The following is a 113,858-nucleotide window of genomic DNA, read 5'->3' on the forward strand; positions in this document are numbered from 1 at the left end:
TACACATCTTGTCCTGTGCCGAACCTATTCTCTGAGCTTTTTAGGAAACTCTACACACTCTCGTCATCCCTTGAAGCTCAATACAAATTCTCCCTTTTTTATTCAAAGAGCAAGCATTGTGATCCGCTCCTTATACAACAAATAACAGGAGCACTTTTTTTGCGATAGGGGTGGGAACTCAAACTATAGTAATATTTCTTGATGATTTCATTTTTCTGTAAACGCATGTTTGTTCGATTCTATTAATTTAAAGAGCTCATCCTTTTATATTTGATTGAAACAATTCTATTTATTTTTCTGTCTAAAGCATTATTATAATGTATATATTTATACCTATTGGAGTTTCTTACTTATTTATCTAATACCTATCCATATAAACTTAACCTGCCTTAGTTTATTTATTTAGATTACCACACTCCACTTTATTTCCTACATTCGCCTCCGCCTCTATACTGCATTGAAGGACGAAATCGGTTGGAAAAGATGTTCATATATTTACGTGAATTAAGAATATTTTATTAATTAACGCATCTTTACAACAATAAATGGAATAACTAATACAATCATTTTTATTTTAAATAATGGTAACGTTTATCTCTTATTATCGAAATTACCTCGACTTAATTTTATTAAAAACATTTAATACTTTTCTTGAATGTTTTATTGAATAATCCAAACTAAGAGTGTAAATTAAGATTAAAAATTAGAAACGGATAAAGTGCCAGAAAACCTGGCACCCCTGGTTGAAAAGGCCTTTTAAGTTTGACGTCTCACGCCGTCTCACGGAGCATCGAAAAAGAATTCAAGATGAAGAAAAAGTAAACAATGAATCAACTGACGAACTCGGAGCATCTGAAGCCATCAACAATGCGAAATTCAATTAAAAAGGACATTATCCAGATCGAAACCACTACGAAACTTCCTCGAAACCGCTGCTGAAATACTTAAGCGCTGAAGTATTGACGTTTGACTGTTCAACTGCAAATGCAATCGTGAGTAAAATACTTTTATTTTTTTCTAAGTGAGGTTAAAGAGTTTCGGAAGGCTTGATCTGTAAAGCAGTTTGCAGATCTGTAACTGTGGTTACTGTTTTTGTAACATAGAACTGATGAGTGTCACGGAAACATATATCAGTAATGAACTTTGTCACATGGATTTTAATTAATTGAAACTTTAACAAAATAAGATTACACTCAGAAAAAAATTAATATATCACATGATAGACAAAGTGATCATTAAATTTGTTTGGCTTGTTGATAATTCGCTTAGGTCTTTGCTCGTATGGATTTGTAACCATTGTAGGCGAGTTTCTCTCTCTCTTGTTAGGTGTAGCGGGAACCAAACTATTCGAGATATTGATTCCTTCAGTGGAATGATGTTCCATATCGATATCTGTCTCTTCCGTTTCGATGTCATGGCACTCCGTTTCTTCAACAGCATAATCATCCTCAGAACATAGATCGAAAGAATCCTAATTAATATGATGAATGATTTACTTATTCAAATACTAGAATCAATTTGTTATGATAGTTTACCTGATTTAACACCATATCCTTAAATTTCATAGGCTGTCTGATGTTACGCCTTGGTCTGATTCTTGGTGATTGTGCATTTACTCCTCCTGTTTGTTCATCGGTATGCGAATTCATATTAAAATGACCTCGTGTTCCCATTGTATAATCCGTCGACTGAGCGTTCCCGACGTTCGATGTCTCTGCTGAGTCGATAATATTTTCTTCAAACTGGGAAATACGCTGGTTTTCTGCACCTGGGACTAGTTTGATGTCTTGTACGTTACGTGAGAACCTTACACCTTTTTCGTTCTCGATAACCACCTTCGCTCCTTCCCTCGACAAAACTCTGAAAGGCTCGCGTGAAAAGGATGGATCGGTTTTGCTCTTCTTGGGTATAGCCATAAAAACCATATCTCCACAACATATTGAAGACTCTTTGGCTCCGCGACGGTCGTCTGCATGTTTCTTGCTTATGTGTTTTGCTTCCCAATCTTTTTCCTTGACTTCTTCACGGTTTATGCTCTCCTCCTTAGAATTCCACAGACAAGGAAACATTCCTCGATATCGCCAGCCAACTAGTAGTTCGAACGGTGTAATTCCCAACCTAGAGTGAGGTTTAACGGTGTTGTGTATTCTGACATAGTTCTGGAGGGCCAGTTTCCAATCCATTTTGTCTTGTTTCGCTCCAGCTAAGGCTTTAATGATGCCCTGGTTCTGCCTCTCAACACTACCATTTGATTGGGCGCTCAAGGGTATGGATTTTCTAATTTTGACACCTTTGTCCTCCCAACATTTTACGAATTCTGTCCCTTGAAATGGGGGGCCATTGTCGGTCTGTATGATGAGAGGCAGACCCCATCTAAAGAAAATCAGATTCAATGCGCTATTAGTACTTTTTGCGTCCTTATTATCCATTTCTACTATCGACAGAAATCGAGAGTACGTGTCCACAAGAATTAAAAATTCCCCTGTTCCACAACCGTTAACTGTAAGAAAGTCTAATTGTAGGATTTCCCATGGCCCATTAGGTAACTGACGGTTTGATAGCGGTATTGGAGGGTTCTTATTAGAAATAAGGAGACAAGTTTGACACCTCTTCACAAACTTCTCCACGTCCAAACTCATCCCTGGCCACCAAAAGTAGTCTCGCATTACTCGCTTCATAGCGCTAATTCCGATGTGGCCTTGGTGGGCTGATTTTAATGCAGAATTGTGAAGGCTTTTTGGTAGGATTATTCTTTCCCCTTTGAAAAGCGTGTCTCCAACGAACCGTAGCTCCTTTGCATGGGCTTCATATCTGTTGAGTTGTTTGGGCCATTTTTGGGAAATCATAGATTTTTTAACAAGTGAGAGTTCTTCGTCCACTTCCGATTCTGCTTCGATTTCTGCCCAAGTCATAGTCATCGAACCTGGATCAAGAGAGTAAAGTAGATGTTTGTCATCGTCCTCGTCAAACCCTTCGTCACTTTGAGCTCTGCTTATGAGGCGTGAAAGGGCGTCAGCCACATTCAAATGTCCTGGAACTCTGGCTATTGTCATATCGAAACACTGTAACCTTAACGCCCAAGCCTCCGCTCGCGAAATGGCTCGTTTGCATGTCTTATACCCGAATCCAAATATGAACTCGTTCGCTTCAGAGTCTGTACGAACGGTAAATTTTAGGTTAGTGAGGTAGAACTTGAACCGTTCCACTGCCCAAACCACCGCAAGTGCCTCTTTCTGGGTATGGGGGTATTTTAATTCGCGATCAGTCAAAGCCTTGGAAGCGCAAGCAATTATCCTTGGAATTCCCGCGCTGTTCAATTGTGTTAGGACCGCCCCTAACCCGATTGGAGACGCATCGACGAAGAGTTCGGTCTTATCTCTGTGATCAAAATATCCGAGTCTGGTTATTGTTTTAAGTGCTTCATGTTTTAGATAATTGAATTCATTTTCCTCTCCAGGACCCCAAGAAAACTTTTCCGAATTAGCAAGTGCTCTAAGGCACACGGTTTTGTCCGCTCGGTTTGGGATGAATCGCTCCGAGAATGTCACTAGTCCCAAAAAACTTTTAACTTCATTCAACGTTTCTGGCCTACGGAAGTTTTCAATAGCTTGTAATTTTGTGTTTTCGACTCTCATCCCATCATGAGAGAGCTCAAACCCAAGAAATCGTACGGTTTGTTTTCCGAATGAGCATTTAGTTTCATTGAGCTTTACGTTGTGCTCCTTTAGACGATTCAAGGTTCTATTTAAATTGATATCGTGTTCTTCCTTCGTACAGCCGTAAACAAGGACATCATCCAAATAATTGCGGACTCCTTCTAGACCTGCCAAGACGATCGTCTGCATGGTTTCCTGAAAAATATCAGGAGCGTTTGACAGTCCAAAGCAAAGTCGCTTAAAGCGGAATGTGCCGTTTCCAGCGAAAAAGTTTGTCAAATGTCTGCTATCCTCCGCTAGCTCTATATGAAAATAGGCACTCGTGAGGTCAAGCGTCGAGAACCACTTGGCTCCATCTAGGCTGGACAAAATGTTCTCTAGCGTTGGCATTCTGAACGGTGTCCGAATTATGCTCTTATTCGGCCCTCTCAGGTCGACGACCAGCCTAATGTCGTCCTTTCCTTTTGGGACTACAAGAAGGGACGAACAAAAAGACCTGTCCATATCGTCCGTTACCTGCTCTATTATTCCTGACATCAGGAGTTCGTTTAACCGCCTTTCCGTTTCCTGTCTGAATGCAGGAGGAATATTCGTATATATGCGTCTAGAAGGTGGTTTACTGATATCGTACGAGATGGATACTGGGGGTATCTTGAACTTGGGGAACTCTGGCCAACTTTGTAGGGCACATATTTCTCCCGGTACCAGCCTATACTCCGACTCCGAAAGTTCCGATCTAATAGTAACTTTGAGTCCCAACTGAAGCACACTAAATCGAACTGCTGTGCTTCTACCTAGCAAAGCCCGAGCCATCGGGATAACATAAAACTTTTCTAATAGAATCGGACGATCCTCCGAAATAAAGAGCTCCGCGACAAATGTAGCTAAAACCGTTATATGACCATGAGAGGCATAAGCCTTAAGAGGTTTGTCGGAACCTTTCGTTACATTAATCAACTTATTCCTTGAAGAACTTTTCGTGGACAGCAAAAGGAAAGACTCTTCACTAATGGTGTTGACTTCTGCTCCCGAATCGATCAGAAAATATATTGGTACTCCTGCTACGTAGCCCAAAATAGTACCGTCCTCACACTCATTGGTTGACAAGCTGAATACCTGAAATTATTTCATGTTTTAATCAACATTGCTGTGAACATTGAAAAACAGTTTATTTCCTGCCTGTTTATTTCTCAAGGTAACCAAGAAGTAGAAGCGGTTTATAACTAACAGATGCTTAATGGTTTTTTTTTCAATAATTGCATTCGAAGACTTGGATCACAATTACATGCCATCCCTATGATACGATCAAATAACAACAATAACAGTTACAACTCATTAATATTTTATTTGTTTTTCTTTTATCCAACAAAAAAGTAGTTACTTTCTATCTTTCAATTACAACCAACCAAACTTCAATTTCATTTACGATTAATAAAAGGAAAGAAGAAAAAAAAATTGCTTGTCACACCGGAAATTTCTATTATGAAATTCAATATTAAATATCAGAACTTACAGAATTGCCTTCCGGCTCGATATCCTCATTATTCTCATCCTTAGTGATTGCCAACACCTTTCTCATTTTAGGTACCGGTGGCTCCTCTTCGGTTTGATGACGACGCTTATTTCCTCTAGTTTCCCCTCGGATATCGGAACGTCGCTCCCGTAACATCGGACACGCTCTTTTAATGTGCCCACGTTCACCGCATACGTCACAAACTTTGTGTTTTGAGTTGCAGTTCTCAGACGGGTGAAATCTTCCGGCACAATGAATACAAGGCTCAAAACCACGAGGCATTGTTTGCTGCGAGAAACGGCCTCGTTGGTCACGATTGACTCGTTGGTCCTGGCTATGAGCATTTCTAGAGTAACCCGAAGATATATTCATTCTTGGCTGGACGCCGCCACGATTGCCAGATGGAAAGCGATAAGCGTCTTGTTGATAGCGCCTTGTTGGTTGTCGCTCTTGGGTAACCGCTGCAATCACACTTTGGCTCCCTTGATGAGTTCTTGCGAATACTTCTTCATTTACTTTGGCCAATTCGTGGGAACGTACCTTATCGACAAACTCTGATATTGGATAACCCTTCCGAGCGACCTTTCGAGCAATGTCTCTTACCTTGGCGTCACGAGCGTGGCTTTGGACTACTTCAGCCACATTCTCAGCGAGTTGATCATCGGGAAAATCGCACATTTTCGCCGCAGCAACCACCCTTTTCAAGTATTTGAGGTCCGACTCGTCACTCGATTGTACCGTGGCTCTCAATTTTTGACGATGTGTCATCACGTACTGCCTCGAACTGAAATATTCAACCAGCCTACGGATTGCGTCGGAATACGGTTCCGTACCAGGGTCAGGACCACCAGCAGAAGACTTAGTTCCGTCGAGGATTTCAAGTAACTTCATACCGGCCTTAACGCGAAGCAAACGCATTTTTGTGAATTCGTTATCAATTCCAGCGAGTTCCATAGAAGCTTCAAAAAGGGATTTCCACTGCTCAAACGTTTTTCTGTCGACCTCCTCTTCTCCGGATGCTGGTTTACATTCGGCCACATTTAAAGTAGCGAACGACAAACTGTTCATTGAATTTATTAGAACCGATTCTTCATTATGTTGTAAATTCTCGCGCATCGTGGAATGCTTTTGGATAAAATCCACGTTATATTCACTGTTTTCCACGATTTCTTCTAATTCTCTTTTATCAGATCGTGCTTTCTTCAATTTATTCGTCAACGAAAGCCTACGAGATCTTTCCAATTTTAACTGTCTTCTCAGGAACGCCAATTTTGTATTCTTTCTCTCTAACTTCAATTTCTTATTCTTCCTAAAAAAGATTGTAAAGACAAAAACTTGTTAGCCACGTACCTTATACAGTTGTAGTTTTCGTTTTCATTGTTTTTTTTGTGCTTTTGAATTCAACGAGTCATTCAATCGTGTTTTTCTAACTATGAAGATAATGCTGACTCTCTCAAAGCTTTGCTCTTTTTGTTAAGTAATACCTCTACTGGGGTTCTACTTAGGTACCGCAGTACATTTTACCTTTAAGTAATTAACCATACATTGTAAGATATTTTCCCTATGCTGCCCCTCTCAGGGGTTTGCACTTAGGTGATCATTTTTGTTTTATATTTCTGTACCGGGGTTTTTACATTTCACTTCAGAGTAAATAATCGTACTGTTCCTCACAGGAATTTGTACTATTTGTTAACAAAATGTATAATGCTACCCCCCTCAGGAGTTTGCAATGATCATCTTCTTAAAGGCCTAATCAATACTACCCCACTCCTAGTTTGGTACTGTTCCTCACAGGAATTTGTACTCATTATAAACTATCTCCACAATGCTGCCCCTCTCAGGGGTTTGCACTTAGATGATCATTTCCATTTTATATTTCTATACCTCCCCTCTCAGGGGTTTGTACATTTTATCGTTGAGTCATTAATCGTACTGTTCCTCACAGGAATTTGTACTAATTGTAAACTATCTCCACTATGCTGCCCCTCTCAGGGGTTTGCACTTAGATGATCATTTCCATTTTATATTTTTATACTGCCCCTCTCAGGGGTTTGTACAATTTATCGTTGCGTAATAAATCGTACTGTTCCTCACAGGAATTTGTACTAATTGTAAACTATCTCCACAATGCTGCCCCTCTCAGGGGTTTGCACTTAGATGATCATTTCCATTTTATATTTCTATACCTCCCCTCTCAGGGGTTTGTACATTTTATCGTTGAGTCATTAATCGTACTGTTCCTCACAGGAATTTGTACTAATTGTAAACTATCTCCACTATGCTGCCCCTCTCAGGGGTTTGCACTTAGATGATCATTTCCATTTTATATTTTTATACTGCCCCTCTCAGGGGTTTGTACAATTTATCGTTGAGTCATTAATCGTACTGTTCCTCACAGGAATTTGTACTAATTGTAAACTATCTCCACTATGCTGCCCCTCTCAGGGGTTTGCACTTAGATGATTATTTCCATTTTATATTTTTAAATATACTGCCCCTCTCAGGGGTTTGTACAATTTATCGTTGCGTAATTAATCGTACTGTTCCTCACAGGAATTTGTACTAATTGTAAACTATCTCCACTATGCTGCCCCTCTCAGGGGTTTGCACTTAGATGATCATTTCCATTTTATATTTTTATACTGCCCCTCTCAGGGGTTTGTACAATTTATCGTTGCGTAATAAATCGTACTGTTCCTCACAGGAATTTGTACTAATTGCAAACTATTTCCACTATGCTGCCCTTCTCAGGGGTTTGCACTTAGATGATCATTTCCATTTTATATTTTTAAATATACTGCCCCTCTCAGGGGTTTGTACAATTTATCATTGCGTAATTAATCGTACTGTTCCTCACAGGAATTTGTACTAATTGTAAACTATCTCCACAATGCTGCCCCTCTCAGGGGTTTGCCCTTAGACGATCATTTCCATTCATATAATTTTTTGCCCTCTTAAGTGTTTGTACGCTTACCGCTAAGAAATTAATCGCACTGTTCCTCACAGGAATTTTATTATTTGTGAAAAAAAAACAAAATCATGCTACCCCTCTCGTGGGTTTGCACCTCCTCAGGGGTCAGTACTGCTGCTCGCAAAGATCTATCCCATTGGACTAATAACGCTACCCCACCTATTATCAAGTGTCAAAGGTTGAATTTTATTATTTTATCATCTTTTCTGTTTTTGTTATTCTCACGTAGTTTTAACAATTATGGGATGCAACCTTTAGTTAGCATGAATCAAATTCAACCTGTAAGGCTTAATGTGTGTTTTTTTTTAATAATTTCGAATCACTTTACGTTAATAGTTAGTCATGATTTACACTATTCAGTAAATAATCATGATTTACACTATTGTAGCCAAAATAAAATGGAAAGATTATTCCCGTTCCAATTTCACGTGAGGATTTTGAGCATGTTTTTATACACCCAGAAATTGAAATAGCGAAAACATATTTTTTCAACATTCATTTGGAGATCTTAACTTAACTAATCTCACCTTAGAGGTCCGTACGAAAGAGACACAATTTTCTCTTCTTTTTTTTTTTACCTAACCTCCCATTTTGTTTTATGCGCATTATGGCTGGAAATGGTTCTCCAGCCAACATAAAATTAAATCCCCACGTATAAAATATCCTGGTTCCGAGCAGTTTCCAATACGCCGTAATAATAAGTAACCGGATCATGCTAACATTCATTTGAAAGGTTTTAGTTACACTTAGTGGAATATACCTAAGCACGCTGATTGAGTGGGATAAGTCCCCCTTTTCCCCAATCTTCCATTTTGTCATTTACACGTGATTGCAGAAGCTGATCCGCCATTTTCTTTTTAGGAACAACTTGATGCTAGAATCGAATAGATTTTGCTACTGACCAATGAAAAACTTTATTCCAGTAATCTATTAACTACATTAGCATGCCGATTGACTGTGATTAATCACCTTCGCATTTTCACAACCCTCCATTTTGCAATTTTATCGTAATGGCAGGAACTGGTTCGCCATTTTCTTTTTAGGAGCAGCTTGATATTTGAATCGAATGATTTTTTTTTTTTTTTTACTGACCATCAAAAACCTTTATTGAAATAATTTATTAACTCACCTCTTCGTTGTACCGGCTGCGCCAATGTCGAAACCGACAGGTTTGTCCGCCATATTTACTCGCTTCTTAAGTCACTTTTCACAACGCTAGGAGCTATCCGTGTCCGACGCTCTCTCTGAAAAGTTAGTCTTCAAACTGATCTCCTTTACACATCTTGTCCTGTGCCGAACCTATTCTCTGAGCTTTTTAGGAAACTCTACACACTCTCGTCATCCCTTGAAGCTCAATACAAATTCTCCCTTTTTTATTCAAAGAGCAAGCATTGTGATCCGCTCCTTATACAACAAATAACAGGAGCACTTTTTTTGCGATAGGGGTGGGAACTCAAACTATAGTAATATTTCTTGATGATTTCATTTTTCTGTAAACGCATGTTTGTTCGATTCTATTAATTTAAAGAGCTCATCCTTTTATATTTGATTGAAACAATTCTATTTATTTTTCTGTCTAAAGCATTATTATAATGTATATATTTATACCTATTGGAGTTTCTTACTTATTTATCTAATACCTATCCATATAAACTTAACCTGCCTTAGTTTATTTATTTAGATTACCACACTCCACTTTATTTCCTACATTAAGCAGCCGCCCGGATCGGAAGGAATATCGCAACCGGACCGATTACTGTCAAACCATTAGTTGTCAGTTTGAATCTATACGGTTTCCCTTCAAAATCTGTTGGATTTTCCTGACAATTTCTCCGCTGCCATACAATGACAGATATCGAAATCGATCAGTTTAGTTTCGATTCGAATTCTGTCAGTTTTTCTTGCGACGGGCCATCATTTGAAAAACGATCGGTTATTTTTCGTGTCTGTCGCACGCCGCGTTTTCGTTGCCGGTCAAAATTTCACGCCTGTTATCAAATTAAGTGGCTGGCCTTTCAAGCTTTTTACAGTCTGCTTCATGCCTAGCGCATTCAATATGCTGAAACAAGGTGGTGGAGGAAAAGCTGGGGGAGCTTCGACCACAATTTCATGGGACCATTTCTTCAATTGACTGTTCCGCTACAATCAGAATCTGAGACAGGAGCAAAACTCCGGCAGTGAAACAGTTTACCGCTACAGAGAGCCCTCAGCAGAAACATCAATCAGGAAATTGCCATCATCGACGCAGCTTACTCCCTCTTCGACACCTTCACATCATTCCCCGGACGTTAGAGATAACAGGATGCAAATCCTGCAAAAAAGTTCGGTGTTGCAAAACATCGTGTTTTTCTATCACCCTCCGCCAAAAAGTGTTATACGATACAAATTTTGCAGCGCGAAACTGTTCGAATATCAGATTTTCCCAACACCGGTGGACGGCAAATGTGTTGTGATGTGATGTAAACCTTCGAAATTTCCAACTCCATCTCAACCAGTGAACTTGCTCTTAGGCTTTAATTCTTTAAAAGTTTCAAACTGAGTTTTGAGTTAAATTTCTGACCGTGCAGCTACACGAAAAATTTTGCCGCACCCCATTTCTCGTTCGTAAAATTTTGTATTTAAAGCAGGACGTGCGAACTGTCACCACAAAAGGGAGCTACGTCATCGTGATTCGACCCATGCTTTGCTTCATCATATCATATGTCATGGAAGCATAAAAAAATTATGTTGCGGTGATGTGTAGTTTTAGATGGTTTTTATTATTATGGACGAGAATAGTTATAAGTTAAAGCTAAATCATAGCGAACAGGTTAGTTATATTTATGCAAAGTTTCCTTAAAACTCCGACCGCCGTAAAACCTTGCACAATCTTAGGACAGGAGAGTGAATGTTACATGAGACTGCTGCGTTACGAGATAACGAGAGTGATGTTAAATCAAAATAGAACACATTTTTTTTTCAGTATTAGTACATACTCGAAAAACTGGTTTTATTTATTTATTAATATGTATTATTGATCACGAGAAATTGAGCGAGATAAAATGAACACACTTCATATTTGTATTAAAGTGTCATTATAGTTAACACTTCACTGACCGGTCCTTTTTAGGAGCCTATACTCAGTTTTCCCTGGTAAATTGAATCTATTTTATCTATTGGTCTTTCTTTAGAAACGAGTACCTAGTTAAAACAATTATGCAATAATTAATTTTAGGTAAAAATATCAATTGTTTTATTAAATGCAATTTGTTAGGATTAATACTTAAGTAGTAGTAGCTCGGACAACCTAATGTCTATTATACGCTTTTGGTCAGTAATGTGATAAATTCGGTCAAGTTGGTATTATGTACGTTTCAAATGTGTAGAACTATTTTCTTAGGAAGCAGTTGAAATGATGTTATTTAGGTTGAACACTACTATCTAATATCGGTTTAATTTTATTTCGTTCAATACACTTATGATCCTACAATAACAGTTTCTGACTTAACCATTTTGTACAGGCAGTTTTTGTGTATTTTGATATTAACTTTCTACAACTAATTGATAAAATGCATTAAATAAACTTCACTATTTTAGCTATTGAATGAAGCCTTCGCTAAGTACTCTGAAAAGGAAATATTTTTATCCTTCAATGGAGGCAAAGACTGCACAGTTCTGTTGGATATGGTCATGAAATGTGTGCCGAAATTAATAAACAACAGCACCAATCTCAAAATAATCTACGTTCAACCAAATCAACCATTTGAAGAAGTAGAACAATTCGTTGAGCAATGTATCATTTTCTACGGCGTAAAAATACAAATAATGAAAGGTGGGATCCGAACAGTTTTGGAAAAACTTTGCAGAGAAGACCCATCAGTAAAAGCATGCCTTATGGGATCACGTAGAACTGATCCATACTGCGCTGAATTAGAATTTATGCAGGTATGTATTAAATCTTATTTTAAAATAAAGTAATTATGCTTCTCTTAAATTTATGAAATATTTCGTTTCTCCTTCCTAGGAAACCGATTCAGGTTGGCCTAAACTAATGCGTATTAATCCGCTGTTGGACTGGAAGTGTGCAGACGTTTGGCATTACATAAGAAATAATAATGTTCCGTACTGCAAATTGTACGATCAGGGGTAAAAAAGTAATTTATTTTTTGTGCACTTCATTTCTAATTCTTTTCCTTCATTTTCCAACAGATACACATCTATAGGGGATAAGAGTAATACCGTTCCAAATCCACATTTAAAAAGAGAAGGAAGCACGGGAGGACTTACATATTTACCAGCTTACCTGCTAGAAAATGCCGATGAATATGAAAGATGTGGTAGAACATAGGTTCTGCCTACGCTATACAGACTGGTGCTCTTTAAACATGTTTCTGTCTTTAAATTCCTTTTTTATGTAGAGCGTTATTATTGTAGTCTTTTTTGTATACTTTTTTTAAATTAATTCAACGAATAAACTTTTTTTTCAAAATTGTGGTTTATTGTTGATTTGCTCAGTTAATGATTACTTTCGGGCAGCATTCGATAGGAAAGCCAGATGTCCTTTTGTACATTTATTAGCATAATGTCCTTTGTTGCCGCACTTGAAGCATCTGTAAAACAGTAATAGGTAAAATAATTGAAGACATTGATTGCAAAATAGAATTGAAACGTACGTTATTTCTTCCAAAGGTCTTGGCGGAGGTTTTTGCGGCAAAGGAGTGCTTTCTTCCGTGCCTTGAGCGGTATCTTGATTTGGACGATGTTTGAAATATCCCAGAGTTCGATACCGCTGTTCTTCCATTCTGAGGGTAGCCTCCCGTTGCTGAAATAATTTAAGCAAATGGAACATTAGATTATCATTGAAATTTTAATAAGTGGACTACAAATTTTATGGTCAAATTTCAGAACTACACCTAATTATAATATGCAATTTATTTGTTAAAGAAAACCTATCTATCCGTCCAGAGAGAAACGAGATGCAGTGTTTGTAAGTCTTAAAAGGTGGACATCATATGAATTTTAACTAATCTTTTCTCTTGTTCGTTAAGGCCTTTTCAAGACGCATGAATTAGGTACATAAAGAATATAACATTAGACTGAATGAATATCTTGTTCTGAAAAATCAACAGCATTTACGTTTCTTCTGTGGAACCGAGCCTGGTGATAGGTTTTGTGTCAATTTATAAATTCTCTACGGGACTTGAAGACCGTAACTTCGTACCTTATTAGACAGAAACGTTATAAGCTGCTGTTAAATAGAAGTGTGTGTTTGGCATTAAAAACGATTAATTTATTTTACAACACTGCTGGTACCTAGCGAGTTATTGTATAACTATTTTCAAACGAAGGTGTGTATATATATAGGAGGTGTTATCGAGTATCAAATTCCCGATGCATACCAACAAAAAAAGTTATGAAAATTTGGCGGTTCTATAGAATGGCAAACAAAATTATTTATTACTCTGATGTTCGTAATTTGCTTCTTTTGAAAAGTACATAAGATTGAAGACTGATTCTTCGGGTTCATCGGAAACTATGTTTTGAATTAATTTTGTTTATCCGGACCATTAATAATGAGCATTTAAAACCAATTTTCATCGCCTTCTCTCCTTGTGGAAAGCAAGCGATTTGATATTTTCTTGTATTTATGTTTAAGATTTGATGAATAATCTAAAAGACTTTATATTTTTGTGATGACAAGTCAATTTGAACGAGTTTTTATCCTAATCGCACAAGAAAAAGATCACACAAGACAAAAATTTAATAAAATTTTGATTTTGGATCGTCAAAAAAGCCCATTGCATATTACTTTTAGGTATGTCGAAAAGCCAAATCTCACGTGAGCTTTCATTACGTCGTATAAAACATCTTGAAAATTCACAGAAAACTGCTGCAAAAGTTATCAAATCAACTTTAAAATTTGTATTTCTCGTATAGAATATGTTGTGCAGACTACAAATATTCTAAATGGGAAGAAGTTGCGACTAGTTTATGTCAGTTTTCATATTATTTTGTAATAAAACTGTTTGTTTACATTTTGTTGCATACGACGTAATGATAGCTCACGCGAGAAATATTGTTTGTTACTTCAAAATGCACCATTGCATATTTTTCTCTTAGTTTTGATAATTATCATTTTGTAGAATTCTCGAAAACCAAACATAATTCTGTTAACGTTGTGCATTCAAAATGTAGAGCTGTGAACGTACTATATCACCCAGCTGATAACTCCATTCACTATCGAAATGTGATTTTCCTAAAAATTCCATACATTCGCCAGTTTTTCCATAACTATTTAGCAAAATATTCAATTCTCCCATATAATCACAAAAGTTCAAATTTACTCATGTAAACGTAACTTCAAAATTCTGCAAAAAAAACATGGAAGAGTTTTGAACGAAAACAAAGCTTTTAAAACCCATGGATTCGAGAAATTTAAAAATGACCATAAATCGACTCAGTCCAATATAACATCTCACCTCTTGAGGCATTTTCGGACAGTAGCAAGCTTTATGGCCCAGCTCACCACAGTAGTGACAAGTAGGGGGTCGTTTTGGCATCTGATCCTTTGTTTCCGGAGGCGGAGGAAGTTCGAAACGTGGATGCATGAATTTACACGATGTTCCATCGGGACAAAAGCCTGCTAGGTAGAAATTGCACAGGACTCTTCGCACATGTCGATGACGGCAGTTGGGCCCATGTCTACAGAATCCTCGGTCGTACCAAGGACAATCTCTTATCTTACTCTCGGGGTCTATATGCAAGAAAGGACATTCCTTATTGTGGCAGGCGTTGAATCTTGAATAGAAGTAACATTCCGGCATCTTAGTCATATCATATTCGTGTAAAAATTCGCATTGGTCGCCTTTCTTGCAAAGACCCCGAAGCCAATGTTTGCAAACGATTGTACGATCTCCTCGAATATGCCGGAACGGACAGGCGGATCCCTTTTCACATTCCGTTCCATCAGTCGCGTTAAAAAATAAACAAACGGCTGCAGTAGACTCTATAAAGGGATGAGATTAGTAAAAAAAAGCCAAAAAGTTTATTTTATGAATACTTACTATCCATTCCGGGAAACGGAAGAGATAATGCTCCAAACTGTTCATTAAGATCCTTTTCGATCTTAAACACCACATTTTCAACGTTTGCTATTAGCAGATCCATTACAATTTTAGAAATCGTAGCTTCACAATTTAATTATCAAATATTAATTCACGGAAAGGATGCGTGCACCGCACAAATAACAAACAAATTTACGTCAGGCCGAAAAATAGCAAATGCACGTTTATTGAGGACTAATTAAAAATAAGTTAAATAGGGTTAAATAGAACCGGCCAACTTATCGAAAGGGCACACAAATATAATCCCTTTTTGCTTTTCATTGAAGGATTTCGTGCAGTCTAAGAGCATCTGTATACGTGGTTAAAAAGCCGGTTTAGACCCAAATTCCGACCCAAGCAACCGCATCCGTGTTCCATTATACCAGTTTCATCTCAACATTTTTTAGAACCGGTATAAGGATTGATCCAAAACTGATGGATTTGGATCCAATTTGACGCAGTTCTAAACCGTTTAACACTTAATGGAACACGAGTGGGGTTGCCAGTTTTTTCACTGGATTGGATCTAATTTCGTTGGTTCAATTCTTGTATAAATTAGACCCAAGAATAGACCACGGATACAGATGCTCTAATGGCGTATTTTTTTTATTCCGGATTTGACTCTGGAACCGTCCGAATAAAAAAACGACTTTCGGGTTTCGAGTGATTCCATACGTAGGTGTGCGTGAGAACGAGTGCAATGTTTACATGCACTCAGAAAAATACTATTATGTATGCCATAAGATTCTCTTATGAAGTGGCGCCATAAGAAAAGTTAATGAAATTCATAAGATTGTCTTATGACGCGAATGAATTCTGAAGATGAACGCCTTCAACGAGAGGTTGCTGCTTTTCATAAGAGACTTTCTAATAAGAAAAATTCTAGATATTTCATGCTGAAAAAATTCACTTTATTGTTTGCAAATTTTTTAAAAATTAAATCCTTACGGTCACCATCAGCAGCGCATCAACAGACGGCTCCATCAAAGTATTTTTTTTTTGGCGCATCATAGACCTTTCGTTTTTTGCCGATCACCTTGCTGAAAAGTAAACAAATAATGTATTTTAGTTTACTAATATATTAAACGTTCACACAAAAAACATCAAATCGAACTTATTACCATTCCGGAGATAACAATAACATTTAACATTGAATGAAAACTATAATAACTATGAACTGGCGATTGCTTTGTATTGTTAGATGATGAAAAAAAACTTATGCTATGAATGAATGTGTTCATCATTTTTTCACAATACCGTGTCTTCTATTTTTCATAAGAACATCGTATGAAAATTGAAAGAATTTCATATAAGACTCTTTTTTTTTTTTTGTAAATTCTTTATTTGAAACGGCTCGTACCGTTAGGCTTTAAGGAGCCAAACTCGTTTTGTTTGATTACAACCCAAGCAACCAGAATTCTCTTAAAAAGGTTCCATAGAAGCTTAATCAGCTCTCGTTTGTGTCTGAAGAGAATGCTAATCAGCCCAAAATTTAAGTTCTTAAAGCTACTTTCAAGTTCGTTTAGGGGGCTGTAGAGAACGCTATTCAGCTTCTAAGAGAATGTCAAGAAACATCTACGCACCGAAAAAAAAAATCCAATTGACAGATTGCTCTGACAACCACATGTCAGATTGCTAGGTTGCCGGTCTATCATGGTCTATCTCATTGATTTTAATTATATTGTTTTGATTACAAAAGCTGCTTACACGCCTAGAGAATTGAACCGCTGCTCTCTAGGTTGCAATGAAACTCACCAGCCTCTCGACCAATCCAGCAATAGCTAATTGCCACTGTAATGATTATAGTATTTAAACTTAATGTCATTTGAGATGATTGAGTGGGTTGGTCAATAGAAGCTACCTTATTTCGTTCAAAGGACTTTCAGTACACAATATGAATCATAACAAAAATTCGCATCATCAAAATTTATTCGAATATCTTATTTAACATTTATAAGAAAAATTCGAAAAAATCTTGAATTCCATTTGTAAATATCAGTACAGATATAAACAAAACAAATACCATGACAAAAAATTGACAGACATTTTTGACATGTCGCTTAGAATTCCCATATAGGTTCTTTAAAACACCTTCAAGTATATTAATGATGCGCTTTAGAATGTTACGCGAACGTTATCGACCTTCTTGAAAAACATTTTTGACAAGTCGCTTAGAATTCCCATATAGGTTCTTTAAAACACCTCCAAGTATCTTAATGGTGCGCTTTAGAACGTTACGCGAACGTTATCGACCTTCTTGAAAAACATTTTTGACATGTCGCTTAGATTTCCCATACAGGTACTTTAAAACGCCTTCAAGTATCTTAATGGTGCGTTTTGGAATGTAACGCGAACGTTATCGACCTTCTTGAAAAAAGTTCCATTAAAAGCGCTTAGAAGTTCCGTTATCGATAGTTTAACCTTCCAAAGGGCGATGGAAGTTCCTGAGTAACTTTTACGCGACAAGAGTCACCTGAGGTTCCCGTAATACATTTTTTCAGCCAAATGTGAACTTCGGAGTTCGGAGTTAAGTAAAAACGCGACTTTTGGTTGCTTGGGAATTGTGTGCTTATATCTAGTTCAATTTAAAAAAAAAAAAGAAGATAGATAGGGAAATATGAAAATAAAAAGAATTATAGACGAAGATCAATAGCTTTTAGGAAAAGGTATATTTCAAACATGTAGTGGTATGAATAAGGTTTAGCAATTGCTTCGGTAGCTTTTACTTAGCTCGAAATCAGTCAAAGCAAAAGTCCAAAGCATTTGCTTAGTTTGATATGAATAAACATTTGCTTAGCGGATGTGTACTAAAGTCTTAGAACATAGCTTTTGCTTCGAAAAATAGAGCTATCCAACCAGCAGAATCTGAAGTTTTCTAAAGTAAAATGAAAGAAGACGATCAGAAAATTGAAAAGTACGGCTAAAGTAGCCTTGAAGTCGACGAATCGGGTGGTGGGTGTAAGAACGACCGGATTTTTTGGTAAATTTGTATGTTGATGTTTAAAGAAAAATGAATACATATTCAAATATTGTCAAACAAAAAATGGCCTAACTTTAATATTTATTATAAGTTCTCCCCCACCCCCACCCCATAGTATAAAAAATAGGCAATAGGCGCGCATTTTAATTCAGATATTTTTTCTTAAATCTTAGAATTATATAAAAATGAGAGATATGTATAATGTTTTAAATTATTACAATAATTTATTTCTTACTTTGAGCCAATTGGGACTTCATCCACTATAGCTGGATTTTTTTTTAATTTGACATATTTACTAATTGATTTGTTTAATTTCATCTTAGGCAAATGATTTTATACAACGACAAGAATATGAAAAAAGTTGGGTTATCACTTCGACTTTTCTTTATCCATGTTGAAAATGCCTTTTTGAATTGTTTTGAAGTGAAATATTGCTAATTTGATAAATTCATAACGTTATTAAAGAATTTTTTATTGGAAAAGTCTGCTACCGAGCATGCTTAGAAAATAGAGCATTTGCTTGGAGATTTGCCGAGCAATTGCTTTAGATTCGAGCTTTATTCATACCAAACTAGGTTGTTCTAAAAGTAAAAGCTCCTGACTGAGAAAACAGCTGTCAAAAAAACTTTATTCATAACAACCGAAGCAATTGCTTTAAGCGACTGCTCGACTGCTCGATTTAGTTTAGCAAAAGCAAATACTAGGTTTTTTTCATACCACCCATGTAGTCCAAGTCAATGACAGCCAGCACATCTCTCACTGGAACATAGGGTGGTTTTCCTCGGGCCCGAAGGGAGTCTATCAAATTCGTTCTAGCGACAAGATGGACCTCGCACGACCAAACAATATGCTCGATGTCGTGGTAACCTTGGCCGCAACTACACAAATTGCTGCCAGCAATATCAAAACGATAGAGTACCGCGTCTAAGGAACAATAGGTGATATGAAAAAAACCTAGCAATTGCTTTTGCTAAACTAAATCGAGCAGTCGAGCAGTCGCTTAAAGCAATTGCTTCGGTTGATATGAATAAAGTTTTTTTTGACAGCTGTTTTCTCTGTCAGGAGCTTTTACTTTTAGAACAAGCTAATTTGGTATGAATAAAGCCCAAATCTGAAGTAATCGCTCGACAAATCTCCTAGCAATAGCTTTATTTTCTAAGCATGCTCGGTAGCAGACTTTTCCAATAAAAAATTCTTTAGCAATGTCATGAATTTATTAAATTAGCAATATTACACTTCAATACAATTCAAAAAGGCATTTTCAACATGGATAAAGAAAAGTCGGAGTGATAATCCAGCTTTTTTTCATATTCCTGTCGTTGTATGAAATGATTCGTCTAAGATGAAACTAAACAAATCAATCAGTAAATATTCTAAATTAAAAATTCCGGCTAGAGTGGAAGAAGTCCCAATCGGCTTGAAGTTGGAAGAAAATTGTAATAATTTAAAACATAATTCAGACTTCCATATTTATATGATTTTTTCATAATTCTAAGATTTAAAAAAAAAATTAAATTAAGATGCGCGCCTATTGCCTATTTTTTATGCATCGGATTATCCCGATTCGAATACGTGTGGGAGAGCTATGATAAATGTTAAAGTTAGGCCATTTGTCGTTTGACTATATTCGAATATGTATTCATTTTTCTTTAAACATCAACATACGAGCACGCAATAATCAAAAACTTTCCGGTCGTTCTTACACCCACCATCCGCACCGTCGACTTCATGGCTATTTTAGCCGGACTTTTAAATTTTCTGATCGTCTTTTTTCATTTAACTTTAGAAAACTTCAGATTTTGCTGGTTGGATAGCTCTATTTTTCGAAGCAAAAGCTATGTTCTAAGACTTTAGTACACATCCGCTAAGCAAATGTTTATTCATACCAAACTAAGCAAATGCTTTGGGCTTTTGCTTTGCTTGATTTCGAGCTAAGTAAAAGCTGCCGAAGCAATTGCTAAACCTTATTCATACCACTAAATGATTGGACATGAGACGGGAAAATATACGAATAAAATCCCGACTCAAGTTCAATCTATTAAACCATGGTTTAAGGCTTACCTTTGGGATAATCGAGTGGAACCACCGACCCTTGTCATCCTCGTCCCATTTGCGCTGATATAAGACTCTTATGAAACTTTATTTTACACTCTAAAAGCGGTTTATAAGATGCATCTTATGAAGACTAATAAGAATTTGCCTGAGTGTGCAGCTGTCATTTTGTTCTCCCTTCTCGGTTCTTCACATCCGGATTGCCTTTTTCGTGTCTGGATTGCACTATGGACAGCAGATAGTACGATTTTGCTTGGCTGAGAGGTTCAAAATCGCGGCATTAATCATTTTCCCGTTCATTATTTCAACTGTTTTGCTTTCAGCCAAAAACAGCTGTTTAATGTTTTGACAACAACGTTGAGAGTATTGGAGAAGTAGTAATATGGTTATTTTTCAAACTTTACCAGAAAGAGCGGAGAAGTAAAAAATGGTTATTTTTGAACCGTAATTAACAGCAATACTGCCCATATTTGATAAACGCCCAAGCAACCAGAATTCTCTTAAAAAGGTTCCATAGAAGCTTAATCAGCTCTCGTTTGTGTCTGAAGAGAATGCTAATCAGCCCAAAATTTAAGTTCTTAAAGCTACTTTCAAGTTCGTTTAGGGGGCTGTAGAGAACGCTATTCAGCTTCTAAGAGAATGTCAAGAAACATCCCAAGTAACCATAAGCACTAAAATCTAGCATCAACTCTGCTCTAGCGTCAGCTATAGAGCTTGATTCTGTGCATCATTTTAGCTCTGTGAGCCAGGTTTGGCGAAATTAACTGCTGCATTAGTGCAGAAACTGGTATAACCCTATAAAAGCACTGTTATAGCATTGGTTGAAGCTACAGCGTTGGCGGGCAAAATGCTGGGAAAATGCAAATGGCGTTCGAATGAGGTTCGACCATGCGAAAAAAAAATTATTTTGGATTTTTGATCGGTTCATTTTTCGGCCATGATACTAAATTTGTAATTATTTTTATATTCGCTTATGCATATTGAAGAGATCTCTCGGATTGAATTTTCTACATGATATTTTTTTATTTTTCGGGTGAAGGTGACCTGGAATCGAACTCATGACATATGTGGCTCTGACATTTGACATTGACTCTGCCTGTGAACCTATCAGGTCCGCGTTAAATTTTTGAAAAAAAAGACCTATTTGAATCAAATTTCTAGCAACCGGTGCCCTAAATTTGCATTGATTCAGCATCAATCAATGCTAATGTGCTTTGGCCTAATGCCACTGTAGTGCTTACATAGTGCTTAAAAGCATTAAAGCAAGCTTGTGTGATGCCAATTTAATGCTTAGAAAATATAGCATTTGTTATTCTGATTTAGAGCAATGTTGCATTTCAAAAGCATTGTGCAAAGCTGATAGAATGCAAGTTGCATTTTAAAAGAGTGGTATAATTCTAACATGATGCAGCATACCACTCGAAGGGCTGTTGTAATGCAAAATTGCACTTGATGTGCTGATATAGTGTAATTTAGCCTTTGAATGCTGGTGTAAAGCTATAAAAATGCAAAGCTTTAGTGCTTATGGTTACTTGGGATCTACGCACCGAAAAAAAAAATCCAATTGACAGATTGCTCTGACAACCACATGTCAGATTGCTAGGTTGCCGGTCTATCATGGTCTATCTCATTGATTTTAATTATATTGTTTTGATTACAAAAGCTGCTTACACGCCTAGAGAATTGAACCGCTGCTCTCTAGGTTGCAATGAAACTCACCAGCCTCTCGACCAATCCAGCAATAGCTAATTGCCACTGTAATGATTATAGTATTTAAACTTAATGTCATTTGAGATGATTGAGTGGGTTGGTCAATAGAAGCTACCTTATTTCGTTCAAAGGACTTTCAGTACACAATATGAATCATAACAAAAATTCGCATCATCAAAATTTATTCGAATATCTTATTTAACATTTATAAGAAAAATTCGAAAAAATCTTGAATTCCATTTGTAAATATCAGTACAGATATAAACAAAACAAATACCATGACAAAAAATTGACAGACATTTTTGACATGTCGCTTAGAATTCCCATATAGGTTCTTTAAAACACCTTCAAGTATCTTAATGATGCGCTTTAGAATGTTACGCGAACGTTATCGACCTTCTTGAAAAACATTTTTGACAAGTCGCTTAGAATTCCCATATAGGTTCTTTAAAACACCTCCAAGTATCTTAATGGTGCGCTTTAGAACGTTACGCGAACGTTATCGACCTTCTTGAAAAACATTTTTGACATGTTGCTTAGATTTCCCATACAGGTACTTTAAAACGCCTTCAAGTATCTTAATGGTGCGTTTTGGAATGTAACGCGAACGTTATCGACCTTCTTGAAAAAAGTTCCATTAACCGCGGTCTAATGTGCCATGAACACCAATGCGAGAAAAACGCAAAATCAATGTTTTAACCATTTTTCTGCATCCTGATACTCAAAATAAAGTAGATTAAAGTGCATAACAATCATTGTAGGTGTAGGACTTAGGCGGTTGAGTTAAATTGAAAATTTAGATAAAGAATTTATGAAAAAAATTAATTTCAATCTCAGTAGCCACTTTATCAAATATAACGTGAACTAAAGTTGACAAATAGCTCTGAATTTGCCTGATGTGCATACGTTTTCAAATATTGCTGCGATTGCTCCCGCCCATAACCACCAAGCCACAAGACCACAACAAGAAGGGATTAGAAAAACTTTCTATAAGAAGACACCGGTTGCTGCGAATGATGATTCAACACATCATGCACATTAGACAATTTATCAAGTATATTGCACATTAGACAAATTTTCTTTAGGGTTGTATGCCTCCACTAATGGATTTTTTGGAAAATGAATGAAGTAGGGATATTATATAGAGTATAAGCTATCAAATGGCACAATTTTCTCCATTTTGAAAAAATGGCATATTAGACCGTTTATCAAATATGGGCAGAATAGCAATATTGAACTATATAAAAAATTATCGACAAGATTAAGCAGAAACACCCCGAATAGGATTGCACCGTGAAAACACCGTGAATTCCATTTTCACAGACCATAAAGTGTATGCCCGAATAGCACAGAACCATGGTATCACATTCATTTCCCATTGAATATTAATGTGACCATGTACTTCATGGTAAAAAGAACATCCAAGCGTGAATAAATAATGAATTTACACTCTTTAATCGTAGTCTTCGAAGATGTGCGCAACGGTGAGTTATTATGAAAGGTAAATAGAAGTCAAAATTTTAACACTTTTTTTTTAAATATTCTAGCAAAATAACTCAACACTGCGAGTGGCTCGTGACACGGTGGCCAATAGATTCCGGGTGGCTACGAGATGCTGGTGTGACATTCCAGTCCACCGAATAATCATCGTGTGGTTAAGTGTGTAACTAAAATGTTGAGATTTATAAATAAATGACATAAATAAATAAATACATTCGTTTTTTAAATCAAACAAACCTTTGACAATGATGACATAATTTGAATCAAGAAAAAAAAATCCCACCATGATCAAAAAATTTTATTTCAGTGGGTAAACATTGAATATTATCGGGTTTTCATGGTTTTTCCATGAAAAACTGGAAGCTGAAAGAACCATGAACTTTATATTTTTGGGCTTCCCAATGTATGGAAAATCGCCATTTTTTTCATGGTCACGCTGCATAACAATACCCCTTTTTCATGGTTATTTTCGTCAAAACGATGAAATGTATGGTCGAAAAATATGAATTTCAATGTACATTCACGGTATCGAGGACGATAATAATCATTGTATTCACAGATGAATTGTATTAACCATACACTTTATGGTCTGTGAAAATGGAATTCACGGTGTTTTCACGGTGCAATCCTATTCGGGTGGTTAATACAATGATTATTATCGTCCTCGATACCGTGAATGTACATTGAAATTCATATTTTTCGACCATACATTTCATCGTTTTGACGAAAATAACCATGAAAAAGGGGTATTGTTATGCAGCGTGACCATGAAAAAAATGGCGATTTTCCATACATTGGGAAGCCCAAAAATATAAAGTTCATGGTTCTTTCAGCTTCCAGTTTTTCATGGTAAAACCATGAAAACCCGATAATATTCAATGTTTACCCACTGAAATAAAATTTTTTGATCATGGTGGGATTTTTTTTTCTTGATTCAAATTATGTCATCATTGTCAAAGGTTTGTTTGATTTAAAAAACGAATGTATTTATTTATGTCATTTATTTATAAATCTCAACATTTTAGTTACACACTTAACCACACGATGATTATTCGGTGGACTGGAATGTCACACCAGCATCTCGTAGCCACCCGGAATCTATTGGCCACCGTGTCACGAGCCACTCGCAGTGTTGAGTTATTTTGCTAGAATATTTAAAAAAAAAAGTGTTAAAATTTTGACTTCTATTTACCTTTCATAATAACTCACCGTTGCGCACATCTTCGAAGACTACGATTATAATTTTATTATAAAATATTAAACCACGAAAACCGACTACCGAGCTGATGTGCCGGCCGACCTCGAAAAAGATTGAAGAAAAAAAAAACACGTGCCGCGTGACGTTCAAAATATCAACCGTACACGAAAAACTTAAAGAGTGTAAATTCATTATTTATTCACGCTTGGATGTTCTTTTTACCATGAAGTACATGGTCACATTAATATTCAATGGGAAATGAATGTGATACCATGGTTCTGTGCTATTCGGGTATATATAATAGCGCCAGCACTAAATTTTACTTCGGAAGTCCGGACTTCCGATCCCGAACTTACTTTTGAACTTTTGACAGTCGGGTTTAAAAAAATAACAGTGTATTATATGCAACGTTGCCACACATAAATTTGTATCCACCAGAGTATCTCTACACAGCAAGAAAAATTCGTGTAAATTTAGATCGAAAACGATGCACGAAAACGGAACATCGATTTTGATGTAAAATTCTATCACGGTGTATTTTTTTCGAGGATGTAATTTTTGAGGCATGTAAATTTAGATCGAAATCAATGCACGAGATTGGATCACAAAAACCGTCGTGTAAAAATACACAGGGATGTAAATTTTAAAATTTATTATCGTAAATAATGATATTTTTTCTAAATATTAAGGTTTTTGCTTTTGTCTTGAATAAATACGCTGCATGTATCATTTTTAATTCACATTTATTTACAAAACTGAACATAAAAATCATTCGGAAAGCGTCAGGCTGATATTGTTGTTGCATCCGATGATCCCCAGCACGGGGATGTTTTTCGAATCAGCATGATCAGCATCCTCGAATGGTTCCGGAAATCATAATTTTTCGGTCAGCATCCTGCACACTCGAATTGTTCTGACAAAAGTTTCTCCGGATAATCACTGGCCGGATATCAGCCGCTGCGAAAAATCTGACCTTGCTGTAATGGAGAGAAAACTTATCAGTTTCAACCATATTCTTTATTTCACGTCTCATAAACTTACTACTTTAAAGACTTTTTAAGTGCTCCTGTAGCTACGCCTTTGAATGACTCGTTTCCGAATAATTTTCCGACTTGTTTACTTTGTGCCCGACGCGCAAACTAACTTGAAATATAAAAAGGTACAATTTAAATATTTGCATTCAATTTTAAATCAAACAGATATAATTTTACACTGTTTGTGATATAAATTTCGTTGACCGGTTGATTTTTGCATGATGCAGTGTAAAATTAGATCAAAACAGTTTATTTCTATTCAATTTTAGAAAATAGACTAATATTACATCGAAAGAAGTTTAAAATTACATCTTTTTGTAATTACACTCAAGAAAAAATAGATCACTCGTGTTTTAGATTCCGTGTACTTTTAGAAATTTTTTGCTGTGTACATACATTAAGCGAGCCACAGACTACACAACATTGGTACAAATGCGATGAAATTCGATGAAATTTTGTCGTTGTGGACACGATTTGCATCGTGTATGGCACTGCTTGTATGAGCGCCCAAACGGATTTAGTAAAATCGGTCGGGATCGAAATATTTTGTACAAACCACCCTCTGTCGGGGTGGAAATGTTTTTTGGTGTTGCTGTTGCTGTTTTCGCCAGCAATCGTTTGTGCTCGCGTGAAATATACGCTTACGGATAATAATGAGATACACAAACGATTCAAATGAATTTGTGGCAACGTTGATTTATGTGAATTTGAAAACAGAAAATTTCTTGGCGCACGCTTAAATAAAACGACTCAATATGTTTTGGTCGGAAGTCAGCCATGATGGCAGTTCACCAACGACGTTTATAAAATTTTTATCTAAACGCACAATAGTTTGTAGCCTGCTCTGGTCGGTCCCCTTTAAGCGTATAGCTTTTGCGCCACTCCGTTTCCGGAGACTACACACCACGGTTTGTTTGCCCGGCTGAGACTCTCTTCTGGGCAGGTCCCGAAGATAGTCCGAAATGTTATAAGGACCGATTCAGATAGGCTGACAATGAAGGTGGTGTAAAACTCAAGAAAAGATCTTGGACTCACTTCATTAGAATGCCTAAATCACCCCAAGATTCCTAAAAAATATACGGTGAGAAGTCATTCATACCTGAGTTACTCATCATTGGGCCTCAGAACACTCTAAACCAACACGCTAACGGTCGTCGAAGCAGTAAAGCCCAATTCAAATAGACGCACGTGGCGTCGGGCAAGGAATTCGTTACGCGAAAGTGACGAGACATCAAAATTCTTCTACCAAAATCATTTATTCGGAGGAATTGTATTAATTTATTCAATTATAATTGTGTGATTACATCGAAGTGTGAATTTATTTTTGAAGGTAGGTGAATTTCAAATTTGTGTGCTTCATTTCTCATGTGCTATAATTCATGGTGTGGTATACATAGATTAATCCTATTAGAAAACCTTCTTCTTATTCTAGTTTTAATTTCCTCCTATTCCAGTGCGTGCAATTCTAATTCTATCTAGCTTGAACCGTTGGTGCTAACGGGCCATATCTTCTCCGGCAGAAAAACGTAACGCTGCCGGCACTCGAGTGAATAGAAATGGGCTGTGTGGGCGTCTATAAATTACGTATGCATACTTTACGCTCCACACAGCCTAATATTCAATGTTGGGCCTGAATTTACAGGATCCGACAAATCATGATTTCAATTATGCGCAAATTTCAGTGGCGTCTTTCATGGACGCTAGGAAAACCCCACGCTGCACCATATAGAGAGCACAGCGTGGTCGATGTCTCGCAGTACGCGCTGCAAAGCCCAAAGAGGGAAAAAAAGAACAATGCAATGGTCATCGACTCACCAGAAGATGTCTTATTCTCGGCTCTACTTACAACTCCGGCTCTCGGCTGATCGAATGATGACGTAGCCGACCGGCGGCGATTCGCTCTCGATGATGATGATAAGCTGTGGTAGAGTGTGACGTAGACGGATGGCTAGCAGAACAAATGCTGCTTGCTGATGCTGCTACCCTGGTTGCTGGGCAGAATGTGATGTCGGTTGGATGGTGTGGACCGCGGCGTGGACGATAGCGTGGGTGGCGGCGATAGCTTTCGTCCCGTCGATTCTTCCGTTGATCATCGACAATATCGGTTGACGTATGGTGGAAGGCCTCGTTAGCTGTAGGTTAGGGCGAAAACTATGTTTGGCCATACGGCATAAGGGTTAGCCAACGCACGGTTAATGTTCAAGCATATGCACGACTTTACCTGGATCTATTTTCGTGAAATAACGCACTGGTTAACTACGCCCTAATCTAACCAGCTTTATTGGCACTAGCTGGGAGAAAATAAACGAAATTAGCTTCGGAATTGAAATGTTCGCCACTTATGTTACCGTTCAAAAAACTCTAACTTTTATAAAAGAATTCTAAACGCGATCAACTTGCTTCCACTCGCGATAACTGCCGAGATCAAAGTGAACTGCAGCATGTATCCTCAGTTCAGGGCCAATGACCTCGGACCTACGACCTCAGCGGAAGTACGTCATTTCCCGAGCATTCTTTAGAAATCTTCGGGAAATTTACGAATCTAACGAGCGGCGCGTTTTACATACTTTCTTTGGTCCTATCCGTCTCTTTCCAAACTTTTCGAACAATTGTCGAAATCGACTGTAAAGAGAGCCATCCTGAGCCACAAATCGACCGACCAGTTGATCGGATTGAAAAAGGGATCGAAAAGAGAGTACATTAAGGCGGATCCAATATAGTTTGGTCGATTTCGAGAATTGGATCTTATGTTCTAAAATTTTCAAACGAGCGACTGCTACATAACTCCAGACTTGATTTACGAAAATTTGGTTTTTGGAGAAAAACCAAATTTTCGTAACGGAAAACATTGAAAATTTTGGCTTATGCACTTTATGAAATGTACTTCGAATAAAATTAAACTAAATACTACTATTTACAATTTCTATAGGCTCATTACATATGACAACAAACGAATTCGGTTCTGACATTCCTCTCACTGTATGCTCACTTGGTCGCTTTATAACGTTTAGCCCAACAGATTAATCTGCCATAAATAAATCCCAATTATTTGGTTAACATTTTCAGCATTTAATCGCAATACTTGCGTATATACCAATATTTTTGGTTAAATCGCAGCTTCACTAACATACTCCGTAACTTTCCCAAACATAACTGCAAGAGTGCTTCTTATTCCATCAAATCTTTTGGACAGCGAAACCTCTGAATAGTTTCCTACTCCTCTCTCAATATGCAATCATCTTGCATTGACTCGATAACAAATAATTATTTGTCCGCAACTGAATGTAAAAATCACTTTTACATTACTTATTCAACACCGAAAGCAAAAACTTTTCGGCCAAAAAAAAACGTAACGCTCCAGCGACTACCGCCCAACCCTAACGAGCCGCACGCATACAACGAACACTGAACCCAAAATCACACTTAAAATACACTTGACGTTTCACTTAAAAGTGGGAGTTCAGTGAATTTCTTCATTTCAAGTGGCTCATGTAGATTTCACTTACCCGTCACTTATGTTTCAAGTGACCGAATCAATGTTCACTAACTCATCACATAAGTTTTAAGTGACTGTCACTTGAAATTCCTCTGAAAATCCACTTACTTCGCCGCTCACTTCAATTTCATTACATTCTCACTTAAAATTCACTTGACCCGTCACTTAATTGTCAAATTCACTTGACCGGTCACTTAAAATTGAAATGAATGTACAGGTAGCGAATGACAGCCATGTTGTGAAGGATTGTTTTTATTATGGAAACATAACAGAATTGTGTATGAGCTGGTAGGTGCAGAAAAAGAGTCATCTATAAGTTTCATAACAATTATATACTTCCAGAGCCAGAAAAAAATATCCTGTGAGGCGGATAATACGTCGTAGTGCAACTATTCATCCGAATGAGGGGCCAAAATATGAATCGGCAGAAGTTGTAACTTCTACAGAGCAACTATGAATAAATTGGCCATGGTGGGAAATCTTTGTTGGATGTAAGTTGTGATAAATTTTCAATAATCAAAATATTTCAATTTAATGTTTATTTTTCTTTCTGTCCTTCAAAACAGGTTTCGGAAATGCTTCCCGATGGTATTTTTATTCTGAAATTTTCAAGAACAGTGCAAATAAAAGTAAGTAGGTACATATCATGAAAATAAAATACGAAACATTATTAATTTATTTTTTTTATTTTCAGAAAAAATCAACCTAAATTTTGGGAAAAAATCGAAAAAGTAGATGAGTATTTCACGCCAAAACTTTAATTGGAACCCATCAATAAATTTGTGAAAAAACAATGTATTTTATCGAATTCGCAAATAAATAAATAATTGTTTTGATTAAACGAAGTTTATTGATAATTTATATTCCGAAATTTCATCTTAAAATCACTATTACTCAAAGATTTAATAGACCTGAGCATACATTTCATATTCACTTCAGGCTCACTTAGGTCGAATTCACAGTGAGCGCGGTGCGAAGTGCGAAGCGAATTTTCAATTCGCGCGGAAAACCGCTTCTCATTGAAACACGTTGAAAAAAACATCGACCGGCCACAGTGCAAGCGAATTTTCGTGCGAATTCTGGCTGGATCGCGCGACCTGGCTGGATCGCGCGAATTCATCCTGTTCATCCGGACATACACTGAAAATATTCTCTCGGATATTTTTTATCGTAAAATGATTTATCAAAAAAATTTTTTTCAAAAGTTTATTTATTTAATTATCATTGCCGTTTCTGATTTGGTAATGAAAAATGCACGGTTTTTTAGCGCGGATTTTCGAAACAAACGCGGTTTCAGTCTTTTTCTATTGAAACAAATTATAACTGGCAATAAACGACCGGTGGCATGAAAGCCCCACAATATGTGTATAGGGTGAAGGGGCTGAACGGATAGAAGTTGGAATTTGTTATCCGACGCCACCTTGAAATCCAATATGGCCCCTTTCACTCAACTTTAAAATGCTGGAAGTGACTGAAAAGCACATGAAACTCCCACAATATGTGTATTGGATGAAAGTACTCAATAAGTAGAAGTCGAATTTGGCTGTCCGACGCCATTTTGAAAAACAAGATGGCGGTTTCCGCTTAATTCAAAATGCAATAAATAACTGAAAATCGTAAGGTCCAAGGTCGTAAGAAATCAGTAAAAGGGATAAAAAAGTAAATGAAAAATTACTGACAAAAATTTAACAAAAATTTTGAGAGAACTGCAAAAAAGCACTGAAAAGAATAAACAAAAATATAACAAGTGTTATAAAACTAAAGTAATATTGACAAAAATAATACAAAACTGTGGGAAAATATGAATAACTATTACTAAAATTAAAAAATATGACAAAAAAATAGTGACAAATGACAAAACTTTGAATAAAACACGCCAAATGTTATTTGTTATTTGTTATTTATTTCTGATCAACGGATCACATGTTGATCCCAATGATTACTTAAAATTAAGGTTAAAAACAAAACATTTAAATCTAACTACGGGGATCTCAAGGCCCTAATCACTTTTCTTCGGAAAACATCCCTCGAAATGTCGAAGTCAAAATGCTCCGAAAAACGGTTGAAAGATTTCATTGCACCGATGAGGGCGCTGTTAGCTCCGTAATTGTTCATTCGAAAGGGAATGTACAATTGAAGATCCTGATTCCTGAATCCACGGGGTCGTACACTAAGCGGAATAGCCTCCAAAAGCGTGGGACAGTCGATTCGCGATGTCAGGAGGTCGGCGACAAATGAGGCACGTGTTGCTTGTCTGCGGGCTTGAAGGGTGTCGATATCTAAGAGGCGGCATCGATTTTCGTAGCTAGGCAAGCGAAAAGGGTCTTGCCAGTTCAGGTGTCTAAGGGCATATCGCAAGAATCGCCGCTGAATGGTCTCGAGCCGATCGACACCGTTCTGGTAGTAGGGACACCAGACAGCTGAAGCGTATTCAAGGATGGAACGAACAATGCAGCAGTATAAGCTTTTCAAGCAATACACGTCCTTGAAGTCCTTCGCCACTCTAAAAATGAAACCGAGGCTTCTGGATGCTTTGTCAATCACATAGTTGGTGTGTGCCTTGAATTCCAGGCGCTGATCTAAGATTACGCCAAGATCGTTAACGTGGTTCACACGTGCGATGGGTTCGTCTCCGAGGAAGTACTCCGCAATTAAAGGCTGCCGCTTACGAGAAAAGCTGATGATTGCACATTTGCTGCGGTTTAATGGCAGGCAGTTAATGTCACACCACTCAGCGAAGAGGTTGAATTGACGTTGCAGGAAATTGATGTCGTCGTTGTCGTTTATGGTGTAAAATAGTTTTAGGTCATCAGCATAGCCAAGTTTGGGGACGTCGAGGAGTGACAACACGTCGTTGAAGTAAATTAGGAAAATAATCGGTCCGAGATGGCTACCTTGAGGCACACCGGAGGTAGCAGGAAATTGCCTGGAAAAGGTGTCACCCGTTCGAACAATCAATTTACGACCAGTTAAATAACTGCGGAACCAGCCGAGTAGAGTACCACAGAATCCTAAGCGTTCGAGTTTACCGATGGCAATTTCATGGTTCACCTTGTCGAATGCAGCAGACAGATCGGTATAGATTGCATCGGTTTGAGATTTGGCAACAAAACTTTCATGCACAAAAGAAGTGAACGTTAGCAAGTTACTTGTCGTAGAGCGTTTGGGCATGAATCCGTGTTGATCATTGGAGATGTTATTTTTGCAGTACGTGAAGAAAGGATCCAAAACCACCAATTCGAATAGTTTGGCAATCGAACATAAGGCAGAGATTCCACGGTAATTGTTAACATCTCTTCTATCTCCTTTTTTATGTACCGGGAACATGTAAGCTTCCTTCCATAGTAGAGGGAAGGTGGCTCTATCTAGCGAAGCTTGAAAAATGAGCCGAATAGGGGTCAGCAAGACAGGCATGAAACTTTTTAAAAAAGCAGCTGGTATCCCGTCCGGGCCCGTAGAAAAGGAATTCTTAAGCTTCGCTGCTGCTCTAGAGATGGCTGCCTCCTCGATTTCAATACCATTTATTGAGAAGCCCAATGGCAAAACGTTCCTGACAGCGCTATCTATATGTTCTGAGGATGTTGAAGCTGAAGTGAAGATGCTGGAAAATTTTTGGGCGAAGAGATCGCAGATACCACGGTCAGAGTTCGCCGTTATGCCGTCTAAGAACATGTTTGAAGGTATACCAGGTTCTTTCCGCTGACTTTTTACGTGTTTCCAAAACGATTTTGGGCAAGTCTTGAGGTTACGTTGTACGCGACGTAGATAGTTATGGTAACAACGTTCACTGGCTTTTTTATAAACGGAGTTAAGTTTACGATATATATATCCTTAGTATGCGATGATTTATGCTTCTTGTAGTTTCGAAGAGCACATCTTTTTGCCGTCTTCAGTTGTCGCAGCTCAGTCGTGATCCAAGGGATTCGCATATTTCTGCTGTTAGAGCGTTTTGGGACGTGGCGATCGATGACGTAATTCAGAATGTGTGAAAAGGTATCAGCGGCAGCGTTGGGATTAGAAAGATCAAGCTCAGATACCCAGTCGATAGTGCCTAGAATGTGAGAGATGTCATCGAAGTTGGCGTTCTTAAAGTCGAGGTAGAAGGTCACTGGTTTTTCTACTGCAGCGTTCAGCCTAGTTACTTCGAGTGATGCCATGAGAGCAGGGTGATGTGGGACTACTTTAACAAGCGGTGCAGGAGCGACTTCGATGGTCGGTAAACGAGGTCCGTCATTGGCAAAGCAGAGGTCCAGCGTACGACCGTATTCGTTCACCACATCGTTGATCTGGCGCAAGGTCGCTGCACTCAGGGAGTCCAATATGATGTTTGAAGGCGCCGAAAAAGTAGAGCGTGCTGGGTCTGGGTACAGAAAGCTGCCATGGATGGAGCACCACTTCAAACCGGGCATATTGAAAAATGCCCGGTTTGAAGTGGTGGTGCCCGGAAATGAAATGTGGTTAAATAATTAAGCCAAAAAATATGACAAATATTACAAAATTAGACAAAAATATGAGAAAAAAATCACAGAAATGGCAAAACTATGACAAATGAGAAAAAAAAAATTATGATAAAATTATAATCAAAATTTGATAATAAAATGACCTGACAGAACTAATATAAGGACCAATATTTGACAATAAATTTACAAAAATGACAAAATAATAACAACAAATTTACAATAAAATCACAAAAATCTGACAAAAAATTAGGCAAAATGGCTAGAATATGATAAAGTTTTGAAAAAAATATGACAAAAATTTGTCAAAAATAATGACAATAATCTAACAAAATTATGAAAAATGAGATAAAAATATAACCAAATACTTTCAAATATATGTAAGAAAAATGACAAAATGATGACAAATACGACATAAAAATCACAAAATTAAAAAAAAAAAGACAAATCCAAACATATAGTAATAATAATAATTATTTATTAATGATGAATATGTAAAAAATATATCGCAAATACGACGAAAAAATGACACAATCTATAAAAATCTATGGGCTTGTGATATGTGTAACTCAGTTGGCATGTTAGTTCCCTCCTAAGCCAATGTCCGTAAGTTCAAATACAAGAGTAATCATCGAATGCATTTGTACTGGAAAAGACTTTCAGTATGAAGAGAAGGTGGTAAAACGAATATAATCGAACGAAAAAAGACAAAACTATAAAAAAAACTTACAATCAAATGAACAAAAAATCTGACAGAACTATGACAAAAATAAGACAAACGAAAACATGACAAAATTATGACAAAAATTAAAATAAAATGACAAAAATCTTACAGTACTATGACAACCTTTGTGAATTGTCATAGTTTTGTTTTATCATAGTTTTGTAACATTTTTTCATACTTTTGTTGCATATATTTTTATCACATTTGTAAGATTTTGGTCATAGTATTGCCTGCAGATTTATGTTATTTTATTTCAAAATTTTGTCATACAGACCCCGCTTGATTTTGGCAACATCCGAGCAAAAACCGTTCGTTTTTGGCAACATCCAAAAAAGATGTTTTTTTGTCTTTTTTTTATTTTTTATTTTCATTTTAAACAAATAAAAATTAATGTAAAACGTAATATTAGCATGAAATTTTTTCATTCGGCTTAATTATGATAGTTTTAAACAGTAAAAACATGAATTTTTCCATGTTTAATGCTCATAACTAATATAATTGAGTCAAATTGAAAAATTGTATGCTAATATAAGGTTTTACATAAATTTTGACTAATTTGAATTAAAAATCAAAAATGAAAAAGTGACAAAAAATACCGTTCGATTTTGGCAACATAAAATTTTCGGGCGTGTTGCCAAAAACGAACGGGGTCTGTATTTGTAATTTTTGATTAGTAATTATATTTGTCATATTTTTATTTCATTTTTCATATTTTCCATAATGTTGTCCAATATTTGTCAAAGTTTTTAATTTCGAGTTTTGGCATTATTACTAATTTGTTGTTATTATTTAGTCAACTTTTATTAATTTTTGTCAGTTTTTTTTTTAAATTTGGTCATGGCTTTGCCATTTCAATGTCAAATTTATCATAGATTTGGTATATTTTTCTAATATTTTTGTAATATTTTTATCACCATTGCCATATTTTTATTAAAGTTTTGTCAGCGTTTCGTAATATTTATTGTTATTATTATATTGTTTTTTTTTTTCAAAATTTTGTTATATTTATGTCATAGTTTTAGAAGATTTTTTTTGCGTTTTTCAGTCATTAAAATTATTTTAAAGTTGAACGGAAGCCGCCGTATTGGATTTTAAGATGGCGTTTCATAGCGTCAGACTGCAAAATTCGACTGTTACTAATTGATTGGGTTTTCGGAATTAACGCGGATTGGTTTTTTTTTGCGCGGTGCGTATCCCTCGCTCACAGTTTTGTTAATTTGCAAAGATTTTTTCACATGTGATTAATTTTTGCAACACCGAAGGTTTTTTTCAGTGTTGAACCGCTTCGCAATTCGCGTGCACTGTGGCCGGCCTTCAAAAGCGAACTTGCGAAATTCATCCGGTGAATGAATATTTCGCTTCGCAGTTCGCTTCGCGCTCACTGTGTTCGTACCCTTAGAATTCACTTCGTCACTCACTTGAAATTCACTTGACCATTCACTTAAGTGAATATCACTTGACGGTCACTTAAAATTCACATGAATTCACAAATGGCGCAAATTCACTCCAGAGGTCACTTACATTTTAAGTGAAAATTATTTTCGGTGAACCAAAGCGAGCCGTGAGCGAGAAAACAAACGTCAAAACAACCAAAACCGTCGCGCAAAGTTTTCGCAAGATGCGGATTCTCAACAATTTTGACGATTTTATCGTGCCCATTGGGATGGAGCTGCAATAAAACTTCCTGGAAAAGGCGGTGCTACACTAAGGTAAATACTAAATGATCTTAATCTGCTTGAATTTCTTTTTTAGGTGAGCGAAAGACGAAAATTCCGAACACCGAAAATTTGGCTTAACCAAGGCGACCGATAATCCGAATCACCTGAAAATTATGATGAGGTTGGTTTTTCGTTCTCTGGTAAGTTTTAATTACCTAACTAATTTCTTTTTTAACTATTTTAGGAGCAATACAACAAAAGGAGGTTTCCAATTGATGCCGAGTCCCCTGAGGAAGGCAATGACGGGAGCAGACAGGATGAATACTCCAGATGCCAGATCGGATTCCTCCCAAGCGAGGTCCTACTGCCAACTGAATACCCACCCGATCTGTCCCCTTCACTACGGATCCCCAGAGAAGTCTGGCATGTCCTCGAGGAAAAAAAATTGGCTACCAGGACTCCAAGTGTTGTTCCCGCTCAACTACGCCCACGCTTTTTGCTCTGTAAGCTTCTAGCCTTAGCAAAAGTGTGCCCTAAGAACTGGCCTCCGGCGAAGTAACTCCGCCGTACAAGGAAGTGTTTCTTTTTTTCATAATAATAGCTCAACCACTTAAAAAGAAATTAACTAATAAATTCAAATCTGACAAGCGGAAATTTGTAAGCTTGTATAACAAAAAAAAAACTAAAATTGAAATTAATACATTATGTATAAGTACTCGATGTTAATCTTAAGGAAAATTTGTAAAACTAGTTTAATTAGAATAGAGAAAAAATATTGTACAGAATAGCTAACCTAAGAAAAAAAATCAAATTGTTAGATTAAGGTAAATTAAGGGAAAAAATTACAAAATTTTAAGTACTAACATAGTATGTAAGAACTATTGTGCACTTAAAAACTAACATAAACTGAATAGAACTTGAAGAGAAAATAATGGGAAGAGCTAAATGAATATGTACAGGTTAAGGTTAGGGAAATTATGGCTTCGGCCCGATTTGCGAGCTCTTCTCATTTCTATTTACTATTTACATGGTTTTAGGTGCCGTCATCTTATGTCGTTTTGCGTAGGAGTGGTATTAAGAATAGGGAACTGCGAGTCTTTCCGTCTTAGCTATTTTCCAGACATTGTTGCACTGGCCCGATTAACTATGGTTGCTCAACATTGCTCTCACTAGAGGGCTTCTGAGTCTTAGGCGATCAGCGTCCGGATTTCCCCACACTCGGACTCACGCTTTTCTTCCAATAAGTACTGCTCATCAACGCACTCAGGCTCCGAGTTTCTGGATAGGTAGGTCATCGTTCTCCGGATTAACCGTCGAACTCGCTCTTGCTTCTGGTCGGGGGGAAGGCTTCTCGTCAACGATGAATGGAAATAGATAAGATTTCCAGATAATTAACTGATCGAATTCCAGCAACTTAAAAGGCTTTCCTCCAGTAGATCGAAATATTTTGTGGTAGGATGTTAGGACCTATTAGTGTGGATCGATATTTTAAAAAGTCCAGCGTTGTTTCACTGAACCTTCGTCATCCTAAGATTTAGGTATACATAGCTGAAGTAACTTTAATTAGTTGAGGCAAATTTCTTAAGATATTTGCAATTAAAAATTCCCAATCTCTTGCCCTCAGGACTTTCCAAATCATAGCAGTGACTCCCAACCACTCTTCTCACAATTGCTTGGACAAATTTTGGGGCCAGTTTCCCACAGAAACCCTTCCCTTTGTCGGATTGCTCAGTATTTTTTTTAAGAACTGTTTCTCCCACGCTGTACGTTGCGCAGTTAGAATTCGAACGCAAATTGTAGTAACTTGCATGTTTCTCGTACGCAGTTTTTAGGTTCTTCCGGACGTCGTCGAACAATTGGTCCCTTTCTTCTTTACCCAGTTGACCATCGTTGTTACCAGGAGCATCTCTTAGCTGGCGATATTCTTGTCCATTCGACACTTTATTTCTCCCAAATAGTAGGAAATAGGGGGTGTAGCGAGTGGCCTCGTGCACCGAATTTCGAACCGCGTTAGCAATGGCCTGAATGTTGTTCGCCCACTCTTTATGCTCCTTCTTTATAGAGGCTCTTATGGCTGTCGTTATGACTCGGTTGACTCGTTCCGAATCATTCACCTGCGGATGGTAATAGGGAGTCTTCCAATGAGTTACGCCATATTTAGATAAAAGGTTTTCAAAGATGCTCGAAACAAATTGAGATCCATTGTCGGTTAGGATGACCTCAGGGACTCCGAATAAAAGGAATATGAATGTTTCTACGAATTGGCTTAAGGAATCTGCTGAAGCTTCCCTGAAAGGTTGAACTAGGATAAATTTACTGAACAGGTCGGTGATAACCAGGAGGCATGTATTTCTGTTCTTCCCAGACACAGGTAGAGGTCCCACATAATCCATAGTTAGGAATTGCCAGGGGTATTCTGCTATTTTCTTCTGGCCTGCCATAGGAGGAGTAGTATTTTGATTAGAGGCTTTGCTAGTTTGACAAATCAAACATGTTTGACAAAACTTCTTTATGTCTTTCCGCATTAAGGGCCAGAAGTACCGCTCTTTTACAGCTGCTAGCGTCTTCTCAGTCCCTAGGTGAGCTTGGTCGTGAATTGTTTGGATAATTTCAAGGTGTTCAGCTTTCTTCGGGTATCTCTTCCACTGGAATCTCGGGTCTTCAATTCGTCCTTCTACCTTCACATACTTTAAAATACTCCCGTCTACCACGTGAAAGTCAGGATAGTCTGCAGGGTTTTTGCCGATTTTCTCCAACAGTTCTTCATACTTTTCATCCGTAGGTACAGACTGAATTGAGTCCACCGATCTGGACAAGCAATCCGCAAGAATGTTGTTACGTCCCTTCCGATATTCCAGCTCTATATCGTAGGATTGGATTTTAAGGGCCCATCGCAAGAGTTTGACATTGCCTGTCCCTACCCCCATTGTGAAGAGCCACGTTAAACTTCTCGCATCCGTGACTATCTTAAAACGTGTCCCTTCCACATAATGACGAAAATGCTCTATAGCAAGTAGCACTCCGAGGCATTCTTTCTCAACAGCAGCATATTTGCGTTGTGTACTACTCAGTTTTTTGCTGAAGTAGGCAATGACGCGAGGTTCTCCTTCAATGTGCTGAATCAACGCCGCTCCCACTGCATTGTCGGAAGCGTCTGACTCGATGACAAATGGATGGTCGAAACAAGGATTCCCTAGAATCGGAGCTGAAACTAAAGCTGACTTAAGTTCGTTAAAGGCTCCTTCCGCGGCTTCGGTCCACACGAACTTCTGCTTGCTTTTCTTAAGCAGATCGGAAATCGGTGTTACTATCCGGCTGTACTCTTTTATAAAACGCTGGTAAAAGCCTGCAAGACCCAATAGTCTGCGGATGTCTTTTACACTGCGTGGTCTAGCATAATCTAGAATAGGCGCAATCCTGGAATTGTCGATAGCAACCCCCTCTTCAGTTAGCAAATATCCTAGGTACGAGACTTGCTTTCGACAAAATCTGCTCTTGTCTAGCGATATGGTTAGATTTCCCTTGTTGAGTCTCTCTGCTACTAATTTTAGTAACCTCAAGTGTTCAGCGAATGTCCGTGTAGCGATGACAATGTCATCCAAGTACACGAACACCTGAGGCTCCAGGTCAAACCCTATGACCCGATCCATCAGCTTGTTCATGCTGAAAGGAGCATTACAGAGGCCGAAAGGACATACCTTAAAACGCCATAAACCCTTCGAAGTGCGGAACGCTGTATAGTCACGCGATTCCTCTTTCAGTGGGATTTGAAAGTATGCGTCTTTCAAATCCACAACTGAAAAGAATCTCGCCTTTCCAAGTTTATGGAATATGTCTCCCATCGCTCTCATTGGATAGGAGTCCTTTTTCGTCCACGCGTTAACTTTACGGAAGTCCAGACAAACTCTGAGCTTGCCATTAGACTTTCGCACCTGAACTAGCGAACTTGCCCATTCGCTTGAGCATTCTTCTATCGCGTCTAACCGTTTATACCTCTCGATCTCAGCATCCATTTCCGCCTGTATCGCTGGAGAACATTTGTAAGCAGGCTGACGGTGTGGTACTGCTTCTGGCTTCAAAATGATCTCGTGGTACAACACTGAAGTCCTTCCAAGGCGATTTTCAGTAGTCACAGGAAACTGATGAATAACCTTGGCTAGCTGTGCTCGTTCTTCTTCCGTTAGCTCGTGTTCAATCTCCAGTGTTTCCGGGGTCATCTTCGATGGTTCTGGTAACTCTAAGGCCGGAATATCTAGAGTCTCGTCGGGAGTTGTCTGCTTCAGGGCTGGTAAAGTCTCAATCGGTAATATTGTACGCTGAATCCTGCCGTCTGCTGGAATGTCTTCGGTCGTGGATACTGTAGCTACCTTCTCGTATCCCCTATCCCCCGCCATCATCGGTTGTATACCAAACGATCTCCAAAAGTCGTAACCGAGAATTAACTTTCGGCACACCTGAGGCACGACAAGAGTTGGAACAACCTTAGTTATCCCCCTGAACTCTATCGGCAACTGTCCATAACCAAGACACTCGTGCGCAGTCTTGTCTGCTGTAACGATCTTTAATGGGCTTGGATGAAGCTTAAGACCGTTTTTACTAGCGATGTCAGCAATGCTAGTCACGCTGACGCTTGCTCCCGAATCAAGCAGCGCATCGTATGATGTATCGAAGATCTTGACCGAAATGTAAGGGCATGTTTCTGTATGAATCCGAACTTCGCATACTTTAGAAAAAAGGTCTTCGTGAATAACCTCGTTGGGAACTATTGGGTTCGCTGGAATGCTTTCGTTCCCCTCTGAGCATCCCAGTGTTAGTTTCCCGCTGTTGCTCTTGTGGAACGTGGGTGTTTGTCGCAGAATGTCGATATTACCCCAGGGTTCCCACAGACATAGCAAAACACCTTCTTTTCCTCCCTACATTGCCTCCACAAGTGTCCCTGCTTCCTACAATTCCAACAAAAAGGACCTTCAGAAGCTCTCGGTGCGTAGTTTTCCTCACGTTTCGATGAAAATTCCTCTCGCCTTGTTGAAATTTCCCCTCGTTTTAATGGTGTCTTAGCCTGATCGTGCCTCGACCCATATTTTTCGTATGATCGACCAATCGCGTTAACTTCCTCCTCGACCTCCTCCTCCGAGTACAATGAATCCGAGTCCTCTTCCACCTCGATATTGTGGACATTAGGCCCCTTGGATCCGATCTCCCGAAAATTACGCAAAGCTGGATCATTCGCATCGATGCGGCGTGCGTAATATTCCAATTTATTCAGGTCCTTCACTACTCTGCACGCTAAGCGCGATCTGTAGTGAGGACGCATGTTTTCCCACACCACTTCAAACAGTTGCTGTTGACCCATTGGTTCAGAGAGCATGTTGTTGAGCCTTTCCAACTCCATTTTGAACGAAAGAAACGATTCATTTCGTTGTTGCTTACAGCCATAGATCTTAAGCTTTTTACCTCCATCCATGCCGGGGTTTCCGTACATGTAACGTATTTTTTCTTCAAACTCGTCCCAACTTCGAAATTCGTGGGAGTAGCACAAATACCAATCATAAGCATCCCTTCGCAAAATCGTATGTATTCTTTGCAAAAGGACATTTTCCGAGATATGGTCCATTCGTGCTAGCAACTTAACCTTGTGCAAAAAGTCTTCCAGAGATTGGTGGCGTGAAACCCCATCGAAGGTTAAATGCCACTTTTCCATGCGTCTGTCGGCGTTTTGAATTTCCGATTCGCTGACCCTTGAGTGAAATCTTTCCCGTCGAAAACGTTGCCCATCAAAAGTTTCCCCTGTTGACGGTACTGGATACCCTGAAGCATTGTTACTAAACCTGGAATCCTCGAACCCAACATCCCTCTGCGGATTAGGAATTCTGCCGAACCCTGAACTTCGCCTCCGTTCCTGAGTAACCGCCCTCTCTCGTCTTTCATGCGCGCCCATGTGTTGAGTCTGTGTACGCCTCGGCCCCCATTCGTCGTCGTCTGAGTCCGATGTCTCCTCATAATCTACGTCTCTCGAAGATCGATGAATCGGTAGTTTCTCGTAGCGACTCGCCACCCCTCTGACGCGTTCTGTTGAAGTTCTTGGTATGCGGTTTCTCATCTCCCTCCTCTCCTCAATGTCACTTTCCTCATTTCCCTGCCTGTTCCTAGCTGACCTATGTTCCCTACGAATCGTAACATTCTCAAACCTATCTCTCTGCTCCAATTTACCCCAGCTGTCATCGATCTCCTTCCGTCTGAACTGCTCACGTGGCTGTTCCCGCCTCGTACCCTCTGCGTTTTCTGGAGGAGCCCCTGGACCTCGTTCAGGATGCTGCTGACTAAGTTTCATCCTCGATAACTGCTCTTCGAGTTCTGCGATGCGCTTCAGCATAGCCGTGGACGATTCAGCCTGGTTGGATTCCATCGTTTGGATCGGTGCTTGGTTGAAAAATGGTTGCTGGACTAGACTGGTCATTGACCTTTTCCCTCTCGACGACATAAACGGAGTTTGTGGTGGTGGTGCTGCCCAAAAATTCGACGCAGATGGTGGAGAAACAACGTGAACCCCTTGTGCTAACCCCACAGAATCCCCTGTTGCGAGTCCTGGAGAAATACATCTGTCCTGATCCTCCATCATCGACCTGTCCGCCTCAACTTCTAGCTTTGGGAGATTTTTCTTGACCGCTCCACTAGACTGAGCCTTGTTCAGAACCTCTCGAATTTCGTTAGCCAATTCCTTAATCATGTCCCTAGATTGTTGTTCTGGAGCCGAGCATCTTAGCGTTCGTAATAAATAGTGCTTCAAACGTGAAATGCTTCTCTCGTCTGGTCCATGCTCCAATTTTTTTCGAAGTTCACCTACTACACCTGCAATTCGGTCGAACTCTTGATCAATGGTGTATGGGGGAGGATAGTTTCTGTCAACATTACTATCTTCCAGAAACAGTTTCCCCAGTAATCTAATTTTCTTATCGCGATCCAACCTCGTCTCACCCGTTTTACCCCGCAAAATTAATTCGTAATCCAACTCCTCGTTCGTTAGATGATCGACACGAGGGAATTTCGACGCCATTCTAACGGAAAATTGAATGTGTGCAATAAGAAAAAAAGTTAAATTAACCAGCCAAATGGTATGAGATTCAATTTTAAATTCAAATACTTTATTACTTAAGTAATCAAATTATATTAAGCAGATATTAGAAAAATTATAAATTGAACTTATTGAATACAAAAATAGCTTATGCATCAATTATTAACAATACTTTTATTACCAGAACAATATTCGTAAATCGCCTAATGAACACTAATAAATATCGCTCAGAATTTCAGAACATCCTCAACTTGTGAACCAAAGAAATACCAAAAAAATAATTACTAAACTATATCATAAATAAGCCTTAAAGTACATAAATCGTGCATTTTTGATTAATGAAAAACATAAATCCAAAAGAAATATTCTCGACCGCCAAAAATTTAAACCAAATTCAATAAACCTACGATTGGGCGCCAAAATGTAGCCTGCTCTGGTCGGTCCCCTTTAAGCGTATAGCTTTTGCGCCACTCCGTTTCCGGAGACTACACACCACGGTTTGTTTGCCCGGCTGAGACTCTCTTCTGGGCAGGTCCCGAAGATAGTCCGAAATGTTATAAGGACCGATTCAGATAGGCTGACAATGAAGGTGGTGTAAAACTCAAGAAAAGATCTTGGACTCACTTCATTAGAATGCCTAAATCACCCCAAGATTCCTAAAAAATATACGGTGAGAAGTCATTCATACCTGAGTTACTCATCATTGGGCCTCAGAACACTCTAAACCAACACGCTAACGGTCGTCGAAGCAGTAAAGCCCAATTCAAATAGACGCACGTGGCGTCGGGCAAGGAATTCGTTACGCGAAAGTGACGAGACATCAAAATTCTTCTACCAAAATCATTTATTCGGAGGAATTGTATTAATTTATTCAATTATAATTGTGTGATTACATCGAAGTGTGAATTTATTTTTGAAGGTATTGTCAATTGCATGAATTTTTAGACTATTGAGAGAATCTGATTTGACAGATAACAATTCCGCACTCACTAACACCATCACATTCTTTATATAAACTATCATGTGCTAAAAGTTGAAAAGGGACTATATGAAAAAAGGACCAACATCAGAGTTCAGTTACTTCAAATTATTTCTACCAAAACATCAACTTTCATACGCACCGTTGCCGTCTTTAACAAACTGCGCAGATTGCACCTATTTAGACCCCCGTGCAAATAATTTGCGCGCAGTAAAATCTGCTCCCAGACCTATACATAAACAATGACACATATCGATATTCTTTACATCTTTGGATAAAATTGAATTAAAAACAATTGCGACTGGTGTGTCAGTAAAAGTTGTCAGGGAATCCATAATTTTTTGGCTAATTTTTCAGTAATTCGAAAAACGCCCGAAATGCATGATTTATTTGTTCCACTTACATTCTTGTACCCGAATGTACAGAATGCAATCTGTTTTCTGTTCGTTTCTTTTCATTTGTTGACCGGTAAATTTTCGTTATTAAACTCCTTGGTTCGCATTTCATAATAATTTTCGCCAAAACAATAACGATTATGCCGTTTGGAAATGTGATTCGAAAATCAGAAGCGAGCAACGGCTGATTTGAAAAACTGACACAGGTTGTCTATGTGTGCGTCAGTGCGAAAATATTTCTGCGTGGAAATTATTTGCACAGGAGTCTAAATAGGTGCAATTTCCGCAATAAGTGAATTTCAAATTTGTGTGCTTCATTTCTCATGTGCTATAATTCATGGTGTGGTATACATAGATTAATCTTATTAGAAAACCTTCTTCTTATTCTAGTTTTAATTTCCTCCTATTCCAGTGCGTGCAATTCTAATTCTATCTAGCTTGAACCGTTGGTGCTAACGGGCCATATCTTCTCCGGCAGAAAAACGTAACGCTGCCGGCACTCGAGTGAACCCAACAAACATTTTTGCTGATTAAAAACGCCAATTCTCTGATCGTATGCTGTTTTGAGGTGCTTATTGCTGTTTCAGCTTTCTGGCTGAAGAAAGAAATATTTCAGCGCTGTTACAGCGTATAAGGAAGTTTTATTTCAGTCAATAGAAAGTAGGGGAAAATTGGCTGAAGAATAACTCGTTCAGCCTTTGTCCAACCATTTTTGACATCTTCAAATTTGACAGCCGTAAGCTGTACAAGGGTAGCTTTGAAAGCGTTTTTCAGCAATATCAAACTTTTTGTTATTCATGACGAATCAAAATAATTATCTTTTGAATTGTCTAATGATTCGAAATTTCTCATTTTGCATGATAAAATGGCCTTGCCGGGAAATTTACATTTTATTCTCGTAGCAATTTCAATTTCTGCATATGAAATTGACCTTGTTTGAGAAATATTTTGGTCGCTTAAGAGCGACACTTTCTGCTCCTTCTCAGAATGCATGGTTGGTTCTGCCTTCTGCGGCATGAGACCAACAAGTCGTAGGTTCAAAGTTCGAGACAAGTTCAAATAAAGAAAAAATAACACGGGAGGGGAAAATTAGCTGGCAAACATCGGACATACATCGGTCAACATCGTCAACATTGTTTTTGTTTTTTTTTGTTGCTCCGTCAATTGACGTTTCATGTGGTTGCATGTCATCTTCGCTGATTAATTTCTCCAGATCTCGATGTTTAAGGGCTGAACAGCAGCTTCTCTCTGAATTTCGGTTGCCTTCTTCCAGCAAGATAGCTGATTTAAAATTAGAACTAAACAATGTTTCAGCGGTTGTTCAGCAAAAAATGTTTGTTGGGAATAGAAATGGGCTGTGTGGGCGTCTATAAATTACGTATGCATACTTTACGCTCCACACAGCCTAATATTTGTTACCGATTCAAACAATGTTTACATTCGGTATCAATTCAATGGAGGTTTTGTTTTGTTTACGCGTTTTGTTTTTTCTAATTTTGTTAATTTTGGCTCATTATGTAAATAGATTTAAAATTCAAATTAGCTATAAAAATCAGCTTGCCCAATATGCCCTAATCGAGGTTGACCGTCAAATGACAGGTATCATTTGACATTTATGACACCGGATCCAGACACCCGAGAGAAAAGAGCGGGAATCTGGAGGTTGATGCGTGAACGACGGCGGATGTCTCGTTCACTTGTATCGGGATCAGGAAACGAATAACATCTATTTCTTTAAAAACAAAAAAAACCCTCACCGAAAACGTGATCTACCGTTCGGAGTTTGTGCGGAGTGTCCGGCCGGGTGAGCCGAAGAAAAGGGAGCGAACCGTGTGAATTAAAAGTCTTGTGAGGTGCAGCTTAACACGCCGTCAATTTGTGTTCGCTGTTCGTGCACGGTTCAATCCCCATCCGTCTTGGAAAGCGTTCCGTTGTTTCCGCACGCTTTGCCAGGTTCTACACATCCCGACCGCACTGCTGACCCCATTTAAAGCAGCTCCGAAACGACGTCACTGCCGGTTAGGCCGGAATACACCAGACGACCCACGGCGCACATCTTCATAGCCGTGTTTCGACTACCAGCTCCCGGTCAACATTCACCGTAGCGTGGTTGGCCCATAGCAGGAGAATTCAGCGGACGCAGCCTTTCATATCAGGGCTGGATTGAGGAGGAAATTGAAAAGCTACTCCAGAAAACCGAAGCGAACGATGGCCATCGAGACTGTGGACGGGAAACCCCGGTGAAGGCATAAAATGGCAAGTTAAAACAATAAATGTCAAAATCGTAATTAACTTCTGGTAAATTTAGTGTTTAATGAGCCCTGTAATTTGTCTTGCTTTATTGTGTTGTCCGCTTTGTAAGCAGCGATTGGTCGTTTCCGTCCTCCCTGAGAACGTGCGCCGACCCTGAGAACGTGAGTATTTGAATTGAGCTGGCAGGAAGTGGATGACCAAGTCATTAACTTTCATATTCAATGTTGGGCCTGAATTTACAGGATCCGACAAATCATGATTTCAATTATGCGCAAATTTCAGTGGCGTCTTTCATGGACGCTAGGAAAACCCCACGCTGCACCATATAGAGAGCACAGCGTGGTCGATGTCTCGCAGTACGCGCTGCAAAGCCCAAAGAGGGAAAAAAAGAACAATGCAATGGTCATCGACTCACCAGAAGATGTCTTATTCTCGGCTCTACTTACAACTCCGGCTCTCGGCTGATCGAATGATGACGTAGCCGACCGGCGGCGATTCGCTCTCGATGATGATGATAAGCTGTGGTAGAGTGTGACGTAGACGGATGGCTAGCAGAACAAATGCTGCTTGCTGATGCTGCTACCCTGGTTGCTGGGCAGAATGTGATGTCGGTTGGATGGTGTGGACCGCGGCGTGGACGATAGCGTGGGTGGCGGCGATAGCTTTCGTCCCGTCGATTCTTCCGTTGATCATCGACAATATCGGTTGACGTATGGTGGAAGGCCTCGTTAGCTGTAGGTTAGGGCGAAAACTATGTTTGGCCATACGGCATAAGGGTTAGCCAACGCACGGTTAATGTTCAAGCATATGCACGACTTTACCTGGATCTATTTTCGTGAAATAACGCACTGGTTAACTACGCCCTAATCTAACCAGCTTTATTGGCACTAGCTGGGAGAAAATAAACGAAATTAGCTTCGGAATTGAAATGTTCGCCACTTATGTTACCGTTCAAAAAACTCTAACTTTTATAAAAGAATTCTAAACGCGATCAACTTGCTTCCACTCGCGATAACTGCCGAGATCAAAGTGAACTGCAGCATGTATCCTCAGTTCAGGGCCAATGACCTCGGACCTACGACCTCAGCGGAAGTACGTCATTTCCCGAGCATTCTTTAGAAATCTTCGGGAAATTTACGAATCTAACGAGCGGCGCGTTTTACATACTTTCTTTGGTCCTATCCGTCTCTTTCCAAACTTTTCGAACAATTGTCGAAATCGACTGTAAAGAGAGCCATCCTGAGCCACAAATCGACCGACCAGTTGATCGGATTGAAAAAGGGATCGAAAAGAGAGTACATTAAGGCGGATCCAATATAGTTTGGTCGATTTCGAGAATTGGATCTTATGTTCTAAAATTTTCAAACGAGCGACTGCTACAAGTTACAACCTAACGTCGGTGCCGAACAACTCCGGAGGTGGTGATCCCCTTGCCGGAAGTGGTGATCCCAATTTTTTAAAATGGCTACGATAAAAACACCATATTATTCAAAAATTTCTGGTTAACGCACGAGAACTACAAAAATGGTTAAATTTCGTGAAGCAAAAATTCTCAAAAATAAACATATTGCCAGTTTTCGGGCCAAAGCACACAATATATACCGGGATTGCGAGCGCGCCCATCGCCCATTGAACACACCTTATATTTCGTGTAAAATAAACCCATATTGCAGGTGTTTCTACTTTCCGTATATAGAATAGAACTTCAAATTTTTCGTGTTCAAAACTTCCAACGGCCTGCGGCGTCAAATTTCCCTGTTTTGTGAATCTGCTGTATTGTCGATTTTCGAGCAAAATTATATTTTTGTTTCAATAGTTCATTTTACCGATACTAAAGTTTATAAAAATGTAAGTATTGACCGTAGGATACAACCTTTATCTTTAATAGTTGAAACAGGCGAGTTCAAAAACTCGTCTCAATCGTTTAGAGATAATTTATTGTTTTCTTTCAATCTTTCGTGTATAATTTTTGCGAAGGATTTGCAAAGTGATCATGTTAGCTCTTACCACAATTTAGATTAAACTTTAAGGTTACCGCAGAAAGGATGGTAGCGCCTTTGGACGACCGAAATAGTTTCTGTGTTGATCGACATATTTTGTATATCTTTGCCACAATTTTGTAGTATGTTTATAATCTCCTTGGGTCGAGATGCTAAGTCAGGGAATGCCACAGATTCAATACCGCTCATGGCAAGTTCGCCCCGAATATTTTGGAAAAAATAAAACTTTGCCTTTATTATTTCAGTAAAATTACATACTATGACAATGGATGAAAGCATGGAATTTGAAGTAATCAGTGGAGAGCTGGACACGAAGAAGCAAATCACTCATATCATATCTAAGGCCAAGGATTACCAGGATAAAGTTAAGGAAATTGTTTCGAGTTACTATGTCGACTTCTTGCCCAACTGCTACGATAACGTAATGATAATGAAAACTGGAAAAATGTTAGAGGATGAGATCAACAAGGCTCTCTCGCTGGTCAATCAAGACACTACATGGCAATTGAACATGGGCCAGGAAAATGTTCTTCAACTTCGTGAAGAATTGAATGAAATTATTTTGGGATATAAAACATCGTTTAAGTTACAAACCATCCATAGTTTGTTTGAAATGATCTCCAGAACTGGTGATGATTATCAAAAACTGATCCATATTCTGGAAAAAATCAAAACCTTACTCAACAGCGACAACGATCCTATTCTCCCAAAATTGGAATGTTACCAGAGCATCAGATTGCGTTATCATGAAGAGTATCAGATTTTGTTATACAATCTTAACAAAAAATTTGAATCTTTGATAAGCTTCAGCGAAAAACCATTTCAAAATACTAAATCGGTCACAATTAAGATTAAAAAAGACGAAGATCAACTCCATCAGGTTATCGTTGCTTTGGTTCATACCAACTACAACGTTAATAAAATGTGCAAGTTTTTAATGGACAATGTATTTGAACCTATAATCACAAGGCCGGTATCTCTTACATGCAACGAGGATGAAGGGGATTTTGTCACGATTCAACTTTCGTATCAACTGAAATCGAGTGAGGATCTTAGACCGAATTATCGAACTATATTTCAACGGATGATGGAAACTTTCTACTGCCTCGGACATATGAACATACTTATTTCTGAAAAGCAGTGCATTTTTTCTATAATAGCGAAGCACATTAAAGGATCGATGTGCAAGTTGTTAATTGACAACTGCTTGCAGCATGACATTCCGGATACGATAGATGAAATGAATGAATCTAGCATAGTGCATGCGATTCAAGAATTCAACAAATTTCTCACAGACATGTTATTCTTGGACAATGAAAATGATCACATATTGGATGAATACGCTAGCAAAATAGAACTCCTGTTCCAGAAAAAATTTTGCAGTAATATCGTGTCAACAGCGTTAGATATAATGAAAAAGGATATGCATGATATGGTGCTGGTGGAGGACCGGGACTCTCAGTTTTCTAGCGGATCAGATATGTTTTCCAGCTGTATGGTATCGAAGAGCACTATTGAAATGAAAAAGCTCTTGGACAAAATTCTTTCCGAAGCAGTTTCGTCAAACGAGAAAGAATTATCGGAGCGATTGATTAAAACTAATGCCACTATTTTGGAACGTTATACTATTGAGGTAACCCAGAATCATGAGAAATTGCTTTTGAAAATACCACAACAAACAGCATTATTTTATAACAACTGTATGTACTTGTCGTTTTGGTTACAAAAAAATGCCAGTAAGCTGAATGGTAACAACTCATTTATGTTGATTGGTAGCGCTCTGCGTGATCATGGAAGCAAAACGTTTAATAATCAATTGCAAAATCAGCGATCGCTATTGCTTACTTCGTTAGAAGGATTTGGTGAGTAAACCTGAAATAAAATAAGAGGCATGATCAACGATAACTTTTACTTTTTCTCCATAAAAGATGTAACCGAATGTACGATGGAGTTAGGACCTGAACCACAGAAAGCAGTACGACAGTGTATTCGACAATTGGATCTTCTTAAAAGTGTTTGGCAGACGGTTCTTCCGGAGGCCATCTACAAGACGAGTATTGGTGGTTTACTAACAACTTTCTGCGGAGAAATAATAAGAAGAATCTTCAATCTTGAAGACATCACAACTCCTATTGGTAGTGGCCTAGTTGGGCTCATAGGGATAGTTAAAGAAAAAGCACCACAACTGTTCAAGGTATTGCAAATACCAACTCCTTAAAATTTTCGTTTGGGTAAAATATATTTCTCTGGTTTCAGGATTCAAGTGATATCTTTGTTGCAGTTAAAAATTGGACTAAATTAGTTCAACTACAAAAACTACTCGACGCATCTTTGGTAGAGATAACTGAAATGTGGGCGGAAGGCAAAGGTCCTCTGACGTTGAATTACAAAGCTGATGAAATTAAACATTTAATTCGAGCGCTGTTCCAGAACACCAAACATCGCCAAACGTGCCTTGCCTCTATTGTGCAACTGTAAACTTGTGGGGAAGTTGATTATTATTGAAATATTTTTTAAGGAACTATCATTTATTAGTTTTTTTTTATAATAAAGTAGATTCAAATAGATGTTTGTATCTTTAACCGTATTATACACTCAGGTAAATTCATATTATAATTGTCATAAGATTCGTCTTAGCTTTTGCTTTGGGTCCTCCGCGGAAACCCATCTGATCAAACAAGAACGAATACAGTATCGTTGTTTGCGTATTTTTTTTCGGGATTTTCATCCCTTAAGGGTGGGTTTGCTTGCGTATTGCCATAGGTTGTATGCAGTCGACATATACGATGAGTCTCGAAGTACTGGCGGGAGTAATTTTAATGCCGTTGAACTTGCTGGGAGTAATGCCGTTGAAAAATCGGTTCTTCGACTTATCGAAGTGAAACTATGAATCCTTTGGTGATAGAAAATTAGGAAAGGCTTATGAATATTAATCCACAAGGGAAATATGTAAACAATTATCATGCTTTTAATTAATTTGAAATAAATCCTTCTTTATTAAATTCGGACACGAGTCACTTTTAACAGATTAGCAGTTCCTTGATAAAATTCGATCTGTCCATGACCGCTGACATTCGTCTTGCAACACTCGTTGAGAACACTTGTGGTTTCGCGCATCTCGAGCATTAGTGTCAAGTAGTGTGAGAAAAAAGTGTCCATTTATTCTGGGAGTGGATACCGTCCGGACGGTTAACCTTCTTATCCGGAGTTGTGTGCCGGGTTGTAAAAGTGGACATTTTCCTGCCATTCGCCAGGGCAGAATTGACATTCATAACCCTTCGGAAAAGTGGGGTTATTGTTGGATTGCAGTTTTCCCATTTTCATCAAACAGACCGACACCGCCAAGAGAGGTTGGTTACCACCAGGGCCATCACAATTGTTTGGCAAATTACCCTGGATATCATTATTTGATTGTACCCTATACCAATTGGAGCAGCCATCTTCAACCAACGACAGAAGACCACGTGGTTGAGTTCATCGACACTGAAGGAGCCGTATATATGAAAAAGTGCTTAATTAGCTGGTAATTCTTTTTTCTTTTTTCCCTTCTTCTTGTATCTATCATTTTCTCTTTATTATTTCGTTCATATTTTGCTCCGCTCATATTTTGCCACGGTAGACATTTGTGTCTCCGCGAAAAAATATGAGCGAAGGCGGGGGGTTGGATCCACCAGCTGATGATGAGAGGATCATCTACGAAGATGAGGAGCATCTGAAGGATTCAGCAGTAGCTGGTCTTTCAAATGCTAGTGCTCATGCCCCTCTAGTAGTGGGTTCTCCTCACCACCTACAGCTGCGGATAAAACATCCTGACTCCGTACCTATCCGGAAAACTCAACCTTTTCTGGGCCTTGGGGCGTTTTTATCCGGCCCAAAGCTAACGGTAAAGGTTTGAATGTGGGGCAGATCACCAAAGATCTGGCGAGGTGGCCCTCCGTTACCAGTGTTAGCATTTTTTTTAATTTGGTGTATCAACTGTATATATACTTCGGTCGGAATCGTGGATTGTCGCCAACTCAAGACTGCCATCGTCGTTGATGGCGTTAGAAAGTATACGCCTTCAGCCTCGATTCGAGTGACCTTCGCGGGAACAGCCCTTCCTCATTACGTCTTGATTGACGGAATTTTAAGGCTTCCAATACGCCTTCATGTGCCTCGCCCAATACTTACTTACTTAATGATCCCGTGCCGATCCTCCGGTGCATACGGCCGTGGTAAAAGACCTCCACTGTTGACGATCCGGAGCCAGCGTCTTCACCTGGTCCCAGTCAAGATTCTCGTCGACAGTTCGGATTTCAGCGGCTAGGCTTCGCCGCCACGAGTTTCTGGGTCTGCCTCTTCTTCGATATCTTTCTGGATTCCAATCTAGCGCCTCTCTGCAAATCTCGTTTTCATCTTTTCGCAGCGTGTGCCTCGATCTCGATTTCTAGCGCCCTTTGATGACACCGGCGATGTAGTTCCTAATTCGAGATCCAATTGCCAGGCCACCAAGCGCGGATGATATTCCGCAGGCAGTGGTTTACAAATACTTGCAGTTTTCGCGTCGTCACCGCATATGTGCACCAAGTTTCGCACCCGTACAGCAATAGGGGAGAGTGGGGATACTTGATCCCCTTTTCTTATTTTCACCATATCTTTTTGGAAAAATTTAGCAACTCGCCGTCTTTGACATTTTCTGACAGCTTGAAACTTCAAGTTTCTATGCTCCAAAAATTAGAACGATACTTGAACCCGTTGATGAACGAGAAGCATTTTCGCACTAGAAGCAAAAATGGCGATTTTTCTGAAGTTAGGGGAGACTTGATCCCCCTATTGAAGGAGACTTGATCTTTTATTCAGGAAGCCCTAATCCTTGTATAAAAATCAAACAAAACCCCAAGATAGAATGTTAATTGACTATTTTGGTCATGTTTGTTCTCATTTTACAATTTATAGCAGACATAAGAAGAAAATTCTATAACTTTTTCTCAACGCTAATAACATTGCATACTTAAAGGCGCTATTTTTTATTATTAAGAGAAAATTAATTATTTTTGCTCTTTTCTTCAGACAATTGTTTGATAAATATTAGTTTTTGAATAAATATTAGTAATTTCGTAATCAGCAATCATAACGATCAATTCAGAAGAAAAATATGCCGTTTGGAAGGGGGATCAATTGTACCCAACTCTAGGGGATCAATTGTACCCATAATCAACATTTTAGAAAACTTTTTCTGAAAAAAGTCGAGAGTTTTCCATTGCTTTGAAAATATGGCATTATGAAGTTAATTTTACGCTCGAACGATTGATACATTGGAACAAATATTTTTTTTATAATTTTCCCATGTAAGGAATGTGTAAATTGATGAAAAAAGATCTTCAAGTTACATTTTGTGAAATTTTTCAAACAAAGTTCAATTACTCAAACAATTATTTTGTTGTAATTTTTTAAGCTGCAAGCATTGTTATTTTGCTCATTTTGGCACATTTTTCTAGGACATTTGATCTTTGTAAAACATTCCAGTTTCGAGATATAGCTAAGGAATCAAGTATCCCCAGGGATCAAGTATCCTCATTCTCCCCTACGGATTTGACGTTTGAGTTGAAGATTCGGATTTTCGTTCGTAGAGAGATCTGTCGTGACCGCCAGATGTTTCGGAGACTCGCAAATGCAAAACGGGCCTTTCTGATCCGGGTTTCGATGTCTTTCCTGGTACCAACGCGGTTTTATTTTGCCCAAAAAAATTACTGATTTGTAAGGTGGAAATAGTGAAAATATTACCACGGTCACTACACAGGCGTTATCTGGCTACCAAGATACTGGAAGCACTCCACTTTCTCAACTTGTTGCCCAGCTACCATTAAACTGTAGGGATTTCCTGTGTTGATCTCCATCGACTTGGTCTTTCCGACATTGACTTTGAGACCTGCTGCCTTGGAACTTTCGGTGAGGTCGTCGAGTTTGCTCTGCATGTCCGGTTGTGTTTGGGCGAGCAAAACAATATCGTCAGCCAGGTCAAGGTCGTTCAGTTGCTCCATTGTTGAAGGATTCCACGCAATCCTCGGTTTCGGTGCACAGTCGATCGATCCAGTCAGAATCTCATCCATTACGATTAGAAAAAGTAGCGGTGATAAGATACATCCTTGTCTGCCTCGCCCAATGGAGTGCAAAAATTGCATAAAGTTGGGACACACTGCATCTCATTGCTGCAATAAGCAGCGATGCTCTCGTTGCGGGGAGAATCATGGGGAAGGAGTATGCTCGGCAATAGAACAAAAATATGTCTATTGCGGGGGCTCACCCCATGTAATCTCCTCGTGCGAGGCATTTAAAGGTAGCTCTTTTAAAAAGCAGAGGCGCTCTTTAAAAGAGCGTTCTAAACGTTCTTATGCCGCCATATTAAAGAGCGATTCTCCACCGACCCAATCTCAACCTAGTAATATTTTCTCATTGCTGCCAGTTGATAATGAGGACACCGGGGACACAGACGCGGCTGATGAGGTTCATTCAGTCCTCTCTGTATGAGGCTTTCGGAAGCGTGCAAAGGTGCCTTCCCCCAAAATACCTCCAAAAATTCCTACGTTTATCTCCTCAATCAGAGTAGAGAAAAATTCATCGGTTGTAAGGATGCATCCATGGTCCGACCAGGATCAAAGCAGAGAAGACTCCCTGAATCAAACCTCAGGGTCGGCTTCAATCTATCGCGTCAGTAGCCAAGAAAATATTTATCTTCCCAAATAAACTTCCCACTTAAACCCCGAACTATGAGCTGATATGGTTCCTGCCCAGCATTACCCAACCAACATAAGAATACGGTAACTGTCCTACTTTTGGACGGGCTCACATAGCTCACGGCCGTCCTAGGCGTGTACACAGGTTGTGGTGATGGTTGCGTTCACAGCAGGAAGGCCTTCCTACTGACGTAGAACAGGATGTTGCAGAACTCTTAATCCGGGTGAAGGTCGTAGTTTGAACTCAAGCCAAAACTTAAGGGGTTCTGGGTGATCTGATATTACGTCTATTCTGGAAGAATCACCACATCAAGCAACGGAAGCACTTCACTCTCATTCTGGTATATTTCGGGCAATCGCGTCTTTTCCATGCGTTCATGTGCCCCTTATTCTGGACCCTTACTTTCCTCATCCTCCCCCCCCCCCCCTTCGTGACCTGTCATAGCCGCCATCATCGCGGCTCAATCTCAGTTATTCGCCATCTAGTTGTGGAGTTGTAGTTTTGATGTTCTCCGATAGTAGGCGGGCAAGCGATGGTTTTCATGGGGTTGTGTGCTGTCGTCTGTTTGTTGGTTGATTGTGAGAAGTCTTTTTTGGTACGGTTAAACACCCTCTTGGTCACCTTTGAAAATTCGGACAAAGGCCTCCCACAATCTTGAACCCCAATCGAACTTACTCGTTACACGGTTTCGGAAAATGCAAAACAAGTTCCTCCAGGCTTTCGCGGGAAAGTTCCACAACAGAATAAACCATCGACTGCGGGAAAATCGCAAACCTCATCTCCTAACCTAATGCCAGAATCTACTACTCAATCTGGGATTTTTAAGTTGTCCGACATCTTGAATGGAATTTTCTCGTGTTTTAACGTACCAATCAACATTTTTTTGGAATTCGTCATAGGGACAAAATCAATTAAGCTGAGGGTTGTAAGTTCAAGGCTGCGATCTTAACGCTTTGATTTGTATTTGTATAGGAATTTAATTTGAAAGACAATTAAACTTACGTTTTCTGGAAAAAGTTAAAAACGAATTCAACGCATGAAACTTTTTAATAATGATTTTTTTTAGTTTTGTAAAATTTGATTTCATTGGTCAATTTATAATTTTTGAGTAATAATTTGTCATCAATGTGTTCGATTCTACCATCCAATCATCAGAAAACTAGAAAAAGCAATTGAAAATTGGCAAAGTTAGTCTTCAACGAGGTTTCAGCACAAATCTTTTCAAAAATTTCTATGTACAAAATAAAATTTACATATACCATTCTACGGGGAGATCATCCATCTTGAAAAGTGGAATAATCTTCAAAAGAGGTCGTTCACATATGTTTACAAACTAATATACTGAAATTTCACTATAGGTAACACATGGAAAAGATAAAAATACATTGTTATCATTTGATGATGAAAAAGGGTAAATCTACTCAAGCTTCCTAAAAAATAGTGGGTATAAAATAAGGTCGCTAGAAATTTTTCCGGACGTATCTGGCTCGGACAAATCTGGCCAGTTTCATCGAAAAACCTGGCAAAATCCAGGCATTTGATTTCAAAATGTTCAACTCAATATCCGGACAAATTTGGTCAAAACCATGGAATTATTTAGTAAAAATCAAGAAGAATACATCTGAAATATTTGTTTTTCATCAAACTACATCAGCAGATTTTAAATTGTATTTCAGGTTTCCAAACACAAATCATTATTATTTGGATTAAACTCGCCATTAAAAATTTCCTTTTGTACGTAAAAATGGCAAAATTATAATAATTAAATTTTAGTTGTTTTGTTACATTTTACAAAAAAGTGAATAAATCTGGGCTTTTTTCAATGAAATCCGGGCAACCGAGCCGGACCGGACTTTCCTTAAATTTTGTGTCATAGGGGTCGTACACTAATTACGTAAGCACGATTTTGGAAATTTTCGAACCTCCCTCCACCCCTGGTAAGACACAGTAAGATTTCTGAATACCCCCTCTCACCCCCTAGTAAGATTTTACGTTTTTTATTCATTGAGAAATTGACACATTTTTCAAAAATATGGCCAAGCAAAGCAATATTAAAGTAAAATTTAATAACCGCTCCAAACAAAAGATGAAATGTCATAAACCAGGGGTTTTCAGATCATTTACTCGGCGGAGCACTTTTTAAAACCAAAATTTTTGGCGGAGCACCTACAAACCCGAGTTTTGAAAACTTGATAGTATTTATCTTGTAAATAAGATGTGTAATAAAATCAGTAATGAATGGCTACTCTTTGGATAGTCTTGATTTTATCAACAAAATATTTGTCATCAAGAATTAATCTTTTGTGCAACTTCAACCAATTTTTACCTAGCTATTGAAACGCATGAAGGCGTTTGTAAAGATCAGTTTGAATTTTCGAATAGCTTATTAAAGCAACTGGCGATTCAATGTACAGGTTTGAAAGAGTTGTTAGTCAAACTGAAACTTGTTATTTCATCCGTTTATTCGAAGATTCGGTATCAAAATTAATTTTGTTTCATAAAGTTAACGATATTGATAGCATATTTTTCGGTTTGAATCACATTTATCAGGAAAACGGGCTGTCTTTTCGATGGTTTTTGTCGTGATTTTGTGTTGGTACATACAAAATATAATAGAAACTGAAAAGTGATTATATTTAATTGATGGAATCAGTTTTTCGGCAGTAAATAAGTATGTGCCTGAAGCTCTTAAAAGAATGCAAAACTACTTTTATTTTTAAATTTTAAACTCCTGTATCGTATTGAATCTAGCAACAAAGACAGAAAAAAAACAGGAACTTCATGAAAACATTCATGAGGGCGGCATATGGACTAAAGACTGTAGCTAGTAGGTTGAGTAGGGAGCAGTTTTTTTTTTATTATTTTTTTTATTGTCTCTGAAATTGTCTAGGCATTCCAGCTTTTCAGATACGAACTTGGATTTGGTAGGCTGCTAAACACTGCTTTCAGTTAACATTTAAAGAACATTTTTGAATATTTTGAAAAGCATAAAACAATAATAATAATTTACAATAATATTTTGAAATTGATCAATGATGAATTGTATTGTTTGTTTTACATTCTACATATAACAATGATTCTATTTTTTTTTTTAAAGAAACAGGAGTTAAAGAAATTACATTTTAGTTGACTATACATCATTTGCAACTTTCTGAAATTATCTTGTTGAATTTGTTTATATCAATAGACGGCCTCTTAGAAAAAGGTTGGGTTTTTTATAGTTTACAAATATCAGTCAATGAAAAACTTGTTAAATAATTTTTATTTTTATTTTTTACACTGTTTTTTTAGAGAGATTGTTACGCTAGTGGGCCAATATATGTTATTCACAATAAGTGTAATTATTTTTCTTTTAACTGATGTACACGTATACTCTTGATTTTTCGTTTTATTTTGTAGAGTTAAAAAAACATTTTGTTAGGAACAATGAAAGCACCGGAGAATTGGTTTACTAAGATCTATACACTTGTCAAAAGTGTCTCCTGATCATATCCCTTTTCCCCCATCCCCACAAAAATTGTTTTGCTAGGATGCAGAGGTGACCTCGGTCCTAAAGCATAAATTTACAGTCTATCATCCCTTTCTCTTATTTTCCTCTCTATCCATTGACTACTAGGACGTGGCCGGCGCCGTTATTGACGTATAAAGAGAGAGCATCAGTTTTGTTCATTGTGAATGTGCTGTCAATCCCAGACACCATTCTTTTGATCTCTAGGCAAAATTGATGGCCTCGGTCAATCACGGAGTAGCAACCATTGGTGATGTAGAATTCATTCTACTGAGCCACACCTGCGTTTATGGAATTCGAAATACTTTAATACTACTATGATGGAATAAACTATGGAAAACAAGAACTTTATATCATTTTAAAAATATAATTCAGAATTTTTAACGGCATTTCGGGTTCAATGACTTAAGGTGGATGTGAGTAGTCAATCAAGCTAAGCTAAGCTAAGCTAAGCTAAGCTAAGCTAAGCTAAGCTAAATATTTGTCATCAAGAATTAATGATTTCAATAGAACAAAAACGTTTTTTTTCGATTTTTCAAGCTGTAACAAGTTTGGTTAAATTTGTGTCAGTTGTAACCGGACGTTTTGTTCCGCGTTTAGTCGGGATCGGTATTTTGTCTTCGTTGCGAGATTCTTGAAAAATCCAGACTCGCATAGATAAGTTGTGGAAAACGGCAGAAGAATAAGTTTCGCTGTATCGGACAAAATTTGAAATTCATTTTTCAGTTGACACCAAAACTTCTCCAGCGACGTTTTGGATATGAATCTTTCCTGAAGCTTTGAATCCGACCGATGTCATATCTATCAAGCATTCATATTCTTGCGATGTTAATGATTTTGATTTCTTTGACCTATAAAAAGGCAGTTCTTCGCATTTAATGTCTTCGATCTTTTTAAAATTTAATGATATTCTCAGAGGAAATATTGTTGTAAGCTGCTCACCAAATCCTGCGGCAAAAAATTGTAATTGTATTTGTAAATGACTTCATTAGACACGTGGGCCTGTTAGTTTAACTTTAAACCAAGTGTTTTACTTGGTGAAAATACAAAGAACAACTGACTTTATTGATACCTTTTTCTCTTTTTACATGGTGTGTGTCATACAAAGGTGTGGCCATAAAGGCCGTCAAATATAGAGGTAATAGACTACGTAATACTACAACATCTTCCCTTCCCTAGCATTTAACTGATTACTCGAAATCAAGAAGATAGTCTTTGAATTTTATCGGGACTTTAATATCTCTCTTCGGACGTCGTGGAGTTTCGGCTAACGGCTGATGTATGTTTGCAGTTTCCATTCTACTGCCCATCGTGTTGTCATTCTTCTCCGGTGTTGCAGTATCTGCAGCTTGATCATTCAGACTGACAGACGATGTGTGATCGGGTACCAGGGCCTGCTCGTTGGTGAACGTTGTTGGCAAACTTGGATGGTTTTGAACAGATGAGGGCGTAATCGGCTCTTTACGCGGCTTCAGATGTTTGCGATCACGTCTGTAGCTTGACCCTTGAACATCTACTACAAAGGAGCGCTCGTTTTGACGTTGGTGTATTACCGCTGGGGTCCAGTGCTTAGAAGATTCTGGATTAAGTTGAACATAGACCGGTGATCCAACTTCCAAATCCGGCAGCTCTCTCGTTTTTTTTTATCATACTGTTGCTTGGCTTTTTTTCTATTAGTCTCGATTGCCTCAGCAACATTTTCCACAACTTTCGGTGTTAACTTGCTAGCTGATGTTGGTAGGCCACATTTTGTGTTTCTAGAAAACAACCTCTGCACTGGACTCGACCCGATCTTATTGGGGATATTCCGCCAATGAAGGAGTGCGTACCAGAAATCCGTTCCAGAAGATTCGGCTTTTTTTAAAAGATGTTTAGCGATTTTGACAGCGGCCTCCGCCTTTCCGTTTGCCTGCTGATGGTTTGGAGCCGATGTCGTGTGCTTAAAGTCCCATTCTTTAGTGAAAGCTACCCACTCTCGACTGTAGAAATTCGTACCATTGTCAGACAGTACGACCTGAGGACGACCATGGCGAGCAAAATTAGATTTACAGGCAGTTATAGTCGATCCCGGAGTTAAATCTTTCAAAAGGTCGACCTCAAAAAAGTCGGAATAGTGATCGACGGTCACAAGGAATTTTCGTTTTTGTCCTTGATAATCAGCGAAAAATACGTCGAGGGATATAAGTTGAAACGGATGTACTGGTATTGGATGAGTTTGCATTGGAGGAGCTACTTGAGATGAGGCAAACTTGGCACAGATAGAACACGCTGCAACTGAATCTCGGATTTGTGCACTCATTCCTGGCCAAAACAAGTTAGCACGAGCTAACTTCAATGTCGCTTCCACTCCATTATGACTCACATGCGCTTTCGAAACCATTCGCTTCCTCAAAGCGTATGGTACAAGTATGCGGTCATTTCTATACACCAATCCTTCCTGAGTAGCCAATTCATGTTTGTACTTAAAGTACACTTTGACGCCTTCCGGTAGACTGGTCACAGCTGCTGGCCAACCACAATGTATGTACGAGATGATCTGCTGCATCGTGGAATCTTTTTTGGTCTCCTCAACAACTTCATTCAAGCAGTCCTCAGACACTTTCAAGAAAGATGCTAGTTGTAGGTTATGTAATTCACTGAACACTTGATATACGGTAAACTTTTTGTAATCATCTTCTTCTAAAGAAACAGGTAATGGTGCACGAGACAAGGCGTCCGCGACCACATTGTCTTTACCCGTAACATACTCAATGTTCAACTGATATCGCTGGAGATTCAACAACATTCGTTGTAATCTGCGAGGGGCTGAAATTAACGGCTTTTTAAATACGTTAACTAATGGTTTTCGATTACCGACTACTAACTGGTCGAACCGAACACACGCAAAAAGTATTGCCAAAAGTTCTTTTTCAATTTGGGCATAATTTTTTTCGGTTGTCGTGAGTGTTCTAGAAGCGTATCCTACCACACCATTGCGCTGAAAAACCGCTACGCCCAAACCATAACAACTAGCATCGCATTCTATCACTAGAGGTTGAGACTGATCATAGTAGCACAACGTCTTTACATCAGACACCATAAACTTTAATCGATTGAATTCTTCTTCGTGTGCTGAGGACCAATTCCACTCTTCTTTTTCCGAGATCAATCTTCTTAACATCGTAATGTTGGCACTTAGATTCGGCAAAAATCTTCCCAGGTAGGTCACCAATCCAACGAATCGGTGTAATTCTTTTTTATTTGTAGGCACTGGATAGTTTTTTATAGTAGACACTTTTGAATCATCCGGTCTGAGACCGCTATCACTCAATATATGACCGTAAAACTTCACAGATCGTTCACACACTTTTAATTTTTCACGATTCAATTTAACATCACTTTTCTCGAGGCGCTCCAACAGGTTCCGCAGATTCCGATTGTGATCGACAAGTACTTGCTCCATAGATTCTCCACACCCATATACCAAAATGTCGTCAGCTAGGCAATCCACTCCCTTCAGGCCTTGAAGAACCTCGTGTAGCTTATTTTGGAAGATCTCCGGAGCTGGGGATATTCCAAATGGGAGCCGCTTCCATCGGTACCTGCCAAAGGGTGTCCAAAAGGTAGTCAAGCGACTGCTCTTTTCATCCAGGACGACGTGCCAAAACCCTTTTCGAGCATCTACCATTGTGAATATTTTAGCTCTACCCAGTTCTGGGAGGATTTCATCTATGGTCGGGAATTGCAAGTTTGGTCTTTTCAGAGCTTGATTGAGATGAACTGGATCGAGACATATGCGAATCGAGCTGGTTTTATCTTTTTCACGTTTCACGAGAACCACATTGCTCACCCATTCCGTGTGCGCAAACTCTTTAATCACAATGCCATCTCTTTCGAGTTTGTCCAATTCTTCTTTCAGAGGGCCACGAAACGCTAAAGGGATTCTTCTTGGAGGTTGGATACATGGTTGTACAGACTGATCAACCTCCAACGACACTTCACCGGCAAAACGACCATATCCTTCAAAAACGCTTTTGTACTGATCGACTATCTTCATTGCTTCCAAACGATGGATATTCAGCAAACTCGTGGAATCTGTGGCTGTCGCAAAAGACACTGAGTTACAAAACTTCACATAACCCAAAGTCTTGCTGGCGTTCGCTGACAACAGTGGAATATGGTCTACCTCAACCACTTGGAAAACTAATTTATATCTTTTTCCATTTCGTCTGCAGCTAATTTTCGTTTCGCCCAATACTGGAATCGGATTTCCACCGAAACTAAATAGACGAAGATTTGACGGGGTGATTTTGGTTTCTGGTGATCCAACGATTTTGTTCAGCCAATTCTTCCCAATGATACTTGTATTTGCTCCGGTGTCCAATTCACATTTGATCGTTTTCCAATAGCCGGTGACGTTAACTTCTAAATCTGCCAAAACTTGCCCTCCGGAAGCGGAGTTGTCGTAAATTTTCCGAATTTCTGCTTCATCTTCACTATTTTCTGTTTCTTTTTCACTTTCCGTGGATGACTCAGCATAATAATCACTATTCGGTTCTTCTTTAAGCACTTTAACTCGACGCTTCTTCTTATGGATCTTTCCTTCCGATTTGCAAACACGCTCGTAGTGGTTTTTTCCACCACAAGCAGTGCACTTCTTGCCGATCGCTGGACAAGCTCCTTTTTTAAATTCGTGGCGGTCGCCACAAAATTTGCACTTCATTAACTTGGCAGACGTTTTAAGTTTGTTGACCTCAGCTTGTTGTGAGCGCGCTTCTCCGAGTTCCTGGTTGCGGCACATAGCTACTGCGTCCGCTTCAGTGATGTCTGGTTTTGTCAGCATTTTTTGTCGGAGGTGGGGCCACTTGTTAGATGTAGCTAGTTTGAACACGACTAATTCATCACGGAGATCTCCGAGTTTGGCCAGCCGGCTCAGATGTTTTAAACGAAGTAGGAAGTCCTCGGTACATTCTAATGGGTGTTGTTGGGCTTCGAAAAAATCCAACCTGTCGATGTTTTTGTTGCGTTCAACCACTACCTTCGCTTTGATTGCTGCCACCGCGAGTTCGAGGTTATGTCTCTCCTCTTGAGTAAGCTCAAAGTTGCTGTACTTTTTAAGAGCAGCTTCTCCAATGACAGACATTAACAAACTAACTTTTCTTTCTTCGTCTTGCTGGGGCCATCTATCCACTCCGATACTCTTGGCATAGTTCTGCCAATTTGACATGAAAAAGTCAAAATTTCGTTCCATGTCTCCTTCCACAGATAACGGTGGGGGCAATGGAACAAATCCTGGAGATGATCCGCCTGCTGCTGCAGCTGTAGCGCCAGTGTTCATCCGTTGCATTTGTTCAATGAGCGAACGGAACATCGCTGTCTGGCTTTCAAAAAACTCCTGCATCTCCATCATGTGATAATAATCACAACACGGGAACTCTTCCGGAATAATAAACGACCGAAGTAAAACTTTTCTTAAAACGTTTATTTGGAACCGGTACTTCCCGAATCAAAACTTCCGCGATTTTCAAAATGACGCCGGAAAAAACAAATGAAGCTCACGCAGCTTCTGACACCATGTTTTACTTGGTGAAAATACAAAGAACAACTGACTTTATTGATACCTTTTTCTCTTTTTACATGGTGTGTGTCATACAAAGGTGTGGCCATAAAGGCCGTCAAATATAGAGGTAATAGACTACGTAATACTACAACACCAAGGAATACAAACATCATTAGGAATACAACATCATTCAATCGTACCCCCAATGCCAAATTATTGTAGCTCAAAAACGCTCTGACTTCCGATATCCAATTCCGATTCAAACAGGCGAGACAACGTTTTTCCACGAGAATATCAGGATTTTCGGTATGAACAACGCCTTGAATAACCTTGAATTTTTCGGTCGAGCCTTAATAAAGTTGATTATTTTTACGCTTTCGTCCAAGACTTCCTTCAAAGATGATGATAGTTTCTTCATACCGTGTGCATGTCGATGAAGGATGTAATGACGACTACCGCAACTTTTGGTCTTTTCTTTGATCTTGGCAACGACTCCAGCAATATTTCCAACTATAGCTTTCCCACCGTTCATACATACATCAATGCAATTTCCTCATGGAATATTGTTGTCCGTAACATAATCATCAATAAGCTTGATATTTCAGCCCCCGTCGTGGAAGTTGGCAACGGTTTGAAAAGGAACAAATCTTCATCGAAACCTTCAGAACCTTGATAGCGAACAAATATCATCAGAATTGCTAGTCCTGATACATCTGTGGATTCGTCAAACTGCATATCGAATTTTGAAGTTCCCAATCGAGAAACTAAAATGCTTCCAACATCTTTAGCCATGTCACAAATTCGCCAAGAATCCGTATCAGATCAATTCAACTGTTTTATCATCAACCACGATACGGACGACTTCTTGAATACAAGGTTTGAATAATTTTTCAGCAATAGTATGCGCTTCTCCAACTTTTCCAATCGGTAGCTCACTAAGTACTGCGCAAGAACAGCCTGTTCATTGAGTGTTTTGCACGCTCAGTCCTGCAACACAACGTTGTTCGATCAACGCTGGGCATTTTAACAATCCACCATTCTTTGCCAACAGGGCTTTAACCGCCAGTAAAAACAAAAACAAACCGGATGCCCTGTGAATTTTTTTTCTCATGCTTCGATAAAAATGAAGCGATCAAAAAATATCTGAGTTTTTCAAAGTTGGTTTATGATTTTCGTTGCGTGCGTCGCGGAGCACTTTCAAAAGCTTCCACCAAGTGCTCCGCGGAGCACGATCTGAAAACCCCTGATAAACGATTACTTTTAGAAAACAATATTGAGGGTATAGAGTGTTGGGGATAAAATAATCTTCGAAAATTTCCACAAACCAAATAAACAATATAAAACCGAATTTCAGAATAAAGAGAACGACCATAAAAAATGTCATGTTCTTGACCTGAAAGTCATAAAAATCTAAAAAAAATCATTTTATGCTACTAGAATGGGTGCAAAAATTTCCAGCGACAATGCGTCAATTTAACTTAAAGCTTAGAAACATTTCAACGTGAAGTGACAAATTTTTTTGATTAATCGTTAGTAAAATTGAGAGTTGGTATTCAGCAAAATATGATAATTCGGACGAAACTTTTGAAAAAAAAAATCAAACCAAATTTAAAGCGTTATATCTCTGAAATTTGAATATGATTGGCGAGTAGGCCTTGGTCGAGTGCGGTCGCGTTTATTTTCTCTGCGTTCAATTTTTCGTTTTCCTGTCTTTTTCGAGAGAAAGTTTTGATTTTACAAACAAGTCATCAATTTATAAATGTTTCAAAGGATACAACAAAGAAATCATTGTTGATAACAGAAAAAACCCAAGTGCAAAATCAGAAATCCTTTTTTCACTTGATATCGTTGTTGTTGTTTTAATAGAGCTCAGTGCGGTTCCTCCGGGAAGTTTTTTTGCACAGTTTGATTGACGAGGAAAGTTTAATTTTGATGGAGCAAAAATGTTGAAAATGGAAAAAGCAGTTGGGGTGGGATAGCGAAATGGACAGTTTTGTTTCCTTTTTTTCAAAATGTGAGGAAGTGGTCTTTTAGTGCTACATTGGAAATGATTAAAAATATGTTCAGGTCTCTTATGAATATCAAGTGAGAACAAAAGTTGAAAGAAACAGGAAAAAGGTGCTCGTTTGTCGTAAGTTGAAGAAAATCTCTTCCACACAGTATGCTCGGGCATGATAGTAAAATCACGTTAAATTTATAAAGTTATTGAGAAATGTACGCATAAAAAGTGACAAAACTTTTGATACCGAATGAAGTCAGCAGCAAGTGTGGAAACTAGCATAAAACTGGTGAGGAAGTTCCTTATTATTTTTTTCTTTCGTTTCAGCTATTTAGTGTTGTTTAGTGTTGAACTGGCATGTATAAAGTTGAGAATAAAAACGTGAAGAAGTATCGACTTTTATTTCGAATGAATATTTTCGATCACAAACGTACCTACAGTTTACATTTAATTGCAGCACTCACTGACTTTTCAAAATTCGCCAACGGCTGGCTTGATTTAGCACTTAGTTCGAGCTGTTTGTGGGTGGATTCATTTGCTAAAGTTAGGTGGTTTCTTAATTTTAAATTGTTTTTACTTTGGATAACATAATATAATATATTTATTTTTCTAATATTTAGGTAATGCTGTGAGAGTTAAAAAAAATACATAACATTTTTAATAAATCATAATGTAGGATTAGCAAAACAGATCTGAAAGCATATTTATAATGGAACTTCTACAAACATTTTTGAATTCTTTGGAACATTATTTGAATTATTTGAATTTGAATTTGAAACACGAAAGTTCTATCAGAAACTCAACGCATCCCGCAAAGGCTTCGTGCCGCAAGCCGAAATGTGCCGGGATAAGGACGGGGGTATCCTGACGGACAATCGTGAGGTGATGAAAAGGTGGAAGCAGCACTTCGATGAACACCTGAACGGCGCACATGCAGGAGATCAAGACGGTGGGGGAAGGTACATCGCCGGCGTAGCAAACGACGAAGACGAGCCACTCCCAACGATGAGTGAAGTTAAGGAAGCCATTCGCCAGCTGAATAGAAACAAGTCGGCTGGGAAGGATGGCATCGCAGCTGAACTCATCAAAATGGGCCCGGACAGGTTGGCCGATTGCCTACACCGGTTGATAATCCGGATCTGGGACATAGAACAGCTACCGGAGGAGTGGAAGGAGGGGGTAATATGCCCCATCTACAAGAAGGGCGACAAATTGGACTGTGAGAACTACCGAGCGATCACTGTCCTCAATGCCGCCTACAAAGTGTTGTCCCGAATCCTACTCCGCCGCCTAACGCCACAAGCAAACAGATTCGTGGGAAGTCATCAGGCCGGCTTCATGGAGGGACGGTCTACGACGGACCAGATATTCACATTACGGCAAATCCTCCAAAAATGCCGTGAACACCAAGTCCCTACGCACCATCTATTCATCGACTTCAAAGCCGCATACGACACGATCGACCGTAACGAGCTATGGAAAATCATGGACGAGAACGGCTTTTCCGGGAAGCTGATCAGACTGATCAAGGCGACGATGGATGGAACGCAGTGCTGTGTGCGGATCTCGGGTGAATTGTCGAGTTCATTCGAATCGCGCAGGGGGCTTCGACAAGGTGATGGTCTATCCTGCATGATGTTCAACGTGGCGCTAGAAGGTGTTATTCGACGAGCGGTGGGCGAAATGCGGGGCACGATTTTCAACAGATCCAGTCAACTTATCTGCTTTGCCGATGACATTGATATAGTCGGCAGATCATCTGCGGCTTCGGAGGAGATCTACCGCAAACTGAAACGCGAAGCAGGAAGGATTGGGTTGATGATTAATACGTCCAAGACGAAGTACATGCTGGCCTGCGGATCCGAGACCGACCGAACCCGCTTGTCCAGTAATAACAAGGTCACGATCGACGGCGACGAGCTGGAGATAGTCGAAGACTTTGTCTATCTTGGCTCACTGGTGACCGCAGACAATGACACCAGCCGTGAGATCCGGAGGCGAATTATCAGCGGAAGTCGTGCCTACTATGGACTCCACAAGCAACTGCGGTCGAGAAGACTTAGCCCTCACACAAAGTGTAACCTGTATACGACGCTTATTAGACCGGTTGTTCTCTACGGGCACGAGACATGGATATTGCTCGAGGAGGACCTGCGTACACTCGGAGTATTCGAGCGACGAGTGTTAAGAACCATCTTTGGCGGCGTACAGGAGAACGGAATGTGGAGGCGAAGGATGAACCACGAGCTCGCGCGACTCTACGGCGAACCCAGTATCCAGAAGGTGGTGAAAGCTGGCCGGATACGCTGGGCGGGACATGTTGCGAGAATGCCGGACGACTGTCCCGCAAAACAGGTGTTCGCTACGAATCCGGTAGGAACAAGACGAGCGGGGGCGCAACGAACGAGGTGGTTAGACCAAGTGGAGCGTGATCTGGCGAACGTGGGGTGCCCGAGAAATTGGAGAACGGTTGCCATGGACCGAGTGAATGTTAGGAATGTTCGTCAAGTTATGTCGTAAGACGGAATACTATGTAAATAAATAAATAAATTATTTGAATTAAACTTTTACAATTTTTGTTGACAGTAATAAACACTTTGAAATCGATTCAATGATATGAATAGCATAACATTGCTTATTTTTAAATGTCTAATTTTGTATTAATAAATTATTAGTATTTTATTCGATAACTAGGTTCATATTTGAATGTTTTCGATCTACTAATTAGGTTAATTTCAATTATATGAGAACTTTCGAAGGTAATTTTATGGATTATTTTAATACGGTTAAAATTTTTGGAAAAACTTTTCGAGCTCTAAACAGACCTCGAAGGGTTTTATGTATTACTAATGTTTTCCGTTTCTCTTTTTTATTTTCAAGAGCGAGTAAAGGCGCTTTAACCTTGGTCGGTGATCAAAAATGATTGTACACTGAAATCTGAAACAGTTCAAGTAATAAAAATCTAAGCTACGAATTTTAAAGTTACTTTCTTCAACATATGTTTAACAAATTCTTCAACATATGTGCTGAGATTTTGGGATTTCCGTCTACAAAATAAATCATTTCGAACCTCTTTAGCATGGCCTTAGCGATTGACGAAGTTCCTTTACATTACGCATGGTTTCTCCATCAAGGAGCATTTTTCTTAGCATGCTTCCAACGATACTGCCCATTTGAAATGTATGGTACTGGTTGTCCACGTTTCTTCCTGTTCCTGTGTTCCGGATGTCTCTGCGTTCCCTGCTCCATAGTAGGCCCAACCAATTCATGTTTTTGATCATTTTAATATTCATATGTTGAAATAATTAAATACATGAACAAAGACAAGAAGAATAATAAGACACTTATTATTCTTTGGGACTCAGACATAAGTTCACAGTCAGAAGTACGATTAGTGATTAGTGATTGTATCTCTGAAATTTGAATATCTAGCAAAATGTGAATCCTTAATTGGACGATAGTATATAGTTTTAGAATCAGTTATTGTTTTCCATGTGGGTTCGTTGGTTCATTATTTATGAATGATAGATATTACTGAAAATCTATCAAAATATCCACACGGCATATCACAATAACATGAGCTTATAAGCAAATCTGACAAATGATAAGAATTCAGAACGCGAAAATTTTCCAAAAACAGTTATTAGAACATAGGCACCAAAAATGCTGTTCCCTAGTGTAATCAATGTGTCATTTCTTACGTAAGATTTTTGGAAACCCCCCTTACCCCCCTAGTAAGAGATCGTAAGCAAATGTGAACCTCCCCCCCCCCACATGTGCTCACGTTATTAGTAAACGGTCCCATATGTGCGGCAACCTTAGTTTAAAATATATCGTGATAAGATGAATAAGCTTTCATGAGAAATTATTTTAAATTTCTAGCAAACCTCATAAATATTATTTATTCAATAATAAGAAAACGATAAATTTTCTTAATAATCCCAACCAAAACGTTAAGAAGACATAACAAAACTTACAAAGCTTACATGACAAAACATGGTCAAATTTGTTATAATGATGCATTCAAAATTTCAAAAAGTCTAAGGATTGATTTTGTTTTATATTTTATGTGAACCCGAGCAAGGCCGGGTAAAATCAGTTAGTAAATAAATAAATAAATGCAGGTAGTAACATTTTCCAATCGAAGGTCATCATGAAATAAATAAAACAAACTTCTAAAACAGATGAAAGAGATATCAGTTTAATTGGATATATCTGTTCTACTTGTCTACTAGCCTAAATCAATTAAAATACATTTGACAAAATTGTTCCAAAACATAACAAATTACTAGATAAAATTACATGATATCTAGGTAATTAGAAAAAATTATCAATTATTTTACTTTGTACGGCTTTTTCTTCACTCGATTTAGGGATATCTAGATCGGTAAGCCGCCAACTGTTGTAAGAAAAATAGTGTATAAATGTTTGAAGACTTCCCGAATGAGTTAGGTTTAGAATTATTGGTTCTTCTTGAGTATTGCGCCAGCGGGAAACTTAAAGATGGCCACCATCATCTCGATGTTGTGCATTGGATGAGTTAAAACTTAAATGAAGTAATCGCCTAGTTGCCTTCACTGTCACTGTCACTTTTCTCTGTGGAATGAATTTTGAAGAATGAGTTATTGTTCTTTGCCAATGCTGTAAGAAGCTTTTGACTGGATGTAGTTACCTTTTTTGCCAGTATAGGCATGTCGCTTTAATCTGTCATACAGATCTTCCTTTGTGCCGTATAAGGAAGCGTTAGATCGTGCCAAAGAATTTAATTTTCCATTTGTACCGTGTAAGACTGTAAAGAATATATTTTTCATTGAAACTAATGGAAAACATTTTTTGTTTGCTTAACTACCTTCTTTCATGTAGCCTTCGTTATAGAAATTTGGCATTTCCCAACCATCTTCTTCGTCGTCGTAGTAATGCGCATAAGTACTGTGATGCGAGGGAGCTATACTCTCCGCGTATGGTGTGTGGGCTCCGTAATAGAAGTTCACTTGAGACCCCGTTTGGTCGGCCGCTGGCGACAGGATCTTCTTAGGGTCACGGCGCTTGTTTGCTCTATTTGTGAACAAAAAATAATCGTTTAGAAATATCGAAAAGCTACACATCACGATCTACCATGCCACTTACCTTGCACATATCATCCAAATGAGTAGAACAATCAGTATTATAAAGATGACTGTAGCTGCTATTCCACCAGCAATATACGCGAATTCAGACCTCTCAGTGCACTTGGTACCAGTGAAAGATCCTTTACAGCGGCACGAAGGAACGCCTTTTATGTCTTTCACACACTGTCCTGAGTTTTCACAGAAACCGTCGCATACATCTGTACAGAAAGATAATCAGTAAATACTTCAATTGTTATCTAGTTTTTCTAGAAGTGCATTATTCTGCATAATATCCCGAATAAAATGACTAAAAACTACTGAACTATAACTGTCCTTTTTTACTGAGTCTTGATTTTTTACCTGTACACTGCATTCCGGTTCCGTTAAAACCTGGCTTGCATTCGCATTTAAAATCGAAAGATTCAGGCATAAGAATGCAGAACGCATTCGGATCACAATGCGGTTGACCATCTGGAACATTGGCACATGGGTTTATGCATTCTGATTTACTGGTCTGGAATAATACGAAAAAAAAAACGATAAATACCTAGTTAAAACTTCATCTATGCCGCCAATGGTGATTTTTACCGAATTTTAAACATGCGGTACCGTCCACTGCGGCAACATGCAACAATTTTCAACTTTAATGGCTTCTAAAAAACTTATGTTCACAGTTAATCCTTCCCCTTCTGTCTTAGGGGTTCTATGGATCAAAAGTTTTAAAGATGTTGGGACATCAAATTGACGTAGTTAGAAAAAATATTGGTTTCTTTAGTTATTTTTAATTTTCTAAAAACATGCGATTTTCACCCTCCATAGATGAACATGTATGAAAATTATAGTTTTTAATATATTTGCGATCTCTTAAAGCCAATTACGCATGAAAACACCAATTGCAGTAATTTTTTGGTCTGTAAAAACTTTTTTTTTTTGAAACTAAGAATGTTGCATACTTTTAGGGGTTAAATAATACGTCGAAAAATTCTACAAGCTTTATGAAAACATTTTGACTTATTATTCTACAAGCTGAAATCATAAAAATAAATGTTTGGATGAATGAAATTTCGCGTGATGCAAAACATTCATATTCCAGCACATGAAAACGAGATTTCCAAGGTGTTTCTTTGATTTGCATTTTGTTGCATTTTACCCCAGACACCTAGCTGAATTATGAAAATATTTATTTAAAAAAAATGAGTGATTGTTCGAAAAATATTTTTACACCAACAGTGTTGGTATAGCATGAGGAAGCCAGTAAAAAGTTTGTAGGTAATATTATCAAGCCAACCCGTCATACTGGGTAATGTTTTATACGGCATCGAGAAATGTTAAAATTTGTACATTTATTGCTCGATTTTTCAAATTTTATTTAAAAATAAAAAACTTTAAAATACTAGCTTAAGATGCGAGAAATTATGTTATCATCATATTTTAATCATTAAAAGATAACTTAATTACAATACATTGAATTAAAAATTGATTCAGTGTGGTGTTATGTAAATGTTGCATACCCCGCTGTTGCATGATTCCCCGTTTGACGGTATATACATTTTGAGATACGTTTGTTTTGGCGAGTAGAAGGGAATGCGATTTGTTTGAGCTTCAGCGCCTCTAAAAGTGAAGTTTCCTGTCCTTTATGTTACCTTTCATAGGCTAATTCCAATAACTTATTGAAAAAAAAGAGAAATAGTCGACTTGAAGAAAGAAATTAGAAATTTATGTTTCGCTCGAGGTCTATGGAGAGCAATTGAAGAGGTATGAAGAATGATTATTCCACGCACGCAATTACCAAATTCTGCTTTCGGTAAATCAGAGTTCATCCAATCAAACATTCATTTAATGAAAATGGTTCAAGTGGGTTTGCTTATGAGTTTTAATTTTGTATCATCTCATCTAGTACTAAGAATGTAGAACTGGTTATTGAAGTTCCAATCTTGAACCATTAAACTATGATAAAATAAACTCACCGCAGCGTTCGTTTTGGTGCTGTGATTTGGTGGGCAAGGAATGCAGAGTGTCTGTTGCTGCTCCGGTTGGTAGAACCCTTTTCCGCATTCCACGCACACGTTAATGGTACCATTCAGATAGGTACCGGGTGCGCATACGGGCAACGAACATTCTTCAATGCTTGACGCACCAACGCGCGGAGTTGTCCTTCCCGTCGGACATCCGGCACATGCTGGTTGAACGCCTTGAGTTCGATACGTCCCACGTGGGCATGCTTCACATTTGCCATCGACGCCCAACTGCATTCCAGATTTGCATTCATCTCTACATTCGGATTTGGTTGTTGCTTCCGCGATGCGCGTTGTTTGTCCTAGTCCACAAATTTCACAAGAGAACGAACCTTCATTCGGCTGGTAAAAGCCGTATCCGCAAGGCTGGCACAAACCAGTTTCTGAATCTAGATATTTTCCAGCAGGACAGCGTTCTGTTGAGAAATTGTAAGTCAAAAATTGTGAAATCATTGAATATTTAATTCATGAGGGAAATATAAAGTAAGACCAACCTTTACATTCGGCTGCAGAACGTGCACCGGTTATCGATGTGACTCCAGCTCGCCCAGCTATGTTCGGACAGCTCTTACACTGCAGCTGGCCGATCTCCGACTGGTAAGATCCCTTGGGACAGTCTATGCAGGTCTTACTCGTGCTGTTGAAATATGTTCCTACTGAGCAAGGAACGCAGTCAGGTTCCATTACTACCTGGCCCACAGGGCAGGCATATTCGGATGAAAGTACCAAAGAGGCTGGGTCGGCGAAAGTGTTTGGCAAAATGTCCTGCACATCGAACTGGTCATCTTCCAAGATGAGTTTTTCGAGAAGTGCGCGCACATCTGATCGTTCTCCGTTTGATGAATGGACAACTGGATCGCTGAATGTTGGAAGATGGCGTTAACATAGTAGTTTTATCAATTTCCAAAGAAGCTTTCTTGAATATTTTTTTAAACTGTATAAATATTATCTCAGCTCAGTTTATTAAGGAAAATACAGCTAAATTATATTTGACTTAAGTGTTCTCAAAAATTTGATGAGATTTTATACATCAAATAGGTGAGAAAGGTTTAAATATTGTACGATTATTGATGTATAAAACGTTATGATCAATTTGTAAATAGAAATTACTGATCAAAAGTCATTTATAATTTTCTTATTTTGTATACGTCATCTATGATAGTTGCATCAAGACTTATTTTTCAATGCAATGCTACGATTCATTGAAGGTTTACCATGAGTTAAGTTTTTTTTTGCATTTAGCAATCCAAGTAAACCATAAATTCTTACCTAAAATTTTAGAAAAAACATAACTACATACTTCAAAGGGGATTCCAAATTTTCATTTTGATTATAAACTTTTCATATCCAAGATCCATTATTCGGTTGTTCACATTGAACTTCATGCATTTTGTGACAACATATTGACATTGACGAAAAAAAAAATCTAATGCGTGCTTACGAAAGAATCATAAATAATAAAACATCTACATGAAGAAAAACACATACTTGACTGCAGGGAAAACCATCTCCAATGCGTAGGTATCACCATTCTGTTGTCTGCCTTGGCGTGAGTTTCCCTCGGCTATGGTTTGAGTACCATCGGCACTTCTATTGCGGTAGATCAACAACAGATCATAACACGAATCAAACACGAAGAACAAACGGTGCTTTTAGTTTTCTTTGCCAACACTGTGGACGAGGGTTCATATGCTCTACCTTCACCCGGAAGCGTAACTGCTTTTTATGAAACAGTTACTGTTAGTAAATGCGTTACACGTGGTTATATCGGGACACATTTGTAATATTAGGAAATCAATTTAGGACGTTTCCTGCTACGACTAGTGCAGCTTAGTAGCAGGTGACCAGGACCGGATAGGTGGTTTATACATATTGATAAATTTATTGTATTTAAAAAGCCATACTTTCTTTTTCCGAAAAAAAAATAATTTGAAATCCTATTTGAATTCTTGAAATTCCTTCTCTCTAATCTATATATATAAAAATGAATTTCTGTCTGTCTGTCTGTCTGTCTGTTCCCTATAGACTAGGGTTACCATATCCCGCGACACAAAAAAGAGTACATTGAGAGGAATACATTAACAAACCCTTTTGCTCTGGAGTTGCATATCATCCAGGCGCATAGCTCGGTTTTTACATGGACTTTATTTTCCTATTCAATCGACGTTTCTGGCAAGTTAAGATTTTAAACTTGCCAGAGACATCAATTTAATAGCTGAACAAAAAAAAACACATTTTTTTATGGATTTAGGAAAAAAATGGTTGCTCGGATAACGTGGAGACTCGGATAACCTGATAACCGGAGCTCGGATGAGCGGAGTTCTACTGTAGATACATATTTCGTGCTCTCTGAGGTGGCACCAAGATATTTCAATTTATTCAAATACTGTTAATGTCTTGAAAGTTATGTGGCATAAATGACCATAATTTTTTTTAAATATTTTTGTGCTATGCCTAAATTATGTGCATATTGACTTCTGTTGGCATACTCAAAGGCGATTATCGCGTTCACTGTTTATAACGACTAAAAATGCATGTTTATTAACAAAATGTTAAAGAAACTTGCTGTAAGCTGTATTCCTATCGTATTTTTTGCATAAGATGTGGAACAACTTCATAAAAAGGAAGAAATACGTTGGTTTTTCTGATCAAATGTCTTTCAACAAAAAAAGAGTACATTGGGTAAAATTTCACAAAAAGAAGAGTACGCCCATTTTTCGATCAAAAAAGAGTACATGTACTCTTAAAAGAGTACGTATGGTATCCCTACTATAGACTCGAAAACTACTGAACCGATTTGCGTGAAACTTGGCAGGTGGGGGTATTGGAGGCCGGGGAAGGTTCAGTGGGGTGATAGGAAGGGGGGAGGGGGGCTACCTTACAATTTTTCATATAACTCGAAAACTAATCAAGATATTGGAACCAAATTTGGCACGGGAAGGTATTGGGATTCGAAAAATATTTCAATGATTATTTGAGACCCCTGCCCCTTTCTTGTAGAAAGGGGGAGGGGGCCTCTTTCATATTTTTTTACACAACTCAAAAGCTAATAAAGCAAATGGAACCAAATTTGGCATGGGAGGGTATTTGGATATGAAAAATATTTCTATGATTATTTGAGACCCATCCCTCTTTCCAGTAGGGAGAAATAAAGGGGGAAGGGGCCTCTTTTATAATTTTTTACATAACTCAAAAACTAATTTAGCAAATGGAACCAAATTTGGCATGGGCGGGTATTTGGGAACGTGATATGTTCTAATGATTGTTTGAGAACCCTTCTTTCTTCCAGTGGGGAGAAAAGAAAGAGGGAGGGGAGTTTCATACAATTTTTACATCATAACTAAAAAACTACAACAGCAAATGGAACCATATTTGGGTACGAGATGTGCTTCTATGAATATTTGGTATCCCTCACTCCTTCAAAGAAGTGGATGAAAAGGGGGAGGAAAGAACTCCCTTACAATTTTCAGTATAACTGGAGAGTTGATCGAGCAAATTTAACCATATTTGGCATATGAGGGTATTTGGATTCGAGAAATGTTTCTGTCATAAATTGAAGCCCCACCTTTTTTTCAGCGGAAAGATATTAAAAAGGGAAGGGGGAGCTTCCATGTAATTTTTTTTGCATAACTCTAAAATTTATCGAGCAAATGAAACCAAATTTGGCATCAAAAAGTTTTTGAGTACGAAAAATACTTTTTCTATGTGAAACAATTCCTTTCTTGCAGTAAGATGATAGAATTGGGAATATAGGAAGGGAAGAGGAGGCTTACATTTATCTCTTTTTTTTTTACAAAATCCGAGAAATGGACAAAACTTAACATGAAAAATCATTTTGGTATGATTCTATGATTATCTGAAACACCAACCTACTTTCAGTGAGTTGGTACATAGGAGGAGGGAGGTGAGCCCAATACAATTATGTTAGCATATGTTCTCAATTTATGCTTACGAAGCCAACAAATGGAAACAAATATGGCATGGAAAGGTACTTGGTTACGAGATATCTTTCTACGATTGTTATAGATCCTTACGCTTTACAGTGTAGAGAGGGGAAGAAAGGAGGAGGGTTCATATAAATATTTGTTGTAAAGCTTAAAAACTTATCAACCAATGGAACTATATTTGATATAAGAGGATTTTTGGGAACGAAAAAATTAGGTATGATAATTAAGGACAGGGGAGGGGCCCTCTTATCAGTTTTTCAGCATAAATCCAGAACATATCAAGAAAAAACAACCATATTTTATAAGTTAGATGGTGTGCGATTAATTTGAGATCGTCTAGACAGCTTCAAATTATCAGATCTTTAACACAAATTTATAGAGCGAGATTTTGAATATTCGTTCAAGTTATCTTTGTGTTGAAATTCGAAACTCCAGCTGCAGCTCTCATTTTATAGCGATTGCTTATAAATTATGTTATAATTTGATTTAAAGTAATGCCAATAAAACAATAAAAGTTTGAATAATTTCTGAAAATATCATTTGATTTTGAAAGGTGTAGCAAAGCACACCGGGTCAGCTAGTTTTCAATAAATTAGAACGAATTGGACAAAAATTTGCATGCAATTAATTTTTATACAAACTTAATTGCACAAAATCGAATTATTTTAGATCGAAAACTTCCCATCTTCTGCAGTCAAACTCTTTCAACTGTTCAAATTTCAGAAGAATTTATTTAATAAAACACAAAAGAAGAATTTTATCTTCGTTTCACCATAGGCCGAATATTGACTTTTTCAATTATTCGGCCAAACGAATATTCGTTCGAATATTTTGTCGAGTATTAAAAATACGAAAGCATTTTCAATAGTTTCTTTCTATTTCTGACACCTCAATGCCTCTCATGTTTTTGAGTTGATTATTTTCAACCCGATGATGTATTGCAAGATCTTTTTCAAGTAGGGGTCTCTCTGATTTTCAAAATGTCACCAATAACTGGAAGGACATCAGACACATTTCTCGCGCTTGTATCGCTCACAAGTGATTTTTATCCGTTAGTGTATCAAAAAATCTCAAACTTGTCAAATACAAATGACACAAAACCAACAAAAAAAGAAAAAAAAATTTTATACATATTTTATATAATTTTTATATAAATTTTTAAAAGTTTTGTAGTTTTATATAAGTTTGAAATAACATATTGAAAAAAGTGTAAATGTTTACAAATTTAACAAAATAAATAATTCAAATATATGGATTCATTTTATTGGATTTTTTTCAATACGTTTTGAAGCCAACAAACTTTGTGTAGAAAAAAGATTTCTTTTATATCCAATGGGGATGTTTTAAAAAGCGAACAAAGACAGACGCAAATGAGTGAACTTACGTCACAAAAAAGGATTTTTTTTTAATTTTACGGGAAAACTTTAACACAGTATAACAATAAAAAATGAGATCTTCTTTGAAAAAGATGTAACGATTCTGAAACATTAAATTTTATAGAAATCGATTGGAATGCAGCTGAGTTACAGCAGCGCGGATGAGTGGGTTCACGTCACAAAATTTGATTTTTGCAAAATTTTATGATGGAAACATGCTTTGAAAGCGGTTTTGACCCTCCAGATGGTCGGATTTCTACAAATCGAACATAATTTAGTTGATTTTTTTATTTGTTCGTTATTTTCAAATAAAAAAATGTTTTAGTTAATAAAGACAGTGAGAAGTAATAGTAATTTTAACGTATGATTTCTCAATATGTCGCTATTCAAGTGCCAGTTAAGAGAAAAGTTAAGAAAAGATACTGAAAATTTATGATTGTACAAGTCGGAATAACAAAATATCACTTTTGATAAAATTTCAAGGCTCTAAAGAATTGTTCAGAATATCTTGAAATTTGGTGACGTGGTGACGACTCTGTTCTGTTTCAAATTAGTGAATTCACGTCACAACTTCAAAGAGGCATAACTTTGTTCATTGTAGTTCAATCGAGAAGCTATGAACATAAAATTGTGCGCAATTGTTTTCTCTACAACTTATTTCAAGACACCAATATCCTATTTTCACAGAGAGAACAGGAAATCGAAGTGGTATGTACTAAGTCAAAAATGGTCAATTCTAGCGTGAATTTACGTCACAAAAGTGATCGAACAAAACACAAACAACTTAAACTTTTTAATGATCAAATTGTATTCATTCAGAAGGAAATTCAATTTGCGACCGATTGCTACTATGTTTTCTATTTTCAATGATAACAGTTCCGAAAAATCCAGAAAAGCGATTTCAAATTACGGTGAAATGTGTCATCAGACGCTTCAAAGGCGTTTATCATCAAAAAGATTCGGAAATCTGGGACAAAACACGTCGGAACAGGTGCCATCTTCAAAAAACTTGTTAGAAAGAACGGTGATCTTTTATCTTAACCATCATCTTTCTACCACACGGTCGAGCAATTCCGGACGATTTTTGATAAAATTGTAAAAAAGGGCCAATCTGAGCCAAATCTAGGCCAAATAATACAAGAGGGAAGTGAAAGAAAATTACTTGAAATTTTAAGTTTTCATTGAATCACAGCAGCAGTGCTAAAATCTTATCGAAGGATTAACCTAACATTAATGTCTATTTTTATCATTCCATGCGTCAAATGAACTATGCGTCATCATTAATTTTGTTTTTTTTTCAAAATAGTTTTTGAGCACAAAATCAAAAATTTTCAAAGAGACTTATGAGTTTTTTATTTGATTAAGAAAATTATTTGAATAAACCCGGTAAAATTCTGAAAAATTCTGAACAATACCTGGGAACCCCGGCCAGATTTGACTTATCTCGAATTCTTTTTAAGATTTATGGGCAAGCCGGGAAATATAGTGAAAATCTGGAATAAACGATAATCAAACTATAAAACTTCGTACAATGAAAGATACATGGCTACACCATAAATGTTTTACTGAAACCATAAGTTTTTGATAACTGTGTAGCTTTTTCAACATTACTTTTGGATATTTTATAAATTATCCAAAATCGTTTGAAAAATTTGACAATTATGCTATTGAATAAATTTTAAAAATAAATATTCTGTGAGCCGAATATTCGGCTTAACGGTTTTTGGGCGGTGTTCGGCGCCGAATATTCGGCACATCGTCATCCAATTGTGATGAATAAACTTTCTTTCTCTAGGAAATGAACCAGCTTGTGACTTAAAGTCTCTATAGGATATTAAATTCTTTAGCTCCCGCAACTCAAGTAAAATCAATATTTTATGATGCAGAAAGTTAACTATTATTAGTTAATAAAAGCGAATTACGAACAACAATTATCATGAAATGGGTAGATAATAACAACATTTGCTAAGACCCTTTTTTGTAATATGATGCCTAGTTTACTGTTAGTTTCATAATTTTTTTTTTTAATTCTTAATAGGTTACATTTAAGCAGCAACTTTTTGTTTGTTTCTTTTTATTAAGTTAAAAGTTCAAAGTTCGTAACAAATTTTGTAAATGTTTTCGCATTTTTAAATAGTTAAATACTGATTCTTTACAAAAAGTAAAATAACCAAAAGTTAATTTTAACTGTACTAGTTTAATATTTTTTGTTATTGTTATGCATTAACTACGTTGTCTTCATGTTAACGATTGTCTTATCGTTAACGCATAAGCTTTCACCTCAATGAACTACTGATACATCCTCTTCACGAGGCATCGCTATGTACAGCATTATTCCTATTTTGTGATAGTTTGAGTTAGACACAACACATTTAACTTTGTTTAATTACAACCTCAAAATTTGATACAAATGTTACTTACCCCTTGATTGGTATTTTTGTATCGACCACGTATGTGCTGATATCTTGCTTACTGAAAGGGTTCGGTGCCTGTCGTTTAACGATATCGTTACCATGTCGGTAATGATCACACTTAACGTTGATCTGTAGTTCTTTGCATTCGCGTGATCCCTCATTCGAATGTGAACAGAAGTTCCAATCTCTATTCAATGCATTAACTGCATTTTTCACCTTTTGCCGCAAAACCCCCTGACCAGCCTCGTTACAAAGTACATCTGACGGGAATAACATTTGAATTCGGAAAATACGTTGTGCTGGTCTTGCAGGTGAACATGAAGGATATACGAGGGGTGTTGATGGATCTTCTGTTGGTCGCCAGAAGCCTTCTGCACCACAGGTGTAGAACTCGGGAACAACTTCCGAGAATTTCATTCCGGCGTTACATGCTATGGTGCACACTTTGAATTGACCGCCAGCACCCCAATCTTTACAGTTTTGAGATCCACCAATCGGGTCAGATAGAGGAGGACAGAAATCTGACGACAGTGTTATCCTGAAGCTACAACTAGCTGTATTACCTGCAGCGTCATATGCGATGTACGTGATTTCGTAATCACCCCATAGGAAGCTTTGTCCAGATCGTCGACCGTTTCTCTCAATTATTTTAGTAACGCCAACATTGTCAGTAAAATGTGGTTCATCCCAAGTTACTATGGATGATCCATTCTTGGCTATAATCCAAAGATCATCTGGACAGTGTTCTGCTTTTGGTGGTTCTTTGTCACTTTCTAATTGCCTACATTGCGCCCCGGTATAGCCTGATTGACATTTTTTTCTGCCACAGGACGAAGGTACTGAACGTTCTATACCGCCAACGGTATCCTCGTAGCCGGCCCAGTTAAGAATTAGATTGCGATACAGAACTGGTTCGCTTCGACAGTCTCTGACTTGTTTTTGAATTTCTGAGGTAATATCCAAAGCCCTGCTCCAAATCTGTGCCTTTGTAATTTTACCCTGAAATCCTATCTCGTTGTATGCTACTGAATTTGTTTCATTTGGCTTCACAGCTGGATGACCCAAAACGCTCCACGCGTAATCCGGTAGAGTGCGACCAGCACCATACTCAGCGCGGCCCGCGATCAGTCCTTCGGTTATCAACTGTAGCTGGCCAGTTTTACCATCCCAAACGACGGCCACGTGATGCCATTGGCCATCATTTATAGTGGTGTATTCTCTGAATGCCAGGAATGCGTCCTGTATATCCGGGAACAGGGAAACTTGAACACCGCTTGAGTGTGCCTGTAGAATTACACGTCGCTCCATGATATCATGTGGTGAACTACAATGATACAAAATTTAACACAATTAAATACAAATTCAAAAAAAGGAAATAAAGATTTATAATCTAGTTAGATCTGAAAAACAACTTACTTCACTGCGTATAAAGTTGCAAAAATGCCTGTGTCATCTTTTTGGGAGAATTGCACCCACAATGCGAGGGTGAAGCTGTCTGCAGATCCTGTATAGAATGGAACCACTTGAGATGCAGATGACCTCGATGGATCGCTGAAGTAGAGATCGTAGTCCACTTGAATAGCTGAAAAATATGAAACAATTAATTACGGCAATCCCTGAATCTCTATGGTACTCACTTTTTCTACAATCATCACCGGTCAAATTGAATGGACATTGACAGTAGAATCCATCAGTTAAATCAATACAGGTAGCTCCAGGTGGGCATGAATTGTCTTTACAATCTACAATATCTTCATCGCAATTGACGCCGGTAAATCCGGGTGGGCAAATGCATTTGTATCCACTGCCATGATCTATGCAAGTAGCTCCATTTTTGCACGATTTTGCTTCACAGGCATCATATTCGTACTGACATCCAACGCCAATGAAATCAACGGAGCATGAACAATTCAAACCAGATCCATAGTCCTTACATTTACCTCCATTCATGCAGGGATTACCGATGCAGCGGTCAGGGGCCGTTTCACATTGTTTGCCATCTGTGCCACTTGGACAGACACAGAAATAATCTTCAAACAGATCAATACAGCGTGCGTCATTTTTGCAAGGATGTGACTGATCACAACTTGTGATCAGTTTCTCACACTGCCAACCGGTCCATCCCACAGGACATTCACATTCAAAAGCTCCCACCCTATCCTGACAAGTGCCTCCATTGAGGCAAGGAGAACCCTCGCAATCATCGATGTCTGTTTCACACAAGGCACCGGTGTATCCATCACGGCATGAACACACATATGTATTATCCCTATCTAGACAGCGTTCGGTTCCCGTTGGATTACAAGGATCACTCAGGCACTCGTCAATTTCGGTTTCACATTGCAAACCAACAAATCCTGGCCTACATTTACACTGGAAACCATCGAGCTGGTCGACGCACGAAGCTCCATTCTGGCACGGATTACTAGAGCAGTCGTCGATAAAATGCTGACAATTCTTGCCAGTATATCCGGGTTCACAGTTACACTGGTATCCGTCGATCAAGTCAATGCAGTCTCCATTATTTTGACATGGATCGCTGGAACAATCATTAATATTTATATTACATGACTCACCAGTCCATCCTGGCATACAGACACACTCGTGATAGAAAAATCTATCGATGCACATTCCATGATTGCATGGCTCTGATAAGCAAAGATCAATTTTTTCCTGGCATCGTTTTCCGGTAAACCCACTAGGGCATGCACAACTGAAATCATCTACAAGATCTGTGCAATTTGCTCCCAATAAACATGGGCTCTCAGCGCAATCGTCCGTATTGACTTCGCAAAGTTGACCCTCCCATCCCGGCAGACATTCACACTTGAATCGACCCTGTTGCAACGATACACAACTGGCATCGTTCTTGCACGGATTACCGTTAGCAGTGCAAGGATCGATCGTGATATCACATTCATCTCCGGTGTACCCGCTGCGACATAGACATGTGAAATTATTGAAACCGGGTTCATCTTTGCACATTGCTCTCGAAGGACAAGTATCATTGCTACAATCGCTTTTTTCTTCCTGACAGTTGATTCCGGAGTAGCCTGGTGCACAAATACATTTGTATCCTTGCGGTACATCTTTGCAGGTGCCTCCATTATAACATGGCTGAGAAGCACATTCGTCAATGTCAATTTCACAACGACGACCGGAGAATCCTGCTGGGCAGAAACATTGCACTTCATGGCCCATAGGTACGCAAAGTCCGCCATGTTTACATGAATTTTCATTGCACATAACTGGTTTGCATTCTTCTCGACCTGTAGCTCCCACGCCGTCTGTTTTCATCCCCGTAGGACATTCACTACAAGTCAGCATACCCTCAACGTTTTGGTAGAAGTTTTTCGGACAAGGTGAGCACGGAGCCAGACCCGTGGGAGAATATTGGCCTGCAGAACACTTCTTGCGGCATTGATCAATTGATTGAGCTGCAGGTTGGAACGTGAATGTTCCTATAGGACATGCTTGACAATCTTTGAATCCTCCTGTAGGTGGTTCGCTTGAAAATGAGTTGATTGGACATTCCAAGCAGGGAACCAAACCCGTTGGCGAGTACGTTCCATATCCACAGACAGGTACACAAGCGCTGATGGCTTTGGATCCATCCTCCCGGGTATATGTCCCTGTAGGGCATTTAAGACACGATTCTTGCCGTTCTCGGTTCTGATAGAAACCTTTAGGACAAGGTGTACATGTTTGCTGATTTTCACCAGCGTATGTACCAGCTGGACAATGCAGGCATCTTGGCACGTCATTGGTATCCATGTTCAGAACTTCTCCTGCGCTGCATGTAAATCCACGAGCGATCGAACTCTTCAGGGCTCGCAAAGGTGGACATTGATTTCCAATAGCCGATACGTTAGAAATCGGTTCGATCACAGCACTAGCATAAGGTACACTCAAATCAAAAATTAAATGCAAGGTAGATCCACAAAGATCGTACAGCTGAGGCTGCTTGATTGCCGGAATGATGGATAAGATGAAATCTATTTGAATCATATTTTCATCCAAGAGCTTTGGAATTGATTTGATAAACGATACATTCATGTTGACATTCACAGCAGAACATCTTTGTGAAAGAATATTATTTAAATTTGGATAATATTGGCTCAACATATCCTGATATTGTGGTAAGCATGATGAAGCAACAGCACCGTTGGCTCTGTAAATTGTTGTAGCTGTTACATGGTAATCAGCTTGTTGAGTATTTTCAGAAACACAATCGGGCACGACTGACGATGGTTTCCAGAGCCGTTTAGTTTCACAAGAGATTTTTTTCATGGTGTCAGCATCAGTGAAACGGAATCCCGGTTTACAAGTGGCAGTGCAATCAACGCCTTTATCAGTTGTCTTACAGTTGATATCACCGTTCGCTGGAGGCTGTAAATCCCAATATACACATTGTGTGGCCTGCACTGAAACTTGGAAATTGCATGTGGCTTTGTTATTGAACTTGTCTGTAGCGATCACAGTAACATTTTCAAACCCTCCAATAGGTATTGTTGCGCTTTCCGGCATGTATTGAATGGATACATCGTTAGAATTATCTGAAACTTTAATTCGTTTGCGTGTTTCGTTGAAATTTACTACGTAGCTGTCTTGTTTATCAACAAGTTCAATGACAAAGCTTTGTGGACAGCTCAATGTTGGTGGTGTTATATCTGGAACTGTTATATTGATCTCACAAATAGCTACGTTTCCATCGTAGTCAAATGCAACGTATTTCACAATGGTATCTTGGAAGACGAACGATGGAGTTTTAAAGCTCTGAGGTTTAACTTCTAGCCTAGCAATGGATCCCGAATTATCGATAGCTACTGGTTCCGTGAAATTGACAGGCATAATGGCTCCATTCTGATCCCTTCGGACAATTATCGGTTGTTGAGGACAATTCTGGAAAACTGGAGGCTCGTTGTCTACACAAGGCGAATAGCCGTAATCATAACCAAGTAGAGGATCTGCGGTAGGTTCGTCGCATCCCATCAATTCGAATTTTAGGCAAGCGTTATCCATATAACTAACAATACCCAGAATGACAAAACGAGCTTGAACGAATTTCGGGAGTGTGATCATCGCTAATTCTCCGTAATTACCAGGATCTCTCATCGTCAGATTGAAATTCGGGAAATAAACGACGTAATTTTCATTTTCAGCTTGTTTATAAAAGAATCTTATCTCAGTTGGTCTTCCGACAATATCATTGGTAACGACACCTTTGACGAGAATTGCTTTTATTCTATTAACCTTTCCTAGATCAACGCTAACATATGTGAACGCTTCCTGTTTACCGCACCATCCGGTAACAGAGTTCAATCGAATGTTCTTGGCCTCATAGTTAGGCCGCTCTGAAGTAGCATTAATCGCACTGTCCGGAATTCTTCCAGAAGTTAATCCAAGTGGTTTGATAACTTTACACTCGGGTTCTCTTATACAAGTAATGGGTCTTGGGTTAATGAGAATGTATCCTGGACGCGAACAGACGAATAGTATTTCTGAGCCTTGTTCATAGCTTTTACTTATTTGGTAACCATCACTAGGTCTTCCTGGATCTTCACATACAGGGCCCTCACAGCGGAGATCGCCAAAGTCCCAGATTCCATCTTCCATACACCTTACAACGTTGTCATTCTTTAAACTTTGACCTGCTAATTTGAATGTATTCTGGCAACCAAAAAAGAAAGAACTCTGATATCTTGTATCCCCACGCTGACCGTACACTGCACCTGGTGTTGGCATTGGTTCACCACAGTCCACTCGTGGACATGATGGAATTGTACCAGATAGCCAGTAATCTGGATAACCGGGTTTTGGGTCATAGACGCATTGCCGAAAACCAGCAGATACAGCATTCCTCAGTTGTCGTCCTGGCATGTTGCAGGTGAGCGTAGCATTTTCTCTAAATGGTATTAATATACTGTCTTTGTCCTGGCGAAGAACGGTTAACCCTTCATTTTTATCGTCTGGTAATGATACGCACTTAGCATCTATTGAAAAAAAAAAAAAAAAACAGTACATTGAATTTTCAAACAACATCATTCGAAAAGTTTAGATTGTAATTACATATGCACTCTGGTACCGTTGAGTTCCATTCTCCAGTTGACATACATAAAAGAGAAGTGCTTCCTGAAATAACGTAGCCAAAATTACACTGGAACTGGGCTACATCACCAAAATGATAGTCTTTTTGATCAGTCAGAAGCTTTCCATTTTCAAGGGCACTCAACGGAGGGCACATAACAGGAACGCACGATTTGTTAAGTTGGTATACATCACCGTCGCGATTTCCGGTTTCAGTACTCTCGATGGAATATCTAAAAGATAAATAAATAATGAACAAACTAAACAAAATACTATTTTGTGGCGCGCACATACCCTGCTGTGCCGTTCGCAGCAAAAAGTTCATATCCAGTATTACAAGCGCAGGAATATGACCCTGGTGAATTTATACATTTTTGACGACATCCACCATTTTTAGTAGCACACTCATTGATGTCAATGCAATCTATGCGAGTGCATCCCATCACTTCCAGTTTGAGACAAGGAGCAACGACAAAATCTTGCAATCGGAATCGCACATATTGAGCTTCAATAGGAATTGGAAGATTCAAGATGGAAAGAGTTGGCTCCAAGATTCTAAACTCTACTGCTGTCCCGTCGGGATTGGCATAATCCTTAAATACATCGGTTGTGTCGTTCGTGTATTGAATGCGAATGGCTGACGTAAATGCCAAGCTGCCATCGAAACGTTGCACTGACATAGTTCGGAATCCTCTAACAATGGTTGGTGCCTTAAAATCTATCATCACCCAATTGGCACCGGGATCCATCGAATTGCCACACCAGCCAGCCGAATTGAGTCGCAGCATCTAATGTAAGGTAAAATTATTATAAAAGTTCACAACGCTTCTATATGAGTGGAATTTAAACAGCAAATCTTATTACAAGATATTAGAAAAAGGAACCTACCGACTTGTCATAACCATCTTCAGTGGATGAAACAGAAATACTGTTCTCGGATATACCCCCTGTAGCCAGTCCAAGATCTCCCACAGGTCTGCATTCGGTTGATGGTGAAAATCCTGCTTTACACTGGCAATAAAACGACCCCGGTGTATTCGTACACTCAGTAGACGCAAGATCGCATGGTGATGCCAAACATTCGTTGATATCTGATAAGATACGTATGTTAGAGGAATTCTCACTGTATTGAACTGTTTCTCTTGATTACCTTCACATGATGGCAAGTTATCAAATTCTTGCTCCTCATTGCATTTAACTATATTCGAACCAATTTGTTTATAACCTTTATAGCATTGAATTCGTGCTTCATCTCCGAAGAAATATTGGCGAGTCCGATCCACGAAGAATCCATTTTCAATCTCTGGAAATCTATTGAAGAAAGATTTAAAGTTTTCACAAAGAATCAGACTAATTAATTTAAATTACTTGTAGCATCTTTTCCTAGCGCAGGTGGGTACTGGACTGCTCCATGTTCCGTTTGACATACATATCAGAACGGGCTGGCCTCTGCGTTGATAACCTGGTTCACATTGATAGCTAACTATTGTGCCATAGCTGCGTCCTCCTCCGTTCAAAATAGTAACATTGGCATGGGGAACCTCTTGCAGCACTGGACACTGTGAAGCGAGACATGACGGTTGCCTTTCCCAATTTCCATCAGCCAGACAAGAAATTTTTTCAATCGATGATCCTGAAGCGAACGCAAAACCGGCATAGCACTGATACATAGCCACACCCCGATAAGTCACATTTGTGGAACCAATCGAGAAGCCGTTATCAATTTGTGGAACAGGACCACAGTATACCTCTGAAAAATGTTCAATTTGATGAGAATGTCACACAGTATGGAGGTTGTTTATGCTACCCACCTTGACATTTTGGAATATAATCTATACTCCAAGTACCACCATCTTGGCAAGTCGTAATTATTTTATGTTTGCCAGTTGCGAATTCCTGTCCAATTGGGCAAGTGAACGTAACTACCGTTCCAAATGCAGTATCTCTGCTGGAGGCCAAAGCCCCAATACCCGGTTTCAAATCCGGACAGTCGGCAGAGTATTCGGCTAACCACCTAAGATGAAAATATTAGATCAATATCGATAAAAAGGTTTAAATGGGCATGAACAGCAACATACCCCTTATCGTTGTGCAGAGCGTCGGTTACAAATTTAACCAGTATGTTGCCTGATGAAGCGGTCAGAGTAATTTTTGGAACAGTGCTTCCGGTGAAACCCTCGCCTGGATGAAGGCGTAATCCAGAAGTAGAAGATCCGTCAAATATTTGCACTTTATCGCTTTTGTGGACATTGAAGTAACTAAATCGAAGAGACAATGGTCCTCCCTTGGGATTTTTAATTTTGAAAAAGCATTCTTGATTGTTTGGATATTTCGATAGACCATAGGCAGGAGAGTTGATAGTACCATTTTCTGCTGCAACCGTAGCGGCACAACCTTGTACATATTTTAAACTAAAACCTTTTTTCGTTTCGCCCAAAGCTGTCTTGAAGTATATGTACAGCTTGTTACCGGTAGATATTATCACCTTGTTGCGATCATCGACAGAAGTTCCCGTCAATCGTGCTACTGGTTTGCTGTGTGCATTATCTCCATCTCTAACCAGAATGTAATCTGTATCTTCGTTTAGCTCAAGATCATGTAGCTCTAGTGAAATAACTTTTCCATTTTGTGCTTTAATCACGTACAAGCACTCAAGGCCACCCGGGTAGCTCCGAGGGTATCCAGGGCTATTCAAGGTTTGACCTTGAGTAGTCGCCTGCAATGTACCCCCGCAGGTTTGTGGTTCAGTTTTCCATGTTGCTCTGAAACCTTTCCGTTCAACGCTTCCATCAGATGTGAATTTGATAATCATGAAATTGGAAGCCGTGATAAATGGCTTGCTCGTTAGATCATTTTTCCCTGATATAGCTGCTAAGGAAACTGATTTGTCTTCGGTTCGACCACCTACCAGTATTTGAACAGTATCAAAATTTTTCTCAGTATCGAATTCTTGAAATTGGAGAATAATGTTAGTGCCTTGTGGCCCCTCAAGCGTCCATTTACAGCTGCTTAGTGCTGGGTACTTCTGTGGAAAACTGGGTGACTCAATTACATCTCCTCCCGATTGCATGTGGTAGTGACATGAATTTGGACAATCGAGCTCGTCGCTACCGTCACCGCAATCGTCATTTCCATCGCATTTGAAGGCCTGATTCAAGCAAACTCCATTCGAGCAGAGGACTGAATTTTGAGGACAAGATGCGCGTTTGCACATGAATGGCAGGAGGTTTTCGCACGTTTCCAGCTGCCAAGTTTGAGTATTATTGAGATTCGAAGCAACTACGCATTCGCCATCTCTGGGGTTTGGTTGCTTAAGAGCCCAGAATCCGGAGTATTGCGACACCAATCCTCCCGAAGTGGACTCTAGCGTATTTGTGCGCAGGTCGTCCAACGAGGCTAAGCCAAGCCAGTACATGTTTGATGTTCGACCTCTAGATTCGCCGAACAAAGCAATATCACGCGTTGCTTCATTTTCTTCAAAAGACTCTATAGTAGCTAATTCTGCTCCGTATCTGGAAAAAAGAACCGAATTGATGAACGAAATAAAATGACAAGCAATAAACTCATGAGATATTTACCGTTTACATAACTCTGCGGCCTTTTCCCACGAGTGCTTTACACTAAAATATTTGTAACAGTTAAGCCCTCTCAATTCCCATCCTATGGAACATGAAAAAGGATCCTACAAAATACCAGACGTTTAGTTATTGTTTTTTTCACATGGTGCTACTCAAACATACCTCTGATAATACTGCTATAAATACTGATGCTAACCAAACTATCCTATGTATCGTGTGTATTACCATTTTAGAGTATTTCTATTGAAAAAATAAAAATATACCATTAAAACTTTTGAACCTACAGTTGCGTTCAAAAAGAATGAAATCGCGTGAGGCTGCGCACTCACTTCCAACTTTGACAAGCTGCCATTTCTCTCTCGGTTGATATTTTTTCATGAAATTTTCACATAACTTAGTTCAACTATTCAACTAACGCTCTACAAAATTTGAAGTCTTTACAATGACTAGAAACAAAGATACAGCTTTTCCCGTAAAAAGGGAAATTTGGAGTTGCTTCGCTAAATTTGATGTATCTTTGGCAATTTTAATTGAAAAGTCTTGAAATTTGGACCAATGAATGTAAATATGGTTGATCTAGTACCAGGAAAAGTTTCGTCAAAATCGATGAACGTGATCAAAAATGGTGCTAAGTTGAAAATGAGGTTCATTATTGCCCAACAGATGATTTCATTCTTTTTTGGACGGATGTTTGTATGGAAAACATCGTAATCAATGTTTTCTTTGGTATTAAAAAATTCAAAATTTATCACAAAGTATCTAGTTAATTGATAGGAATTTCATTCCTACTTTATTCAGAAATAGAGAATATTAAAACAGAACTGGTATTTAAACGAGTATAATACTCGCTTCAATTGTGTATCAAATTTGTTCATCAGTATATTCAACAGGTCATTTCTGAAACCCTGTTTTTTTCTTATTTTGAACTCTGTTGAAACATTTTCTATTCCAAAACAATGCAAGAATTAAGTTTCTATCAATTGACAATATTTTTTGTGATAAATTTTGATTTTGTATAAGAAAAAACCAAGAAAACATTGATTACGATTTTTTCCATACAAACATCCGTCCAAAAAAGAATGAAATCCTCTGTTGGGCGAAAATGAACCTCATTTTCTACCAGGCACCTTTTTTGACCACGGTAATTGATTTTGACGAAACTTGGCCTGGTATTAGATCAAACATATTAACATCTTTGATCCAAATTTCAAGACTTTTCAATGCAAATTGCCAAAGATACAGCAAATTTAGTGAAGCAATTCTAAATTTCCTTTTTTTACAGGAAATGCTGTATCTTTGTTTCCATTCATTGTAGAAGACTTCAAATTTTGTAAAGCGTTAGTTGAATAGTGTGAAAATTTCATGAAAAAATATCAACCGAGAGAGAAATGGCAGCTTGTCAAAGTTGGAAGTGAGTGCGCAGCTTCACGCGATTTCATCCTTTTTTGAACGCAACTGTACACATGTATATTTTAAATAAAATGGAACAATTGAAAAATGCTTACATGGAACAAATCATTCAATAAAATCTGATTTAGACAGATTGAAAAAAATTGGAATTGATTGTTTTTTGCAATCCGGAATATGCATTTCTTAAAATGTTGTGAAACATAGTTCTTTGTTAAAGAAAAACTAGCACCTACTGCATATGAGCTCATAAACTGTTTTGATTTTCTCATTTTTTAGATAAATTCAGTATTATAGAACATTTCAAAGGATTTTAATAATTCAAAAATCAGAAAAAATTAATTATGAGAATGATGTCATGTTTTTGTCCTAACCGTTGAAATTTCTTAGTTCAAGGTCAATAATTTTATTTCTACTGAGATTTTTTACCTGGATGGAACCATAATTTATAAATTGTTTCTTAAAAATCTTTCCTTTTGTTTCAATTTTTTCTTCTTTAAAATTTGATATAAATTAAGTCAGATTGTCAGTTAGTTAATATAAAAATGATCATTACATTTTTGGAACTTGTCATATAAAGCCTAATTAAAAATGAAAAAAAAAATGGATTAAATTCATTGTGAAAATATTGGAAATCAAATCCACGCCACGCTAAAAAAAATCTAGATTATTTTGTACATGCAATTTTTACACAAAAAGTTTTATTCATTTACAGTTTTAATTGATGGATTGTGACGATAGAATAGAACACAACTTAAATAAATGCCGTCGATCGTGACCTAGACGTTAGCATTCAAATCTTCTTAGCTAGCGATCATGAGATCGAATCCCGGTCACGGCATACACGGTAGTCTTTCTGTGGGCTGGTGGTTCTAGCATTTGTAAGATACTAGTCATCATATCCTTGAAAGATGTACGCCTTAGTGTTAAGTAAGTTAGATCTCTTCAAAGTCACTTTCATAAGGAGTGTATCGAAAATTAACTGTAAACATATTTGGGCCTTCTACTTACTAACGCGTGAACGCGCACAACTGTGCTCACCTGTATGTAGCATCTTGATCTGTCAAGAGTGAACCAGCGCTTTGTTTACATTTGAAATATTCGTTTCTCCAAAATGTCGCGAATTAAAAAAGAAGTTAAAATTCGTGTGTTGGACACTTGGATGCGAGAGAAAGGCATCTCGATGAATGAAGTGGCGAAACGTTTCGGCATTCATCCGGTGAGTGTAAAATCCATCATCCATAAGTTCGGGGAAAACTATACGTTCGATGATTCGCCAGGAAGAGGCAGAAAACCAGGACCATCTGACCCAAATCTGGAGGTAATCAACCTCATCAACCGGAATCGATCGATGTCCATACGGCATTTGGCGAAAAAAGCTGGGACATCGATCGCAATGGTACAGCGGATCAAGAAGCGAAACAACCTGTTCAAACAAAAGGCTGAACAAAAATCACGAGCCAAAACCAGAGCCTGGAAGCTGTATCATCGGATTTTGCAGAAGCCAGATGCGGGCATTCTCATGGACGATGAAACTTATGTAAAAGAGGATTCCAGTACTCTTCCGGGACCACAATTCTACACTGCAGCTATTGGGAAGGATGTGAGTGACCACAAGAAGTCGATTGAGGTGGAAAAATTTGGCCAGAAAGTGCTTGTGTGGCAGGCAAGGCAATCTGCTCCTACGGATTCAAGTCGGCAAGTTTCTTTACAAAAGGAACAATAAATGCCGATAACTACCAAAAGGTTGCTGCCACTATATGAGAAACATACGACTCCACCATTTTTCTGGCCAGATTTGGCGTCAGCCCACAGCGTTAAATCCACTCTTAGATGGTTTGAGAATAACTATGTAGATTTCGTTGAGAAAGATATTAACCCACCAAACTGCCCCCAGCTTCGCCCCATAGAACGATATTGGGCTATCATCAAGAGAGTTTTTCAAGAAAAATTGGAATGCTACGGCCAAGAAGTGTGATCAATAACCTAATGAAACGCGTCAAGTCGAAAGTCCGAGAATATTACAAATAATTACTTTTTTACTTGTATTTCTTTATAAACTGTAAGAATAAGCTTTTTGAAACATTTCTGAACTGTTTTTTTGTTTGAATCATCAATAAAATCAATACAATAAAAAAAATGGGTTTATAACTTATTTTCGATACACCCCTTATCTCGTATTTGGTCCGCCATGTGTAAAGCAGTTTCTTGCGGTCATTACTGAAAGCAAATGTAAGAATTAAACACGATTAACATCTATCGATGTTCAAAATTGTACGAAAGTATTCGAGCTCGATAAAACTTGGCGTTTTGATAAGTATGTTCTTCACTGTTTCATTCTATTCAACATTGAAATGATCAAATAACTTGCATTTCAATTGCAACTGCAACTTGCAATTTAAAACTTGGTGAGTCTGTATGAAATAAATAAAAGTCTTGGAATTGACGATGAAAATTATAGACACATATATTAATTCAGGAGGTTGGAGTTACGGAAGGTTAGAGAAAACGAAATGCGAATAAACAGTGAAAACTTGTGATGAAGCATTGAGGCTCAAAGTGTCAATCAAATTCTAAAATATTACAGAAATTTATATACGTACTTTGTGCACTTTTGAAATTAACGTTGTGTTATTTTTACTGTTTTATTTTTTTCATGCTGTATTTTGAATAATAATGTTTTGTTTTTGAAACATCGAATTAGTGTCTTGTCGTCCATTCCTTTTCAATATGAGATGTCAAGAAACTCGTGTTAAATTGAAGCTCACTTTATTCAGCCGATCAATCATAAAGTTTTCATCATTTCCCCCATTGATGAAATTAGTTTCCGTTTTGTTTTGTGTCTTGAATTTTCTCTCAATCGTAAAAATTTCTTTTACACACCCGAACGCTCATCACACGATTAATCATCGAGGTCAATGTGCGCGCAGGCAGAGTAGACGGCTTAAGTCGGTCAGGCGGGCGTAGCTCCACTCCGTACCTTTTCCTTTCGGCAGATTCGCCACTTATCGTTTAACGATTCAAGCATATACCTTCATATGAATATGCCACAAGTTTTAAGCTAATCAGGCCTGTGAGGGATAGAATGCCTTGACATATTGGCTGGGAAAAGAAAAAATTTCTACACCCAAATCTGTTTCGGGTAACCTGAACATCGACTAGGGTACTTCTGTCCATAATGCCCTTGCGGGGTAGAACGCCAGCGACTATATTTTGATGAATTTTGAAGATTTGAGAGGTTTTCAGTTGATTCTTTTTACACAAAAGTGTTCTTAAAATCAAAACCTTGTAAGTTTAATAAAAATTATTACCAGATATTCATTTAAACACGAATAACAATCAAATTAAATTTTGTGGTGGCTATTCATCACTAAAGTTGTAAAAATTAATCGAATGAAATAGGCTTTTACACCAAGATGATTGCCTGAAACATCCTCACCATTGATTTTCTTGGTTGTTCATTTTATATATTCGAATTTCCAATTGATGAAAAACTATGGTAAATTGTTGTTTTATGGTAAACTAAAGATTGATTAAATTTTTAATATCCGATCAAAATGCCCCCATCAATTATTGGATAAATCGCCCTCCTCTCAAAGTGCTGTTCGGTAAGATGTAAACAAAACCACGTGTTTCATTCTAAATTTTGGAGTGCAGTTTTCCATGCATACAGACCGATTATCGAAATGATTCATCGATCTTCTTTTTTGCTTAGTCCTAAATTAACATTAGGATGCATAATAATTACAACTTTCGATCGGGTTTGAGTAAAAAACGTGCACTGAAAATCGAATCGGTTCACTAAATTTGTCGCCAAAAGCAGCAGAAAAATTTTGTTGAAACTGACACAAATCAAAATAAAGTTAAAAATTTCATAAAATTTCATTTTTAATGGGGAAATGTTAACAAACCACTTGTTTTTATATGTAGATAAATTTGGAAAAAAAATATTTTTTTTCATTTTTTTCGAATTAAATAAAAGAATTTATTTATTATCACTGTCAATAGTGTGTTGTTTTTGAGTCGTTTTGAACCTATGTTTTGGAGCATTATTTGCCTACACTGGGGCGTTTAACATCCAATGATTTCAAAGGTTGCTTTTGAAGACGTTTGTAAAAATCGAATATTTTGACAGTTTTTAACAATAAAAAGTAATTTTATTGATAGAATATGAGTAGAAAATAGAAATACGAAGCTCATGTTGCAATGTATTCGAGTGTCCAGCTTATGTATATCGCATACTCGGTCATTTCCCTTAGCAGGTGCATTTTCCCCCGAAATACCCTAATTACGAACTAGTGAACAAAGCTGTTTTGTACCGTCCCTACTAGATAATCCAGTGCACTTAACGGAAGAACCAAAGCGGATATGGAAAATCAGCTCTAAATGGAACTGGTTAAGAACGTGCTAACCAAGCCCTGAGCTGTAAAACCCCGCGGCACAAATTCCGTTTTGCGTTTCTAGAACAACCATTACCAGTTACGAAAATGTGGGGCTCTCTTTCAGGTGGAATGTCTGAAATATTCGATGAATTAGCATATGTACGCCGATTTAGACAGTGTTTGGAAGTTGCTGGTGGCACGTATCTTCAATCCAAGAGTCGGTGATCGCTCAAGAAGGGCCGCTGGATATATTGTGCGTTCGACCATTTTCTACACGTAAAGGAAAGTGTCGATCGAAAACCGTTAGCCCGACACGACGACAAACAAATATATAAATGACCAATGCCCGCTTTCGTTCGATATGTTCGTCACCAGTCGTCGGTCTCTCCTTTCTCTCTCTCTTCCAGTGACATCAGCGCATTCGCAAACCTGACAACATCAAGTTGGTTTGCGAGGCGCGTTCCCGATTTCATTGAACCCAGTTCACTTGAGTGATTGTGTGTACTGATTAGATGAAATTCATCTAAAAGGAATGCCCAAACTGTTTAGCAATAGCGGATCTTGTGTTATTTGTCAGGTGCCTCGTAAAATTTCAGTTGGTATTTTTGAATAATTTTGTTGATTCTATTTATAGTGAGGCAATGTTAATTATTTCAGGGCCCTTCATGGAGTAGTTTGTGATTTTTAAGAACATACATAAAGCATTGCAGCATGTACTCTCATGATTTGGTGGCCTTCACACAAAGATGAGGAATTATCAAAACTTAATTGATTGTTATATTATAGTGGAATGGGGATGTAATAGGCAGCAACACGTTATTTTGTTCCTTTCCTTGAAATTTCTATTGAGTTAACTAGTTTAAGACAAGCAAACCGGAAAAGGTTTAAAAACTGTCCTTATTCTCTTCGACATTATATGAAAATTTCACATACTTATTCCATTGAAATCTCTGAATGCCTTGAACTTCCTTAAAAGACGTTACAAAGTTGAATACGTATGCAAAACATATAAGTCAAACAAATAAGTCGACTATCGAAAGTCAAAAATACGATTAACATGTTACTTAACATTTGGTGCTATCATAAAATCATTATTCTATTTCTGACCACCCTTCTGGTATGAACAGAACCACTAGTTTTGGTGTTCTACCCCACGGTGTGTTTTCTAGCACAAACATATAATCGAAATTGAGTTTTTATCATTATGTTTATCTTAAGTTAGACGTAAATCAGATCCCTAAACCGTCGTAAACGTTGAATTTGGTTCTTAAATTATTGTTAGAGCTGCAAATAGCAAATATGCTTAACCCTCAACCGTCCCAGAAATTTTTACACGTTATAGTCCTTGGAGTGTTAATTTGACACCTCTGACTAAAACCAATATATCTCTCTTGTTTCCCAACCGATTTTTAAAATATTTATAATTTTGAAAACCTTGTTATGTGTTTTTGACTATTCATTGATTGAAAAGTACGGTTTTTACACACCTTTTTTGCATTTTTTTGTGGTTATGATCTTAAAAAAATCCAAAACATACATACTTATGTGCAACGTTTAGTTTCTAACTTAAGCTTTCTTTGACCCTAAGTAAATTTTTTTCGAGCATTATGTAGCTGATATGTGAATGGATGTATGGGATGTATGTGAATAATGTTTGAAAAACATACTTGAGTTACATTACAGGGTTTCCAAAACTATCGGATGAGAAACAAGAGAGACATAGCGGGTTTTCCGGGATTTTCATCCTCGCGGATGATTCATCCCTTAACTTTGATGATACGTTTTATCATAGTTGTATAAATTGACCCTTCCCAGTATGGAATACGAACGAGTTTGTTTATGTATACGTTAGGTAAAAATTTGGTTTCATTTAATAAAAAAAAAACAATTTTAAAACATGATTTGAATATAAGACCCATCGCTGGGTCGCAATTTAAAAATAGAAATAAGGCGGTGCCAAACACCGAAATTGGCTGGATATCCAAATACGGCAAACGCATCATTTCTCATCATAACTGACAACCCGTGCAGGATATGAGAAGGCAATGCAAATCTTGCCGTGCTTAAAAATGTCCAAACTTGATTCCAACTACCGTAAGATGAAATGATGGGAATAGAAATAGACCAAGAAAAATGATTATGATCACATGGGAGAACTATTCCCTTCATTCCGATAGACATCGACACTCAACCAGTATAATATTCATACGCCAGGTTGGTCTCCTGTAGTAGAATGTTAATACATGGGCCCCGGAGAGGCGCAAGATGTGGGTTCAAGTCTCACCGGGAGACAAGGCGAATTTTTTTCGCATGTTTTTCAACATCGATTTTCTGTTATCTAACCCCTTAAATTTCATCTAAGTTGGATTCATTTCTCTACAAAAAAAAGTTTCGCTGACTGAATGTTTGAGTCAAGACCCATCGCTGGGTCGCAATTTAAAAATGAATATAAGACGTATAATAAATTTCTCGTTTTCGTGCGCAATTTGGTTTTAACGACGTTTTGCGCAGCACTGGATTGCCGTGAATGCAAAAGGACACAAAACAACAGTTTCTCGGGTTGGTTTTGTGACGTTTTGCATTTTGGCAGGAAATGCATTGCCAAATGCTGAAAAGTTTATTTATATGAACGGAAATCGTTTAACAGAGTTGTTTCGACTATCGTAGTGAATTAAATTCCTTCAACTTGTTGCTGGGTGAGTGCCATAAACGTTTAAGTCCAAATTCAATTTTCAGCCCGATAAATTTCGTCCGATCGTTAACATAAGAACTTCAGATTCTGTAGTGCACATATTACCTGCAGTCAACGCTCCAGCAATTTAAACGTAAGTCTTCTTTCTTTATTTCTTTTTTTTGAGATGCTTACAAATTACCACTGAAATAATTTCCTCAAATTACATGCCAATAACTGGGTCATACCACAGAGGGATCATACCATGTGAGGAATTTAGTACTTGAAGCGAGTTAGCAGAAATTAGCGAACGTTAGGACAAAATAAGTCATGTTTAGGATTAAACTAATCAATTTGTGAAACGACGTTTGCGCCTAGAACGTAATGCAAAAGGTCATAAGTACTTGTTTACCCGGACATCTAAATTTAAGCCTGTATCCCTCCCTTCTCGTCTATTACTGTATCGCATACCAATATTTCAGACAATTCTGAGTCCTATTTGAAATACAAGATTTGAAAATGTGTTTCAAAACTTCAACAGCGATTTTCTGTCGGGTGGCTCTTACGACTTAATCAAAATAAACTCTAGAGTTATTTTGGTAATTTGAGGATTATTAGATTTTTTAAATTGTAATTCAAGATTTAAAAAGAAAGGTGCTGGGTTTTGGAAGAATGCTGTTTTGTTAGCTTTTCGAAAATCCGCATTTTTTCAGGGTTTTCAACAGATATCGTCAAATAGGGGTTTGAGTTCATTTACGTCCATTTTTCCATCAAAGCTGTGATTTAATGAAGAAAATTCGTGTCAAAACTCAAAATCACTATTGAATGGATCAAGAATTTTTTTTTAATACTAATTTTCTTGAAGTATACTCCCGTTCAAAAGAAGTAATTTTAATTATCATTCCCAAAACTAGCTTTTAAAGCATTGAATATGTAGATCAATTATTTAAATTATCTTTATTTTCAATTGACTGTTTTACAGAGATACAACAAAAATAAATGAATGGATGGAATCATGATTAAAATAAGCTCAACTAGCATCTCTTGTTGTTAAAGTCTATCAACACAGTCTCTGTTAAACCTGAGCAGCTTCAATCAAAGTAGGCGTTCTCGCCTACTTACCTGTTGGTATGGCTTGGTTTTCTTCATTTCTGCTGAATGCAGGTTTTAATTAATTTATGGGTTAATGTCTAGTTTTTTGTTTGTTAGGAATAGTTTGTAAAAACATCGCAATTTAAGTTGTTCTTTCTGCTTTACTAAGCCTAGGGTAAAGAGGCTAAGCTTCATTGATAGTGACAATTTGTTTCATTATATATTAGAAATAAAATCCAACGTCCAAATTCCGAACAGCGTATTCTAAATTTCAATTTTCTTACTGTCCTTTTTTGGATTAGAGACGAATGCCTCAAGATCAGAAGAAATCATTTATTAAACAAATGTTTGAAAAAGGTCATAGGTAGGGGAGAATAAGGAGACCTGATCTCTGGGGTCGATTTGATTTTTCAGCTATACCTATAGCTCAATAGCGTCATGGAGCAAAACAACTATGCTGCAAATAAAAATTTATTTTTTAATTATTGAACTTTGTTTGAAAAAAATCACACAATGTTACTTGAAGATCTTTTTTCATCACTTTAAAATGGATGGATCTCGTTTAACGTTCATCGAACTCGCTCCTGCACCGCTAGTTAAAGTAGTCCCACATCACCCTGCTCTACTGGCATCACTTGAAATAACTAGGCTGAACACCCATGTTTGAGGACACTTTGACTTTGAGGTGTGTTTCCCACAAACCACAAACATCACAACCCAGCCGATAGCAGACGTTTGGGCGATTTAAAAACGGTATAATTTATGAGAATCGGTTCAGTACAGCTTTGTTCTACAACCAAATTATAAATCCGGGTCTTAAATGACCCTAACCGACTAATTGTTCTTTATTTGTTGAGTGACTCTGATAACTCTATTAAAAATTCAAAAATGAGGTATCGTTGAACTTCTCATTTCTAGAAAAGTCAGAAAATTTTATGTACCTTGATCACCGGTAACTTTGATCAACATGAAATTTTTGCAAAATTACCTAAGAGCAAGTTCACTGGTGTTGGGAAAAAGTGGTAGAAATTTTGACACTAACGGCACATTTTGAAAATTTTGCCATGCAAAAACATTTTCAAGATCTGTGGCCTTCTAGTTTTTTTTACAACACGTGTTGTATTTTCGCATGCTGTGATGCAAAAATAGCAATATTTCCATCACATACGGCTGAAATAGAAACAGTGTTGCAAAAAAATACAACGCCCCAAGATCTTGAAAACATTTTTGCATGGTGAAATTTTCAAAATGTCAAAATTTGTACCACTTTTTCCCAACACCAGTGAACTTGCTCTAAGAGCATCTGTATCCGTGGTCCTAACAGCCGGTTTAGACCCAAATTCCGACCCGAGAAACCGCACTGGTGATCCATGAAATATGACGCGGAGACATTCAACTGGAGATGATCTGAAAATACGAATTCATCAAAAGCGAAAAAAGGCAACCATAACAACGGAGCAGTACATTCAGCCGGATGAAGAAAGATAGCTGGATATTTGAAATGGAGCATATATTTCCTTTACAGGGATGTTATTACCGAATGGTTCTCCACACGAAAATTCCAAATTCATAATGAAATTTTAATGATTGATCATGAGAAATAATCTTGACTCAGAAACTCCGAACTGATTCCAAAACCTTGAAACTCATAATTTTAAATTCTAAATGAGTTGAAACTTATTTCAGAGGTTCTAGTTCCAAACTATCAAAATAAAAATCGTGTATCTTTTATCATATTTAGGATTCCGTATCCAGATTAGGATTCTTGATTTTTGGTTAGGATCGTCATTAGAAAATATAAATTAAAAGCTGTTTTGAAATTGATAGTAGCCGAATGAAATTGCCAAAAAATATAGTGATTAGATTAAGTAGTTTGCTGATTTTTGTCGTTCTAAATGTAGGGTCTGCTCTTGAATCCTTTTTGAACTCAGACTTAGAAATTTTTATTCTTTTTGATGGATAACGTTTTGAGGGATGATGCCTCCACGAACTTCTCTGTTACCAGAACAGTTTTACAAAGCGTCCTTTTGAGTGATAAACTTAACATATGCCACATGAATGTTCAAAGCTTATGCGCCCGGCGATTAAGCAAATTCCTCGAGCTAAAAAACATATTTACTCAAAGTAAGGTCGACATTATTTTTATGACTGAAACATGGTTGAGTGATGTTGTTAGTGACACAATGATAGCTATTGATGGCTTTAATATAATTCGTAATGATAGTAATAGGAATGGTGGTGGAATATGCATCTATATTAAAAAATCTCTTCGTATTGAAATAATTAAAAAATCTAATAATAGCAACGGCTGTGCTGTGTGGCAGCGGCCTAAAGAATACTGCCACTGGGATACTGGTCCATGTCGTACGAGGCGACTTATCCAGTACTTCCCAGATACGTTTATCTCATATTCCTGTTTATTGGAAATCAATGAGGCTGTATCTGGGCGGGGGAGAAAATAGGTCAAGGTCAATTATTGCATGCAGAGTTCAGAAGTTTTTCAAGTTCAAACATTGGAAGAAAATGTTTTGAATCTGAATCAGTTTTAAATTCTTGCTTGTATTTTTTAACCTTTGTACGTATTTTCTCTCGAGAAGGGTATGCCAATAGTGCATATGTAGTACATGCATTTGCACAAGCTGTATTCTTCCATATTTTCTCGTTTTACCAATTTGGAATATGATTTTTCATTTAACTAATCTCTTTGCTCTCCTAGTAACTCCGTTCAATAAAATCTCTTCACAAGTGTTCAAATGTGAATCGCAAACGCTTCGCTTACGGTCCCATTGCTTTTGGCTATCTGTTAATATTAACCTCCTTATAATGGACAAGTATTCATTATCTTCTATCTTTGGATCGGTAACAGAATTTTGTGGAGGTAAATGTCCGTTCATATAAAGATATTTAATTGTTAAAATTGCGACATGGTTATTCAATCATTGAAGCCGTACAAATATCGTTTCCGTGGAAAAAAAAAAATTTCAAAAAATAAAAAATATATTTTTTTTTAGGTTGCCAAAAGGCTTCAATATTCTTTCTTAAATCAAAATTTTGATCAAAACTTGTATCGCATGTCGACAGTCATATCTGTTTCACCTAATATATGTCACTTCTCTTGTATTGACACATGTTCCCTTAGCTTTAGAATGGTTATAGTGTTAAGAAGAGTCAAAGCTCCTTTAATATCGTACTCTGATATTTCGTATCATACGTCAATCCTGGTGCTGGAATCCACTGCTACAGCTTCGTGCAGTGTTAATATCGCTTGTTTCAAATTTGGCGTCACAGAAGCTCATTGTAGTCGTCTAACCAGAGCGCTGACTGGTCATTTAAATAAATATATATAAAATCAAGACTTTGTGCTCTGAATCTCCTGTATGGTTAAGCTATGATTCAGAGGTACTATTGTACCTATATTTACCTTCCACTTAGTGTGTACATTCCCTGTTTTGCCCGACTTCATTTTTTCAATGTATGTCAGAATTTAACCAAGAAAGTTAAAAAAAAGTTCTTATTTCCAATATAATGATTGGAAAAAAAAGCTTCATTGCTTAAAAATCCCTGTGTGGATAGGCTAAATGCCAACTTTGCCATTATAGAATCGTTTGTTTGCCCTCATTGTAGCATCCTGGTTAGAACATTTTCTAATCATTGTAAACTCAAATCTCCTGAATTTTGTAGTTGTGAATCAATAATGTGTGAATCTTTTTAGCTCATACATGCCTGTTTTTCGTTTGCTAGAAAGCTTTTATGTACTCTCGCCTATCCTGTTATAAGCGTATCTAATTCTAAGAATTTAAACTAAAATAACAATCTGTCATTTTTCACCCAATGTGGTTATAAGCTTCAATGCATCAAAATCCCTACGTGGATCGGCTTTATGCCCTAAATATTTATTTATTTTCTAATCCTTTTATGGTTTTCAGGTTTCTCAGGTATATGATGAAATCTGTAAAAAAAAAGGCTAGGCACAATTTTCCCGTTTGTTTGGATAACGTGCCGCTATCAAGCCTACCCCTTTTCTGATACCTGATACCTGATGATAGCTATTGATGGCTTTAATATAATTCGTAATGATAGTAATAGGAATGGTGGTGGAATATGCATCTATATTAAAAAATCTCTTCGTATTGAAATAATTAAAAAATCTAATAATAGCAACGGCTTATCTCATGGTTATCCAACTGAATTTATCTTAACTAAACTACACTTGGGAGCAAACAAATTACTATAATCCTCCGGATGTTGACTGCTCTGAAACATTGCAATATCATGTACAGCAGTATTCCTTAACTTGCAACAATAGTTTTCTTATAGGAGACTTTAATACAGACATTATGAGAAAATCGCGTAGAATAGATTGTTTTAAAGATACAATTTCAAGTTTTTCATTTCATTGCATAAACTCAGAACCAACTTTTTTTCACAATAATGGTTGTTCGCAATTGGATCTGATTCTCACTGATACACCTGATAAAATTAATCGTTTTAGCCAAATTTCAAATCCAGGTGTTTCACATCACGACATGATTTTTGCATCTCTTAACTTTGAAAAAAATGAAGAGCAAATGGGCTACTGGTATCGCGACTACAAGCATTATAACGCAAGTGACCTCCAATTTGCACTGGGATTCATTTTTTAGCATAAATGATTCCGATATGTTAGTGGAATTACTGAATAATTTCCTAACAGAAATACACGATCTATTCTTTCCCTTAAAATACAAAAGGTTCCGTAATCATAGCTGGTTCAATAAGGACATACAAGTTGCAATGATTAATAGGGATCTGGCATACAAAACATGGAAGCGTTCTCGGAGTTTAGCCGATCGAAACCGTTATAAAGTTTTAAGAAACAAAGTGACCTCATTGATTCGGATGCCACACTTAATCAAGAAGCGCGTTCTATAAATTTGAGTGTTCCTGCCAGAAAATTCTGGAGTATTTTGAAAAGAATTGGTTTATCTAATACGCTCTTCTACAAATTTCAGTTCCACTGCAACTGAAATCAATTCTTTTTTCACTTCGAATTTTACCATTAATAACAACGCAGCTCTGCGACTACCTGAGAACTCTAGAGGGTTCCGTTTTAGGATTGTGAAAGAATATGAAGTTGTCAATTCTGTATCTCAAATCAAATCCGATGCTGTGGGCATAGATTGTATTCCGATAAAACTTATAAAAATTCTGCTGCACTCTTCATTACCATTATTAACTCATCTCTTCAACACCATTATTTTAACTTCGAAGTTTCCCGTTTTGTGGAAACGGGTGAAAGTTATACCTATTCCAAAAAAATCAAACGTATCAGATATTACCAATTTTAGACCAATCAGCATTTTGAGCTCATTATCTAAAGTATTTGAAAAGCTTATTAAACAACAAATATATGATCATATTGGTGAACATAACTTTCTCAGTGAGTTCAAGTCCGGTTTCAGACCTAATCATAGCACTGAAACAGCGTTAATGAAAGTGCACAATGATATAGCCCTTACCTTGGATAAAAGAGGAAGCGCATTACTTCTGTTAATGGACTTCTCGAAAGCTTTCGATAGGGTAGCGCACAACAAACTTGTACAAAAACTAGTACATAATTACAATTTTTCCAAACATGCGGCTGAATTGATTTTCTCGTACCTTCAAGGGCGCACGCAATCCGTTTATTTCAATGGTGTTTTTTTCGGAATTCTCAGAAATTGATTCGGGGGTTCCTCAAGGTTCTATTTTGGGCCCTATTCTGTTCTCGCTATTCATAAACGGTCTTCCTTTGGTTCTGAAGTTTTGCTCAGTGCATCTTTTTGCTGATGATGTTCAGATATACGCAAGTACTGATGGTTGTTCTTCCTTACAGCAATAAGGTGCTCAAATGAACCATGATCTTTCCAAAATCCACGAGTGGGCTGTTGATAACCTTCTGCCTATTAATCCAGCAAAAACAAAAGCACTATTCATCAACAAGTTAACTCCATCTGTCCTACCTCCTAAACTTTATTATGATGGACAAGAAATTTCGTTTGTAGACCACGCTGAAAACCTTGGTGTTATTTTTGAAAAAAGTTTCTCTTGGGACCGCCAAATAATCTCCCAATGTGGTAAAATATATGGATCTTTGAAAAAGCTCTACTTGACAACTAAACATTTGGATACCTCAACGAAACTCCGCCTATTTAAGTCGTTTATTTATCCTTTATTCATCTACGGTGATTTTCTTTATCAAAACGCTTCGGAGAGATCTATGAGACGACTTCGCACTGCGCTGAATTCTTGCGTCAGATATGTTTTTAATCTTACAAGATTCTCACACGTCTCACATCTTCAAAAAGATTTATTAGGATGTCGCTTCGAGAGATTTTATGCCTACAGATCCGTTACTGTTATTCATAGGATTCTTTCCTCAGGCAAACCGGAGTATCTAAGATCTCTCCTTGTACCGCTACGTAGTTCTCGTACAGGATGTTTCGTTATTCCCCGACACAGTTCTGTTTACTATAGTAACTCGTTTTTCGTAAGAGGTATCGTTAACTGGAACGTTATTTCTTTCCATGTAAAATCTATTAGATCTAGGTCAGAGTTCAAGAGGGGTTTATTGGCAGGACTTGCAGATTAAGAACGACATAATCTTTAAGAAACGAACGAATAAAAATTTAGCTAGGAAAACACATCAGTATAACACATTGTAACAAGTTATAAGATTGTATCTTACGTTACATAATGGCAATAAATAAATAAATAAATAAATAAATGTACGCAGGAACATTTTCCATCTTTTGTTTTTGAAAGAAAACGTTGAAAAATTCAATTGAGTCCAAACAAAAAAAAATACTGTTATTGATGTTTTAAGCTTTTTGTGCTAATTGGCATCAAAACAATAATTCTGAAGACGTGGGGAGAGGGGGTGGATTTAAATTCCCCACCTCCACCTCCCATGAGGATCCTCCAAAAACTACTCCACACGAAAATTCCAAATTTATAATGAAATTTTAATGATTGATCATGAGAAATAATCTTGACTCAGAAACTCCGAACTGATTCCAAAACCTTGAAACTCATAATTTTAAATTCTAAATGAGTTGAAACTTATTTCAGAGGTTCTAGTTCCAAACTATCAAAATAAAAATCGTGTATCTTTTATCATATTTAGGATTCCGTATCCAGATTAGGATTCTTGATTTTTGGTTAGGATCGTCATTAGAAAATATAAATTAAAAGCTGTTTTGAAATCGTTGTTCAAATTTTGTTTTGCATTTAATTTGAAATTTAATTTATGATTTTCTAAATTAAATTTTCATTCGTGAATGGCTGCCTGCGGAATATCATCCGCGCTTGGTGGCCTGGCAATTGGATCTCAAACGTGGAACTACATCGCCGGTGGCATCAGAAGGCGCTAGAAATCGAGATTCGTTGAGATGGATTGGACACACGCTGCTAAAAGATGAAAACGAATTTTTCAGAGAGGCGCTTGAATGAAATCCAGAAGGACATCGAAGGAGAGCGGAAATCCGAGCTGTCGACGATAACCTCAACTGGGACCAAGTGAAGACGGTGGCTCCGGATCGTCAACAGTGGAGGTCTTTTACCACGGCCCTACGCGCCGGAGAATCGACTGGATCATTAAGTAAGTTAGAAATTCATTAGCATTTTCTCATTAATTTTCCGCATATGAAAAAAAGACACCATCCTGAGTTTTTGTTTCATATTCAGATTTGAAGTTCTTAAACTTTATTCTTACGAAGAATTCAGAAAATTCAAAGCTTCAAAATAGCTGTCTGTAATTGGAACTTAGAATCAGATTTGTCATCAGAAATTCATATTTTAATTCTAATTCACAAGTCGGATTGAAAATAAATAATTGAAATAATGGATTCAGATTGAAACCCTAAATATCAGGATAAAAATTATAGATTCACGATTGAGAGCTCTGAAACAAATTTCAATTCTTGGTTCTTGGACGCTTAATTCATAAATATTATTTTGTACATTTAAGAAATCGTATTGAAATTCGGAATCAAATCCGAACTTCCAAGTTTGAATTGAGGTTCAAAATTCGGATTCAGAATTGATATTTATTGAGATTAAGATTCAGCTGGTAAATGAGTTTCACAATCAAGATAAAGTTATTTTTAGTTTATTTTTAAAGTTAATAATTTTTACCCAATGCCAGTTTGAACTCATACATCAGCTGAAATTTACAAATGTAAAGTAGTACTTGAGTTCGTTTTTCAAGTTTTTTTTAAAAAACCCTGGGTTTTATTAAAAAAAATGCATGGAATTGAGTTTTATTGAAAATGTTTGCAGATAAAGAAACAACAAATTTGAATTCAAAGTTAGAATTCTAAACTTTATTTTGACGTAAATTATCATTATTTGAAAATACTTTCAGTATTTGAAAAATTCTGTGAAATCTGTGAAAATTTCCAAAACTTTCTGTTCTGTGACACAGATTCTGTGATGAAAATTCGTTAAAAGTCAGTGAAATTGAAGATTTTTCTGTGATTTCGTCAACTTTGACACAGTTTCCAAACAAGATTTTTGTATTTGAGATGTCTACAAATAAATGTTCAATATTTGAAGTAATTGAAACAGCTTTGGCTAATTCAAATGCAATTCTATTTAAATTGTTGAAAAATTGCCAATATTATACTTAGATACATATATAACAACTGAGAAGTGAGATATGTATAGCGATTTTCAGCGAGGAGTGTCAACATTAAAACCCTAAATTTCATTAGGAAGTTTTTTGACTGAGCTTTCTTGGAACATCCATGAAAAAAAAAAAAACTAATACATAATGCAACACTAAACATTTGATGAATCCATAATTAGGAGTCGTAGAATATTTTCTAACTGGATGGGTCTGAAAAAAGTAACAAGCCGTATACATTCAAAGAAGATTGAACATGTCGTGTGATTTACTTGAAATTAGAGTACATGCATCTTCCAAAAAGTATAAAATCAATTTTGTGCAGAATTTTTGATTTTTAATGCAAAACCAATTTTAGTTGTTGAATCAGATTTTTCTCATTGAATCTACTGAATTTTCTTTCCAGAAGCACATGTAGATTATAGTAACATTTCAAGCAGGCGTTCATTTTTTTCGGATTCTAATTTGTTCTCGGATTAACGTTTGGTTTTCCGTTCTTACAAATATTCAAAACATGCCACAGACCGCGGATGTAGAGCAAAGTGAAACACTGAGTCACCTGCGTCAAACGGTCAGGTGACGAAACAGACAAAAGCGAACTCATGGTCTCAGAATTAGTCGGCCCCATTCAAAAGATTATCTGCTCTGATCGAAAGAGTGCAGCAGTCAGTCGTTAGACTTGAGCGGGATTCCAACAGCGAACCCGCCGCCGAATATAAGCAAACGCGTTGAGTTGAGCCTGTTTTCACAGTTTTTTCCTCCTCATCGTCCCTTTGGAAAACTGGCTCGACGTGTTTTGGCACTCATAACCTGCATTTTTGTGTAGTGCAACATGCATAAATATTGTACGCGACTGATGCTGCTGCTGCTGCTGCTAGTGGTGCACATTTACAACTGGTCATCAGTGCCGAAGTCGGGCTAGCCGAAGAAATTCCTACTAAACCTGTTTCTGGAAACAGTGTTGCGATCCGCTATACGTCCCCTAATGAAACATACATCGATCGCCTTATGTTGTTGTTAAGAAATTTTTCCTCCATAGGAAAAGCGACTTTTTATTTTGTCCGGTTGAACGTTAGTAGTAAGCACTTTTCAATTACAGTTTGAAAAATAGATAAATGACTGATAGATAAATACTTACTGCTTATTGATACTGAGTAATCTGGAAAAACTTTCAGGTGAACACTCCTATGGTTATTTCATTTTTTTAAGTATAAGATCCAACTATAAAATTGAAATAAGCCATTGATTAATCAACTATGAAATTATCCTCTTTAGTTTCTAGCGAGAAGCGAGAAGTAATTTGATGAATGATTTTCTTATTTTAAAGTCGAGTACTGAAGACATGCTATTAGGCCACCGTTACTTTTCACTTTTCACACCCATTCGTAGCACATTGCACAGCATCACGGCAGCGCACTTTCTAGATCTTGAATGTACGGGATGATGCATCCGATAGGTAAAATTTAAATTTTCTCAATCGTACCCTGGATGTAATAAGTGACACTGGCCTCCAAAGGCATGTAATTTTTAAAATGTAGCCCGTAAAAATTCCGAGTTTAAAGAAATTCCTGTTATTCACTGAATTAGTTTCCACGTATTCACACCAGCAAGCCCGTTTTCACTGATACATCCGAAACGCGCATAAATACATTGAAAAGAATGTATGCCAAGATCAAGAAACAGAGGAAAGAAAAATGCCAACGTATTCAGTTTTCGCCACTATCCCTCTAGGTGTAAAAATTAGAATTCCTTTTTCGGGATTTCTTCTACATTCGAGCTGCACTATCACTAAAAATCACAATATCCCTTAACAGCAGGTTGTCGGTTAGTTACAAGCAAATAAAAACCTCAATGGAGTCAAACAACTTAACACAACTCGAGAAAGTACGGAGTAATAAGCTGAATTAGCTCAAGACACACCTTTCACATTCAACCGCCTGGCTCGTACTGATCATAGTCTTCGTAAGACAGGTAACATTCTTCGCTGGGCTTCGCCTTGGTGTATGTTTAAGTATCGTTGAGATTATTGAGATGATGAAGGAATACGAAATAAAAGGTTGGCTGCTTGCTGATGGCCTTAGCAGGTTCGTCGTCTGATTTTTTTTTGGCTCTGGGAGTTGAAGTCTTTTCAAGTGTTGGTTCAATGAATGAATTTTCTTGATCGAGAGTGGGTTCGTACGGGTTGGGCTCGCACCCGTATCGTATCCACCAATATTACAGTGGAAACCTTGCTTTCTGGATTCCATGGAATGTTGTCAAAAGATTCGGACTTCGAAATACGATGCTATATGTACGTACCTGTACGCTCGCTTTAGCGGACCTCACACCTGAGTCAATGTATTAAAATTTCTCCAAGTAAGCTCATCACGGCTTAAACTTTGACGGGCCATCTTTTTTTTTCTCGTCGCACCATAATCGAGGGAAATGCACATCAGGTGTTTGCTCTCGGGTAAATTTTCAACATGATGATCTAGTGATATGGCAGTTGCAAATATTATCACGATGTAATTTCCATTTAACGATCAAATCCTATAATTTTGAACTATGATGATTATCGAATTAGTCAATCCTAGATTAGCTCTTGAGCTCTTTAAAAAATAGTAAATCATATAGTAAAACAAGTAATGACAACACGGTTGAATAATTTGAATAATTTGACGTAGTTTTATGATACATAGACCAATTTTTTTGCGAGGTTTTAAATTAAACCTTTGGTTTCCAGGAACATTTGAACATTGCATCTGATGGTGAAATTTTTCAACCGAATACATTCTGGCTGGGCATGATTATGATTATGAGCGAACACATTTCAAACAATCAAATTTGCAAATACAGTACACACTCGTTAAAATGACGTTTTTGGGACCAGAGGGTGCGTTCTATTACCAAAATCGTCCGATTACCAAAGGTACTTTGAAAAACATCAAAATTCCATTCAAATATCGCGTTATTTTATCTTTTCAAATTGATGTATCAATGAAAATAAGACATAATAGAATCAAAGAAAACTGAATAGAAGAAAAGTTAAAATGGATTGAAAATGTTGAAAACCCATTTTTATCTGATTGTATTGCTGAGCCACAAGCTACGAGTTCAAATTGTTAGTAACTAGCTTGTTTTACCCGGCCTTGCTCGGATTCATATAAAATATATATAAATATGAGTCGTTTAACTTTTCGAAATTTTGTACTCGTAAGAAGAAAAAAAGGAATGAGCACACAGTTTCGGAATTTTGCACGGAAGGACTTGTGTTTTGCGGCGAGATTGAGAATGACTCGGGGAATCGTTGGTTTGGTAGAAACTGGTTGTCTGGCGGAAGTAAAAAAATATCACAAATTCTAGGGGCAAAAAACTCAAATAAAATTTAGATTTTACTGTTACATTACTGTTTTAAGTGATGCCAAACAACACTTGTCATGGTATGAAGTTTGACGAATTTTTTTATGCTCCAAATAACTATTTTTTGAATTTATTCAAGCAACATAAAGTAAATTCAATTTATATTTGCTTTTACACAATAAATCAAGGGATAAATTGGTCCTGAATGGAGAAAAAAAAAATGTCTAGATTGCCTGATTTGTGAATCACAACAATTTTTCCCATTTGTGTCCATGTTCACTCTATTAAACGGTACATATTTGTTACATTTTTTCCATTCATTGCGTAACACTTAAAAGCTCAAGGGCGAAAAAAGTCGGTCCTTTACACACAAAAAGCTGTAACTTCCAATTCTCTGAGCAGAATTCCAGCAAATATCTATCTTTGAGTTACTTATAGTGTTTAGATTGAATTTTTTGATATTCATCTAGCTCTACGTTTCAGAATTTAGAGCTACGTTATGAAAAGTAGAGACAACATTTTTTTTTTAAATTGTCACGATTTTGCCCTTATATGTCTAAATTCATCACGAACAAATGGTTCTGAGTTTTGTATTTGCTTCAAATTCCGAGCTCCTAAATTCTTCAATTGCTTTGGATTTACCTTCTAGAAAGTGAAAAATACGTTGGGCCTATACTTAAATACTTGTTAAGCAGCTGTGAGTTTATCCTGACTTTATTCAAATAGTCAAATTTAGGATTTCGTCAGAACTTCGATCAATAAATTATGTAAATTTGATTTTTTCCATTCTTTCCGAACCTTTAAGTTAATTAAGTATTACATCTATCAATCAGATATTTCAAATTAAATATGTTTGAATAAAGTTTGTTTTGACAGCTGTTTTCTCAGAGAAGCTTATCTTCTACTTTTAAAACTAGATGGTTTGGTAATATTTAATTGAACCATCACTTTCTGCTTTTACTTTCCTCAAATTAGAGCTACTGTGGAACATCGATTGTAATATTTGCGTTTAAGACAGCATTTTAAAATTATTGTTAGATTCAGATGATGACAATGCTTACCGTTATTGAAGTGCCGAAAAACTAAACTCAATTCTTGTCAAAGAGATTGACTGATTTGATATTTCCAATATCTGTATCTGTTTTTGGATTTAGAATTGGAAACAGCAGAAGAAGGATTTGAGAGTTTTCTTTCTTGGGACGAGGTTTTACGTATTTTACAGTTTTTTTTCCGAAAAATGTTCAATTATTATCACCTGAAAGATGTAAAATATCACTTGGCTCCTTACCTTCCAGCAAATGAGCCTTC

At 37.8% G+C, this 113,858-nt stretch overlaps 6 protein-coding genes and 2 long non-coding RNA genes across 13 annotated transcripts; 3 read left to right on the forward strand and 5 right to left on the reverse strand.

The window, feature by feature from the left end:
- Positions 1-743: 743 nt before the first annotated feature.
- Positions 744-9,665, reverse strand: LOC129743589 (uncharacterized). Of its 3 annotated transcripts, XM_055735651.1 has the most exons (3): positions 9,270-9,665; positions 1,536-2,118; positions 744-1,471 (listed from the first exon to the last, which is right to left on the reverse strand). In XM_055735651.1, exons 1-3 carry the CDS (start codon positions 9,320-9,322, stop codon positions 1,205-1,207), a joined length of 903 nt encoding a protein of 300 aa, XP_055591626.1. In that variant the 5' UTR covers positions 9,323-9,665; the 3' UTR covers positions 744-1,204. The 3 variants fall into 3 exon arrangements, with proteins under 3 accessions (XP_055591626.1, XP_055591625.1, XP_055591623.1); XM_055735650.1 differs by lacking the exon at positions 9,270-9,665 and having other exon boundaries at positions 744-1,447; positions 1,536-2,541; XM_055735648.1 differs by lacking the exon at positions 9,270-9,665 and having other exon boundaries at positions 1,536-2,541.
- Positions 9,666-9,908: 243 nt separating this feature from the next.
- On the forward strand, positions 9,909-12,608 carry LOC129743592 (FAD synthase-like). 2 transcript variants are annotated; one of them, XM_055735656.1, is made up of 4 exons: positions 9,909-10,949; positions 11,717-12,064; positions 12,144-12,253; positions 12,329-12,608. In XM_055735656.1, exons 1-4 carry the CDS (start codon positions 10,890-10,892, stop codon positions 12,465-12,467), a joined length of 657 nt encoding a protein of 218 aa, XP_055591631.1. In that variant the 5' UTR covers positions 9,909-10,889; the 3' UTR covers positions 12,468-12,608. The 2 variants fall into 2 exon arrangements, with proteins under 2 accessions (XP_055591631.1, XP_055591630.1); XM_055735655.1 differs by having other exon boundaries at positions 10,635-10,949; positions 12,144-12,265.
- LOC129743590 (cleavage and polyadenylation specificity factor subunit 4) lies at positions 12,596-15,407 on the reverse strand. Its single transcript, XM_055735652.1, has 4 exons — positions 15,184-15,407; positions 14,599-15,125; positions 12,793-12,941; positions 12,596-12,729 (listed from the first exon to the last, which is right to left on the reverse strand). Exons 1-4 carry the CDS (start codon positions 15,284-15,286, stop codon positions 12,642-12,644), a joined length of 867 nt encoding a protein of 288 aa, XP_055591627.1. The 5' UTR covers positions 15,287-15,407; the 3' UTR covers positions 12,596-12,641.
- Positions 15,408-24,448: 9,041 nt separating this feature from the next.
- On the reverse strand, positions 24,449-24,769 carry LOC129745415 (uncharacterized). Its single transcript, XR_008737126.1, has 2 exons — positions 24,674-24,769; positions 24,449-24,609 (listed from the first exon to the last, which is right to left on the reverse strand). It is a non-coding gene; the product is annotated as an uncharacterized LOC129745415 (long non-coding RNA).
- A 4,086-nt stretch (positions 24,770-28,855) lies between these two features.
- LOC129749679 (uncharacterized) lies at positions 28,856-29,964 on the forward strand. The gene is made up of 4 exons (XR_008738130.1): positions 28,856-29,480; positions 29,535-29,683; positions 29,759-29,821; positions 29,887-29,964. It is a non-coding gene; the product is annotated as an uncharacterized LOC129749679 (long non-coding RNA).
- Positions 29,965-48,433: 18,469 nt separating this feature from the next.
- LOC129745235 (centromere/kinetochore protein zw10) lies at positions 48,434-51,754 on the forward strand. Its single transcript, XM_055738177.1, has 4 exons — positions 48,434-48,578; positions 48,976-50,592; positions 50,659-50,924; positions 50,987-51,754. Exons 2-4 carry the CDS (start codon positions 48,990-48,992, stop codon positions 51,206-51,208), a joined length of 2,091 nt encoding a protein of 696 aa, XP_055594152.1. The 5' UTR covers positions 48,434-48,578; positions 48,976-48,989; the 3' UTR covers positions 51,209-51,754.
- An 8,388-nt stretch (positions 51,755-60,142) lies between these two features.
- On the reverse strand, positions 60,143-64,338 carry LOC129742495 (uncharacterized protein K02A2.6-like). Its single transcript, XM_055734396.1, has 2 exons — positions 60,782-64,338; positions 60,143-60,374 (listed from the first exon to the last, which is right to left on the reverse strand). The coding sequence occupies exons 1-2, from the start codon at positions 64,336-64,338 to the stop codon at positions 60,143-60,145; spliced, it is 3,789 nt and encodes a 1,262-aa protein (XP_055590371.1).
- A 6,325-nt stretch (positions 64,339-70,663) lies between these two features.
- Positions 70,664-111,184, reverse strand: LOC129744035 (uncharacterized). Of its 3 annotated transcripts, XM_055736358.1 has the most exons (22): positions 111,132-111,184; positions 110,350-110,432; positions 91,178-91,255; positions 91,016-91,119; positions 89,516-90,949; positions 89,249-89,451; positions 88,806-89,187; positions 88,588-88,748; positions 88,326-88,528; positions 87,732-88,225; positions 87,420-87,670; positions 82,988-87,343; positions 82,767-82,932; positions 81,358-82,674; positions 75,102-75,203; positions 74,108-74,472; positions 73,566-74,029; positions 71,959-72,112; positions 71,618-71,816; positions 71,340-71,545; positions 71,163-71,279; positions 70,664-71,086 (listed from the first exon to the last, which is right to left on the reverse strand). In XM_055736358.1, the coding sequence occupies exons 3-22, from the start codon at positions 91,241-91,243 to the stop codon at positions 71,055-71,057; spliced, it is 10,776 nt and encodes a 3,591-aa protein (XP_055592333.1). In that variant the 5' UTR covers positions 91,244-91,255; positions 110,350-110,432; positions 111,132-111,184; the 3' UTR covers positions 70,664-71,054. The 3 variants fall into 3 exon arrangements, with proteins under 3 accessions (XP_055592333.1, XP_055592332.1, XP_055592334.1); XM_055736357.1 differs by lacking the exon at positions 111,132-111,184 and having other exon boundaries at positions 110,350-110,656; XM_055736359.1 differs by lacking the exons at positions 75,102-75,203; positions 111,132-111,184 and having other exon boundaries at positions 110,350-110,657.
- Positions 111,185-113,858: the final 2,674 nt, after the last annotated feature.

This window comes from Uranotaenia lowii, chromosome 2 (assembly GCF_029784155.1).
Source record: "Uranotaenia lowii strain MFRU-FL chromosome 2, ASM2978415v1, whole genome shotgun sequence".
NCBI classification, from domain to species: domain Eukaryota; kingdom Metazoa; phylum Arthropoda; class Insecta; order Diptera; family Culicidae; genus Uranotaenia; species Uranotaenia lowii.

Bases quoted from the DNA above. Each gene is read 5' to 3' on its own strand.
- LOC129742495 (XM_055734396.1), bottom strand. From the start codon at position 64,338: ATGGAGATGCAGGAGTTTTTTGAAAGCCAGACAGCGATGTTCCGTTCG. The intron at 60,375-60,781 runs GTACGCACTCCT...AAACCATCCAAG, and splicing joins TCTTCTGGAACGGATTTCTG to TTTGCCAACAACGTTCACCA.
- LOC129743592 (XM_055735655.1), top strand. From the start codon at position 10,890: ATGGTTTTTATTATTATGGACGAGAATAGTTATAAGTTAAAGCTAAAT. The intron at 10,950-11,716 runs GTTAGTTATATT...TCACTATTTTAG, and splicing joins AGCTAAATCATAGCGAACAG to CTATTGAATGAAGCCTTCGC. The intron at 12,266-12,328 runs GTAAAAAAGTAA...ATTTTCCAACAG, and splicing joins TGCAAATTGTACGATCAGGG to ATACACATCTATAGGGGATA.
- LOC129744035 (XM_055736358.1), bottom strand. From the start codon at position 91,243: ATGGTAATACACACGATACATAGGATAGTTTGGTTAGCATCAGTATTT. The intron at 89,452-89,515 runs GTATGTTGCTGT...TTTTCATCTTAG, and splicing joins GCTCTGCACAACGATAAGGG to GTGGTTAGCCGAATACTCTG. The intron at 82,675-82,766 runs GTAAGTTGTTTT...GTATCATTGTAG, and splicing joins GCAACTTTATACGCAGTGAA to TTCACCACATGATATCATGG.
- LOC129743590 (XM_055735652.1), bottom strand. From the start codon at position 15,286: ATGGATCTGCTAATAGCAAACGTTGAAAATGTGGTGTTTAAGATCGAA. The intron at 12,942-14,598 runs GTGAGATGTTAT...AAATTATTTCAG, and splicing joins GTCCGAAAATGCCTCAAGAG to CAACGGGAGGCTACCCTCAG. The intron at 12,730-12,792 runs GTACGTTTCAAT...ACTGTTTTACAG, and splicing joins AGACCTTTGGAAGAAATAAC to ATGCTTCAAGTGCGGCAACA.
- LOC129743589 (XM_055735648.1), bottom strand. From the start codon at position 2,429: ATGGATAATAAGGACGCAAAAAGTACTAATAGCGCATTGAATCTGATT. The intron at 1,472-1,535 runs GTAAACTATCAT...CATATTAATTAG, and splicing joins AGGATATGGTGTTAAATCAG to GATTCTTTCGATCTATGTTC.
- LOC129745235 (XM_055738177.1), top strand. From the start codon at position 48,990: ATGACAATGGATGAAAGCATGGAATTTGAAGTAATCAGTGGAGAGCTG. The intron at 50,593-50,658 runs GTGAGTAAACCT...TCTCCATAAAAG, and splicing joins TACTTCGTTAGAAGGATTTG to ATGTAACCGAATGTACGATG. The intron at 50,925-50,986 runs GTATTGCAAATA...CTCTGGTTTCAG, and splicing joins AAGCACCACAACTGTTCAAG to GATTCAAGTGATATCTTTGT.